This window comes from Gossypium hirsutum, chromosome D05 (genome assembly GCF_007990345.1).
Source record: "Gossypium hirsutum isolate 1008001.06 chromosome D05, Gossypium_hirsutum_v2.1, whole genome shotgun sequence".
NCBI lineage: Eukaryota > Viridiplantae > Streptophyta > Magnoliopsida > Malvales > Malvaceae > Gossypium > Gossypium hirsutum.
Window position 1 is genome coordinate 63,275,574 of NC_053441.1, and position 106,785 is coordinate 63,382,358.

General features: G+C 33.1%; 3 protein-coding genes and 1 long non-coding RNA gene across 6 annotated transcripts; 1 reads left to right on the top strand and 3 right to left on the bottom strand.

The window, feature by feature from the left end:
* Positions 1 to 9,037: 9,037 nt before the first annotated feature.
* LOC121216948 (probable LRR receptor-like serine/threonine-protein kinase At3g47570) lies at positions 9,038 to 12,798 on the top strand. The gene has a single exon (XM_041092446.1). The coding sequence runs from the start codon at positions 9,525 to 9,527 to the stop codon at positions 12,261 to 12,263; it is 2,739 nt and encodes a 912-aa protein (XP_040948380.1). The 5' UTR covers positions 9,038 to 9,524; the 3' UTR covers positions 12,264 to 12,798.
* A 16,335-nt stretch (positions 12,799 to 29,133) lies between these two features.
* LOC121216949 (uncharacterized) lies at positions 29,134 to 37,355 on the bottom strand. 3 transcript variants are annotated; one of them, XR_005913163.1, is made up of 8 exons: positions 36,518 to 37,353; positions 36,303 to 36,400; positions 32,024 to 36,220; positions 31,861 to 31,947; positions 30,788 to 31,373; positions 30,459 to 30,616; positions 30,272 to 30,374; positions 29,144 to 29,498 (listed from the first exon to the last, which is right to left on the bottom strand). It is a non-coding gene; the product is annotated as an uncharacterized lncRNA (long non-coding RNA). The 3 variants fall into 3 exon arrangements; XR_005913162.1 differs by having other exon boundaries at positions 29,148 to 29,498; positions 30,788 to 31,947; positions 36,518 to 36,691; positions 36,930 to 37,355; XR_005913161.1 differs by having other exon boundaries at positions 29,134 to 29,498; positions 30,788 to 31,947; positions 36,518 to 37,355.
* A 17,921-nt stretch (positions 37,356 to 55,276) lies between these two features.
* LOC121216950 (uncharacterized) lies at positions 55,277 to 95,215 on the bottom strand. Its single transcript, XM_041092447.1, has 5 exons — positions 95,145 to 95,215; positions 93,219 to 94,077; positions 91,784 to 91,996; positions 56,254 to 56,523; positions 55,277 to 55,924 (listed from the first exon to the last, which is right to left on the bottom strand). Exons 2-5 carry the CDS (start codon positions 93,750 to 93,752, stop codon positions 55,727 to 55,729), a joined length of 1,215 nt encoding a protein of 404 aa, XP_040948381.1. The 5' UTR covers positions 93,753 to 94,077; positions 95,145 to 95,215; the 3' UTR covers positions 55,277 to 55,726.
* A 693-nt stretch (positions 95,216 to 95,908) lies between these two features.
* On the bottom strand, positions 95,909 to 98,128 carry LOC107907396 (putative disease resistance protein At3g15700). Its single transcript, XM_016834762.2, has 2 exons — positions 98,041 to 98,128; positions 95,909 to 97,857 (listed from the first exon to the last, which is right to left on the bottom strand). Exon 2 carries the CDS (start codon positions 97,842 to 97,844, stop codon positions 95,991 to 95,993), a length of 1,854 nt encoding a protein of 617 aa, XP_016690251.2. The 5' UTR covers positions 97,845 to 97,857; positions 98,041 to 98,128; the 3' UTR covers positions 95,909 to 95,990.
* Positions 98,129 to 106,785: the final 8,657 nt, after the last annotated feature.

The window sequence follows — 106,785 nt, forward strand, 5'->3', positions numbered from 1 at the left end:
TGAACCTTAAACACTTTGAGTGATTTGAGTGAATCTTTAGTGAGGATGTCAACTCTTATCAGTTTTGAATTAAAGGTAGTTACTTAGATAAAGGGAAATACCTATGTTTTCATGCTTTAAAAATGTTCAACTTGTATTGTTTGAATCTTTTGTATTCTTTTAGTTGAATTATCAATGATAGTTATTTGTGAATTATGAAAAAAACATATTTGATGAGAATTATAAGTTGAGAAAAATTAATTTTTAATTGTGAGTTAAAGATTTTGCTTGAGGACAAGCAAACGTTTAAGTGTGGGGATGTTTGATAAGCTATAAAAGTAACATATTTTAATCTCATTCTTGCTATGTTTTTGGATGATTAATTGTATAAATTAGTGAATTTGATGCTCCTAATTCTTGAATTCATGTTTCTATACTTAGGTGAGCATAGGGGAGTGAAAGGAGCAAAAAACGGGCCAAAATTAGACAAAAAGAGCTATTTTTAGGATCCAAATGACCTCAGCATTTTTCACACGGGCTGGGCACAAGCCCATGTGAGACACACAGGCTGGCCACACGCCCATGTGCTAGCCCGTGTCAATATCGCTCCCTATTTTCTAAACACATGGAAAAACCCAATTTTTAGGCTTTTTGAACATTCCAAAGTCTATAAATACATACTAGAAGAGGACCTAAGGGAGCACGCAGAGTAGAATGAAGAAATTACTCGAAGAACACCGTCGGAATCAACTAAGAAGTAGATCTCCTTCAAGACTGAAGATCTCCATTCAAATTTCCTTCGAAGTTTTATTGGGTTTCTTATGTCTTGTTGTCATTCTAATTTTGAGATGTTTCGATTCCAGATATTGAACTAAATTCCCTAGATACATAGGGAAGATGAAACCTATGATAGATCTTATTATTTAATTTTCTGAATTACATGATAAATACTTGATTCTTGTTCTCAATTGTGTATGCTTATTTCTTCCTTTAATATTTTTAGGATATTAATTCAAGTGTGATGTGCTTATTTCAATGGAGCAAAAGTCCCTGTTTAAGAGTAGATATGGCATAAATGAGTGGAGTAGCATGCATTCCTAGAAATAGGATGACAAAAATCTACCGGATTAGAGTCAAATCTAATAGGGGAATCCATAAATCAATTTAATGCGGCAATAGGTGTTTTAATTAGAAAGAATTTCAATTAATCAACCTAGAGTCAGTTATTTTTATTCTCGAAAGAGATATTAACATAATTTAGGGATTTCTACGGATCAAGGTACAAGTGAATAAATTGTTTAATTCGGATTCAGAATAATAAGTGAAGTCTAGGTAGATTCTTTCCTGGGTATTGTCTTTCTCTTTGGTTGTCTTCAGTTATTTTTGCCAATTCATTCTTTGTTGCATTCTTAGCAATTAATATAATTAATTTTAGATTAAAATCAATCCCTTCAAGGCTAAATAATAGAAAACCAATCATTACTAGTACTTTTAGTCCTCATGGATATGATATTCCTGGCTCACCATGGCTATACAATTATTAGGTAGGTGTGCTTACCTTAGTCATAATTTTAGTTAGTTTATGAGCCATCAGGCGGTTTGGCTTATATTTTACTTCTAGTAAAACCATATTAGAATGAGCCTGTTGGTTCAAGTGGTAAGGTGTTAGCTTGCTATAAGGGTTCATGTTTGATTTCCTGTGTGAGCGTGAATGATAATTTTTGCTTCGATTGTCTGACAGAGGTTCAATGGAGTTGAAATTTTGAGGTAGTTTGATGTGGTTAGTGGGTAAGATTCTTTGGGATAAGGTTATCAGTGGATAATGGGGGAGTGGGGATTTTGTTTATTTTTAAAATTTTGAATTTAATTTATTTTTATTTCCCCAAAATTCCCTCTATTTTGACTTTTTTCTCTTCCTTTCTTTTCTCTCTCCAGAGCAAATTTTCCTTCTTTCCACTATACAATCTTTGATTTCAATAAAAATTAGGTGTTATTGTTTGATTGGTAGACATTGTGGTTTATCCGTCATCTTCTTCTATCTAAATTTTCGATTGTTATTTGATTCAGTAAGTTTGGGTAGGTGTAGTTTGTTGCTTTTGGTTGGTGATTCTTTATTGATAATGTTTTGGTTAGTGCCATTTACGGGAAGACCAAGAGGCTCGAGTTTTTTTACCGGTGAATTAGTTGTGTGGAACTACCATTTTTCAACTGAAGGTAAGGGTTTAGTTGAATAATAGGTTGAATGGATCGATTTTGTTTCGATTTTAGTTGTGAATTAAGTGACTTATTCAGTGATTTAATGGTCAATTTTAGGTTCTAGTTATCTCGTGGAAGCGTTCGCGTCAAATCTAAACTAGATGTGTAACAAAAATACGAAAAAATAAAGCTCGATGAAAGTTGAAAAAGTGGCCTGTGGACGCCACCCGGGTGTGTGGTAAGTGTGTGACCGTGTGGGCCACACGAGCAGGGCCAATTTGGGCGTGTGAACCTACACAGGCATATGGGCACAAAATTCAGAATTTCCCCTAAGATCGCACATGTCATTCCAATCGACTGTGGGCCTTTTGTAAGGTCGGTAAGGGCAAAACAAACCCTAATGCATGATATTTTCTATTCTGATTGACTGATATAAGTATTAAGGAAAATCGGCATGTATGATTTGATTGTTTTGTACAAATATGTATGATAACTGTATATGAGTATACGAGACATGTTAATTTTGTTATATTTGTTTATCTATTATTTGTATCTATATATGGGTGGGATTCGTATATGTGGAGGAAGTATTTTGTGAGGCGACATTTTGCATATATACTGGCAGCTTGGCTGCAAACTATTTAGATAAGTGTCGTTTAGACACTATATGGTGTATAGGGATGGGTGGGTGTTTTATACCCCACATGGTGTGTTGGGATGGGTGGGTGTTTTATACCCCACATGGTGAGTTGGGATGGTTGGAGTTGGTGTGTAGAGGATAGGGTGTTTTATACCCCACATCTGTATGTTTCTGATATAATTTGATTCTGTTAAGGACTTACGTCTGCATCTGTTTTGTTATATATGATGTAATGTCCCAAAGTTTTATTTATGTTTCTGAAATTATTTGACACAAATATCTGTTTTCTTCAGTGGTTATGTGTTCTGGGTGTGTGTGTGAGGTCCTAAGTTCAAGTTATGCCTTTGGTGAAATTTTGGAATTTTTCTGAATAAAGCCTCAATCTTGTTCAGTAGGCTTTTATTTGTTTGTGTGTAAAAATATAACAGAATGGGTCTACTGGTCTGGTGGTTAGATGAAGTGCTAATATGCTAGTGGTGTTGAGTTTGAATCCCTGTGTGTGCAATGGAGTTATTTTTTGTTATCCGTGCCGTGTGGGAGTTTGAAAGGAAGTAAAATACTGAAGTGTTTGAGTGAAGTTGAATTCGGTTGTTGAGGAAATATGGTGGAAAGTTTTTGGGGAGTTTGAGGGATAGTGGAAGTGTGGTGGACGATTTTTAGGATAAAAATAAGGAATATGCATAGGAGTAGTGTCCCCTTGAACTGTTTTTCCTCTTTCTCCAGTTTTGCTTATGCCAAAATTCTCAATTCTCCCTCTTCATTTGTGTTTTCTTTTTCTTTCTCTCTTGACAAAATTCTATCAAAATTTCATCTTGTTCTCATCAGTTCTTTTTCTCTACTTCAATTTCTTTTCCACTTCGGCTCTGTCCTGCTTCTTTCTGTACCAACGATATTCTTGCGTATTTGGTAAGTTTTCATGAAGATAAAATATTTGAGAATTGGTTTTGGGTGTGTAATTCGTTGAATTCTACCGTATAGTTGGTGACCAAGGAGATCAGAATTCGGCTCCCTTTGTGTAGTAAAGAGGAGGTTTTGATATTGGTTCGGCAATTGTTAGGCTTGAGTTTTAAACTGTCTTTGGTTTCAAGATTTTGATTAATCGTAAAGTAAGACTGGTTGTGGTGCGACTTTGTCGGTTACAGGTTTTAGAGTGATCGGTTATCATTTAGGCTTAAATTGAAACCAGGTGTGTACCCAAAATCGTAGAAAACAGGATTTGACAAAAGCTAAAAAAGTGAACTGTCGACGCCACACGGCTATGTGACGAAACATGGGCGTGTGATTAATGAGGCCAGGCCGTGTGTGACATATGAGCTAGACTGAATTGGGCCGTGTGGGCCACACGGGGATGTGAGACCACATGGGTAAACCACACAAGCGTGTGGGATTCTAGGCCAGGCTGTGTCGACTGTGGACCTACTGTAGGGTTGGTAAGTTTTACTTAGACCCCTAAATGAGTGATCTGTCTGATTTCTGTACCGAGCATGAATTATGATATATGAATGTATGTACTTTTAATTGCATAATAGCATGACATCTTTTGTATGTTATATTGCATCGGAGTGGGTTGATGATATTTGGAGGAAGTGTCTGAAAGGTTATTAAGCCTGTTATCTGGCAGCTTAGTTGCAAACTTCTAATTATGTGTCGCATTTCGGTATAGCATGGTGTGTAGGGATAGGTGGGTTGATTTAATCCCCATATGGTGTGTAGGGTTAGAGGGAGATGGTGTGTAGAGGCTAGTGGGTAGGATTATGATTTCTGCTATTGCATATTGTATCTGAGATGGGCCAAGGCCCTAATCTGTATCTGAAACTGTATCTGAATGGGATAAGGCCCTAACTGATTATGTGATGGGCTCAGGCCCTAGACTATAATTCATTATCTTCTGATGTGTATCTGTATGTATGTTTTCTATGGTTACACACTGAGTTTGCGAAAACTCACCCTTTTTTGTTAATCTGTACATGTAATCCCCAGACTTGACAAATCGGTGCAGCAGAGGACTTAACGGTGGCCACACATCAATAATTTTAGAGTATTTCTGTTAAATTTATGGTTTGATTATTTATTTGGGTTTTTTGTTGTAATTTTTGGACTTTAGACTATTTGGCTTTAAATTTGGCTTTTCTGTTTGATGATTTTATTACTGATAAGCATGTTAAAACTCGATTATTCACTAAAAACAAACAGTTTTCCTAAAATGGAATGTTCTCTGAAGCTTCCACGTAAAAGGGACACGATTTGAAAGGTAACAACGAACATGCGCTCTTCTGAGTTAAACAAAGACTATTAAACTGGAATGGTTTTCACTTGACGTATCTGGATTTCAAAATCCATTCTTTGTGACATCGCTAGATTCGGCCATAACGTCTAGGCCAAGTTTGGGGTGTTGCATGGGAAATTTGAGTTTATGTGTATGTATGTATATTTTATGTTACACGCTGAGTTTTTTGAAAACTCAAATATGTTTGTCTGTTCAGTTCAGGTAATCCTCAGGCATAGGCGGGTTGGTGCGATGAAGGCTCAGTGGCGACCACTAGTTCGCGAACTATTTTTAATTAACGATTTTATTTAAATTTTTGGTTTTTCTTGAGAGTTTTGTAATTTTGGAACTCTTCAGACTTTTGGATTTCTTTGGGTTTTAGTTTGGTTTTGATTATGATTTTGCGATGCACAACAAATAATTTTTTGGAAATAATAGTTTCGCGATAAATGTTTTGGTAAACATGAACTTGGTTTTCAAAATATAACGACTTTTAAGATTTCCGTTGCATGCTATTTTTTTTTTTGAAATAACAACTATAAATGGTTTTGTAACAAATATGATAATAAATACGCTTTCTAAAATATGGACTCTTATTAGCAATAAACCATACGAGGTTTTAATGTGATAAGATTATATGCGAAACCCTTCTTCATAACACTCCCAGATTCAGCCATAACGTCTAGGCCAGGTTTGGGGTGTTACAACCTAATTAAGGAATTAGTTGAGAAAATTACTGGACCAAACTCTAATATATTTTTATATGAGCTTTTTAAATTTAAATATTAATATTTAGATACTCGATTTATGAAAATAGGGTTTCAAATTTACTTTTTTCAACACCACTGAAAATCGAGCTGTTACATACTCAATTACTCTAAATGAACCAAATGATGGAGGATTTGGGTGTAGAATTGCATGTGGTCACTACCTATTATCTCCTATAATGCATTCAATGACCAAACATGTTAAAATTAAACACCATTTTGTTCGAGAGTTGGTTGAGAATGGTTTTATCGATTCGAAGTTTGTTCCTACTTGAAATCAATAAGCTAACTTATCCACCAATATTGCTTTGGATTTAGATAAGTTCGAGAACTTAAGGAATACATTTGGAATTTGTCATGCTTAAAGTCTCAATTGTCATTGGAGAGAATCCAAAGGACCATGCCAAACAATTTTGTAATTTTTTTGAATTATAATAATTTTGGTGATTTTCAATAGTTTTGTCATTGTGTGAATTTTTTTTCCTCAAAATATTTTATTTTTTGATGGGTAAATATTTTCAAGATTTTATCTCTCCATATCTTGGAGGGAAGACATTAAAGGAGGTGCCTACTTACTTTGTGTATAAGTACCCACGCCAAAAATCTCTTTGATCTCATTTGAATTCAAATACTTATTTTGTGTATAATTCTTCCTTGTGTCTTCCCAAAGTCATTTTCTTTTCAAAAACAAGCCTTCATCTTCTCATAGTCAATGTCAAGGTCACTTTCGTATAATGGTACGAAAATGATCAAGAGGAGCAACAACAAACCGGTGAGGGTTCATCAAATCCCTCAATGGATGTGCAAGAATAAACTTCCAATATGGTCATGGAAGTGCATGCCCACCTTTACCAGCATATCAGAGAAAGGTGGATTATCAAAGGCACCTAGTACTCTAGTTCCTTACGCATCTTTTGAAGACTCTCTTCCTATTACACCCACAGAGGCTAAAGGAGATGTTACATCCAAGTCGATGGAGACAACAATAGATCCCTAACCCACTCAACATATTCAACAAGTCATTTCTAAAATAGATACATTTCTAGATAAACTACTGATGCCCGAATAGACATGAAAAGATGTCTCTATGAATAGAAATGAAAATTCCTATAAATAGAAATGAGATTTCATTTGGAAATCACACGAACAAATTATAAAACTCTTTCTTTCCTTCCCCCCTTTTCTAATATTATTATATTATTCTATAAATTATTACTACATAAATCCTTTATAGAAGTTGAGTTTCTTGTTATATATTGCTCAGTGCTTAGTGGACTATTCTCATTAGTGTAAAAAACAAATATTCATCGGCTTCATTGTATCCTCGAGGTTAATTTGCTTGAAACTCTTTTGCACACCGAATATAGGTGAGGCGAATATAATCTTAAAGATAGCGGTTTGATAAATGCCTTGGAGCCTTGTCCTATTTCTTTATTTTTTATTCGAGTTTCATTTGTGTGTTTGAAATTTTCCTCACCGGAGATTTTTACTAACAATTTTAATGTTAAAATTCATAATGACTACCACAACACATGGAAGTGGAACACTAAGGGAGTTGGCATCCAACTTTGTCAAACTTGACCAGTTTGATGGTGGTAATTTCCGACGATGGTAGAAAAAGATGCACTTCTTATTAACAACTTTGAAGGTTGCCTATGTTTTGGATACTTCAAGACCAAAAGAGAATGAAAACGAATCTACTACTACAACCCGAGAAAGGCAAAAATGTGACAATGTTGATTACATGTGTATAGATTACATATTGAATAGTTTATTTGACACCTAGCAGAATGAGGTCACCACTAAGGAATTATGGGACAAATTGGAGACAAGATAAATGATCGAAGATTTTACAAGTAAGAAGTTTCTTGTCAATCATTTTAATAATTATCAAATGGTTGATGGTCGTTCTATTATGGAAAATTTTCGTGATATTGAAAAAATGTTGAATCAGTTTAGGCATATAATATGAAAATGAATGAAATGATTGTTGTATCCTCCATAATAGACAAACTTCCTCTATCTTGGAAAGACTTTAAAAGAAGTCTATAACATAAGAAAGAAGAATATCTCTTGAGGTTTTGGCAAATCATCTTTGTATTGAAGAAGAATATTGAAAGCAAGATCAGAACCTCACAATGGAAAGGATTATATTTTATTGTTAAAACAAAAAAAAATATTATATTTTTTATTGTTATTGATATGTAATTTTTATATTTACTTATATTTTCAAATTATATTTTAAACTTTACATTAATATTATATAATGGAAATGATTTTAATTTTAATTTTATCTATTATTAGATTAATTTATTAGAGGCTTAATGGTTTAAAATGCCAAAGTTTTTTTTTAGGAAAACTAATTAAAACCTAAAAATTTTTTGTACTTAATTGAGTCATAAACTAACAATACTGACGTGGTGCTTCATGTCTGGGACAGCAGCTGATGTGATTGTCATGTCAACAAAATAAATAACTCAAAATTTTAAAAAAGTATAAGGAATATTTAAAAAAATATTTTGTTAGAATGTGGTCATCCAAGTTCATTTGTTTCAAAGTTTTTTTTTTAAATTAAAAATATATTTTATTTTTTAATTTTATAAAATTGTAAAAAATTATTAAAATTTATAAACATATTAAATAAAATTCAAAATTTTTAAAAAATAAAAATTATTTAAATCTTATATCTGGAATGAATCTTGGACATATGGTTGTTTGAATTCAATATAAATCTAGACAACAATATATCCAATTTCATTGAAGACAATCTTTTAGAAACATATAATGTTTAAAAATAATTAAAAAAAAATTATATGCGTACCAATGTTTTAATTCTATTTGTAATTTTTAAGATGTGTAAAAATTTAAAAATATATTTTAGAAAATATTTGAAATAATCTTATTAGGTTCAAATCATATCTACTACTAAAACTATTCATGTCGCTTCACAACCCATAAATAAGAAGGTAATGCGCTTCAACGCACTTGAACTCACATCCTCTTGTATTGACAACAATACCCATGACTATCAAACTAGGACTCAATCAACTAAATATAAATAATTTTAATTTTATTAATCCTACAATTAAAGTTTATTAGTCCTACCCGAAACGGTAATTAAGGTCATGCAAGGAGTCATATTGATTTTTCTTACTGGCCAGAAAGCACTCAGCTTTGAAAAATCGAAAATAAATAAGGAGGAATTAAGTCCAACTTGCAGACTTCCACAACCACTGGTCAAGTATTTATTTTATTCAGCAAGAATGGCTCAGCTATGGAGAAAGCTTACCCCAACTACACCCATCTAACTAAATCAGGGGTCCCATGCAAATCGTAGCCGCAGAAACGTTGGAAACCTTGAACCAATTGACAGGAGAAAGAACAGGATAGCATCAAGAGTTTGGAAATAACCTCCAATTTCAAGACTTCCACAATCACTGACCGATGAAATATATACTGATAAAAGAGAACCCCAAGTAGACGCATCTAACTAATGTAAGGGCCCATACAAATCATTGCCACAAGACTTTGGAAAACTCGAACCAACGAACAACAGGTAAGGCAGGATCATATCAGAGTTTGAAAACTTCTTACATTGCAGTCTTGTTAAATGTTTATGAACAAAGCACTCTCAAACACGAATCAATCTCATCAATTAAGAAATTGATTCAGGTTGATGGAGCTATCAAGAAAGCATTTCGAAGCATCCAGCTCTTTTTTCCTTGTTTACATCCAAATTGTAATTCTTTTCTCATGCTTCAACTTTCAATGTTTTAATTTGCTTGGTTTAGCAAGCCCTGTAGTTAGAGGAAATGACACTGATCAACAAGCTCTACTTCATTTCAAAGCCAAGATAACTGGTGATCAGCTAAGGGTAATTGAGTCATGGAATAGTTCCATTCACTTCTGTCATTGGCATGGTGTTACATGTGGTCGCAAGCATCAAAGAGTCACCAAGTTGGAAGTACAGTACCTCAAACTTTCAGGATCGTTATCACCATACATTGGAAATTTGAGCTTTCTCAAGGAGTTGAATCTTGCAGGCAATAGCTTCTACAACAAGATTCCTCAAGACATAGGTCGTATAAGAAGATTGGAAACATTAAATCTGACAAATAACTCTTTCAGTGGTGAAATTCCTTCCAATTTATCAGCTTGTTCTAAGCTTACATTTGTTTATGCGAGAGGCAATCAACTAAGTGGAGAAATACCTAGTGTGCTTGGCTTCTTATCAAACCTGGAAGTCTTAAACTTTGGCAACAACAGTTTAACAGGGAGAATCCCAGCTATGGTGGGTAACTTGTCATCCCTGGAGGTACTTGCTTTGAGTACTAATGCATTAACCGGGAGTATACCTGAAGCTCTTGGACAACTGACAGATCTTTCATATTTCTCGGTAGGAGAAAATGCAATTTCTGGTATTGTTCCTATCTCAGTATTCAATCTCTCCAAAATTAGACATTTTGATATTGGCCAAAACAAGATTCAAGGTTCTCTTCTTGCTGAGTTAGAAATCAATATGCCATATGTTGAATTCTTTTCCGTAGGGGGAAACCAAATCTCTGGACAAATCCCAACTTCAATATCCAATGCCTCAAGTCTAAATGTACTTCAATTTCAGGATAACAGACTCAGTGGAAACGTGCCTTCATTAGAAAAGCTAGATAAACTGTTTCAATTTCTCTTAGACGCAAATCATTTGGGATATGGGGGGGAGGGTGACTTAAATTTTCTGTGTAGTTTAGTCAATGATACAAAACTAGAAAATCTAGGGATAAGCGAAAATAATTTTGGAGGGGTATTTCCCGAATGCGTTAGCAATTTTTCTAGTGCCTTTTTGTATTTAGCAATAGAGCAGAACAAAATAGGAGGAGGAATTCCGGAAGGGATTGGAAATCTAATCAATTTGGAGGTGTTCGTGGCATATCAAAATCAACTATCAGGTCCCATTCCTTTCGTTATTGGGAGGCTTCAAAAGCTAAAGGTATTTTACTCTCAGAGCAATTTTTTATCTGGGACTATTCCCCATTCGATTGGAAATTTGACAATGTTGATTGGACTTGCTTTAGATGCTAACAATCTTCAAGGTATCATTCCCTCAAGTCTTGTAAATTGCAAAAATCTTCTTGGATTGAGCATTTCTTACAACTATCTTAGTGGATCAATACCCCCTGAAGTACTTGGACTCCCATCCTTGTCCATTATATTAGACTTATCATCGAACCATTTGACTGGTGAGCTTCCCCGTGAAGTAGAAAATTTGAAAAATCTTGCTGAATTGCATGTTTCTCAAAACAGGTTATCTGGTTTGCTTCCAAAAACCCTTGGTAGCTGTGTAAGTCTAGGAGAGTTGTACTTGGATTGTAATCAATTTGAAGGGTCGATTCCTCCATCTTTGAGTTCATTGAAAGGTCTTGTGGCGTTGGATGTATCTGATAATAATCTTTCAGGCGGAGTTCCAGAATTTCTTGTGAGCTTTAGGTCATTAAAGTATCTAAATCTCTCTTTCAATGATTTTGAAGGAGAGATACCTAGTGAAGGAGTTTTTATTAATGCAAGTGCCACATTCGTTGAAGGAAACGGAAAGCTTTGTGGAGGCATCCCAGAGTTACACCTATCTAGATGTAACCCAAAAACATCCAACAAAAGATTAAAAATTGCAATTGTTGTGGTGATTTCAGGAGTGACTTTGGTACTCTCTGTGCTGTTTATCTTGTGGTTGAGAAAAAAGAAAGAGCAACAGCCAACAACTTGTGAAGAAAATTCACTTTTACAGTTATCGTACCAAAGCATTGTAAGGGCTACAGATAGATTCTCCACACGGAATTTGGTTGGGTCGGGAAGTTTTGGTTCTGTATACAAAGGAGTTATTGAAGAGAACGGATTGGTTATTGCAGTAAAGGTACTTAATCTTCTAAACCGCGGAGCTTCCAGGAGTTTCTTGGCTGAATGTGAGGCCTTGAAAAACATCCGACATCAGAATCTTGTTAAGATATTAACGGCAATTTCAGGTTTTGATTACCAAGGTAATGATTTTAAAGCCTTGATTTATGAGTTCATGGCAAATGGAAGCTTAGAGAACTGGTTGCACCCATCAGTTGGCATGAATGAACTGGAGACGACAAGAAACTTGAGCTTCTATCAGAGAGTTAATGTGGCAATAGATGTTGCTCATGCACTTGAATATCTGCACCACCATTGCGAAACATCAATAATTCATTGTGACCTCAAGCCAAGAAATATTCTACTCGACGAGGAAATGGTTGGCCATATAAGTGACTTTGGCTTAGCAAAAATCATTTCTCCAAACGGGCTTACTTATTCTGCTAATCAATCAAGCTCCCTTGGTTTAAGAGGAACTTTTGGTTATGCTCCACCAGCTAAGTTCACTTTATTCATTTTGTCCATTATTTAGAAAATTTTGCAATCGGAAACCAGGTTTTCATATATAACGTGGATGAGAGAGTGTTGAAGTTGGTCAGCATGAAGCCAACACTCGATTCCATGCAGGCCATGAAGACCAAGCAAAGCTGGAACAGATGCAAGGGCTGCTGATGCAAGCTCATTTTGTTCATTTTGTTATATTTAGTTGATGAAATGAGTGTTAGTTCATTTCTAACTAAGTTAGCTTTCTGATTGATGTAATTAGCTTATGTATGAGCTGTAAACACAGTTTTGTATAAGTTTACAAGCTAAAATTTCAAGTTTCTATGTAATTAGTGGAGGTAGGTAATTACTTGTTGATTTTGACAAGCTTTATGCTTGAGTTATGTACTGGCTTCAAGCCATTGTTTTATGTATGAATGAAATCAGTTTTGTTCATCAATATTCTCTAAAATTTCCTCAGCTTATTCTCTTCTTTCTTTAACTCGAAATTGTTTGTTTGCTCAGCAAGTTTCGAGGCTTGCTCGACAAGATACTTGCTGAGTCTGCTTGATTCTGTTGTTGCACCAACAGAGAGGGTACCTTTATATTTTTCAAAGGTTTTCGCCTGCAGTTAATTTTGTATGTGATTTGTGATGATTAATGTAGAATATGGCATGGGAAGCGAGTTGTCAACAAAAGGTGATGTGTATAGCTATGGTGTACTCTTGCTAGAGATTTTTACGGGGAAAAGGCCAACCGACGAAATGTTCAAAGAAGGTTTAAATCTTCACAACTTTGTTAAGGCAGCTTTACCTGAACAAGTTTTTGAGATCATAGATCCTATTCTTCTTCAAGATCAAGTCACTCGAGAAACAATTGCAGAGAGTAGTCTCAATGGAATAAATCAGGGAAATAACAAACATCTTCGGTGCTTGAATTCGATACTCAAAATAGGACTGACTTGTTCAGCTGAATCACCGAGTGAGCGTTTTGACATGAGTGATGTTGTTACCAAACTTTGTTCCATTAGAGACATGCTTTATTCAACTCGATTACATCGTTAGGTTGGAACTTAAAAATCTACTCAATCAACGGGTAATAACTTCATGACTTAAGGCACATTTCCTCTACTTTTGAGATAAGTTGTGTTTAGATGTAGGAAGTAAAGAGATTTCCTTGTTTTCATGTTGCAGGTATTTAAGGTGCTGCATTCATGAACTTGAGAGGCTTAGGTTCACATTCTATCTGGTACTAGCTGGTTCCTCGTTTCTCTTTGAAGCACTCTGCTTCAAGGAAAGAGAAGAAATATGGAATACTTACAGTTTTCTACCAATAATTTGTATTAATGTTTGGTTTTTCGATTTGGCACTGCTTTCCTACGCCTTTATGAGGCTTGTTATTATTTATGTTAGTTGAAATGTTTGACATGATTATATTTAATTTTAACAGAAGTTTTCCATAAAAATAAATACAACAGTTTACAAATCTAGATAATAAAGCTTACAAAATATGTTGCACACCATTTTTTTTTTTTATAGATTTTGAAATTTGGTTCTTCATGCATCCATTCTTATTGGATACATATATTTTTTATTTTACCAAATATTTAGTTATTGATGTAATTCTCTTAATCTGAAGTCTCATGTACTTCACTATTTAGAACCTCCATACTGATATTTCAATAATACCTTAAATTGCTCATTAAATATTTTTTATTTGAGCCATATTAACAATGTTTTAGATTTTAGGGTAAATTACACACTCTCAATTATTGATAATTTTTTTATTGCATTATTATCATTCAATTATTCCATTTTGTATTGTCATTAGCCCATATATGGCTAATCAAAAGATGATGTGAATTTTAAAATCGGCTTAATAGCAATTTTAACCCTCAACATTTTAATATTATGTTAATTTAGTCTTACTTTTTAGAAATTTAACCTTCAATATTTACACATGGTGAAATCTCGGTTTTTTTTTTGGTAACCCTTTCACCTCAAGGAAAAAAAAATATCACTTATATTTGATCATAAATATACAAAAATGGAAATTCAAAAAATTCTAAAATAATAATTTCTTTTTTTCTCAATATTTTAAAATTAACCTTTGATGTCATAAAAAATAAAATTGTAAAAAAAAAAGAACAGATTACACGATGTGTAAATATTGAGGGTTGTTTTTCTTAAATCAAGACTAAATTAGCACTATGTATAAATTTTCAAAGTTAAAATTGCTTAGTATACCACATTTGAAAGTTACAAATCATCTTCCTATCTATTATTTCCACATTTTGTGTTATTATTTCCACATTTTATGTTATTTTCAGAACCCAAAGGGAAAAAAATTTCGGTTCTTAACAGTATTACGATAAAATAAAACAATAATGATAAATATTATGTTTTTGGTAATAATCAATCTACTATTTAGTTATCCGATTAGAATTGATCTACAATTTATATAGTTCTCGTCTTGGGTTTATACATGATGAGTTTGCATCCTCTCATGATTCCGTACAGAGTGGGTTTGCACCATTATGCAGGCGATGCACTTAGAAGTCATATGTTAATATTAAAATAGGATACGTTTTAAAATACATGAGAATCTACCTACGATGTCACATCTATAAACAATAACTATATCATATAAATAGACAACTTAACACTTTCTAGGGATAGATACAAAAATCTCAACAAAAATCAATATTTTTTGCAATGCAAATATTAAATTTCCAATCAAATGGACAATTGCAATGAAAGCTAATCAATTTAAGAAGCAAATCATTTTGAAGAACTAATTCAAAAATTATACAATAGAAAAGAACACGATAATATATGTAACTCAAAAATGATCTTCGTGGCATATATGGAAAATAACATGAGCCAATTAATGAGTTTAAACATTTCTTGTAATCAATTGGAGGGTGAAGTTCCAAACGAAAGGGTCTTCAAAATGTTAGTGCAACCAAAAACGTCCTGTTAATCTATGTCATCATTGTGATATTCCTCATCCTTCTGGTTGCCTCTTTCTTGGCTGTGCTTCTTATTAGACGTGGCAAACCGACAGGTTGGGATGGGCTCCCATAGAGTTACTTTTGGATTTGGATCGGTTTAAGTTCGGGAACTTTCAGGCTGCTTCTTCTTTTGGGCTCAAATTTTTGTGGATTTGAATCCTTTTAAATTTAGATTTTTTGGGTTTGGGTTTTGATTGATCTGGTCAAGTTGGACAAACTTAAACAGATTAAAATAATTTTGATGTTTTATAAATTACATTACGAATGTAATAATTAATTTTACCTTAAAGATATGTAACAATACAAATTTATTATAAAAAATAAATTTTATATTAATGTTTTGTTCTAATAGAAATGTTGTATATAACATAAGTAAAAGTTACTTTTTATATGTAATGTTTACGAGTATATAATATATAAGAATTTTATAAACATAATTAATATTATTATACGATATTATATGAATTTATATGTGATATTTTTGGTTATATGATATGTATATACTTTTAGATTAAAAAGTACTCTACGTCTTTGTAGCTTTTGTACAATTGAAATTTAGTCTTTAATTTTTAATTTTTAAGAATTTAGTCCTTCAATTTTTCAAATTTAAAAATTCAAATATATGACATTTTAAAATATTTAAAAAAAAATACTCATGTAGTAGCCATATAACTAAAAAAGTATTGTTATTATAGTTAAATAAAATATTTAAACTAACCAATGACATTATATATAGAAGTTGAGGTACCAACTTATTTATAAAAGTTGGAGTACAAAGATTAGATCTTAAATTCAAGTGCAGCACATAGAGCAAAATTAGAATTTGACTATTGTTATATAATATTAAATTTGAGGATAACATAGGGATCAAAATTGAAAAATTATCTTTCTTCTAAATAATGAAAAAAAGAAAAGAAAAAAGAGAAGGTGACCCATTATATATAAGAGAGGATAACATAGGAACTAAAATTGAAACTTTACCATTATTGAAATTTTACTAAAATTGAAGTTTGCCTTATTGGTGTTTGCAAACAGTGGCCACTGTATCTCATGCTTCCTTTGGAGTCTCAACATCTCTTATGTGATGCGGGTATTTGTCCTCCGCAACATGGCCTTCATAACCTTAAACCACTTTTCCATGTCATTGGCTTCAATTGGGTGTTTAGATTTCCACCAACTACGCTCTGTTTTGCCCGAAAATAATGTTACAAGTTTTATACAAATTTAATAACAAAATAAAAAATATTTTCAAGTTATTATCTTTTAAATTTTAAATATAGATTTAAATTAATAAATTGTTTTTCAATTTAATTGATTAAATTAATAAGGGTCTAAATTCAGTAACAAAATAAATAAATTGATTAAAGACATGGAGCTAATGAAACATACTAAACGCTTTAAACAGGGACCCGGAACTGAATCTGAAATTAACCCATTATCCATTTTCCGTATTCCCACAGCTGGATAGGTGACATCATGCCATGACGCTTACTATACACCAACATAAAACGCTTTTGAGTTGCTGATTGCATGGCCCAAAAAGCTTTATCTTCTAAACTTGATTTGTAGTTTTTTAAACTCCTCCCTAATATGATATGGAATTTCTTAGATTTGGACTTTTTGCATGTAATTAATTAGTTATTCCGGTTTATTTTCACAAAAAAAAAATTTATGCTCTAATCACATGTGTTAACCACGATTATCGATCCTAGACAATATTAATTTAAAATTACATTTTTAAGGAAAATTACAAACCTTTAAATTAAATTAAAGTTTGATGTTAGGAGTCATGAATGAGTTATCCGTTTAGGTCGAAATTTCGACAAATTGTGTTTTGCTTTCGAATTCTCAAATCTGTGTTATTCTTTTCCATTTTCCACTTATACTTTCTCTTATTAACAACAACAACAACAACAAAATTGTATTTGTGTCCTACCTTTTCGTACTCAAGTGGTGATAACACAGATAAAAAGAGAAAGGTAAGTAAGTTGATGACTGATTTCCACCGTCTTTGGTATTTCTTTTTGTAAACAAATATCATAATCTCTTTGGTTGAGGAAAATTACAGTTTCTTAGTAGGTTTATTCCATTTTTTACTATTTGGAGTCCACTAGAAAAGCAAAGTAAATCATTGAAAATTCCTACTCTTACTCCAGCAAACATTAACAACTGCTTCTCTTTTTCTGTTAATTACCCAAGTAATTTTCCAACCTCGTCAGATCATCAAGAAAAATGGCCGACCTTGGTGCTGCTGCCGCTACCAATACTGTGGGAAACCTAGCAACTGAATACGCGTCACCCTATCTTAGCTACTTTTTCCATTATGGAAAATTTGTTGAGGATTTCAAGGAACATCCAAAGCACTTGAATTTAAGAAAGATAGGGTGAAAATAGATGTTGATGAGGCTATAGGGCAAGCTAGAGTCATCCTTAAGGTCGTTGAGGACTGGCTTAGAAGGGCAGACGAAGAAGTAGAAAATTCCCGGAGTTTGGAAAGCGAAATAGATCGCATCATGTGTTTCAAAAGCTGTCCTAATTGGGCCTGGCGATGCTGCTTGAGTAAGAAACTAGCGAATAAGACTCATTATCTCTCAACTTTTAGTGACTTGCGAGCTATCGTGTTCCTCTTCAAGTAATGGAGTTCGTCCCATCTAAGGATTTTAAGAACTCTAAATATATATTTCAAAAAAAAATTATTTTTGCATCCAATATTTAACCTTTTTCAAATTATTAAACAAACTCACCTTCTCTATCTTCTCGTTTCTCTTAACTTAATTTTTTCACATAAAATAAATTTTATTCAAATAAAAATATTGTGTTCCTTTAAACATGCAAAGAATAGTTTGATTTGAGTTAATTATTTAGTTAATTGATTATAATTGAGATTAACGTAAAAATTTATTTAGAGTAGTGATTAAAATTATTATCAAACTTTTAAATAACACAAATTAAAAAATTATCATACGTTACCTTTCTCCTATAATAATAATAATAATATAATTGAGATTATAAAAGACTACCGGGGCAGGTTGAAGGGCTTAATTAAAACGCGCTCAAGAGCGTAGGGACTAGATGGGAAATTATTCCCAATCCTTATGCGCAGCGTTTCAACACGGACAAAAATGTAACAAAACAAAATTATGCGGTAAGATTAAAAAGAAAGAAAAAATAAAAAAAAAACTAAATTAAAACAACTCAAAAAAGCGGAAGGACTGAAAGGGTAAATAACACAATTACTAAAAACACGTGGATCCTCCTTGCTGGTCAGGTCGCGCGCTCGGGTCAAGCTCAAAACGACACCGTTTTGGCGTTTTGGCGTTGTTCCAAAACGGCGCAGTTTCACATAGGCTATAAATGTTATTTTTTTGACAAAAATTTCATTTCTCTTCTTTTTTGAAAAAAAAAACAAAAGGTTTCTCTCAACTTCTCTTCGCCCTCTCCCCACTCCGATCGAACTCCAGTCGCTGGACCAATGTGGCGGCCGACAATCGCTGGCGACGTCGCCGCAATCCACGGTGGTCGAAAATAATTTTTTTTTGCCATTTTAGGCTTTTTGACTCCCGACCCCGTTTTCGCACCATCTTTCCTTGAAAATGGTCACCTCAGCCACCCACAGCGGCTCAAACGCAAGAAAGGTAAGATCTCTCCCTTTTTTTTACTTTATATCTCGTTTATTATTCTTTTTGTAAAAAAAATGAAACAGAAACGAATAAAAAAAGAACAGAAAATATAAAAGGATAAAAAAGTACCTTTCAAAATTTCTTTGATTCTCTGACGTGTTCGTGTGTATGTAACAAAAAATACATTGTTACATTTACAGGAAATAAGAAATAAACCCGGAAAATTAGTATTGGATTGAAGAACATCAACATTTCTACTAAAAATTCTTGTAAACAGCAGTGTTGGTGTTATAAACAGCAAGCAAGCTGCTTTAACCTTAGCTTGAGTGACAAGGCTCGTGGCTTGGAGAAGAAACAAAGTAGAAATTTGCTTTGAAAAAGAACAGAATTGAAAGCAAAGGAAAAATGGAGAGTGTATGAATAAAAACTAACTAGATTTTTCATTAACCTCAAAGCATATCAATAATACATTACATCAGTCATGCTGATAAAAAACAAACAAATTTTCACCTAAACAGCTACCTAACACCACTAAGTTACATCGAAACTTGTTAATTTAACTTGCATATGTTGCTTTGCTGAATTTTCAGTCAATCAACACCTAATTACATCAAAATGCAGTCACCAACTAAGTTTAAATCTAACTAGATTACAAAATGATCATTGGAGTAACAAAATGAAACAAACAGAACAGTAGCATTGTGCATCAGTTGCTGCATAGCTTGGCTCGATTGCATGTTCTGCTTCTTGCTGCATGTGACCTGCATGGCCACCTTTGCTGCTGCATGGAGGCTAACTTCAACACTCATCCTTAGCTTCCATGCTGCTAACTCCCATTTGGTCTCTTAAATTGGTGAACCTTGACACACCGAGGGCCTTTGTGAAGACATCAACAATCTGTTTTTCTGAATTGCAATGAATCAGCTCTACATCTCAGAGCTTGTTCCATTTCCCTTATCACATGTAGCTTGATGCTGAAATGCTTCGCTCTACCATAAAAAACAGGATTCTTTGCAATTGCAACAGCAGACTTGTTATCACAGTAGATCTCTGTTGCTCCTCTTTGATGTAGGTTCAAATCAGCTAGAATTTTTCTTAGCCAAATGCCTTGATTAACTGCACTAGCAGCTGCAACATACTCAGCTTCTACTGTTGATTGAGCCACCATTGATTGCTTCCTTGAACTCTAACAAAACATAACTGAGCCGAGTGTAAATGCATAACCAGAAGTGCTTTTCATATTATCTTTTGAACCAGCCCAGTCGCTATTAGTATAGCCTATCAGCTTCAAATTTTCTGCTTTGCTAAACTGAATTCCATGGCTCAAGGTACCTTTGATGTACCTAAGCACTCTTTTGCCTGCTTGAAAATACTGCTTGTTATAGCAATGCATGAACCTTGATAACATACTCACAGCAAACATGATATCAGGCCTAGTTGTTGTTAAATACAGCAAGCAACCAACTAGGCTCTTGTAGATAGATTCACAAATAGGCTCATGATTTCCTTGACTTGATAGCTTCATACCAACAGCCATAGGTGTGCTTGTTGGCTTACAGTTTTGCATAGAGAACTTGTTTAAAATTTTCATACCAAAGGCTTTTTGACTAAGAAAGATTCCATTTTTTGTTTACATCACCTCCATTCCAATGAAGTAGTTCATTCTGCCTAAGTCAGACATATCAAACATGTTAAACAAGAAGACAGGATATTACGTCAATAATACAACCTTAAGGAACAACGAGGAATGACAACCTAAACATTAAAAAGGGATCATTCTCATGACATTCTGCATTGATACAAATATCATTCATAACACATCTAATTAGGAGCATTTGGTTCATTATGATCATTGCATCTTAATCATTAGGCATAAGCATATGCCCATGTTCATTTGTATATTGAACTTATGATACTTCGAATCTTCATTTTCCATTTTGCATTCATGTTCATTTGTATATGGATATATATGATCCTCTAAATATATAAAAAAAATCTTAAAAAAACTCAAAAAACTCATGTTAGACACAAATTGTATTAGAAACTTAACCAAAAAAATACGAACAACATAAACCTCCACCTATTGATTTATGTAACATGGCCTTGAAACCTGCCCTAAAATCATCCATTCTTTCATGTAATGTGTGGTAGTTGAATTTCACTGAACCCCCGACGGCTCCAACATATATTCTCGTTGAAAATTTCATTTGAAACAGTGGCAGACTCTTCAATCGCATCTTCCTCAACCAATTTGGGTGTCTTAAAAAACAATTGAAGAAAAATTATAATTGAAATTTTAATCTCAAATCATCGAGGAAAAAATAAGACACACATATATATTTTATAAAGTGATATTTTCCAACAATTTACAAAATCAATTAAGTAATTTAAGTAAAAATTTTGCATGTTATGCATTTGTTGTAATTGTTATAACTACACAAAATAAAGTAGGATTAAAGGGTTGCAGGATCTATACTTTTGTTTTGCAATGCACAAATTCTTGTAAATCAATGAAGAAACCACTACTCAACTTAAGGCAGTCTCTTACTTTCAACTCTGTCAATGCTAGCAATACAAAATGACATCCTTTGGGACACAAATGAATGAGACAGCTTGGTAGTTTTTCAAGTGTTAAACCATTCTAATTTATCAAATTTCATCTCCTCTTCAGTTGCCACTTCCACTTCATCTTCTAATGTGAATATTTGTTCCAATTTAGAGTTCCTTTTAACTATGAGACTTTCAAGTTCTGGAAGAACGGGAACAAATCCCAAAGGACAGAGACTTTTCAAATTTTCATATTTTGTAACAGTGATCTTTGTCAAATTTGGAAAGCTTATAGGTTGGAGGTCAGTATCACCATTTAATGATGAAGAAGAAACTTGATCCTCGGCTAAAATGAGTTGTTCTATTTCCTCACACCCCTCGATGAAAAGATCCACCAAATATGATAAACTGCGAGCCGTTGTAGGTGAAAATATATATCTTAGCTTCTTGCAACCACTCAACTTTAGAATTCTAAGGTTCTTAAGGGTTCCAACTTGAGCAAAATCCTTCCATATAATCCGCACTTCAAATAAATTTCTTATTCTTGAGAACGAGCACTCACCTTGAACTTGAAATACTTCTCCATGATTCCCAACTACTATACAATCTTCATTCAATAAAGGGAGATCTACGTTCAATAATTGGCGACTATTTCCCATGTTACTAAGCTCCAATACCTGCATACACAGAAATCCCAACAAATATCATAAAAATACACTAGAGTAAGTGTTACTCGTGAGTGTTCATAATTTTACATATTCCAAAGTAATGGAGAATACTACTTCTCTAATTTCAATGCTATATTTGATTTCTTAAAGTATATAATTTAAAATTTAAACCATTAAAATTTCAACCAAATTATTTAAGCATGAGAGACTACTGCTTGATTTTGTTAGAGAGGTAATAATGGAGTTCACTTGCAAACTAAGTATAAAAGGTGAACGAATAATCACATGAATTAAGCAACATATCAATTTATTGGTTTGCTACAGTGCCCTATTTTTATGAAGAGACTGCATTTCTTCATTCATAGCTTGCTTCCACTTTACACCATCAGGGTTACTTATTGCTTCTGTGTAAGTAGAAGGAACATCATCATCTGCAATTGGAAGTGCATAGGCCACTATTTCATCAAAGCGAGCAGGCTTACGAATCTCTCTTCTTGGCCTCCTATATGCAATTGAATCTTGTTGCTGTTGAAGTTCTTGGGTCGAAACTTCTTCATCATTTGTTTCTTCAATATTAGCTGGATCATCATTAACCTTTTCAAGCTCCACCTGCTACAAAGTGCCACTGGTTTTGTCATCCTTTTGTGAATCCTTGTTCTTCATCATGGTTGATTCATCAAAAGTCACATCTCTACTGAAAATAATCTTCCTTGTATCAGGACACCAGAGACGGTATCCTTTTACTCCACCAGTTATACCCATGAATAATGCCTTCTTTGCTCTTGGGTCTAACTTAGATTCTTTTACATGATAATATGCAGTGGAACCAAAAACATGTAAAGAATCATAATCAGTAGCAGGTTTACTAGTCCACATCTCCATAGGAGTTTTTCCATTTATTGCAGCTGATGGCAACCGGTTAATCAGATGGCACGCATATGTAACTGCCTCAGCCCAAAATTCCTTGCCCAATCCAGCATTGGACAACATACATCGAACTTTCTCCAGTATAGTCTGATTCATACGTTCTGCCACCCCATTCTGCTGTGGTGTATCCCAGACAGTGAAGTGTCACACAATTCCCTCATCTCGACATACTTGAAGAAATGGGTCATTTTTGTACTCAGTACCATTATCTGATCGAAGTCGTTTGACCTTTCGACCAGTCTGAATCTCCACCATCTTCTTCCACTTCAGAAATGTATCCAAAACTTCACTTTTTATTTTCATTAGATACACCCATACTTTTCTTGAATAATCATCAACAAAAGTAACCAAATAGTACATACCTCCCAAAGAAGCCACTTTGGTAGGTCCCCACACGTCACTGTGAACGTAGTCTAGAATTCCTTTCGTACTGTGAATTGCTGAACCAAATTTTACCCTCGTCTGCTTGCCCAGAACACAATGCTCACAGAATTCCAATTTGCAAGAATTTACACCTTTCAATGAGCCTTGCTTCGCCAAAGTCTGCAAAGCTTTTTCACCAGCATGTCCCAATCGCCTATGCCATAACCTGGTAGCCTCTGAATATGCATCTTTCACAGAAGCTGTTGATGTTGATCCAATAACTATACTTCCATTTAAATAGTACAAGTTATTTCTTCTAGTGCCTTTTATCACCGTCAATACCCCAGCTACAACCTTTAGTAATCCATCTCTCAAAGTGATTGTGAGCCCTTTAAATTCTAGGGCCCCTAATGAGATGAGATTTTTCTTCAAGCTAGGTACATAGTGAAAATCTGTCAAGACTTGGATTGAGCCATCGTGATTCTTCAATTTGATTGTACCTACTCCCATTGTCTTACAAGCACTGTCATTGCCCATGAAAACAACTCCACATTCTAGTTCTTCAATACTAGAAAGCCAGTCCTTATTAGGACACATATGGTAAGTACATCCCGAATCCAAAATCCACTCATCCGTATGACATGTAATTGCCATGCCAACCAAGCTAAAGTCTGACTCCTCATCATGCTCCGCTACACATGCATCAGAAATAGCCTTGCCCTTTTGTAACTTAGGACAATTCTTTTTCCAATACCCTTTCTCACGACAAAAAGCACATTCATCTTTGGCGGGTCTCCCTTTGGACTTGCCCTTTCTACCAGGTTTGTTGCTCTGTGAACGACCTCTTACTGTTAAGACTTCTGCAGTTGTATCTCTGTGATCTCTTTTATCTTTCTTTCGAGTCTCAGATCTGTACAACGCACTGCAGACTGCATCAAATGTGATCGTATCCTTCCCATGAAGCAATGTGGTGGTAAGATGATCATATTCATCGGGAAGAGAATTCAACAACAATAATGCCTTGTCTTCATCTTCAAACTTCTCATCCAAATTTAGCAAGTCTGCTAAAATTTTATTGAATGAGTTCACATAGTCATTCATCGACATACCGGGTGCATACGTGAACCGAAAAAGTTTCTTTTTCATATAAAGCCTATTTTCAAGACTTTTCATTAGAAACTTTTCTTCCAACGTATCCCACAACTTCTTCACTGATGTCTCCCTCATGACAGAGTACTTCTGCTCTTTGGCCAAACATAGGCGGATTGTACCACACGTCTGTCTATTGATCTTGGCCCACTCCTTGTCATCCATCTTGTCAGGTTTTTCTTCAAGAGCTATATCCAACTCTTGCTGACATAAGACATCCAGGATCTCACATTGCCACATACCAAAATTATTGGTACCATCAAATCTCTACTTCAAATTTTGCATTGGTCACGGTAGTCTTTGTTGATGACGACGCCTCTGCCATTCTTCTCCTCGATCCCAACTACTGTATACGTGAACAGTACCGTCGATGTGAATAGTGCTGTGGATGAACAATACCGTATACGTAAATAATATCGTAAACAGTCGTATTCCCCAAGTACGAATCTAGCTCGGATACCAATTGTTGCGCGGAAGCGTGTAAAAGAGTAAAATTATTGTACTAAAAAATAACACTAAGTTCAATTCTCAGGAAAGAGAGGTGGATCACGAGGATCGCTTAAGTACCAAATATTTCCTAGCCAGAATATCCCTCTATAGTAATTTAATAGCACAATAAATCACTACAATCACACTCGCAAAATATGCAAAATAAACAATAAAGAACACAAGAATTTTAACGAGGTTCAGCAAATTTTGCCTACGTCCTCGGGCACTACCAAATATATTTCACTCCAAAATACAAGTGAAAATTTACAAATAAGGAGAGAGAAGAATGCTTTAAGTAGAGAATGGCATTTTTGTGGGATGTAGAAAATGAGAAATAGCAAGGCCTATTTATAGTTGAAGCTCAAGGATCAACTTGCAAAGTCCCTATTCAATTAAGGACCAAAATTGCAATTATCCCAAGCTAAATTTCAACCCAAAAATCTATGCCTTAAATGCTTAGATTTTCGATGCCAAATTTCTGACACCATTCATCTTTGAAAAGTCAAAGATTGCATGCTTGCCAATAGTTATTCAATGCTTTGCCTTCACTATGTATTAATAATTGAGATATTTCAACTTTACCCTGCATTTTCTCAAACCATTCAACTACTATTCTAATCTTCAAAAACAAAAGCATTGCAACTCCTCCATAAAAACTAGCAAACAATAGGAAACAAGGAGCACCAATTGGTTCCCTCAATTATGAAATCTCCACTGTTGTTTAAGTTCCACGTTAGCCATTCGTTTAATTGTATTGTGAAGAACGTGGAACTCTCCACATTTTGAACAATTGTCTTCCATATGTTTTGAACAATTGTCTTCCATATTCTAACTTTTTCTTGTTTTGGCTTCTCATTTTTATTTGTTGTCTGTTTTTACTTCTTTTGAATCGATTATTTTTTGTTTAAATTGATTCTTCTCTATTTTGAACCGATTGTTTTTTTATTTGAATTGATTCATCTTGGTTTAAATCGATTCTTTGTGGATTAACTCAATTCAAATCTCAACTAATGGTATCGAAAGCCTGTCATATTTGAGGGCCTTTGTTCTTTGTTGTTTGTAAAGAAAGAAGGAAAGAAAGAGAAGTTGTTTTGTTGTTGTAAAACATGAGTTTTTCACCACCACTTGTATTTGGTGGTGAAAACTATCATATATGAGTAGTGAAAATGAAGATATATCTGCAAACTCATGATTTGTGGGATGTGACTGAGACAGATAGAGAGTCACCTCTATTGAGAGCTAATTGCTCAAATTAGACAATATAGTAATGATTGGCGTAATATTTCAAAATAGTCACCATCATTAAAATTCTTGTACGAAATTCACTGATATGAAATTTTGAAATAAAAAGAAATTACACTTGGTAGTCATGTAATAATAAAAATAATGATGAATCAAATTATGAAAGTAGATGAATCAAATTAAATAACAAAACTAAAGTATATAGATTAAATCTTAAGTTTTAACATAGTAGAAGGTCAAAATTGAAATTTGAACATTAAAAAAAAGGCAACTCCTACCCTCAAAAAATATGTCACGTTGGGTAGTTAATAACATTAAAAATTAGAGGGGCTAAATTATATTAAAAATTAAAGTATATAGATTAAATTTTAAATTTAAACGTATCAAAAGGACCTAAATTAAAACTTAACCTTTTTTATGAATTGCAAAAACAAAAAAGCGGGTGGGGGAGAAAGGGAACATGCGGGTGGGTTGTTAGAACAATTGTTTAGAAACAAGGAAAGCACTTAGTGTGTGTTTGATGAGGTGGAAAATAAAACAAATTTTAAGGATGTTTGGTTGAGAAAAAAAATAAGAGAATTAATTATTTTTTATTTTAATGCATAAAAATTAATTCTTTAAAATTGAAATGATGAATAGAGAGAAAATGAGAGCAATGATGGATCATGGTATCGAGTTTGGAGGATAGTACATTTAAAAAAAATAGGAATTTAATGAGAATAAAAAAATTGGGTGACTAATTAAAATTTTAAAATTTTTTGTGAGATTAATGAAAATTTTCAAAAAAAAAATTAAGAGAGTTTAATTAAAATTTTTAAAATATATAATTAAAAGGTATAATGTGAATTTTAAAAATTTGAGGGGTTTAATTAAAATTTTCTAAAAATTTTGATGAGTGCTTAATTTCTCTAATATTTCTCCTATTGAATTATGCTATTTATGTTCTTAAATCTTATTTATACTTAAACTTTATTTATTATGTATTTAGGGAATAATCGGAGAAAAGTGATGTTAAAGTTTATTTTTAAAAAGTTTCTGCGATTTAGATTTTTAATAGAATGTAGCTTTAGTATTTTTGACATAACTTGAGCTGTAGACTTCTATTTTGGACCCATAATATGCTGATTCGAAGGAAATTGAAAGATCTAGGTAAAGTTATTTATGGAAGAAGCCGAAAAACATCAAGAAGGAACCTAAAAATGGCCTGAAAGTTTGACATGAAAATTACCAAACAATCTAGAAGAATTCTGTTTTATTTAATAAGGGCATTTTTGTATTTTCTCCATTATATTATTTTTTTCCCTATAACTATTCAATCTTAAGTTAAGATTTGGGGGACTTAGACTTAGTCATTCTTAATTTTTTTATTTTATTTTATGAGTTTCTAAACCCACTTTTCTAGTCAAAGGTTATATCAAAGTTTGGAGATATAAGTTCAAACCTTGGAGACAACATTATTGGGAGGGGCAACCATGAACCCCAAATATGGACCATAAAATGGACATGAAGAATAACAAAAAAAAAAGGTTTGACTTAATAAATTCGTGAGACTTATTTGTGTTTTAATTCTTCTTTGTTCTTTAGTATTCATGCATCTTTAGTTTTAATTTCAATTGCTCAAGTTTATTGAATGTCCAACCAGTATTTGATAGCTTACAATGATTGTCGAGTCAATTTGGATAATTAAATTCTAATTTTATCTAATACCAGTGACAAATTGTATAACTCGTTTATATCGTAGTTTACGTTTATGTAGTGTGGATGTGTGATATAGCTTAAATAAACTCTATTGAGGTGAGTTTGTTGGTTAGAATTATGTCTCTCTCATTCTTAATGCTATCGGTAAGTTAAGCTTTAGGCGTTGAGTTACAAGATTATTTATTAGTTAGAGAAGTAATTTCAAATTAGCTGCCTCTTAGATATCGAATAGGGTAAGGAGAAATTAGTTGTTCGACACTGAGTCAACATCTGACACTTAGTTAACCTTTGACTAGACCTTTTTCCCATTGGTTTTTCTAAAACTTTTAATTAATTGTTACTTTCAATTGAAGCCTTAAATTTAAATTTAGTTTTTGATTTAATAAAATCCCCTTCCATTTTACTTTTATTGTTTTGTTTGAAGAAATAAATTTATTATCAACCTCTATGGATGTTGCTTTCTACTAATCTCATACTTTTAGGTAGGTTTTTATTTTTGTAGGTCTTGACAGCCTAACAAATTTTAAGGGAGAAATTAAAATTTCCCAAATTTATTTTGGCTATCACAACGGTCTGCCTCAGAACAAATGAAAGATTTATATGTTAGTTCAAAATTATATATTTTTCAAATATTTTATTTTCTTTACTTTCAATTTTTTACTTACCAACCACACCTATAAAAAAAATTATGTTATCCTTTTAAATTTTTACTCCAAATTTTCAATTTTCTTTCCACTCTACCAAACAAAATCTTAAAGCTACCCTAGGTTCTGCACAATATGGAGGATGGAAAAGAATGACATAATTTGCGATTGTTCAAATACATGAGCAACGTATAACTAAGAGAAATAGAAGCTTAATTTAGTAAAAGCAGAACCAAACATAAGATCACACACAAATATGCTTTGTTACTTAAAATCAGAAGCAGCACAAGAATCATGGCGTGCGGTCATTCTATGCATTCTCGCTTGAACTGTAGAAGGGATATTATGTTTTTACGTTAAACCAAGCATTAAACAATAATATGAATAAAGTCTATACCATCCAGCAGCAGTTTGCAACACAGTCCATCAGTCATAGAACAAGCACTTCAGAGCAAGGCTCAAAAACCTCTCATTGATTAGAAACAACAATAGTTAAATCACAGTTAACATTTAAGTATGGCTAAGAAATCAAGAACAGAGCCATGTTATTTGCTTGATTTACATAGCCCACTTATTCATTACCTGTCAGCAAGCACATAACCTTGCAAATAATAATATAATCATGAGAGCAGCCAATAAAGAATAATATTTTCTCAAGTTTCATTAACTTGCTTTAGTTTTTTCAGATCTTCAACATTTCCAACAAAAGTTCAGACAACTGCCCGAGAACAATCCCAATTCCATAGCCATTAGTCCTAACTCTTGTGAGATCGCAGAAGCTTTAATCTAAGCAAAACAAGAAATTCCAACTCACAAAAAAATTGTACAATATCCTTTGCCCTGTGTGCGGAAACTGCTTACTTCAAAGCATCAACAATTAATACATAACCTTGGCCTTCTAACCCAGGTTGTCTAGTCTTGAATCTGTCAAGCCAACAAATAAAAAATAAAAAAACAAGTTAAAAGAAATCCTCACAAGTCACAACCTGTCTACAAAACAAAGTCACAATAAGCCTATCATATTGTCCACTGTGCAAAGCTAACAACTATTCTATTATAAGGATTTGATGAATTACTAAAAAAATAAAATAAAGTCAAATTAGAATAAAATTAACATTTATTATTTCAATTTAAAAAAATCATTTATTATTTCAAAAATAAATCAATTTAATTTTTGTATTATTAAAAAGAATAGAACAAAGTCAAATTAGAATAAAATTAACATTTATTATTTCAATATAAAAAAAAAACATTTGTTGAATAGGTAATTTTGGACGCATACTATATACATTCCATTCTCATCATGGGGAAATAATTTTGGAAGTTTTTCCAATGTTAGGGTTGTCGATAAACATTTATCAGTAATATGATTCCACAACACTTAGTCATAGTTTCCAAGGTCCGAATTAATGAGTTAAAAGCATCTTGGAGGCTCCTATACTAAGAGTTAGACTGCATTTTGCCTCCTTTAATCAAAAAATGAGCAAACTAGTCCTTGAACATTATATTAAAGAGAAAATTGGTCCTTTTTGTTAAAAAATTCATCCATTTGTACTGTTAAAAACTAGTGTGATTGAAGAAATAACTAGACAATAACATGTGACGTGCTATGTGTACCTCATGTTAACATTCAGGGACCAATTTTTAATGGTAGAAATGGAAGAAATTTTTAATAGAATCGACAACCATGTTTTTACCTGCATTTAGTTGATATATTGAAAATCTTCATTTTCCATTTTGCATTCATGTCCCGTTTGGGTATGGATATAAAAATATGGTACTCCAAATATATGAAAAAACCTTTAAAAAATTAAATAAACTCGTGTTAGACACAAATTATATCAGACATTTGATCAAAAAAATCTTAGAAACATAGGCCTCCACCTATTGATTTATGTAATATGGCTTTGAAAGATGCCCTAAAATCATCCGTTCTTTCATGTAACGTGTGGTAGTTGACTCCCAACCCACCTCCAGTTCCAATTTATTTTCTTGCTGAAAATTGGATTTCGGATCGCATCTTGCTCAACCGATTGGGGTGTCTTTAAAAAACAATTGAAGAAAAATTAAAACTGAAATTTTAATCTCATGTCATCAAGGAAAAATAAGAAACACATATATTCTTTATAAAATTTTTGCATGTTATGCCTTTTTGTTGTAATTGTTGTAACTACTTAGAATAAAGTAGGATTAAAGGGTTGTAGGATCGATACCTTTGTTTTGCAATGCACAAATTCCTGTGAATCAATGAAGAAACCAGTTGTCAACTTAGGGCAATCTCTTTCTGTCAAAACTCTCAATGCTGACAATACAAAATGATATCTTTTGGGACAGAAGTGAATGAGGCCTGGTAGTTCTTCAAGTGATAACCATTCTAATTTATCAAAATTCATCTCCTTTTCAGCTGTCACTTCCACTTCATCTTCTAATTCGAATACTTCTTCCAATTTAGAGTTCATTTTCAATTTCAGACATTCAAGTTTTGGAAGAACATGAACATATCCAAAAGGAAAGGCATTTCAAATTTCCACAATTTCTAACTGTGATATTAGTCAAATTTGGAAAGCTTATAGGTTGGAGGCCAGTATCACCATTTGATGATGATGATGAAGAAACTTGGTCCTTGGCTAAAATGAGTCGTTCTATTTCCTCACACCCCTCGATGAAAAGATTCACCAAATGCGATAAACTGTGAGCCGTTGTAGGTGAAAATATATATCCTAACTTCTTGCAAGCCCTCAACTTTAGAGTTGTAAGGTTCTCAAGGGTTACAACTTGAGCAAAATCATTCCATATAATCTGCACTTCAAATAAATTATTCAAGTCCAATTCTTTTATCCTTGAGAACGAGTACCCACCTTGAACTTGAAATACTTCTTCATGATTCCCAACTACTATACAATCTTCATTCAATACATACAGAAATCCCAACAAATGTCTTAAAAACACACTAGAGTAAATGTTACCCATAAGTGTTCATATTTTACATGTTCCAAGTAATAATGTATACTACTTCTCTAATTTCATTACCACATGTATCTTTTGTTTTTTTAAAGGATATATTTTAAAATTTAAACCCCTAAAATTTCAACCAAATTATTTACACATGAGAGGCCAATGCTTGATTTTACATTTTTATTTAAAGAGTGAACAATGGGACTTGCGTGCAAATTAAGTATAAAAGGGGAATGAATTATCGCATGAATTAAGCAAAGCAATATATTGATTTACTAGTTTGCTACAGTATCAAAATCCATATATAAAATGCAAACAATCTAAATAATACCTCCAGGAGCCGAGCTTGTACAATGAAGCATGAGAATATTGGGCAATCCATTATTTGAAGAGTTTTCAATTTTGCCCAGTAATAATTCTGCATGAATGAACCACACATTTAGATATTATACAAAATATATTTATCATTTATATAACAATTAATACAGAAGTACCTGTGATCTAAATTCCGGAAGCACAATATCTTGCCCATTCTCATTTTGCTCCATGTTGAATATTTGCATAAATTGAGGACAATGACTTATGTGAAGAAATTCCAAGGATTGAAGCCCTTGAGTCGAAGTGCTTACACAAACATATTTCAAACTTTTGCAGGACTGTATGTGAAGAATTCTCAATTTCGGCCAGTAACAAAGACCACAATCATTTTGCGTATTTCAAACACACATATTAGGAAGTCATTTATTTTTAATAATTTTTTAATATTATAAAAAAATTGAGCATATCAATATAAAAATTTTAAAAATATTGATCATTATATTGTATTTTCAAGGTATTTTCACTAATGTAAAATATTTGTTATTATATTATAAAAAATGCTATAAAAAAGCAAAAAAATAGTTAAGTAGATTAACAAAATGACTTCTATAGGTAGTTTCACAAACCTTCTCAAAATCACTTTGGCTCGATAATTTCTCTCCAACAGCAAAAGGAGTTTTAGTTGCCTTATTGTTTTGCATGGAGAACTTGGTCAGAATCTTTGTGGCAAAGCTTTTCTGACTTAGGAATATCCCATTCTGTGTTTGTGATACCTCCATTCCAAGAAAATAGGACATCTCACCTAGATCAGACATTTCAAACACTTCCTGCATGTTGGTCTTGAAATTGACCAGCACTGTTCGATCTCCTCCTGTTACCAGTAGGTCATCAACATACAGGGACACAATGAGCTGTGTTTGTGCCCCTTCCTTCTTAACATACAGTGTTGGCTCACTCTTGCTTCAATCAAATCCCAAACTAATCAAATAGCCATCGATTCTGCTATACCAGGCCCTTGGGGCCTGTTTCAAGCCATATAGGGCCTTCTTCAGTTTATAGACCATGTGCTCTCTGCCAGCTATCTCAAACCCTTGTGGTTGTTCAACATAGATGTCTTCATCTAAGAAGCCATTCAGAAAAGCTGACTTCACATCGAGTTGATGGATCTTCCATTCGAGCTGTGCTACTAAGGCAATCAATAGTCTGATGGTGTCGAGCCTGGCCACTGGTGCAAAGGTCTCCAAGAAGTCCAGGCCATATTTCTGACTGAACCCCTTGACAACTAACCTTGCTTTCAGTTTGTTTAAGGTTCCATCAGCATTCTGCTTGGCTTTGTACACCCATTTCACTCCAATAACCTTCCTTTTGACTGGCTTTTCAACTAACTCCCAAGTCTGGTTCTTCTCAATCATGCTGATCTCCTCAGCCATTGCCTGCTTCCACCCTTGCTGAGCTTCAGTCTCTTCAAAGTTGCATGGTTCAACTATGGTTACATGAGCCCTTTCATAAATCTCAGTCAATGGTCTTGTTCCCCTGACTGGTTCATCATCAATGTCCATTTAAGGAACATTTTGGTCTGGCTCAGCTTGATCTGCTGCAAGTTCTTTTGAAACTTCCCCAGGTTCATGTCTTTCCTAGTTCCAACATGACCTTTCATCGAATACCATATCCCTGCTGACTGACACTTTGTTTGTTAAAGGATCCAAGATCCTATAGCCCTTCTTGACAGTGTTGTAGCCCACCAGAACACTAAGATGGATCCCAAGATCCTATAGCCATTCTTCTGTAGTTTTACCAGCCCATCCTATAGCCCTCCTTTTTTGATCCCAATTTGTAGTTGAATCCCAAGATGGACCATGGAAGAGTCTCTCGAAGGAGAAATTAAAGCATCTTGGGATTCAACTACAAATACCGTACCGGAGAAACTGGTAAAACTACAGAAGGACGAGAAGGACTGAAGAAAAGGCTTACAAAGAAACTGGAAATGCTGATGGAAAAGGAAAGTACCGATGACATAATGGCAGAGATCACTGATACAAAGGTGCACCTAAACCTCGAAATTGATAAAGACGAAAGATATTGGGAACAACGAGCAAGGGTAAATTGGATAAAAGCAGGGACAAAAATACAGCTTTCTTTCACAGGCACGCCACATCTCGACAGAAGAAAAACACGATATCAAGGCTGGAACTTGTCGGAGGAGGAGAAGCGACGGAAGAATGCAAGATCAGTGAAGAAGCTACTCTTTTCTTCCAGAAGTTATTTACATCAAAAGGAACAGGTGAGCTATCCTACCTCCTAACAGGCATTGAAGGAAAAATGACACCAGAAATAAATGCAGACTTAATGGGGAAATTTACGGAGGAAGTGTATCTTTCCTTGAAAGGAATGGGGCCAACTAAAGCACCAGGACCTGACGGATTCCCAGCACTTTTCTTTCAACAATATTGGCATATTGTAGGTAAAGAAGTCACCACCTTTTGTTTGGAAATTTTAAACAGTGACAAAATTTTAGGGCATTCAAATTTTACTAGTATTGTTTTGATCCCAAAAGCACAGAATCCCAAAAACATAACAAGTTTCAGGCCTATCAGTCCATGTACTGTTATTTACAAAATTGTGGCAAAAGCAATAGCCTATAGACTTCAAGGGGTTATTGGGCAGTGTATTGATCTGTCGCAGAGTGCTTTCATCCCAGGAAGGTTAATTTCTGATAACATGTTGCTAGCCTATGAGATCTTACACACTCTTAGACGAAAACGAACAGGCAAGAAAGGCTTTATGGCAGTTAAACTTGATATGAGCAAAGCCTTTGATAGGGTTGGGTGGAGTTTTTTTAAGGAAGTCATGTTGAGAATGGGTTTTACAAAAGAATGGGTTGGTTTAATTATGAAATGCATTACTACAGCTTCTTTCGCAATCAATATTAATGGAAAAGAGGGAAGTCTTTCAATCTTCTAGAGGACTACGACAAGGTGACCCACTTAGTCCTTTCCTTTTTCTACTATGCAATGAGGGGCTTTCGGCACTAATGAGATTAGCATTGTAAGGACGGATAAGAGGAGTCAAGGCAAGCAGGACAGGACCAGCGATTTCACATCTACTTTTGCTGATGATTGCATTCTGTTCGGAGAAGCAACTAACAAGGGTGTAAGGGCGCTAAAAGAAATCCTTAAGGAATATGAAGAATGTTCGGGCCAATGTGTCAATTTTGAAAAATCTTCAATTTATTTTAGCTCAAACACGTCAGCCAGAGATAGAGAGGAAGTTTCAGTAAGCCTAGGTATAAGAGGGTCAACAGATATGGAGAAGTATTTGGGCCTTCCTAATGTAGTTGGAAGGCGGAAAAAGGAGGCTTTCCAATATCTCAAAGATAAAGTTAATGCTAGAATTAAAGGGTGGAGTACCAGACTATTATCACAAGGTGGCAAGGAAGTTTTCATCAAATCCATCCTTCAGGCAATTCCGACTTATGCCATGTCATGCTTTCTTCTCCCTAATTCTATGTGACAAATTGGAAAAGTTATTCGGTACCTTTTGGTGGCAAAAGAAGCAAGGAAAAAGAGGAATCCACTAGTGTAAATGGCAAAATATGTGCAGAGCAAAAGAACAAGGAGGTATTGGATTTAGGAGTATGGCTAAATTTAATATCTCCTTATTAGCTAAACAAGGCTGGCGAATCCTAAATAATCCAAACTCGTTAGTTGCAAGGGTGCTAAAGACTAAATATTTTCCAGATACGGATTTCCTTAATTCGCGTCTTGGGAATAATAGTTCTTTTACGTGGAAAAGCATATGGGCAACTAGAGGTGTTCTACTCGATGGAAGCTGTTGGAAAGTAGGGAGGGGTACCGCAATTTCGGTCATTAATGATAGTTGGTTACCGGATTATCCAAAATTATCATCTTATTTTACCAATTATCCCAGGCTATCGCATTTGCAGGAATATAAAGTTGCAGATCTAATTGAAGACAGAAACAAAGAATGGAAAAAAGAACTAATCGAAGCTACCTTTCCTGCGGAGATATCTGAGAAAATCTTCTGTATCCCACTTGCAAAAGAGCTTCATGATGATTTCCTGGTCTGGCGGGGAGAGTCTTCAGGAGAATTCACAGTAAGAAGTGCCTATAAACTATTACAGAGCTTCGAAAATGACCCTAGTGCTTACGCTTTACAAAATAATTCTAGAAATTTCTACAGAAACCTATGGCTCCTTAATCTACCTCTTAAGGTAAAAATTTTAGTCTAGAAAATAACTTGGAATTATATCCCGACTCGAGTCAACTTGAACTGCAGAAGGCTATTAAACAATGTGACATGCGTTGGGTGTGGTAATGCAGCAGAGTCTGCAAATCATATATTCCGAGAATGTCCTGTGACAAGAACAGTTTGGGAAGAATTATTATTCCCAGAATTATTAGAAGTTCATCATATGGATTTCGTACAATGGCTTACCTGGGTTTTTGAACAGAATTCCACCAATCGGCGACGGATCTTTTGTTGTGCTCTTTGGGCAATATGGGGAGAAAGGAATAGGAAAGTGCATGAAAAGACTAATAGATTTGGGAAGGAGACAGCATATTTTGTTAAGAGATATATTAGTGAACTGAATGAGATTGGAGCAAAAACACCTCAGGTTAGACTAAGAGGCAGGAAATGGAAGTACCCACCTGTCCAGTTTGTGAAGGTTAACTTCGATGCAGCATTTGATGTAAACTCACAACAATCAGCAGCGGGTATAGTGGCCAGGGATAGCGACGGAAACACACTTTTATCATGTACTGAGATTCATCATCATGTGGTATCAGCCTTTGCCGCGGAAGCAATAGCGTGTCGAACAGCAACTCAAATAGGCAGGGACATGCAATGGTCAAACATTATTATTGAAGGGGATGCATTATCTATTATAAAGAAGTGCAAACTGAAAAGCCATGATAAATCCAGAATCGGAGCATACATCCAAGATATTCATCAGCTATTAAAAAATTTTGGAAACTACTATTTTGAGTATATTCCCAGAGAAGCTAACAACCTGGCACACAAACTAGCGACGGTGGCATTAAAGGAAAAAAAGAGCTTTACCTTCTTGGAAGAGTCCCGGACTACGCTGCGAATCTGGAAGAAGCCGAAAGAAAGACAGGGGAAATGTGTTGAGAAGAAATGAACGGTTACAAGGAAAAAGAAGCTGTATTGCAAAATTCAAAGGAGTGGCAGACAAGGCTTCATTGGAAATCCGAAAACGTCTCTCTGAAGTAATGAATAGAAGATTTTGAAAAGACGGAAATGGATTTTTTCTGATTGGGCAAGATATGTTAGCATTTATTAGGTTCTGGAAGTTTTACAGACTGTTTTTTATTCTTTTTCTTTAATTTCCTTTTAAGAGTTGGCCCACAGTTTTGACTTGTCTTCGGGCCAGAACTTGCTTTAGTTTACCCTGGACTTTTTATATTTTTTCTTCATTTTAAGTTATAAAGCCCAATCTGAATTTGTTTCAAAAAAAAATTATACTTGGTCAAAATTTGTGTCAAAATTTAAATGTAAACTTGATCTATCAATATTTCACAGCATGTCTCGAGTAATGGGTGTAACATGCCGCCCGGTGAAATCTTAGTATCTGAATATTGTTTGAATAAATAAGATAGGTAATACGATCTAGAAGGGTATAGTGATTAAAGCTAGATTATGAATAAGAACTATTTGAGTGCGCCTATGGCACCTTGAGATTGGCGAGCACTAGGTTAGCCCATAACGAGTAAGAAATATATCTGATAGAAACGATTCACCCAAAAGCCTTTGATTGGCGTAAAAAAGACGGGTGGAATATGTTATAAGTAACGAGAAAATAAACCGTGTGTCGAGAAGTCTATGTCAACAATAAGTGCACTTAGTAACGATGGCCTTGAGCCAGTTAAGTTATAAAGAAACAATGGTTAAGTTTAACTGAATATGAGCTAAAATAGTTAAGAACTAAAGGAAAGCAGTTGATTAATATTCCTGGAACTGGTAAGATTTGGATAAAACCACCAATTGATTTATGTGACGTGCGCCTAGTTCCAATATAGACTTGGGGTTAAGTTAGGGGCATGAGATAGGTTAAGAAGAGATATCTTCTCTCTCATTGGTGGAGTAAGGCTAAGAGAAGATGTATGAACTCTGAAAAAGATCTAAAGTCGACAATTAGGCAAGTGAGAGGCAAGGTAATGACGGGTGTATGGGCAAGCCTTCGTAGATGTATGTTTGATGAGCTTTCAAGTGATGCTCGAATGATGATATGCTTGAATGAGAAAGCAATTTATGCACCTGTGTATTGAATACCGTTAGTTGAACAAGGTTATGACCTAATAATAAATATCATTTACTAAGGATTGAGGGCTTATTTGATCAGTTAAGTGGGATTTTCCAAAATTGATGTAAGGTTAGGTTATTATCAGAAAAGGATTAAAGGTGATAGACAGCTTTTCAGTCAAGATATAGTCACTATGAGTTTTTGGTGATGTCATTTGGGTTGACAAATACACCAATAATATTCATGGACTTAATTAAATTCCAACCTTACTTGGATCAATTTGTTGTAGTCTCTATTGATGATATATTGATATATTCTAAGAGTAAGAGTGATAATGAAGAGCATTTGAGAATTGTGTTGAGAACCTTGCATAACAGTTAGTTGTATATTAAGTTCAACAAATGTGAGTTTTGGCTAGAAAAAGTGCATTTGTTAAATTTTAAAAAATAAAAATTCTAAAGAATATATAAAACATTTTAAAAATTCTAAAATAATAATTCTGGGGACATAAATAGGTAAATTAATGGTTCATGTTTATCATACTAAAGTATTTTATTTTTTCAATTATTTTGATTTGAAAGAGTTTCAAATATATATGCTCTAAAATAGAATTAGTTGTATGATTACAAGATTTGAATTTGATATGTTTAATTTTTTAATATAACTCAAATAATTTTACTCGATACGACTCAAATTTCATTTTACTTGATTCGATTTAAAAAAATTCAAATTAAGTTAAAATAATAAAATAAGACTTATCAACTTGAACTTTTTCCATTCGATTCTACTCTATTCGATCCAAGACTAAGAAATCAAAATTTTTGTTCTCGAAAAACCAGTAATGGTGATTAGAGCAGAACAAATATTTCCATATTTAAAGAACACCATTAATTTGAGTTTACTTTTCTTTGCGCTCCTCAAGTAATTAATTACGAAGAGTCTTCACCACTTTTGCTAGTTGGATGGGTATTGTTAATGAATTATTTTTTATTATTTTTATGATGAATAATTAATTATCAAGTTTGCTCACCACTTTCGCTAGTGGGACTGGCATTGTTGATGAATTACTTTTTACTATTTTTAACTTACCTGCTTCTTTTGACGAATTACTATTTTTTAAATTTATTTTAAGAAAACAAAAATTAAGAGACATGACATACTAAGAGCACGCTACATCAATTTTTTTAACGCTGTTAACAGTTGGGACAAAGTGATACATAGTTAGAAACTTTAGGTGTCAAATTAATGCAAAAAAAATTTTAAATACTAAAGTGATAATTGAGTGAAACTTTAGGGGGCAAATAATTCGTTAACCCTTTTACAAATAGGATAAGTTGACCTAAAAAATTTAACAAAATTGAAATTTAAAAATTTTAAAAATGAAGGGCAAAATTTAATTAAATTAAAGTATAAAAATTAAATATACAAGTTGCACATAATACAAAAATGGATAATAAAATTTAATTGTTTAAATTATAGATAGAATTTCATCAAGTCTTAAGTTTTAAATCTTGTGAGAGTTATTTTATTCAATAATATCATTAATTAGTGGAAGACGAAGACATTTTATTTGGAGTTATTGGTTTCACTTTTTTATGTTTATTTATTTTATTTTTATTTTTAGAATAAAACAATTGTCGAAAGAAAAATGGGTTTTGGTTGATTATTTTATTTAATAAGAAATTATGGTATTTATTTATAGTGCTAAACATAATTTATCCCTTCAAATCTTCAATAGCTTTGCTATCTAAAATACTATTATGTTGAATAGGCTTAACTCATCCTTTGATATTTAAGTATCACAAATGATATATAGATTACTTTTTTTATCTAAGTCTATTCAAAAGATGTCATCAGGAATGAAATTTCAAATGTCTTTGACATCAACTAAATAGTCAACATTACTATAATAACTAGAGTTTACACTCTAATCATGAATGTTTTTATCCGTATCATTTTCAATCGGGTCTTTTCTTACACTAGTATTTTCAACCTTTGTTAGCCAAACAGTCAATCAAACCGTTAATCTATTTAAAAAAAGACTTAACCCATAAACTGGTACCTAGACTCTATCATTTTTTCCATTTTGGTACCTAAACAATTTGTAACATCTCAAACCTGACCTAGACATTAAGATTGAATTTGGAAGATTACATCGGCCACCGAAATGACCTAGTACGATTGGAGTTTATAAAACGGTTGTTTATTATTGAGGAAAACTTAGCATGTTATCTTTGTTTTACTGAAAGTTATAATTTTCCCAAAAGGATGGAATTTAAAGTTTACTTAGTAAAAGTCGATTCTCGATTTTTATATGTTTTTCAAATCTCATTTACATAATAATGTAGCGAAAAAAGTGATTTCAACTTGAGTTTAATGAAAACTAGATTTGTATGCATGATTAATTAATAAACCATATTTTAATAACCTAAATCAAAATAAAATATCATCCATGCTGAGCAATCCCAAAGCCTAAGTCCCATGCCGCAGTTTAAATAAAATATTACAATCTTTGTATAGAAAAAATTGCGAAAATGATCTAAAATAATAAAATAATAAAATATGAAATAAACAATCTGTGGCAATAATCCTAGTGGCATTCATACCTAATCTAAATGAATTTCAAGAATGATCATACAATAGCCCTAGTGGCACTCATACCTAATCTAAATGACATGCTTCCAATATATGCATGGGATGCTATGACAATTTTATAATATTCACATTCTTTCACAAGAATCAATCAATCATAAAAAAAAATTTTGATTCTCTAGAGTTTTTCTTTTAAGGGAAAAACTGAAGAAGTGAATGTGAACCGTGCACTAGAAACAGTCCTAGGAAAGGGAGGTGAGTCAAATTTGACCACTTAAAAACAAGCCTTTCCTAGCCAAAGCCAGTCCTAAACATGCACATTCTCATTACCATACTTCTCACAGTAATCAAATAACCTAAAGAAGTTAATAGAATAATACAACACATGTATTTTCTCATTACTACACTTCTTATTTTTTAATCGATCAATTGTGGATCATCTCATATATATATCACAATTATAACATTAAATAGATATATAAGATGATAGGTAATTAAAATAAAATTGCCAACCAAGGTTTCCATGGTTCTATTTATAGAAAATAAACGAAAAAAATAAAATTACACAGTTTTTAGTTTTTCGCCACAAGGTATTCCTCGGGTCTTCAACTGCCATCAGTCCATATTCTCCTCGTCATGGACACCTTTTTGGAAAAAAATACATTTAAGTCTTATGTCCGTTTTCGGATCACAAGAATTCTATGAATTTTAAAAAATAACCCTACACGGAAATGATAGTCCACGGTCTATTTTCTAAGAACCACAACCTCGATAAAAAAATTTATAACAAATATATAATATCGCATTCATTCTCATATATAACTCAATATATGCATAAGATCTAAAGAATGCTACTCTCTATGTAATCAAGTCATTTAAGAAGAAGTGAAATTTATTTTTATTATCTGTTTATACTTATAGATAGAGTACAACCTGGCTCTGTTTATATAATAGACATATATATCATTCACAATCTAGGCAATTATATATAACATTAATTCAGCCAATCATGTCATGGATTCTAGCATTTTCAATATTATTAGGGACTTAATTGTATAAAAATAAAACACTAAAAAGTAGTTTGAAAACTATTCAGTGACAAACCTGAACAAATCAAAAAATTCTAGGTAAACTTGTAAAATAGGGGCTCAAGGCCGTGTGCAATGCCTTAAGCCATGCGAAGGGTTTACACGACCGTGTGACAGACTATGAAAATGTGGATAATGCAAAATCAAGGTACAAGGGAGACACAGCTGTGTGGAGGGTCCTTGATAAGCTAGAAAAGTAACATATTTTTAATCTCATTCTTGATACGTTTTTAGATGATTAATTATGTAAATTAGTGAAAATCAGACAAATAGAGTTGTTTCTAGAATCCACACAGCCTGGACATTTCCACACGAGCTGGCCACACACTCGTGTGAGCCACATGAGCTGGCCACATGCCCATGTGCCAGCTGTTAGAGTATGCCCAAAGATCAATCATGAAATGGTTGTAATAACATACTTGATTTATCATGTTTATTAATATGAGGCGTTACCATTATTATTTCAGTTTCTTTTCTGTGCATATAAATAAATTGTCTTATAATAATGTCTTGAGAATAATATGACTATTCTTAAAAGGTCCTTAATCAAGTATTATTGTTGTCTAGGACAACAATAATGCATTAAGACTAACATGTAGTTGATTGATGATAAAGAGTTGTCATTGATATGGAGTGTCAAAATCAATGCATAAATATGTGTGTTAGAGAACAACATATTGGACTGACCCGTTATGAGTATGTTTCTTGGATTATTATGTAATTGTCACAACATTAGTCATAGTGATTAATATGTATATGATCATCAGACTTGAGATCATCATAATCCCAACATCGTGAGTTGTATATTTTGATACAGTCAAACGTACACCACAATTGGTTGTTCTATAAAGGCTGATGTTGGATATACCACGATCTGTGTAGAGGGATATGGTTGATCAATATAGGATAAGTCCCTCCTACATAATGGGAGTAATATCTTAGGCCACTTGATTGAGTGAGACTAGAAATGCATGACCATGCTCAAATAAGCTGATATGAGATGTCATACATATTTGTATATCATATTCTACTTAAGATATCAATGAACATGGAATGGACTATGCAAGTGTGACTATTCCATGACTTGTGTCCAATCTAGAGATAAAGGACTTAAGGATTATTGCATGAAAGGTTAATCATAAAAAGGTTATGTTGAATCATGATTTCTTATGACTTAGGTAGCAATGATCCATTACTAGGTGCCACTCATTGTTTGTAACATTGGAATCGTTCTAGTATTACTACTAACGTTACAATAACCTACAGGGTCACACCCTATAGTTGAAATGAACGAAATAAAACATAGTTGGTATTGTGTTTGGTTGTCGCTTGAATTAAATTAATTATAGAATTAATTTAATTGGGTAATCAAATATTGAATACATTATATGTACAAGGTTGTTGTACACATAATGAGAATATGAATTTGGTTCGTATATAAATTTAGATAAATATATAGTTTACCGAAATCACTATTATAATGTAATTATAATTTTCGGTTTAAAAAACATTGTTATATTTATTTAATTTCGAGAAACCTTAAAAATAGATATAAAAATCCTCTTTTTCTTTGCTTGGTGGTTCTAGCAGCCGTCAAAGCAAAGTCTTCTCCAAAACAGTTTTGAGGATTCCTTCTGTTCATTGTCAACTGGGTGGATTACGTAGAGGCCGGAGTCATGATAGATTGCGGCTTGGTTCGATAGTAGATCAAATTACTCGTTGCTGAGGCGTCGCTGTCTACTCAAAATAAAGATTCGGTAATTTCGAAACCTTTATTTCATCCCAATTTGTTCCTCACACATGGATCCATGGTTAGGATCGCCGGTTGTTTTATTTTTTCGCTGCACCATAGAGATGCCGGCGTTCCAACACCAACCCGTGTCGATATCGCAACCTGATTCTCAAATACAAGGAAAAACCCAATTTTTAGGCTTTCTAAGCATTCTAAAGTCTACAAATACCAATTAGAAGAAAACCTAAGGGGGGACTCAAAGAAGATCAAAGAAAGCACTCGAAGAACGCTGTTAGAATCAACTCGGAAGTGAATCTCCCTCAAGATCGAAGATCACCATTTAATTTCTTTCAAAGTTTTATTGAGTTTCTTTATGTCTTGTTGTTATCTTAACTTTGAGATGTTTCTATTCAGGATTATGAACTAAATTCCCTAGATATCTAAGGAGGATGAAACCTATGATGAATCTTATTATTTAATTTCTAGTTTTATGCGATAAATACTTGATTCTTATTCTCAATTATGTATGCTTTTTTCATGTTTTAATATTTTTATGATATCAATTCATGTTTAATGTGCTTATTTCACTGGAGCAAAAGTCCCTGTTTAAGAGTAAATCTAACATAATTGAGTGGATTTGCATGCAATCCTAGAAATAGGACAGCATAAATCTACCGGATTAGAGTCAAATCTAATAGGGGAAACCATAGATCGAGTTAATGCGACGATAGGGATTTTAAATAGAAAGAGATTTTAATTAATCAACCTAGAGTAAGTCATTCTTACTCTTAAAAGAGATATTAACATAATTTAGGGATTTCTATGGATTAAGACACAAGTGAATAAATAGTTTAATTCAGATTCATAATAATAGGTGAAGTCTAGGTGGATTCTTTCCTGGGTATTATCTATCTCATTGGTTATCTTCAATTACTTTGTTTATTCCATTCTTTGTTGCGTTCTTAGCTAGATTAGTTTAGTAATTTTAGATTAAAAACAATCACTCCAATTTGTCAGCTAAATAATAGAAAAACGGTAATTACTAATACTTTTAGTCCTCGTGGATATGATATTCCCTATTGATCACCATAACTATACTATTGTTTGATAGGTGCGTTTGCCTTAGTCGTATTTATAGTTAGTTTAGTGATTATCAATCTTAGGTCGTGTAAGGATTGAATATCCTTGGTTTTCAAGGGGACATGATCGTGTGAGGGGCCATGTGACCCACACACTTGTGTGGCCCTATCATAAGTGCAAAATTTCCCCGATTTGTCGGGATCTTGAGCGATGTTCCTCACATTCAAATCTGATCCAAGGTCCTTAAATTGGGTCCTTCAAACGAAAATTACACAAGAGTTAATATTTTTTTTCAAAAGTTGCGGTCAATAAGGTAGGGATCATCAAAACACCAAGCCATCCGATGTAAAGATGGTTTTTAGTGCTGGTTATCCAGTTATAGAAGCAACCTATAGGCTTTTGCTTTTGCGTCTCTCTAAAATTGCAGTCATGGTAAAATCTTGGTTTATTATTTAATCATCAAGGACTCCTGAGCGGACAAATTCTCTAGAACTAGATAATTGAAAGCTTTCAAGCATAAAAGTTTTTTCTTACTTATTTATTACAATTAACCCCCTATAAATTTGGGTGTAACATTTTCGACCTATTAGGTCGACCAAATAGATAGTGAAGTTCGAAAACAAAAGTAATTGTCAACGTTTCAACCTCATGTGGGCCAATTTTGAACATTACCGGCGTTGCCAAACATTATAAAGGAATTAGAAAAAATATAAAAAAATTAAATAAAAGAGAGTTTTATCTCTAGGAATATGGCATTGTCATATTTATCTCCCAAAAAATTATGATAGTTTTTTTTGTATTTTATAAAAAGAAAGAAAAGTATATTTTTAAAATTTTGGAAAGTTTTTTAAACTTTCCTTTTTTTCTGATTTTTTATTTTTTTAAAGATTTTTCTGAATTTTTTGAAATTCTTTTGTATTTTCTTTTTCTTTTTGTATTTTTATCTATTTATGAAGAAGAGAAGTATTTTTTTTTATTTTTGAGAATTTTATATAGCTTTCCATATTTTTCTGATTTTTAAATTTTTAATTTCACCTTTTGTGGTATTTTATGTATTTTTAAAAAGTAAAAAGTAAAAAGTTTTATTTTTCGGAAATTTGATATAAATTTCTATAACTTTTATTTTAAAATATTTTAATTTTTTTTTGTTGTTTTAATGTGACACACCCTGAGCATGTCAGGTCGTCCAATTCCTATTTTCTTAAAATAAATTTAAAAAATAGGCAAAGTGATATATAATTGGAATGATTATCATTTTAAAAACAACGTAAGTTAACCTAATAAATTTGATGATATATTGAAATTTTAAAATTTAAAATTTAAAAATGAAAATAAATTAAATTAAAGTATAAAAATAAAAAAATAAAACTTACATATAATACAAAAATTGATAATAAAATTTAATTATTTAAATTATAGAAGAAATTCATCAAGTCTTACATTTTAAAACTGTTGGGAGTTATTTTATTTAAAAATATCATTAATTAGTGGAAGACGAAGACATCCACTTTGTTGGAGTTGTTGGTTTTACCTTCTTCTTTTTTTTTTTTTAAGAATAAAGTAATTGCTGAAAGAAGACACGATGATGTAGAGGAAGTTTTTTAAATTCAAAAGATAAGCATTAAGAATGTCTTTAATTAAAAAGTTGTGATTAGAAATTAAATTTTGAATATCTTTAATGCTAATTAAATGATCAACTTTATTATAATAACTAGAGTTGTCACTTAAACATGAATGTTTTTATCTGTATCATTTTCAACCTTTGTTAGTCAAACAATAAGTCAAACTATTAGGTATATTTTTTTAAAAGAAGGCTTAACCCATTAATTAGTACCTAGACTCTGTCATTTTTCTCATTTTCGTATCATTTTTTGGTCATAAGTGCTATCTAAATCTAAACTATTTTTCCCCAAATCAATACCTCTGTTGAGTCTATTTTTTTTAAAAAAAGATAACCAATTAAAAATTATCATTTAACAAAAAAGGATAAAAGATATTATTTTATTTATATAATTTAAAAATATTAAATTTTCATAAAAATTTAAAAAATTAAAAGTAGAGAGATTTGATTCAACTAGGTTTTTACCTTCATTCAACTGATTTGTATTGATTCGCGAATCAATCAGTTTAACTCTTATCTCTGAACTAATTTAAGTTCGGAAACAAAACTAATTGTCAACGTTTCAACCTCATGTGGGATAATTTTGAACATAACTAACATTGCCAAACAGGAATAAAAAAATTGTAGGAACCAATTGAGAAAAAAGAATATTGCTTAGGCACTATTTTAAGGGGTTAATTTTTTTTTAAAAGTAGACTTAATGATTTGACAAACTAAAGTAGCAATTTGAAAAAGAAAAATAAAATTTATGAACTACTTAATACTTATGTGTAACTCTAATTTTTCTTAGTAATTCAGTGTGGAATAAATGTAGTGAAGTGTTTATAATATAACTCTAGAAACATATATAAGCCCCCAATTGAAAAAGAGAATTGAGGTCTGCTTAAGAAAATTAGGGTTTTGTTGGGAGGGTGTTATGGTGTATTAGAGTTTTAGGGGTTTTGATTGTAAGATCAGCTGCTTGTGAATGTGATATTTGGTGTTTCAGTATGACCTCCACTTTTGAATCACTAATCCTTTAGTTGGTTTTCCTTTTTGGGGATTAGTAATCTTTTACATCGGCTTTTAATAATATATATATATACTAGTTCAAATATCGGGCAAATTACATATAAAAGCCCTTTTTTTTAAATTTACCGAAATGGGCGGAATGGCCCTATTTCACAGAAAGTGCGTCGACGTCAGCGCGATGTCAGGGGACGTGGTAGGAAAACGCATCCCTGAGGAAGCGTTTTGCCTACATGGACAGAAATCGCTCCCTTAAGGGCGCGCTTTATGTTCGAGTAGGAAAACGCTTCCTCAAGGATGCGTTTTACTTGATTTTTGGTTTAGGGTTAGAGTTTTGGTGTTTTAAAGTTTAGGGTTTTAGAGAAAAAATTAAATAAATAAGGGATTAAGGTTTAGGGCTTATCAATTAAATTAATTATAAATTTTTCAAAATTGGATTAGTTTTTGTGTTTATTATGTTTTAAGAAAAAATCAATTAAATTAGGGTTTATGGTTACTAATATAATTAAAAAAATTTAAAAATCAGATTAGGGCTAGAGTGGCTCTTGATAAAATAATTTTGAGTAGGCATTTCTGAGCAAACAATGTCAAAAACGCTTTAAGCAGGATGCTTTGTCAGCAGAAGTACTGAAAAAAGCTCCGACGTGGACGGGCTTTTAAAGTAAATTACAAGTACTTTATTCAAAATAACATTTTATTTTTTTAAATGAAATAATATACCAATATTCAACATATTGCCTTATTTAAAAGAATTTCTATTATATTAAAAATGTAAAAGTAAATTTCTATTTTAGTACATGAAATAATATAGAAGAATTTCTATTTTATTACAACAAATAATATCAAAATATTCAAAATGTTGGTACAAATATATTAAAATAAAAATCAATCTCCGTGCCCTCCGACTTCAGTGCCACATGGCGGCCGTCGACGGTTATGCGCTGGATTCCTCCTTTGTCCAGCTTCTGGGGGGTTGTGGTTGCTCCAGCAGGGATTTTAGTTCCTCTGGTAGGGTATCTGGTTGTTGGTGTTGGGACAATGAGCCACCTTGATAGAATAGTGACTGTGGAGGTGCTTGCATCACCAACGGTGAAGCTGTTTGAAATCCATACGGTGATGGGGATTGGTAAAAAAAGAGCTCCCCGACGGCCCCTCTTGCGATCCCTTGTACGACGTTGGCCTATACATCGGCGGTCCACTCGGTGTAACAGAAAATGGATATGAACCGGGCCATGGACTCCAACCTGTCGCAGGACTCGAAAAAGGAAACATATAAGGGTTAGGATACATAAAAGGGCTAGGATACACACTTGGCATTATTTGAAAAGGTTGTGCCGTGGGTATCGTCGGTTGAACTGCTGGGTCGGGTGACTGTGATGGTGCTCTCACTGGACCTGGTGATTGAATGGCCGCTGATGATGGGCCGGGTGAATGTCTGGGCCTCATTGATGGGCCTGCGTCGTCGTCCCTTCATCTTGGATTTAAAGGGCCACTCCGTTCCTTTTGGACACGTAATTGTCATTGCCTCTCTTCTGCCGAAAATAAGTACGGCTTGCCATGGATCATAAACCATGGCATGTATTCTGGCACGCACGCTAACTCTGGAATGATGATTGGTTCCTGAGTAGGTATATAATCATACCGATTTTCACACATTTGGATGTAGTATGACTAGAATCTCGGCCAATCCGTATTCAATTGCCGTAGGTCAATTTTGTGATGATCATCAAACACCTCAGGTGCTACGAGAATCAGTTGTCGAAATCCAAATTGTCGTAATGCTCTGTCTGACTGGTGCATCTCTACGGTCGCATAGTTGACCAATACGACTTTCGCATGCCAAGCGTATGGATTTTGAAGGTACTCATCCAGAATTACTGCCCGAATTGCCGGATCCTCGTATGGTGTCCATTGAAACTATATGAACATGATGGAAATATTAGTTATATACATAATACTAAATACTAAATACTAAATACCAATCGACTAGCTCATGATGGAAATATCAATTTTATTTAATACTTACTTGGGCTTCTGACTGTTGGTCTAATAGAAGCCGTATATCTTCAAGAGAGCTAGGTAATCCAGCATAACTTGCCGGATGGTTCCACCTAATTAAATAAATTTTTAGCATACTATTATATTTTAAATCTACGTAATAATTGTAAAATATAATATAAAATTTACCTCGTTATGAGTGGGAATGTATATGGGTGGTCCACTCGAGGACGTAAAAATGGATAGCGAAACCGTGCCCATGACTGTAGTAGTGAAAGGCAACCTCAGATTTTCGCTTTATTCGGTCATGTCGCCCCGCACATCTCCCTATAAATGTTGCCAACATGGCAGACCCCCAATTAAATCCACCAGCTGCTCTAAAATCAACGAGTTTCAGCAGCCATATTAGATGTACGAGGTTCCGTGACAAGTCTGGCATCAGATAACCTCCAATTATCTGAAGAATGTATGCCCGAGCATATCAGATTCTTTATAGTTCGGTTGAATCATCATCTGGATCTGGGAATGTGTCTCGTAACCAGCCCATCTCGATTCGACCTCCGTTAATATTCTCCGGAATAGCGCCAAAAAGCTCGTAGCATATCGTTTCTCAATCGCCAGATTGAACAGACCCAGTGACTGGGTACCCGTCCACCAGCAATCCCAATTGTAGATTGACATCTTCCAAGGTGATAGTGCACTCTCCAAATGGAAGATGGAATGTGTGCGTCCCGGGTCTCCACCTCTCAATCAACGCACTGATAAGTTTCGAGTCCAACTTGCATCCCCGACCTACTGTCGCCACGTGCCAAAAACCCGCTTCCCGCAGGTAATTCTTTACCAACGGTGATGGAGGACCATGCATATTACGGATATAACATTGCAATATCTGATCTACAGAATTTTATAACAAATAATAAATTAATAATTATTTAAAATTACATAAATAAAAAAATCTTAAATAATATTTAAAATTTAAATGTAACACTTACCATTTTCATTTGTTCGACAGATATGTGCTTGTTATCAAGACAAATCAATTCTCCGACCATTGCTAAATTCATACAAATTTTTACGATTTAAAAACATTTTCAAAAAAAATAAAATTTAAAATTTTTTAAAACTAATTAAAAATTAAAGCTCTTTTAAATAGGGATTTGAGAGAAAATTGAGAGGAAATTGATAGCAAATTGAGAGAAAATTAGGGAAATGATTTATTTGTGAAAAAAATGAAAGGGTGGGGGGTTTTATAGTTTTTTCTGACCGTTATGGGGGGTCACCAATTGTCAAAACAGTAGTTGTTGCTACTATTCACGCGCGGGCAAAACGCGTTCCCAGGGGAGCGCTTACGTGGCAGGAAAATGCGTCCTTGAGGGCGCACTTTGTTGCCACGTAGGCAAAACTCTTCCTTGAGGAAGCGTTTTCTTGCCACGTCCCTTGACATCGCGCTGACGTGGACTTGCTTTCGTGGGGAATTGGGTCAATTCGGTAATTAATTTATTACCGAGCCCATTTTGGTAAATTTTTTAAAAATTGGGCTTTTTTTAGCATTTTGCCCTTAAATATCACATGTTGCATTTGTGATTATTATGAGATTTCAATATAATAAATTAATTTAATAGTTTGCATACAAATATTAATAAAAAGAATTTAAGAAAATTTTTGAAGTTGAACTCAATAAATATACAAATATACAAATAATTAATTTAATAAAATTTTAAAATTAGATTCTAAATATAAACACCTAAAATAATAATAAAATTTATATCAAATTCTTGAAAATTAAAAACTATTTACTTTTATTTTTTTAAAATACATAAAATATCAAAAAAGTGAAAATAAAAAATAAAAAAATATGGAAAGCTATATAAAATTCTCAAAAATTTAAAGAAAAATACTTCTCTTCTACATTTATAGATAAAAATACAAAAAAAGAAGAAGAATAGAAAATACAAAAGAATTTCAAAAATTCAGAAAAATCTTAAAAAATTAAAAAATCAGAAAAAACTTGCCAAATACTTAAAAAATATACTTTTCTCTCTTTTTATAAAATACATAAAATACAAAAAAAATATCAGAATTTTTTGGGAGATAAATATGGCAATGCTATATTTTTTTTGAGATAAAACTCTCTTTTATTTATTTATTTTATATTCCTTTCTAATTCTTTTATAATGTTTGGCAATGTTAGTAATGTTCAAAATTAGCCCACACGAGGTTGAAACGCTGGCAATTATTTTTGTTTTCGAATTTCACTATCTATTTGCTCGACTTAATAGGATCGAAAATGTTACACCCCAAAATATAGGGAGTTAATTGTAATAAATAAGCAAGAAATAACTTTTAGGCTTGAAAGCCTTCAATTATCTAGTTCTAGAGAATTTGTGCACTTGGGAGTCCCTGATAATTAAATAAACCAAGATTATACCATGACTGCAATTTTAGAGAGGAGCGAAAGCGAAAGCCTATGGGGTTGCTTCTATAACTGGATAACCAGCACTAAAAATCGTCTTTACATCAGATGATTTGGTGTTTTGATTATCCCTACCTTATTGACTGCTACTTCTATATTTATTATCGCCTTCATTGTTGCTCCTCCAGTGTTTCTAGATCTCTATGGAAACAATATTATTTTTGGTGCCATTATTCCTACTTCTGCAGCTATAAGTTTGCACTTTTACCTGATTTGGGAAGCGTCATCCTTATGAGTTAATTGTTTTACAATTCTTTCTTGGTGTAGCTTGTTACATGGGCCGTGAGTGGGAACCTAGTTTTAATATGGGCATGCGGCCTTGGATCGCTGTTGCATATTCAACTCCTGCTGCAGCTACTACCACCATTTGCTTGATCTAACATGTGAAACAGATACATACATTGCTTAGAGGTTCAAGGTTTAAACCACAACTCTCTCATTTTTTCTTTTTAAATTTTCAGCAACCCAGGATAAAAGAACACTAAAATAAATATTATTTAGAGTAAAATTTATTAAGAAATTGGTAGCAATTCAATGGTTAAACACTTACTCCTCTCCCATGCAACCCCTTCATATTTGAAAACTCTAGCTATTTACTCCATTTTTCCCTAATTACACTAGGATTATGTTTCTTTTTTCGTTCCAATTAGAATTTCTCTTCTCTCTCCCTATTTCTTCTCATATTTCTTTTCCATCATCTTCTTTGCACCAAATTTTCTCTCCATTGCTGAAACTATTTTTGCTCTTGATATCAAATCAATCCCCGATAATTCGATTCTTTACTGATTGTTTAATTCATCATTGATAGCTTCCGTAATTCCGTCAAGTACGGTAAGTGCCTCTCGATCTAAAGTTTAGGACCCTAAATTTCATAAATTTTTTATCCAATATTGATCTTTCAAATCCATTAGTCAATCTTTCACGGTTCTTGAAAAATCTTTCATTAACATACAAATGTTAACTCTTGTATAATTGTCGTTTGAAGGACCCAATTTAGGGATCCTGGATCAGATTTGAACGTGAGGGACATCGCTCAAGATCTCGACGAATCAGGGAAAAATCGTGCCTATGATAGCACCACATAGTTTTCCACACAAGTGTGTGGGGCACACAGCCCCTCACACGACCATGTCCCCTTGAAGCCTAAGGATCTTAGATTCTTACACGGCCAAGGACCATTCATATGACTGTGTCTCCCTTGCACCCTGATTTTGAATGATCCACATGACCACAATCTGTCACACGATAGTGTAACCCCTTCACATGACTGAAGCCATTGTACATGATCATGTGCCCCTATTTTAAATTTTTACCTAGAATTTTATGATTTGTTTAGTTTAGTCCCTAAATGGTTTTTCAACTATTTTTTTAGTGTTTTATTTTTATTCAATTAAGTCCCTGATAATATGGAAAATGCTAGAATCCATGACATAATTGCTTGGATTGTGAATGATATATATGTTTATTATATAAACAGAGCCATGTTGTGCTCTATCTATAAGTATGAATAGATAATCAAATAAATTTCACTTCTTCTTGAATGGTTTGATTACATAAAGATTGACATTCTTTAGATCTTATGCATGTTTTGAGTTATATATAAGAATGGATGCGGTATTATATATTTGTTATAAATTGTTTTTTATTGTCAGGGTTGTGGTTCTTAGGAAATAGACCGTGGACTATCATCTCCATGTACGGCTATTTTTTTAAAATTCATAGAATTCTTGTGAATCGAAAATGGACATAAGACTTAAATCACTACAAGAAATTAAGCTTTTAGCGGCGTTTTTAGTGGTGGTTGGACCAAAAACGCCGCAAAAGTTATACATTAGTGGCGCTAATAAAAAAATGCCGCAAAAGGTTAGAGCTATAGCGGCATTTATGAGAAAAATGATGCAAAAGATCAAGCAGTAGTGGCGTTTATGAGAAAAACGCTGCAAAAAGTCAAGCATTAGCAGCGTTTTTGCAAAAAAACATTTTATTTTAAACAAAATAGCGTCATTTTGCTCCCTGTATTCTCAGCCATCATCCAAGTGGTCATCATGTATTCTTTTCGACAACTCATGCATTCTTTCATCCTCTTCTATTTATTATTTAACTAGTTTCTTTATATTAATTAAAATACAATTTATTTTTAATTTAATATTAAAAATCTTCAGAAAAATTAATGGCACGTAGAAAACATTTGAAAGTAAAAACATAAAAAAATATATGTTAAAAATGAAAAAAAGTAAAATACTATTATTTAAAATAATATTATCTGCTGTAACAAACTGATTTCTAACCAGAAGATTTTGATTGGGGATTCTAGTTTACAGAGAGGCTTGACTCCTCCTTTTGTAGATGATGGCCTAATTGAGATAGTTGGATTTAGAAATGTCCTGCATGGTCTTGTTTTGCTTGCTCCAAATGGACATGGGACTCATTTAGCACAGGTAGAATGAGAAGGTTCATAACTGGTTTCCACTCTTTAACCTCAGGGATTTCGAAATTTTGGAGATTAGACTGTATTTGGGAATTTGAAGATATAGCGAAAATTGTAGCTCCTAACCAGATTAGGTTCATTGATTATGAGGTTGGATCCTTCATTGTTGGTATATAAATATTATGAGTCGGGCATAACAATGATTGTAACTTGTGAGCAGGGTTATTGTACCGTATCGATATTGAAAAAATTATTGAAGATATTACCATTGTACTGTTTTGATTTTTGTTGCTTGAGATGCAATCTTTCTCCCTGTTTAGTTTAGAGCCCATGTTTGTAAGGTGTGCTAAAAACATAATATTTAAATTCTAAATTTAAATTCGTTAATTTTTGTATTTAGTTTTAAAGTTAAAATTTTAATAGAAAATTTAATTTAATTATTATTTTTATTTAGTATATAGTTTAAAGTTCAAATTCCAAAAATAAAATAAAATATTTTATCATAGAAATAAATATTATTTAATTAAAACAACTTTTTTAAAGGTTATGTTTTTTAGTGGCGTTTGTGGAAAAAGCGCCGCTAAAGGTCATGTTCTGTCACACACAACTTATATCAGACACTTGACTAAAAACAACCGAGCAACATTGCTCCACCCACTGATGTAACATGGCGTTGAAAGCTACCGTAAAATCATTCATTCTTTCATGCAATGTGTGGTAGTTGACTCCCGCAGCGCAATCCTCGTGTCCAATCTATATTCTCGTTGAAAATTGCATTTCGAACAGTGGTAGACTTTTCAACCGCATCTTGCGCAACCAACTGAGGTACCTTAGAAAACAATTGAAGAAAAATTTATAACTGAAACTTTAATCTCATGTCATCAAGGAAAAAAAAAAGAATAAACACATATATACTTAAGGAATTTATTTAAAAATTTGCATGTTATGCCTCCTGTTGTAATTGTTATAATTACATAGAATAAAGTAGGATTGAAGGGTTGTAGGATTATACCTTTGTTTTGCAATGTACAAATTCCTGTGAATCAATGAAGAAACCAGTAGTCAACTTAGGGCAATCTTTTACTTTCAACTCTATCATTGATGGGAATACTGAATGATATCCTTTGGGACAAAAGTGAATGAGGCCAAGTAGTTCTTCAAGTGATAACCTTTTTAATTTATCAAATTTCATCTCCTCTTCAGCTACCACTTCCACTTCATCTTCTAATTTGAATACTTGTTCCAATTTATAATTCCTTTTAACTATGAGACTTTCAAGCTTTGGAAGAACATGAACAAATCCAAAAGGAAAGAGACTGTTCAATTTTTTACAATTTATAACATAGATCTGAGTCAAATTTGGAAAGCTCATAGGTTGGAGGCTAGTATCACCATTTGATGATGATGAAGAAACTTGATCCTTGGCTAAAATGAGTCGTTCTATTTCCTCACACCCCTCGATGAAAAGATACTCCAAATGTGATAAACTGCGAGCCATCATAGGTGAAAATATATATCTTAGCTTCTTGCAATCAATCAGTGTTAGAGTTGTAAGGTTCTCAAGGGTTACAACTTAAGCAAAATCGTTCCATATAACCCGTACTTCAAATAAATTCTCCAATAGCAAACGTTTTATACTTGAGAACGAGTACCCGCATTGAACTTGAAATACTTCTTCATGATTCCCAACTACTATACAACCTTCATTCAATACAGGAACATCAGTGTTGCGTAATTGGCGGCTATTTCCCATGTTACGAAGAACCAATTCCTACATACACAGAAATCCTAATAAATGTTATAAAAACACACTAGAGTAAATGTTACCCATAAGTCTTCATAATTTTACATATTCCAAGTAATAGAAAATACTACTTCTCTAATCTCAATGCTACATATATCCTTGATTTTTTTAAAGGATATATTTTTTAAATCTAAACCCCTAAAATATCTACCAAATTAATTAAACACAAAAGGCCATTGCTTGATACATTATTATTTAAAGAGTGAACAATGGAATACATGAACTAAGCAACATATCGATTTACTGATTTGCTATAGTGCTAAAATCCATATATAAAATGTGAACAATCTAAATACCTCTATGAGCTGAGCTTGTACAATGAAGCATGAGGTTTGGGGACAATTTGACACTTCTAAATTTTTCAGAAAGGGCACATTAAGTAGAATGTGATCACCAGTCACATCCCTTCCTTCTATCGAACTGAAGACTTGTAGTAGTTGAGGGCAGTACTTTAGGTAAAGAGATTCCAACAATGGAAATCCCTGAGATAAAGTGTTTGCAAACACATATTTCAATAGTCGGCAATCCTCTATTCGGAGAGTTTTCAGTTTTGTCCAGCAATGATTCTACATGAATGAACCGCATATTTAGATATTATACAAAATATATTTGTTTAAATAAAAGTGAGGAATATGATTTATTAAACATAATTTAAGTTTTAAAGAATTTCTTTACCAAAACATATGAAAAAGAAATAAACTGATTTTTGAATGTACCAATTATAAAGAGATGTATCTATTATAAAAAGAAATCTATTATGTAAACGGATTCCAAGGATTGAACAACAAAGAGGAGAGCCATTCTACATGTTTCGAACACACATCTTAGCAAGTTATTTATTTTATTATAAAAAAATTGAGCATATCAATATAAAAATAGATTATAAATTAAAAGATAAAATACAAAAACATGAATATGCTGCTTAGTTTCTTTTAGCATACCAATGGTTAGATGCACAGGGTGTCTACCCAAAAAAGCAACAAGCTAACTCAAAAAAACTAGGGGGTTTACCGTTGTTTATAAAACACACAATCGGAATAAAGAAAATTGAATTTATTTTTTATAATTAGGAATGGAGAATGAAATTGTTTGAAACTGAATTCAAGTAATCATGTCTACAATATAATATTTTTGTTATTAGACTAAAGCATCATTAGCAACTTAAATGCAAATATTTATTTTAAATTATAAAAATATTAAAGCATTAATATGAAATAAATAAAAGATAGAATTTCCTTCTATATAAATAATTACATTCTACTATCATGTAAATTGTGTTGAAGTGAAACAAACCTTATAAGTGGGCAATCCATGGGCAAAAGTCAAGGTGGCATGGACTTAATTGAAGGCTTATCCATAAAAATATAAAATAAACATAAAATGAGAGAGGTGGCAATTGATGAGGTGGTTTTTGAGCCTATAATAAGGTTTCATATATTTGTGATATGAAGAAAAAGAAAGAGTAAGAAATGAAATAAATGTGTGTGAGTTTGTGTGCATAAGAGTGGAAATATGCAAAGAGTGAATTGTGAGTGTATAACTAGTGGTAACTAGAAATTGAGAGAGGGGAAAATATATTTGTATTTTGTGTAAGTGTATTTGTTTTGAGTAATAAAAGTTAATTTCCTTAGTCACTACTACACCTCCAATAAGTGGTATCCAAGTTACATTGGTGTCCTCATCAAATGAAGAGGACAAACATGATTCAACCATAGATAGAATCACAAACCAAATCAAAGTCCATGATTCAAGGGATTGTCTTGGGCAATTTCAAATCAATTCAATCTCCAAAAGATAATCTCCTAAGTGATATGATTTTCTATAATGATCTTGATATCAATCATAGACTCAATCATACCCCATAAAAATCATTCAATAAGTTTCCAATATAATAAATATGGAAAAGGTCTCCATATCAATTTAGTACTCTAGGGAATGAATACTTCCTTTGACACTAAAATGTGAGTTTTTTCAACAATATCAAACTGACCTCGTAAGTTAGCAATCTAAAGGTAGAATAAAGTGGCATGGAATTAATTAAAGGCTTTTCTATAAATAGATAAAATCTAAATAAAAATGAGAGACAACAATTCATAATGCATTTTATAAGCCTATAAATAGGTTTCATATATATGTGATATGTAAAAGCAAGCGTGTGAAAGAGAAGAAAAAGAAAGAGTATGAAACAAAACAAAGGTGTGTGACTTTGTCTGCATGAGAATGGAAATAAGCAAAGTTTTAAAGAATTTCTTTATCAAAACATATGAATAAATTGATCTTCCAACGTATTAGTTATTTATTTTAAATTTTATATAAAATCACAAATCAAATCAAAGTCCATGATTCACGAGATTATCTTAGGCAATTTTGAATCAATCAAATCTTCAAAAGATAATATTTCAAGCGACATGATCTTTTATAATGGGCTAAAAATCAACCATAGACTTAGTCATAGCTATAAAAGTCATTCAATGAGTTGTCAATATAATAAATATGGAGATTATCTCTATATTGATTTGGTGCTCTAGGGAGTAGGCACTCCCTCTAACACCAAAATGCTAGTTTCATATTTTTCAATAATATCAAACCAACCTTGTTAGCTAGCAATCCGAGGATAGAAGAAAGGTGGCATGGAATTAATTGAAGGCTTTCCTATAAAGAAATAAAATCTAAATAAAAAGGAGAGACACAACAATTCATGATGCAGTTTATAAGCCTACAAATAGGTTTAATATATTTGTGATATCTATAAGCTAGCGTGTGGATGAGAAGAAAAAGAAAGAGTGTGAAACAAAACAACGGTGTGTGACTTTGTGTGCATGAAAGTGGAAATAAGCAAAGAGTGAATGGTTTGTATAACTAGTTGTAGGTAGTAATTGAAAGGAAGAGGAAAATATATTTGTAGTTTGCATTGGTGTATTTGTTTTGAGTAATAAAAGTTACTTTCTTTAGTGGCCACTACGCTTCCAACAAACCCGATACCCATAAAAAATATAAAAATAAATACCAACCCAAACACTTCACTTCAAATTGGTTTTTGGTTTTCTTGCAATTTGTTTCATCCTTCAAAGAATGCTATCATAAAGCTAAAACAATTAAGAAGATTAAAAAATTGGAGAGAATAGGTATCCCTACCTCAATAATCTAGTCTTCTTGGCCAAAACCAATGACTTGCTCTAGTCCATTGCAGTCGCTTATCTGAAGTGCTTGTAGATGCAACATACTTAAAGCTAGGCAAGGTGAGAAGATTGTTTTCAGATTATTACAAGATATAATTGTCACAACCTTTAGACTTTGGAGGCTTGCAATTGCACGATGGGATGGCTTTACTTCCCATATCCTCTTTAATTTTGGCAATGAATGTAGGTTCAATATTGTTAAATTTGAGAGCAATGGTGTCTGATATTTCATTCTTTCAGAAAGTTTATCTATTTGAAATATCACTTGTAACTCCTCACAATCTTTAATGATCACTTGCTTAAGGTTTTGCAAGAACCTAGTCGGAGAAACACCATTGCACAACCCTTTCAAAGAAGCCATCCTTTCTATATTTAATTCCACCAAATTAGAGAATGCAACAGTTGACCCTTGATCATTTTTTGTATCAATCAAGAATTCCATATCATTGCAAGATTCTAGCTGCAGAAAAGTCAACTCATTTACTCCCATTTCATCCATTCTAGCACATTGCACAAACTCAACGCTTCCACATTGCAAAATAAATTGTTAAATGCACTTAATGAAGATGAGAAATCTTGAATATCCAATGTTCTAATTATTGGGATATTTTCAAATATTTATAGTATCCCAATAACTATAAATGAATGGGTGTAATTAATCAAAAGATAAAACTTTTGGTCATTGGTCAAAAGTTATATCATTTGATTTTTTTAAAAAGAATTATAAATATTCAAAAAATATTATTTGAATAGTTACAAAATTAAATGAATAATTATTATTATTTATTTATTCATAAAGACACCTATTGAAAGATGTCTCTATGAAGAGACATGAAAATTCCTATAAATAGGAATGGGATTTCATTTGGAAATCATATCAACAAATTCTAATATTATTTCTTCTCTTCCTTCATTTTCTAATATTATTAGATTATTCTATAAAGTATTGCTGCAGAAATCCTTTGTAGAAATTGAGTTTTTGTTATACATTACTCAGTGCATAGTGGACTATTCTCGTCAGTGCAAAACGCAAATAGTCATTGGCTTCATTGTATCCTCGAGGTTAATTTGCTTGGAACTCATTTGCACACTGAAGATAAGTGGGGGCGAATATAACCTTAAAGATAGTGGCTTGATACACGCCTTGGAGCCTGTCCTATTTCTTCTTTTTCTTTTCGAGTTCCGATCGTTGTGTTCGAGTTTTTTCCTTACCGGAGTTTTGTACTAACAATTTAAGGTTATATTTCATGATGACTACCACAACACATGAAAGTGGAACACTAAGGGAGTTGGCTTCCAACTTTGTTAAACTTGATCGTTTTGATGGTGGCAATTTTCGACGATGGCAGAAAAAGATGCACTTTTTGTTATCAACTTTGAAGATTGCTTATGTTTTGGATACTCCAAGACCTGAAGAGAATGAAAATGAATCTGTTGCTGCAACCCGAGAAAGACAAAAATGGGACAATACTGATTACATGTGCATGGGCCACATATTGAATGGTTTATTTGATGGTTTGTTCGACACCTACCAAAACGACGTCACCGCTAAAGAATTATGGGACAAATTGGAGGCAAGATACATGACCGAAGATGTTACAAGTAAGAAATTTCTTGTCAGTTGTTTCAATAATTATCAAAGATGGTCGTTCTGTTATGGAACAATTTCGTGATATTGAAAAGATACTGAATCAATTTAAGCAATATGATATGAAAATGGATGAAATGATTGTGGTATCCTCCATAATAGACAAACTTCCTCCATCTTGGAAAGACTTTAAAAGAAGTCTAAAACATAAAAAAGAGGAAATATCTCTTGAGGCTTTGGCAAATCATCTTCTTATTGAAGAAGAGTATCGAAAACAAGATCAGAACCTAAATTCTGAAAATGCCAAAATACATGTTACGGAGGAAGTACAGACTACTAAACCATTCAAGAGAAAGTTCAATCAGACTGATAGAGCACCTAAGTTCAAAAAGAAACAAAAGGGCTCATGCTATCATTGTGGAAAGCCGGGACATTTCAAGAATGAATGTCGATTTTTAAAGAAGAAATCATCTTCTAAGGCTGATAATAACGAAAAGTTCGTTGCAATGATATCTGAAATTAATATGGCACAAGATGATAATACATGGTGGATTGATACCGGAGCAACCAAACATGTGTGCAAAGACAAAAGCATGTTCACAAAGTTCACACAATGTGAAAATAACAATGTCTTGTACATGGGAAATTCTTCCACCGCAACAATTAAAGGCAAAGGGTCTGTTGAACTACAATTCACTTCTGGAAAGGTTTTAACCTTAAATGATGTATATTATGTACCAGAAGTTAGGAAAAATTTAGTGTCTGGAAATCTGTTGAATAAGTTTGGTTTCAAACTTGTTTTTGAGGCAGATAAGTTTATTTTGTCTAAGGGAGGAATTTTTGTGGGAAAAGGGTATATGTATTAAAGCATGTTCAAACTTAATATTATTAATAAGAATAAAAATACTATTTCTGCTTATATGGTTGAATCATTTTGTTTGTGACATTATAGATTAGGTCATTTAAATTATAGAAAATTGAATGACATGTATAAATTAGATTTAATTCCTGTTTTTAATAATAATATTGAAAATGCAATACCTGTATGTTGACTAAAATTACAAGAAATCCTTTCCCTAAGGTTAAAAGGAAAACAAAATTGCTTGATTTGATACATAGTGATTTATGTGACTTGCATAATACTCCTACATTAGGTGGAAAGAAATATTTTGTTACTTTTATTGATGATTGTTCTAGATATTGTTATGTATATTTATTGCATTCAAAAGATGAAGCGCTTGATAAATTTAAAGTTTATAAATCTGAAGTTGAACTTCAGTGTGAATCATTTATCAAGTGCTTAAGATCGGATAGAGGTGGAGAATACTATAATCCAAGTTATTTTGAACTCACTGGAATTGTCCATCAAGTTTCAGCCCCTTACACACCACAACAAAATGGTGTAGCTGAAAGGAAAAATAGAGTCTTGAGTGAAATGATAAATTCAATGTTATCATATTCAGGTCTTGGACAAGGTTTTTGGGGAGAAGATGTTCTAACAGCTTGTCATATATTGAATAGAGTTCCTAATAAGGAAACTAAAATAACCCCCTATGAGCAATGGAAGAAAAGGAAACCAAACCTTAATTATTTGAAGGTTTGGGGTTGTAGAGCTATTGTAAAAGTTCCAACACCTAAACGTAAAAAGTTAGGTGAAAGAGGAATTGAATGCATATTTATAGGTTATGCACATAATAGCAAGGCATATAGGTTCATAGTAATTGAACCAAATGATTCAATTTCAATTAATACGGTTATTGAATCAAGAGATGCTATTTTTGATGAAAATAGATTTAATTCTATATCAAGACAATTACAACCACAACAATTGATTCATTCTTCAAATGAGAATGAGATTCCATTGAAACAAATTGATAATAATGATGAATCTTGTCAAGAATTAAGAAGAAGTAAGAGGATTAAAAAGGTCAAAGATTTTAAACCAGATTTCATTATGTTTCTTGTAGAAGGAAAAGGTGAAAGTATATGCAATAAGATACCTTATTGTTATAATACCGAATCTGATCCTATTACATTTGAAGAAGTAGTGAAATCTCAAGACTCTGCTTTTTGGAAAGAAGCAATAAATGATGAAATGGATTCAATAATGGGAAATCAAACTTGGATCTTAGTTGATCTTCCACCAGGTTCCAAACCAATAGGTTGTAAATGGATCTTCAAAAAGAAAATGAAGGTCGATGGAACCATTGATAAATTTAAAGCAAGGTTGGTAGCAAAAGGTTTTACACAAAGACAAGGTATTGATTACTTTGATACCTATGCTCCAGTAGCAAGAATTGCTACAATTAGACTATTAATATCACTGACCTCTATATATAATTTGGTTATTCACCAAATGGATGTTAAAACTGCATTTTTAAATGGTGAATTGGAAGAGGAAGTGTACATGGAGCAACCGGAAGGATTTGTTGTTCCAGGACAAGAGCATAAGGTATGTAAGCTTGTTAAATCTTTATATGGGCTTAAACAAGCACCAAAACAATGGCACCAAAAGTTTGACAAGGTTGTTTTAGCTAATGGCTATAAAATAAATGAATCAGATAAGTGCATATATAGTAAATTTGATAATGGAAAGGGTGTTATAATTTGCTTATATGTAGATGACATGCTCATTTTTGGCACGGATTTGGAACAAATAGAAAACACAAAGAAATTCTTGTCAAACAACTTTGCTATGAAGGATATGGGTGTAGCAGATGTTATTCTTGGGATTAAAATAACCCGAGATGAAAGCACTATAGCTTTATCACAATCACATTACATTGAAAATGTGCTTAAAAAGTTTGATCTTTTCAACTGTATACCAACATCTACACCCATGGATCCTCAATTAAAATTAGTATCTAATGCTGGTAGGAAAATTGATCAATTGAAATATGCAAGTCTAATTGGTTGTCTTATGTACATAATGACTTTTACAAGACCAGATATTGCATATGCTGTTGGAAAATTGAGTAGATACACAAGTAATCCAAGTAGTTTGCATTGGCAAGCTTTAAATAGAGTACTTGGGTACTTAAAGAAAACTATTAACTATGGATTGTGTTATAATGGATATCCTCCAGTTTTAGAAGGGTATTCGGATGCTAGTTGGATTACAAGTTTGGAAGATCATGCATCTACTAGTGGGTGGATCTTCATTCTTGGTGGAGGAGTCATTTCTTGGGGTTCCAAGAAACAAACATGTATTACTGATTCCACCATGGCAGCAGAATTTATTGCATTAGCCACTGCATCTAAAGAAGTAGAATGGTTAAGAAATTTGCTTTATGATGTACCTTTATGGCTTAAGCCAATTTCACCTATTTCTATCCATTGTGATAGTGAGGCTACTCTAGCAAAGGCATATAGCCAAGTATATAATGGAAAGTCTAGACACATTGGATTAAGACATAGTTATGTCCGATAATTAATCTCTGATGAAGTGATCACTATTAATTATGTGAGGTCAAGTGAAAATTTGGCAGATCCTTTGACAAAAAGTCTTGCTAGAGATGCAGTAAAAAGGACCTCAAAAGGGATGTGACTCAAGCCTATTAATTAGAGTCACCCATGATGGAAACTCGACTCAACGCTTGGTATAACGTCAAGTCTTGAGTTCAATGAGACAAAGTACATCATTAGTATGTGACTGTTAGCACTATAAATAAATCCATCCTAAGATTAAAGTGCTAGGTACCCGTAATGATAAGGGAAGGATGAGTAATGTACTCTTAATGGACCCATAACATAAATATGTTAGAGTGTTATAATTACGGGAACACTTTTGATGGGATCTACCTATGTGAGTGGAAGTGTGGCCGCTTCTAGGAGCTTAAGGGCTTGACTCTGACAGCACTCATGAAAAGAGGACATAGACACATGGCTATAATAGTGTCCCTAGATACTATGCATTGATTGATGTTGAAATCATTGTGTGAGATGTGTTCAGTTAATCAAATGGAATAGTTGGTTCAAAGCTTAGTCTACCATACAATTTCGATTAACTTTAACATGTTTTCACTAAGTGAAGGTTCAATCGTAAGACACCTTTATTTATGCAAATTGATTTCCAAGAATATCAAAATCTAAATATTTTGAAAATGGGGGGAGATTGTTGGAATATTTTCAAATATTTATAGTATCCCAATAACCATAAATGAATGGGTGTAATTAATCAAAAGATAAAACTTTTGGTCATTGGTCAAAATGAATTAATGACCAAAATAGAAACACCAATAAACTTAAGTAACTATCTAAATAATTTACCCTTAACATAAATCCTTCTGCATTTTCACCTATATGTTCAGAATGTATATTTTTTTTAATTGCTTTCATGATGTCCCGCATTTCTTGTTATATCAGCAATAGACCTCATGATTTAAAATATTTCAATAATTTATCATTATTTTTGCATCATTAGTCCCTATTGATTTAGAACCATTTTCAAAAGGTCTTTTTAATATTTAACTTTATTTAAAATTAAAATAATTCAATAATTTAACTTTGTAAAGAAAAGTCTTTCCTGAAATAATTGTGAAAGTTATCGTCTACCTTAGTCATTGGGCAATATGTCTTCCTTTGTGGGATTCATCCATAAACTTCGTAGTTTACTCAATGGGGCAATATGACTTTTCTTTACATCGTTTCCTTTATGTTCACACTCCTAATATGTATTATTGATGTCAAGCATTTGAATTTTTTTTTAAAAAAAAATCTAGTATAGTAAGTATGACTCAATTAATGGAAAAGAAATTATCAACCATAAAAATTAAAAACCAACCCACAAATTTTACACATTATTGTTTACTTAATCACTTGTAATTTATAAATAAATTTTATAAACCTTAAATTATTATATTTGCATGTATCATTCTTATGTACTAAATATTTTATGATGATTACCAACAGATGCAGGTTCAAACTTTAGAGCTGACATAATATGGAGGAGTAACTACGAATCCCGAGTATATATTGTAAAACAGATATGAATACCAAAAATATTATGATGATTTAATTATTTAAATATATATATAATATCTTGAATTAATAACATTCCCTCTTAGGAAATAAAGATAGAAATATTTCTATAAAGATAGGAAATAAATATATGAATACCATAATTTTTTTTAATTTTAAAGCATCTCTGTTTTTGCATGATTTTTGGATTTTTTTTAAAATTATAATTTTTAATGATTTTTATTTAAAATACGAAAAACTATATTATTTATAATTTTTATGTAGTTTGAGAGAATAAGTACTAAATTAAAAAAAATATAAACATTAAGGACTAAAAAATTTATTTTTTTATAATTGCCGCATCAATAACTCTAATAGTAAATTTGGGCTAAAGAACTAAAATTATTAAATAAGAAAATACTAAGACTCAAAATCTAAAAATTAAAATATAAAAACCAAATTAAATTTGACCTGAAAAAAAAAAGCTACCTCTAGTTGCCTTGTAAGATAAATTGATAAATTGGGATTTTATTTAATATTGAACTTTGGGTATATACGTGGGCTATTTTTCTTCCATGTACATTTTTAACGTAAAAACCACTCTTTGATTTATTATGCTTCTGCATTATTCATTCGTGGAAAAATGGAATTCAGATCATGTGACCTTGGAAATCAAAACGTAATTTTCCATTCTTTTTCCACAATGAAATCGCAGTCTACTTTGTGTAGATAATGATCCAAGTAGGGGGCTCTAGCGTTTACTTGAGAAGTCTCCCACAATCATTTTCTTATACAATAAATTAATGTTTTTCTGAATATATATATATATTGGTAGAAGTGAAATGCAGAAAGTGGTGGTAAAATGCATCTATTTTTGCTTAATAAAAAATCAGCTTCGAATTACCATCCACCATCCATGCTTTTCTTCAAGCAACCATTTACTGGGAGAGGAGGACAAAGATGATCAATGTATAACGTTTCATCTTATGTCTACCGTTTCATGTATGTCGTCTAGCTTACTCAAGAGAAATAGGATAGATATAAAACTTCATAGCTTACTCATTGGGGTAATATGTACAGAATCTTAATATTGATTGACTGTGAAGCATTTGAAAAAGCAAAGTTAGTATAGCAATTATGGAAAAAAAATATCAACCATAAAATCCAACCCGAAGTAGACACATATCAGTATAGCTGGCCCATGGAAATCATAGCCACATGACTTTCAAAGTCTGAAAAGTTGAACCAGTTAACTGGAGATGGAATAGGAAAATATTTGAAAGCTACTTATATTTCTCTCTAATTCTTGATGACGAACCAAATACCCTCAAATACAAATCAATCTCATCAATTTCTTGATGGTGTTATCAAGAAAGCATATGGAAGCGTCCAACACTTTCTTCCTTGTTTACATTGAAGTTGTAATTCTTCTCTCATTGTTCAACTTTCAAGGTCTTAACTGGTGTGGTTTAACAAGCCCTGTAGTTAGAGGAAATGACACTGATCAAGAAGCACTACTTCAGTTTAAAGCCAAGATAACTGGTGATCAACTCAAGGTTATGACCTCTTGGAATAATACTATTCACTTTTGTCAGTGGCGGGGTGTTTCATGCGGCCGCAAGCATCGGAGAGTCACCAAGTTGGAATTGCAATTCTTGAAACTCTCGGGATCTTTATCACCATACATTGGAAATTTGAGCTTTCTCAAGGAGTTGAATCTTGAGGAAAACAGCTTCTACAACGAGATTCCTCAAGAACTTGGTCATTTAAAAAGAGTGGAAACACTAGACCTGGCCAATAACTCCATCAGTGGGGAAATTCCTTCCAATTTATCTGCTTGTTCTAAGCTTGCAGTTCTTGATTTGAGAGGCAACCAACTAACAGGAGAAATACCTGCTTCGCTAGGTCTCTTATCAAACCTGAAATACTTGAGTCTTTACAACAACAGTTTGAGAGGGAGTATCCCACCTTCTTTGGGGAACTTGTCATCCCTAGAGGTACTTGCTTTGACAATCAATGGATTAACTGGAATTATACCTGAAAATCTTGGACAATTGGCAAATCTTTCATATTTCTTAGTAGCAGGAAATTCAATTTCTGGCATTGTTCCTGCTGCACTGTGCAACCTCTCCAATATTAGAGTCTTTGATATTGGTGGAAACAAGATTCAAGGTACTCTTCATTCTAACTTTGCAACCACTATGCCATATGTTGAGGTCTTTTCCATATCGGGAAACCAAATCTCTGGACAAATCCCTGTTTCATTATCCAATGCCTCAAATCTGAATGAACTTCAGCTATATGATAATAGACTCCGTGGAAACGTGCCTTCCTTAGAAAAGTTGGATAAACTGTCTAGTTTTCTCCTAGCCACAAACCATTTGGGACATGGGAGAGAAGGTGACTTGAACTTCCTCTGCACATTAGTTAATAGTACCAAACTGGAACTTGTATATATAGACGGAAATAATTTTGGGGGGGAATTTCCTGAATGCATTAGAAATTTTTCTAGCACACTTTTGCATTTAGTAATAGATGAGAACAAGATACTGGGAAGAATCCCAGATGGGATTGAAAATCTCATCAACTTGGAGGTGCTAGCAACATCAAATAATCAATTATCAGGTTCGATTCCCTTTTATATTGGAAGGCTTCAGAACCTAAGGAAATTGTCTGCTTATGGGAACTTCTCTTTGGTACTATTCCCCATTCTATTGGAAATTTAACAGTGTTAACCAGTCTTGCTTTACATGTTAACAATCTTCAGGGCAGCATCCCTTCTAGTCTAGGTAATTGCCAAAATTTGCTTGAAATATATCTTTCTAATAATAATCTTAGTGGAGCAATACCCCTTGAGGTACTTGGCATCCCATCCATGTCCATTGCACTAGACTTATCATCAAACTATTTGACCGGTGAGCTTCCTGTTGCAGTAGAAAATCTAAAACATCTAGGTGAGTTCTATGTCTCTCAAAATAGGTTATCTGGTAGGCTTCCAAATAGCCTTGGTAAATGTGCAAGTCTAGAGTACCTATACCTGGATGGAAATTTGTTTGGAGGGCCCATTCCTTCATCTTTAAGTTCATTGAGAGGTCTTGTGGAATTGGATGTATCTGGAAATAATCTCTCAGGTGGGATTCCAGAATTTCTTGTGACTTTTGGGGAATTAAAGTATTTAAATCTCTCTTTTAATGATTTTGAGGGAGTGATACCAAGTGAAGGAGTCTTTAAGAACGCAAGTGCTACATTCGTTGAGGGAAACAATAAACTTTGTGGAGGCAACCCCGAGTTACACTTGTCGAAATGTAACTCAAAAACATCATCAAATACTCCTCTTAGAGTAAAAATTGCAATTGTTGTTGTGATTTTAGGAGTGGCTTTGGTATTTTCTTTCTTCCTTATCGTGTGGTTTAGAAAGAAGAAAAAGCAGCAACCAACAACAACGTGTGTAGAAAATTCACTTTTACAGTTATCATATCAAAGCATCCGAAGGGCTACTAATGGATTCTCTACGCAAAATTTGGTTGGTTTTGGAAGTTTTGGTGTTGTATACAAAGGAATTCATGAAGAGAGTGGAGCAGTAATTGCAATAAAGGTGCTTAATCTTCTAAATCGTGGAGCATCCAGGAGTTTCTTGGCTGAATGTGAGGCCTTAAAGAACACTCGACATCGAAATCTTGTTAAGGTATTAACTGCTGTTTCGGGTTTTGATTATCAAGGTAATGATTTCAAAGCCTTGGTTTATGAGTTCATGGAAAAAGGAAGCTTGGAGGACTGGTTGCATCCATCCGTTGACATGAATGAACAAGAGACCGTGAGAAACCTGAACTTCCTGCAAAGGGTTAGTGTGGCCATAGATGTTGCCCACGCACTGGAGTATCTACACCATCGTTGCGAGACACCGATCATTCATTGTGACCTTAAGCCAAGCAATATTCTACTCAATGAGGAAATGGTTGCCCATATAAGTGATTTTGGCTTAGCAAAACTCCTTTCTACAGATGGGGTTAGCTATTCTGCTAACCAGTCAAGCTCCCTTGGATTTAGAGGAACTATTGGATATGCTCCACCGGGTAAGTTCATTTATTTCTTCCATTATTTAAAAGAAAAACATACATCCTAAAAGTAATATTTAGAGGGTTTTCCTCTGCAATTTTTTAGAATGTAATTTTTGTGATGAATGAATTGTAGAATATGGCATGGGAAGTGAGTTGTCAACTAAAGGTGACGTGTATAGTTATGGGATCCTCTTGCTAGAGATGTTTACAGGGAAGAGGCCAACTGATGAAAGGTTTAAAGAAACTTTAAGTCTTCACAACTTTGTTAAGTCAACTTTGCCTGAACGAATTACTGAGATTATAGATCCCATTCTTCTTCAACAAAGAGTCACTCGAGGAACAACTGCAAACATTACACGCAATAGAAACATTTTGGGAAATGGTAGGCATCTTCAGTGCTTAATTTCAATACTCAAAATAGGACTTATTTGTTCCAGTGAATCACCAAGTGAGCGGATGGACATGAATGATGTTGTCACCAAGCTTTGTTCCATTAGAGACAAACTTCATCCAACTCGATTACATAGTTAGGATTGAACTTAAATTTGCTGCATAATCAACAAGTAATGATATCTTTTTTATCTCTACAAATTACTTCAATCTTTTCATCACTTAGATATTTCTACTTTTTCTTATAAGAGATTTTTATTTCCCCCCTTCTTAAGTTGCAGGTATTTTAGATGCCATAAGGATGGAACTGATCAGAAGCTTAGTTCAAGCCAAGTGTTTTAATATTTATGTTTTGTTTAGACGAATAAGATATAATATGCAATTAATGAAACCTTAATATCTTTTCTCTTCAAGTGAGAGTTGCAAAAAGAAGAGTCGTTTGTTATATTAGTAATAATGTTGGATTTTGAGTTTAACAAATTGTATTAGTAATGCCATTAACATGTCAATGGCTATTGATGGAAACTTCGTTATGTTGAAATTAATATTATTTTAATTTGAAAGTGTCTTAAATGATTCAACATAGCTATATATTCAATTTGTTATACTATACGTGGATAATGATAGTAGGATTATCTCAAAGCAATAAGAAAGAAAAATAGAAACACGCAGATTTTAGGTGGAAAACTCTTACCGTGAAAACTACAGGTAGAGGAGAGAAATTTACTAATGTTGAAAAATAATAATATAAGAAGTTTTGCGGTTATGCGCGGGGTTAAACAACCCATCTAATAGAAGAAGTTTAGTCCCATACGGATTTAACTTCACCCCCACAGATTTTCAATTTTGCCTCTATTTTATTTCTTTAATAAGTGAGTTGTACCTCAAACTTTTCAGGCCGGATCAAACGAGATTCAGATCACACAACTCTAACTTTTTTTTATATAATTCTATGAAAGTTTTCAAACAAGCATTAACAATTTAATAAAGTTTACTAAAAAGTTTTTGAAAATTAATCCAATAGATTAAGATGTTAATTATAGCTTCTTTTTTAGTCTAAATATGGTTCTCTTCCGTTAAAAAATTACAATGTTAAAGTTATGGGTAAACTATAGTAGATGATACTTAACTATGCATAAATTTACTTTATCATTTAATTACGAAAAATAATAAATTAATCACTAAATTAATAATAATTGAAAACTCAAGTCTAATTTAGAAAAATTTATGAGAAAAAGCTCTAGTCAAAGGTAAATCTTTGTTTAATTTATAAATTCGATCATCCACGCTGTTGGGAATTGACTCGTATAAACGAACAAGTAAAATAGAGAAGATCAAATAGACAAATATTTTACGTGTAAAACTCCTCTAAAGAGGATAAAAACCACAAACAAAGTAACTTTAACTTTTCACTAAATAAATAAACAAACGAGAGTATAATATTGAGAAAATAAATCTAAATGTACCAAACATACAATGCTCGAACCCTGAAAACAATATCCTAACTCGAGAACAAAATTCTCCCTATAATTACCATGAAATTCTTACCAAAACTCATATGTAATTACATTTTATTGGCCTCAATTAGAAAACCCTGACATCTTTAAATCAGGGTTACCACGAAATTCTTACATATGTTGTCCTGCCATGGATGAATGAGAGTGGTTGATAGGTGCTTTACATTTTCAATGAGGGAGATTGGATGGTAATGCAATGGGTGCGGTGTTGCTACAGGAAATGTTAGTATACCATATGCTTCTGTTCCTCACCTATAAAAAGCTTTTTATATTTATGCTCCCAAAAATGCATGAATATTGTTAGTACTGTGTCAATCTCCGTTTTAACCTTAAATGGGTATCTAAATAAAAGCTTTATATGTCAAAAAAGTATATAAAAATTGAAAAAATAATTAAATTATTAAATTAAATTCACATTCAATTAAATATTTGTCTTGAATTAGAATAATCAATAAAGTCTCTTCGCTAAAAATTTCTGCCATTAATCACATTGATTGTTAAAATAAATTGATAGTCCAATTAAATGGTGACATGTAACAGCTTCTGGTTTAATCTGATTTTTTCTCTAAATATTATAAAAAATATTGAAAAATAATATATATAAAATAAGAAAAAAATTATAAAAGTAAAATAAAATTATAAAAAATATTCAAAATGTTAAATATTAAAAATATATGAAAACTGATATCAACTTAAAGAAATCACTAAAATATTTAAAATTTTATAAAAACATATTAGAAATCTATAAAAATCATAAAAATATTAAAATTGATATAAACTTATAAAAATTTGAACTGAACCAAATCAATCAGTTGGACCGACTAGACTGAAATCGACAAAAGTATTGATTTGGAGAAAGCCTTTAAATTGGTTAACTTGAAACAGTTGAACAGATTTTTTTAATATTTTAATATTTTTTATTTTTAATATTTTATTTAATTAAATTGGACAGATCGATCAAACTTTCAAACTTGTGGCCTTAAAGGTTCAAATCACCAATTCAGTTCTAAAAATATTAGTTAGAATATTTCATTTTGAAATATGTTAATAGTTGGATAATACAATTTTAGATTGATAAAAATATTATAAAATAAAAATTCAGTTCAACCGCCTAATTTCTAAGTTAATTGGTCTAATGGCTTTCCTCGGATTGGTGCCCTTGCTAATTTCGAGCTAACCAGTTCAAGTTTTTATGCTAATACTATTTTTCAATTTTATATATTTTTATAATATTTATAAATTTTTTAATTTTTCTGATATTTTATATTTTTATTATTTTTAATCATTTTTATGAAAAAAATATTAAATTAAACCAAAAGCTGTCACATATCATCATTTAATTAGTCTATCAATTTATTTTAACAGTTAATAACATAAATTATTAATAGAGAAATTTAATTGATTATTTAATTAACGATAAAAACTTAATAAAATGCGAATTTAATACAAAATGAATTAATATATTAACATGCATCAATCATATTTTCATATATAATAATACAGAATCAAGGTAAGGACGTAAATTAATTGTCACTGTTTCAACAATTAATATATTCTAAGAGAAGAAATTCTTCATTTATACAGCATACATACATATATATATATAGATGAGATTTTCCCATTGGAATTAAATTTCAGACTATTTTCCCAACAGTAAAATGTTATTATGTACAATTTCATTCTTCACAAGCAAATAAATGAACAAAGTATAATAAAATAAGGAAAAAGACAAAACGTGACTGTCCATTGTTCTCCACTAGTGCTGTTGGTATTTTTAAGAGACAAAAATACCATTACTTTTATTTATTATTTTACCATTTTATCTTTGAAAGTTAAACTAATTTCTTTCCCAAATTTGATCCAAATATAATGTTACTATTTGTGAAAATAATAGTTATCATTGTTATAAAAAAATATTTAACTATAAAAAATAAAAATAATTATCATTTTATCTAATAAATAATTTAAATTAATTATATAATTCATTAAAATACTAGAAGATACATTTTAATATTTTATTAAATGAATTTATAAATTCACATATTTTAATAATTTTAAAAAAGTAAAATAATTTAAAAAACTTCTATTATATATAAATTCTAATCTGATGTCCTTAATAGTCATTTTTTATTCTCACCTCACCGCTACATCTGCATTTGAATCCAAACACGCACTCCACCATTGCTTCTAATCTCACCGTTACAGTATCCAATCTCACCGCTACAGTAACTAATCTCACCGCCACCGCTGTTTTTAACCTCACCGGAGGTAAACACACCGCCCATCCAAACTAGCGCTAAGAAGACAACAATAAATAAGAAAGACATTGCAAGAATCGCAATAGTCTTTCTTTTTCCTTTTAGTTGGTTGAAATTTGAAAAAAAAAACACTAAAGTTATTAATTTAATTTAAAATTTTAAAAAAATTTCATTGAATTAATCAAATTTTTATTTAAGTCATTAGTTTATCAAAATTTTTTTTTTAAAGTTTGATTAGTGAGCTCCAAGCAACTATTCGACGAATAATGCAGTGGATCAATACTCATCAATGACTAAAAGAATATACTTTAGATCTAAGTCAATTTGATGGTTAATGTATCAAAGAAAAAATTTGTTTGGACTTCGGTTCATAGATTCGTGGCGAACAAAACTATTTCATGAATAAAAACTGAATTGTGAAATAGAAGGGAAATGAGAGCTTTCGATTGAGGTAGACAATACAATAAAAACTTTCGTCTAGTTTATTAACTATTTTAAAATTTTAAGTACCAAAATGTAAATTAAATGATAATTTATCGAGCAAGTGTAGTTTCCAATAAAAGAAAAGGTAAGCTAATCGGTCAAGTACAGATGGCCAAGTAGGCAATACTTTAATCACTACCATAGGTTGTTAGGTTTTATCTTTTCCAATTTTGGAACATTGACTCAAGTAGACTGAGCTTCGAAAAGAGCAAACCAGCAACTAATTGAGTTTAGGGATTGAGTTCTTCCATCAAAACTAAGCATATTGAAAAATTAGACTTTGTTCTTAATTTGCAGTTCACAAAAGATCAGTGAAAAAGAGGTTTTAATGAAGGTAAGCTTTAAGGAACTGCTCCTCATAAATTTTACCCAGTTATATCTACTGATTTGTTGTTTTGGTTTTTGCCTTTCTGCAGTAGTATTGGCCTTTTGATGTTTTACAGCTATAATCTACAATCTGAAGGTAGTAGAGAGCTAAAAAAGCTGTATTTGGCTCTTACCTTTTCGTATTCAAGTGGTGATAACAGGAGAGAAATATAGAGGTAAGTTTATGAATAAGTTCCACTTTCTCCTATATTTCCTTTTGTAAGCAAACATGATAATCTCTTTGTTTCAGAAGAAAACTACAGTTTCTTAATTAGTAGTTTTTATTCAATTTTTTACTATTTGGAATCAAGATTTTCAAATCCATTGATAATTCATACTATCATTAGCTAGGCAAACATCCACAATTACTTTCATTTGTTTTTCTGTTGATATTATTACCAATTATAAAATTCTTTCTTTAACCTCATCAGTTCATCAAGAAAAATGGTTGAACTTGTTGTCTCTGTTTCTTCCAACACCGTGGGAAACTTGGCAACGGAATACGCCTCACTTTATCTTAGCTAATTTTTCCGTTTTGGAAAAATTGTTGAAGAATTCAAAAATCAACATAATGAATTGTGAGATGATCGAGAATGCCATAAAGAGTGGAAAGATCGATGCTGGAGAGAGTAATAGGAGGTCAGCCTCGAAGAAGAAGGAGAACGAGGTGAACAAGGCAAATATATACAACAAGGGTTACTCTAAGTCAATAATGGTGAATCAACCAAGAAAGGTGACTGCTAACCACCAAAGCCCGTCAAGACAGGAAGCTGGTGCAAGACAAAGGACTGAGAGGCCCAAATTTACACCAATTCTGATGTCGTACAAGGAGCTATATCAAAGTTTGTTCAATGCACACGTAGTTTCTCCTTTCTATTTGGAACCCTTATGACCCCCGTACCCCAAATGGTACGACGCGAACGCAAAATGCGACTATCATGTGAGAATTACAAAGCATTCTATAAAAAAAATTGCACTACCTTTAAGAAGTTGGTTGAAAGACTCATCAATATGAGTGTTGTCAAATTGGATGATTCAACCAGTGTAGAAAATCCATTACCCAATCATATTGATAGTGGGGTAAATATGACGAGTGAAAACAGAAGAGTTAAGGCAGACATTGTAGATATAAAGGCTCCTTTGAGTTGGGTCTGGAAGAAAATGGTGAAAAGGGGATTGATCATTTCAGAAGGAATTTACGGGAAGAAGGGGAACTACTGTGAGTTCCACCATGAAATGGGGCATGAAATCCAAGAGTGTGTGGATTTCAGAACCATGGTACAATGTATGATGGATAATAAAGAGATGAAATTTTGTGAAGGAATTAAAGATGAGGGACATGTATGAGCATCAGAGTCAGCATTGGGATTTCCACAGGCTAACTATCCTGTGGTCATCATTTAGAAACCTTCCGTTTTTTCTTATAAGGATAACAGGAAGGTGCCCTGGAATTATGATTGTAATGTGACAATTCCAGGGAAGGAGATATAATCAGTAAAGAGGATCAGGATATGGGCTCCTATGCTCGTAGTGAAAAGCGCTCCGATCAGATAAAAGCTTAGATAGAGCCGACAAAAGGATAAGCTTTGGCCGAAAGGAAGGAAAACGCGGCAGAACCTGAACTATTGGTTAATGAGCCAATAAAAGAGGAGGAAGCTAGAGAGTTTTTGAAATTTTTGAAGCACAGCGAGTACAGTGTTGTGAAATAGTTGCACAGACAACCAGCTCGTATATCCGTACTAGCTTTACTTCTAACCTCGGAGGGGCACCGAAATGTGCTATTGAAAGTACTAAACGAAACTTATGTGGTCGATGACATCTCTGTCAATAAATTGGATTAACTGGTCGGTAACATAAGCGCTGATAACTTCATCTTTTTCAACGAAGATGAAATACCACCTGGAGGTATGGGGTCTACTAGAGCTTTGCACATCACTACCAGGTGCAAAGGGTACACATTACCGAGAGTTCTAGTAGATAATGGATCGGCATTGAATGTATTACCCCTGTCCACACTCAATAGGCTACCTGTGGATAGTTCACATATGAAGTCGTGCCAGAATGTAGTGAGGGCATTTGACGACACTAAAAAGAGAGTCATGGAAAGAATTGAGATACCCTTGTTAATTGGCCCAACTACCTATGAAGTAGATTTCTTAGTGATGGACATCAAGCCTTCCTATAATTGTCTATTAGGGAGGCCATGGATACATTCAGCAGGAGCGGTACCATCACCATTACATCAAAAGCTGAAGTCAGTGTCAAAAGGTCGGCTAGTGACGATAAATGCCGAAGAAGATATCAATGCAGCTGTAGCTAATGATACGCCATATTTGGAGACAAGTGATGATGCGATTGAATGTTTTTTTCAGTCTTTAGAGTTCTTGAATGCTACATTCACTACCGAAGGTAACAAGATCCCGAATCTGAGGATATCAAATACCACAAAGATGAGTCTACAGTTGACAGTTGGAAAAGGAGCCTTGCCAAGAAAGGGATTGGGGATATATCTTCAGGGTCGAGTTGAAGCCCCGGTGTTGAAGGAAAAGAATGATCGTTTTGGCTTAGGTTACAAGCCAGATGCTAGGCAGAGGAAGATAGAGCAAGAAAAGAAGCGAGAAAGAAGAAGGGCTCATTTAACAGGAGATGAAGTTAAATGGGAACCTATGACCTTTCTTCACCTATCCGAAACTTTTGTATCTGGAGGATTTATTCATCAGAGGCAAGAAGTGCTAGGGAGTGGAAGTATTAATGCCATTTGTAGGAAGTATCGGGGGAAAGAACTTTGTTGGATATCTGCCCTTACGAACCAGGAAGTGTGCTAAACAATTGGACTGTAGAAGAAATACCTGTAGTTTTTAAGACTTTCTCAGAGTAATGTCCAGAACGCCCTTGTTGCTTTTAGCCTAGAAGCAATAAGGATTCCTTTGTGAAATAGGCTCATGTCCAGACAATCGTTATTTTAATAAAAATTCATCTTTGCAATCATTTTTGGAACAAATTTTCTTTCTTTCCAAAGGAGCAGCTATTTTGAATTTTCTTTCAAATTGTACTTGCATCTCATTCATAACCATATTGCACAAATAATTCCTAAATCCATGTTACTTTTCGTACCTATAATAGGTCCCTCGATATCAATGATACAAGTGTCACGCTTACAAATTTAGAATCTCCTTTTGAACGAGACATGTGTTTAGAGGGGTCGCATGATTTTGAAGATGTCGAAGACTGTGGTTTATCTCCTGACCTGTTGAAGATAGTAGAACGGGCGGAGAAGCAAATCCTACCTCACAAGGAATCAATAGAAATTGTGAGCTTGGAGGAAGGAAAAGAGGTGAAGATCGGATCTGATATCTCTGCAAAGACAAGATAAGACCTCGTCAGACTACTCCAAGAATTCAAAGATGTCTTTGCATGGTCATACCAAGATATGCCTGGGTTAAGTACTGACATTGTAGTCCATCGCCTCCCTATAAGAGAAGATTGTAAGCCAGTACAGCAAAGGCTCAGAAGGATGAGGCCTGATATCGTTTTAAAGATAAAATAAGAGGTCTAGAAGCAGTTTGATACCGGTTTTCTGCAAGAAGTTAAGTATTCTGAGTGGGTGGCCAACATCGTACCAGTTCCTAAGAAAGATGGGAAAGTTCAAATGTGTGTGGATTACAGGGATTTGAACAAGGCTAGTCCAAAAGACAATTTCTCATTGCCTCACATCGACACATTGGTAGATAATAAGGCAGGCTTTTCATTGTTTTCCTTCATGGATGGTTTTTCTGGGTACAATCAGATAAAGATGCATCCAGAAGACATGAAAAAAACTACGTTCATTACACTATGAGGAACATTTTGTTATAAAGTGATGTCGTTTGGATTAAAGAATGCATGAGTGACATACCAAAGAGCCATGGTAGCCTTGTTCCATGACATGATGCATAAGGAAATCGAGGTTTATGTTGACGATATGATCGCAAAATCTAGAACGGAGGAGGAACATGTACAGGTCTTGAGAAGATTATTCTTAAAATTGAGAAAGTTCCAGCTCAAGCTTAATCCAGCGAAATGCACTTTTGGGGCTAGGTCAGGAAAATTACTAGGCTTTATAGTCAGTGAGAAAGGAATCGAGGTTGACTCAGACAAAGTCAAGGCAATACGAGATTTACCTCCACCTCGCACTCAGAATAAAGTTCGGGGCTTCCTAGGAAGACTGAATTACATCGCTAGGTTCATTTCACAATTGACAGAGAAATGTGACCCCATATTTCGTCTTCTGAAGAAACATAATCCTGGTACATGAGATGAAGAATGCGAGGAAGCTTTCAACAAGATGAAATAGTATTTGTCTAATACTCTATAGCTGTCACCACCTAGTTCGAATAGGACGTTGATATTGTATCTAACGGTGTTTGATAATTCCATAGGGTGTGTGCTAGGTCAACATGATGAAACGGGAAAGAAAGAAAGGGCGATATATTATCTCAGCAAGAAATTCACTGACTGTGAAATGAGATACTCGTCTGTCGAAAAGTTGTGTTGTGCATTGATTTGGACAACCCGGAGATTAAGGCAGTATATGCTTCACCACCTAGTTCGAATAAGATGCTGATACCATATCTAATGGTTTTTGATAATTCCATGGGGTGTGTGCTAGGTCAACATGATGAAACGGGAAAGAAAGAAAGGGCGATATATTATCTCAGCAAGAAATTCACTGACTGTGAAATGAGATACTCGTCTGTCGAAAAGTTGTGTTGTGCCTTGATTTGGACAACCCGGAGATTAAGGCAGTATATGTTTCACCACCTAGTTCGAATAGGATGCTGATACTGTATCTAACGGTGTTTGATAATTCCATGGGGTGTGTGCTAGGTCAACATGATGAAACGAGAAAAGAAGAAAGGGCGATATATTATCTCAGCAAGAAATTCACTGACTGTGAAATGAGATACTCGTCTGTCGAAAAGTTGTGTTGTGCCTTGATTTGGACAACCCGGAGATTAAGGCAGTATATGCTATACCATACGACTTGGCTAGTTTCGAAATTAGACCCTTTAAAGTATATGATGGAGTTGATTGCTTTGAATGGGAGGATGGCCCAGTGGCAGATTTTACTGTCTGAATTTGATATAGTCTATGTGAGTCAAAAGGCTGTAAAAGGGAGTGCAATTGCGGACTTTCTAGCTAGTAGAGCTTTGGAGGATTACAAGTCGTTGAGTTTTGATTTCCCAAATGAAAACTTGATGTATGTAGCCTCTACTGAAGAAAATCCCCAAGAAGGTCACAGTTGGAAGCTAAACTTTGATGGGGCCTCGAACGCTGTGGGCAGTAGAATTGGGGCAGCCTTAGTATCCCCGAACGGTGATCATTATCCTTTCACTTGCAAATTGGATTTTGATTGTACAAACAACATGGCAGAATATGATGCGTGCATCATGGGCATTCGTGCAGCTATAGAACGTGAAATTAAAGTACTGGAAGTCTATGGAGATTCATATTGGTGATATACCAGCTCAAAGGTGAATGGGAAATGAGAGATCCCAAATTAGTCAGTTATCGAAAGCTGGTCCTCGAATTGATTAAAGAGTTTGAGGGCATTACTTTTTGCTATCTCCTGCCAGATGAGAACCAGATGGCTGATGCACTAGCTACGCTAGCCTCCATGATCAAAGTGAACCGACAAGAGGACGTGAGGCCTATCCAGATGAGCATCTATGAAGGCCCGGCTCATTGTTATAATGTCGAAGAAGGGGAAATGGATGATAGTCCTTGGTATCAAGATATACTACAATTATGTCTTAGATGGGGAGATATTATACAAGAGAGGAAAGAATCGGGTACTGTTAAGATGTGTGGACGCTGTGGAAGCTAAGAAAATCTTGGAGGAGGTCCATGAGGGCATCTGTGGAACGCATGCTAGTGGGTTCACGTTGGCTAGAAAGATTATGAGATTCGGGTATTACTGGTCCATCATAGAGGGGGATTGCATCAATTATGCCAAAAAGTGCCATAAATGTCAAATTTATGGTGATAAAATGCATGCATCTCCTTCGCCTCTTCATGTCATGACTTCTCCATGGTCTTTCTCCATGTGGGGTATGGATGTCATCGGGCCAATATCACTGAAGGCTTCAAATGGGAATCGTTTCATATTTGTGGTTATTGACTACTTCACCAAATGGGTAGAAGCTGCTTCGTACGCTAATGTCACAAAGTCAGCAAGTTCCTGAAAAGAGAGATCATATGTTGGTATGGAATGCCCGAAAGAATCATATCCGATTATGCGTAAAACTTGAACAACAGCTCAATAGTAGAAGTCTGTAGTCAATTCAAGATCAGACACCACAATTCGTCGTCGTATCGCTTAAAAATGAATGGTACAGTAGAAGCGGCTAATAAAAATATAAAGAAGATTGTAGGGAAAATAACCGAGACTTACAGGGACTGGCATGAGAAATTACCATTTGCCCTCCTTGCTTATCGAACGTCAATCAGGACCTCCACCGGGGCAATGCCTTTTTCCTTGGTTTACGACATGGAAGCAGTTTTGCCTATCGAAGTTGAAATCCCTTCTCTCCGAGTGTTGACTGAGTTAAATTTGGATGAAGTAGAATGGGTCCAATCCCGATACGATCAGTTGAACTTAATAGAGGAAAAAAGGCTAAAGGCTATTCAGCATGGTCAAATGTACCAGAAAAGAATGATGCGAGCCTACAACAAAAATGTTCGTCCCAGATAATTTCATGAGGGGGACCTGGTGTTGAGAAAAATTCTTCCTCTACAAAAAGATTTTAGAGGGAAGTGGATACGGAATTAGGAAGGGCCTTATGTTGTAAAAAAGGTCTTTTCTGGGAGAACCCTGATCCTGGCTGAGATGGATGGAAGAAACTTGCCTAATCCAATAAATTCAGATTTGGTCAAGAGATACTTCACTTAAGAAGGAGAAGGAACCAAGGTGAAAACCCGCAAAGGGTGCTTTCAGTTCAAAAAAAATAGAGAGGCTAAGGTGAAAACCCGCAAAGGGCACCTTAAGACCAAAGGGGATTTGAGCTAAAAACCCGAAAAGGGTGGATCAAACTTTGATTGAGGCATGTGGTGATCTTGTTGTACCTAAATCAGTAGAAGGGAATAGGCAACATCTTGGGGCATCAGTAAAGAACTGTGAATCTCCTAAACACGTGTTGAATTTAGAAGGGTCTTCAAAAGTTGTATAAAGAAATTCAATCAAAGATATCTAGGGCACCTATTCATAGTATTTGTATTGAATTTGTTGTTTTAGAATATTTCATTCTTTTTCAATATAAATGTCCCTAGACAATTCATTTATCACTGACAATTCATTGCGAGCTATGCTCCCAAATCAACTTTGTTTTATCCATCGTTATGATCTTTTCACAAGCATGTTGCATTAGAATAACAATTAATGGACTAATAAAACTTTCACAAGGGAAGTTTTTCATATTACTCTAGAAGTTTCTAAATAATACAGGAACTTGAAACAGGACTATTGTTTAGACTTCACCGGGTTAAAAGGTTGGAGATATCTAGAGAGCAAAAGCCAGATTAAGAATTTTTGAGTTTTTTCGAAGCATTGTTGTCACAAAGGAAGCCTTAATGAGCAATAACTTCAAATATTTAACATTAATGAATCATTTTCATGACATTATATTCAAATGTCATTCATTCACACCTAGTTAGGAGCATTTGATTCATTTAGATCATGACATCCTAATCTCTAGGCATAATTAGGTTCATCATACAGGTCATGTTCCACAGAAAACAGATTGGTGAAATCATAAAGCCTTATCTCCCTGAGCAATAGTGGAGCAGGTTGAGAGAAAGCAGATCTTGTCTTCATGTACTGGCATGAAGTAGATCAGAGATAACAAATCTTGTCTTCCCATACTGGTGGCGAAGTAGATCGAAGAAAGTAGATATTGTCTTCATGTACTGGCATGAAGTAGATCAGAGATAGCAGATCTTGTCTTCCCATACTGGTGGTGAAGTAGATCGAAGAAAGTAGATCTTGTCTTCATGTACTGGCATGAAATAGATCAGAGATAGCAGATCTTGTCTTCCCATACCGGTGGCGAAGTAGATCGAAGAAAGCAGATCTTATCTTCATGTACTGGCATGAAGTAGATCAAAGATAATAGATCTTATCTTCCTATATTGGTGGCGAAGTAGATCGAAGAAAACAGATCTTGTCTTCATGTACTGGCATGAAGTAGATCAGAGATAGTAGATCTTGTCTTCCCATACTGGTGGCGAAGTAGATTGAAGAAAGTAGATCTTGTCTTTATGTATTGGCATGAAGTAGATCAGAGATAGCAAATCTTGTTTTCCCATACTGGTGGCGAAGTAGATCGAAGAAAGCAGATCTTGTCTTCATGTATCAGCATGAAGTAGATCAAGGACAGCAGATCTTGTTTTCCTATATTGGTGGTGAAATAGATCAAAGATACAAGTCTTATCTCCCTGAAGTTGTAGTGGAGCAGATAGAAGTAACCAATCCTATCTCCTTGAAGTTGCAATGGAGTAGATTTAAACCGTAGATCTCATCTCTCAGAAGCTGCAGTAAAGCAAGTCGCATCAGATTTATCTTTAAGTTGTAGCAGAACAAATTGAAGCTATAAGTCTTATCTCCCTGAAGTTGCAGTGGGGTAGGTTAAAGATAGCAATTTTTGTTCTTTTAAGAAGCTACAATGTATGAATCCTATCTCCCCGACATTACAGTGGAGTAGATTGAAGCACCAATTCCTATACCTCTGAGGATGCAGTAGGAAGGAACGAGGCTACTTGAAGAAGAAAAAGCACTGAAGAAGTTGAGGCTCAGTCAAACCGGGCACAATTGGGCCTTGTAGTCTTTGCTCTATTCCCGTTACACAACAACGAGCAAAGAGGGGCAGCTGTAATAGGCCCAACTGGCCCAAGCCTACACAAAACAAAATACACAGCCCAAATTGGTTAAAATACAAGCCCAATAACAGGCCCAACACCCAATTACAAACCCTAGCCCAGCAAAAATCAATTAACCAAAAAACCTAGCCGCATATCCCTTAGCAGCCGCCAGCAAAGACTCCGATCGCCTCAGGACTCGGAGGGCCTCCTCCACTTGCGCTCTATGAATGCCTGTAAACACGGACTCAGAGAGTCCATCAGCAAAAATATAGTGGAAAAAGAAGTTAGTTGTGGGCTATATAAAGCCATATTTTTACTTTGTAAAAAAAAAAGAAGGGAAATAGATACGAAAAAGCACAAAGAAAATACAGATATAGAACTTGGTTTTTTTCAAAGGTGATCTTTTTATTTATTTCGCATTGTCCTTTTTTATTTGCAAACGTTTCTTTTTTTTCTCTTTCTTTCATTATTTCGTAAAATAACAAAGAGAAAGAAAGGGAAACTTACCTGAGGTCGCCGTGCCACCGCCATCTCCGTCGCGATTGGAGCTTTGATGAGGAGGCCAACGAAGGGCGGCGCAAGGACGCTAGGGACTAAACCCTAGCAAAGCAAAAGAGGGCATTTTTTTCCTTCCTTCTGTTGTAAATGATTTTGAAAGAAAAAATCTGTTTTAAATAACAGAGCAAAATGGCGCCGTTTTACCCATGCTTGACCTGCGCAGTGACCCGACCCGGAGGGGAGGATCCGCGCATTCTGGGCAAATGGTTAATTTGCACATTTAGTCCCTTAATTTTTAGGAGCATGTTTAAATCAATTTTTTATTTCTTTTAATTTTGGCCACATGTTTTATTTTTGTTTCAAGTCAGTCCCCATTACTGCGCAGCATTTTAGGGAGGCAGATTATTTCCATTTTGACCCCCTCATATAATGCGCATCATAATTTAGTCCTTCATTTCGTTTTAATTACATTTATTGTTTTTTTTACAATTCGTTTTTAATTTTGTTTTTATTTATTATTTCCATTACTATTATTATTACATTATTTACTATCATTATTATTATATTTTCTATACATATACATTCGCATATTTTATATATCATATCTATGCATATTTAATATATATATTTTAAGCTTTTATATATGCGTGCTTCTGTTTTTATATATATTATTTTATTTCCATAATTTTTACATTCATATATATATGCCTATATACATACGTTTTTATATATGTTCTTTTTTATTATTTTATCTTTTTTTAACTTTTATATACTTTATATTATATATATATACTTATACATTTCATTTATTTTGCAAATATATACCCATGTGCATATACTTTTATACTTTTATTTTATTTTCACGATTTTCATATACATATATACACGTATTTTTTTATTATTAGTTTTTTTTGTTTGATATATTCCATTACTTTTTATATGTATACTTGTATATGTGTGTTAAATATATGCGTACATATTTGTAAATTTACTTGTATATTGTACTTGTATATATATATTTGTAAATATTTGTTCATATATGTTTTAAATTAAAGTTTTTGTTTCATATTATACATTAACTTTTAACATACCTTTTGGGAAATATATTTTGGTTTTGTCAGTATATCAAAATCATTTGTTTCTTGATTCAGAGTTTTTTTTTTTGAATAAAAGCAATATTCAAAGTTTGGGATTTTCGAGGAAATTGAGCCCTAACGTATTGGGTTCCGATTTTCTTTGTTAATCTTAAATAACCGAGAATATTCTTTATTTAAAATGCATGAGTATAAAAAATCATTTTCGGGAACTTAATTTGTTGTGTCCTAATGTATTGGGCATGACATATTGCTTTCTCAAAATGAAGATTTCCGCATAAAATTAAAAGTGATATTCAAAGTTCGGGGATTTTGAGAAATCATACCCTAACGTATTGGGACTCGATTTCTTTACATGACTTGAACAATTGATTATCCTTTTCAGATTTCATCATTTAAGTTGTTTTAAAAATCTTTTTTTATCCCTCGACACTAAGACATTAAATAATCAATTTGGTACCGATTTTGGGCGTTACGAGGGTGCTAGCCCTTCCTCGTGCGTAACTGACTCCCGAACTCATTTTTTCAAAATTCGTGGACCAAAATAATTTTCAAGGTGAGCCGATCTCACCTTAATAAAGGATCGGTGGCGACTTCAGTTTTTTTTGTTTTTAAAGTCGACAACTAGATTTTTGTTTTCAAAAAGTGGTTTCGACAAGGATAAAAATGTTACACCCCAAAATATAGGGATTTAATTGTAATAAATAAGCAAGAAAAAACTTTTAGGTTTGAAAGCCTTCAATTATCTAGTTCTAGAGAATTTGTGCACTTGGGAGTCCCTGATAATTAAATAAACCAAGATTTACCATGACTGCAATTTTAGAGAGACGCAAAAGTGAAAGCCTATGGGGTTACTTTTGAAACTAGATAACTAACACTAAAACCCGTCTTTACATCGAATGGTTTGGTGATTTGATGATCACTACCTTATTGACTGCTATTTCTGTATTTATTATCGCCTTCATTGCTACTCCTCCAGTGTTTCTAGATCTCTACTTTATGGAAACAATATTATTTTTGGTGTCATTATTCCTACTTCTGCAGCTATTAGTTTGCACTTTTACCTGATTTAGGAAGCGTCATCCTTATGAGTTAATTGTTTTACACTTCTTACTTGGTGTAGCTTGTTACATGGCCCATGAGTGGGAACCTAGTTTTGGTCTGGGTTTGCGGCCTTGGATCGTTGTTGCATATTTAGCTCCTGTTGCAACTGCTACCACTGTTTTCGTGATCTAACATGTGAAACAAGTAGCAATACAATGGTTAAACACTTACTCCTCTCCCATGCAGCCCCTTCATATTTGAAAACTCTAGCTATTTAGTCCACTTTTTTTCCCTAATTACACTAGGATTATGTTTCTTTTTTTGTTCCAATTAAAATTTCTCTTCTCTCTCCCTATTTCTTCTCATATTTCTTTTCTATAATCTTCTTTACATCGAATTTTCTCTCCATTGCTGAAACTATTTTTGCTCTAGATATCAAATAAATCCCCGATAATCTGATTCTCTACATTTTGTTGAATTCATCGTTGATAGCTTCTGTAATTCCATCAAGTACGGTAAGTGCCTCTCGATCTAAAGTTTAGGACCCAAATTTCATAAATTTTTTATCCGATATTGATCTTACAAATCAATTAGTCAATCTTTCACGGTTCTTGAAAAATCTTTCGTTAATATACAAATGTTAACTCTAGTATAATTGTCGTTTGAAGGACTCAATTTAGGAATCCTGGATCAAATTTGAACGTGAGGGACATCGCTTAATATCTCAACGAATCGAGGAAAAATCGTGCCAATGATAGCATCACACAGTCTTCCACACAAGTGTCTGGGTCACACAGCCCCTCACACGACCATCTCCCCCTAAAACCCAAGGATTTTCGATTCTCACACGGCCTAGGACTCTTCATATGACTGTGTCTCCCTTGCATCCTGATTTTGCATGATCCACACGGCCATAGCCTGTCACACAATAGTGTAACCCCTTCGCATGGCTGAAGGCATTGCACAAGGCCATGTGCCCTTATTTTAAATTTTTACCTAGAATTTTATGATTTGTTCAGTTTAGTCCCTGGATGGTTTTTGAATTATTTTTTAGTGTTTTATTTTTATTCAATTAAGTCCCTGATAATATGGAAAATGCTAGAATCCATGACATGATTGACTAAATTAATTTTATATATAATTTCTTGGATTGTGAATGATATATATGTTTATTATATAAACAGAGCCATGTTGTACTCTATCTATAAGTATAAACAGATAATCAAAATAAATTTCACTTCTTCTTGAATAATTTGATTACGTAGAGATGACATTCTTTAGATCTTATGCATGTTTTAAGTTATATATAAGAATGGATGCGATATTATATATTTGTTATAAATTATTTTTTATTGTCAAGGTTGTGGTTCTTAGGAAATAGATCGTGGACTATCATCTCCATGTAGGGCTATTTTTTAAAAATTCATAAAATTCTTGTGAATAAAAAACAGACATAAGACTTAAATCATTACAAGAAATTAAGCTTTTAGTGCATTTTGTAGTGGCGTTTGGACCAAAAACACCGCAAAAGTTATACATTAGTGGCGCTAATCGAAAAATACCGTAAAAGGTTAGAGCTATAGCGGCGTTTATGAGAAAAACGCCGTAAAAAGTCAAACACAAAAAATCATTTTTATTTTAAACAAAACAGCACTATTTTACTCCCTGGATTCTCACCCATCATCCAAGTGGCCATCATGTATTCTTTTTTGACAACTCATGCACTCTTTCATCCACTTCTATTTATTATTTAACTTGTTTCTTTATATTAATTAAAATACAATTTATTTTTAATTTAATATTAAAAATATTAAGAAAAATTAATGACACGTAGACAACATTTGAAAGTAAAAACATAGAAAAATATATGTTAAAAATAAAAAAATTAAAATACTATTATTTAAAATAATTTTATCTGCTGTAACAAACTGATTTCTAACCAGAAGATTTTGATTGGGGATTCTAGTTTACAGAGAGGCTTGACTCCTTCTTTTGTAGATGATGGCCTAATTGAGATAATTGGATTTAGAAATGTCCTGCATGGTCTTGTTTTGCTTGCTCCAAATGGACATGGGACTCTTTTAGCACATGTAGAATATGAAGGTTCATGACTGGTTTGCACTCTTTAACCTCAGGGATTTCGAAATTTTAGAGATTAGACTGTATTCGAGAATTTGAAGATATAGCGGAAATTGTTGCTCCTAACCAGATTAGGTTCATTGATTATGAGGTTGAATCCTTCATTGTTGGTCTCTAAATATTATGAGTCGGGCATAACAATGATTGTAACTTGTGAGCAGGGTTATTATACCATATCGATATTGATAAAATTATTGAAGATATTACCTTTGTACTGTTTTGATTTTTGTTGCCCGAGATGCAATCTTTCTCCATATTTAGAGTCCATGTTTGTAAGGTGTGCCAAAAGTTGAACTTGAATTAAAAACATAATATTTAAATTCTAAATTTAAATTCATTAATTTTTTATTTAGTTTTAAAGTTAAAATTTTAATAGAAAATTTAATTTAATTAATATTTTTTTATTTAGTATATAGTTTAAAGTTTAAATTTCAAAAATAAATTAAATTAAATTATTTTATCATAGAAATAAATATTATTTAATTAAAATATATATTTTTTAAAGGTCATGTTCTTTAGCGGCGTTTGTGGGAAAAACACCGCTAAATGTCATGTTCTATTAGACAAGTTATATCAGACACTTAACTAAAAACAACCAAGCAACATTGCTCCACCTACTTATGATGGCTTTGAAAGCTACCCTAAAATCATCCATTCTTTCATGTAATGTATGGTAGTTGGCTCTCACCCTCACCTCGGCTCCAATCTATATTCTCGTTGAAAATTGCATTTCGATCAGTGGTAGAGTCTTCAACCGCATCTTGCTCAACCAATTGAAGTGCCTTGGAAAACAATTGAAGAAAATTTATAACTGAAACTTTAATCTCATGTCACCAAGGAAAAAAATAAAAAACACATATATACTCAAGGAATTTAATTAAAAATTTTGCATGTTATGCCTTCAATTGTAATTATTATAATTACATAGAATAAAGTAGGATTAAAGGGTTGTAGGATATATACCTTTGTTTTGCAATGTACAAATTCCTGTGAATCAATGAAGAAATCAGTAGTCAACTTAGGGCAATCTCTTACTTTCAACTCTATCATTGCTGGGAATACAGAATGATATCCTTTGGGACAAAAGTGAATGAGGCCAGGCAGTTCTTCAAGTGATAACAAATTTAATTTATCAAATTTCATCTCCTCTTCAACTACCACTTCCACTTCATCTTCTAATTGAAATACTTGTTCCAATTTAGAATTCCTTGTAACTATGAGAGTTTCAAGCTTTGGAAGAACAGGAACAAATCCAAAAGGAAAGAGACTGTTCAAATTTTTACAATTTGTAACAACGATCTGAGTCAAATTTGGAAAGCTCATGGGTTGGAGGCTAGTATCACCATTGGATGATGATGAAGAAACTTGATCCTTGGCTAAAATGAGTCGTTCTATTTCCTCACACCACTCGATGAAAAGATCCACCAAATGTGATAAACTGCGAGCCATCATAGGCGAAAATATATATCTTAGCTTATTGCAGCCACTCAGTGTTAGAGTTGTAAGGTTCTCAAGGGTTACAATTTGAGCAAAATCGTTCCATATAACCCGCACTTCAAATAAATTCCTCAATTCCAATATTTTTATTCTTGAGAATGAGTACCCATCTTGAACTTGAAATACTTCTTCGTGATTCCCAACTACTATACAACCTTCATTCAATATAGGAACATCAGTGTTGCATAATTGGTGACTATTTCCCACGTTACTAAGAACCAATTCCTGCATACACAGGAATCCTAATAAATGTCATAAAAACACACTAGAGTAAATTTTACCCATAAGTCTTCATAATTTTACATATTCCAAGTGATAGAAAATACTACTTCTCTAATCTCAATGCTACATGTATCTTTGATTTTTTTAAAGGATATATTTTTTAAATCTAAACCCCTAAAATATCTACTAAATTTATTAAACACAAAAGGCCATTGCTTAATACATTTTTATTTAACTATGTATAAAAGAGGAATGAATTATCACATGAACTAAGCAACATATCGATTTACTGATTTGCTATAGTGCCAAAATCCATATATAAAATGCGAATAATCTAAATACCTCTATGAGCTAAGCTTGTACAATGAAGCATGAGATTTGGGGACAATCTGACACTTTTAAATTTTTCAGAAAGGGCAAATTAAGTAGAATGTGATCACCAATCACATCCCTTTCTTCTGTCGAACCGAAGACTTGTAGTAGTTGAGGGCAGTTCTTTAGGTAAAGAGATTCCAACAATGGAAATCCCTGAGATAAAGTGTTTGCAAACACATATTTCAATAGTTGGCAATCCTCTATCTGGAGAGTTTTCAGTTTTGTCCAGCAATGATTCTACATGAATGAACCACATATTTAGATATTATACAAAATATTTTTTTTTAATAAAAGCGAGGAATATGATTTATTAAACATAATTTTGGTTTTAAAGAATTTCTTTACCAAAACATATGAAAAAGAAATCAATTGATCTTTGAATGTACCAATTATAAAGAGATGTATTTATTATATTTTGGAACTGTGATACCCCAACCACTTCAAAATCATTAATCATGACAATAAAAAATAAAAATACAATATTCATTGTAATAGTCGATGAGAGAGATTGAACTCTGATGCTCGTTCAACTTTAAAATCAAAGAATTATGAATACAATTTTTTTTAGTCCAACCTGAAGTTTTGAATAAAAATATTAATATTTAAAAATAGACTTTGATAAGTTATTCTAATAGTTTTCAGACTATAGAGGTTAACGCAATGATTCTGACAATGATATCAATATTTATTAGTTAAATTTACCAAAATTCTTGTCATCAAATAATATTTATTAGGTAGAACTAACCACTACTCAAATAAATTCATTCTACAATTATATTAATATATATTTATACAAACACTATTTTAATATCTACATAAATTATCAAATTAAAATATGGTAGCCTTGCAAAAACAAATCATATTATGGTAAATTAATTTAATAATTTTCTAAAATATAATTTAAATAATTATTATTATATTAAATAAATATATTAAAGCTTAACGTCAATAGAAAATAAATATATAATATTTCTCTATTTTAATTTTTACTATTTATAATTATACATGAATTATTTAAAATATGAATATTATAGTATATTAGTATTTGATAATAAAAATTTATAAATTAATTTGATATACTAATTTTAAAAACATATAGTAGTAATTTAATTTTTAAATTATAACTTTTTATATTTTTAAATGGTTGTCATATGGTTGGATTTGATTTAAACTCAATAAAAAATGAATTGAACACTACAATTCAAATTAATTTTCAATTTTTTCAACTCTTTGCTCAGCCTCAAAAATGTAAATACAGAAGTACCTGTGATCCAAGTTCAGGAAGCACAATATCTTGTCCATGATTATTTTGTTCCATGTTGAAGACTTGTATAAGTTGAGAACAACCTCTTATGTAAACAGATTCCAAGGATTGAAGCCCTTGAGTCCAAGTGTTTGCACAAACATATTTCAAATTTGGGCAAACTTCTATGCGAAGAATCCTCAATTTCGGCCAACAACAAAGAGGAGAGTCATTCTACATGTTTCAAACACACATCTTAGTAAGTTATTTATTTTATTACAAAAAAATTGAGCATAATAATATAAAAATAGATTATTAATTAAAAGATAAAATATAAAAACATGTATATGCTGCTTAGTTTCCTTTAGCATACCCATGGTTAGATGCACAGGGTGTCTACCCAAAAAAGCAACAAGCTAACTCAAAAAACCTAGGGTGGTTACACAGTCGAAATAAGTAAAATTGAATTTATTTTTTATAATTAGGAATGGAGAATGAAATTGTTTGAAATTGAATTCAAGTATTCATGTCTACAATATAATATTTTTGTTATTAGACTGAAACATCATTAGCAACTTAAATGCAAATATTTATTTTAAATTATAAAAATATTAAAGCATTATTATAAATAAAAATAAAAGATAGAATTTCCTTTTATATAAATAATTACATTCTTCTATCATGTAAATTGTGTTGAAGTCAAACAAACCTTATAAGTGGGCAATCCAAGGGCAAAAGTCAAGGTGGCATGGAATTAATTGAAGGCTTATCCATAAATAAATAAAATAAACATAAAATGAGAGAGGTGGCAATTGATGAGGTGGTTTTTGAGCCTATAATAAGGTTTCATATATTTGTGATATGAAGAAAAAGAAAGAGTAAGAAATGAAAGAAATGTGTGTGAGTTTGTGTGCACAAGAGTGGAAATATGCAAAGAGTGTATAACTAGTGGTAACTAGAAATTGAGAGAGGGGAAAATATATTTGTATTTTGTGCAAGTGTATTTGTTTTGATTTGAGTAATAAAAGTTAATTTCCTTGAATAAAATCTAAATAAAAAAGAGAGACACAACAATTCATGATGCAGTTTATAAGCGAGCGTGTGGATGAGAAGAAAAAGAAAGAGTGTGAAACAAAACAAAGGTGTGTGACTTTGTGTGCATGAAAGTGGAAATAAGCAAAGAGTGAATGCTGTGTATAACTAGTTGTAGGTAGTAATTGAAAGGAAGAGGAAAATATATTTGTTTTGAGTAATAAAATTTACTTTCTTTAGTGGCCACTACGCTTCCAACAAACCCGATACACATAAATAATATAAAAATAAATACCAAACCAAGCACTTCACTTCAAATTGGTTTTTGGTTTTCTTGCAATTTGTTTCATCCTTAAAAGAATGCTATCATAAAGCTAAAACAATTAAGAAGATTAAAAAAATTGGAGAGAATAGGTATCCCTACCTCAATAATCTCGTCTTCTTCGCCAAAACCAATGACTTGCTCTAGTCGATCGATGTACCTTATATCAAGTTCTTGTAGATGCAACATACTTAAAGCTAGGCAAGGTGAGAAGATTGTTTTCAGATTATCACAAGATTCAATGCTCACAACCTTTAGACTTTGGAGGCTTGCAATTGCACGATGGGATGGCTTTACTTCCCATATCCTCTTCAATTTCGGCAATGAATGTAGGCTCAATATTGTTAAATTTGAGAGCAATGGTGTCTGACGTTTCATTTTTTCAGAAAGTTTATCTATTTGAAATATCACTTCTAACTCCTCACAATCTTTAATGATCAATTGCTTAAGGTTTTGCAAGAACCTAGTCGGAGAAACACCATTGCACAACCCTTTCAAAGAAACCATGCTTTCTATATTTAATTCCACCAAATTAGAGAATGCAACAGTTGACCCTTGATCATTTTTTGTATCAATCAAGAATTCCATATCATTGCAAGATTTTAGCTGAAGAGAAGTCAACTCATTTACTCCCATTTCATCTATGCTTGGCACAATATTCTTTTGTCCACCAACATTCCTCAAATTCAACTCTTCCACATTGCAAAATAAATTGTTAAATGCACTTAATGAAGATGAGAAATCTTGAATATCCAATCTTCTAAACGCCTCCCGATTGAATCTATAATTTTCTCCAACTACTATAGAGTACCTTTGTAGTTTAGGGAGCACAAAATCTTCTAGAGGAATTTGATTAGTAGAAAGTCTCAATGATAGTGCAGTTAAACGAGACAATGACTTCAACTCCAATAAGTTGAGATTAATTTTGGGTACGACATGTAACTCTTCTAGTGAAGTCAACCTATTACATTCGATGAGGTAAAAAATATTGTAATTCGTTAAAGTAATTCATAAAAAAGGTCAAAAACTTATAATAAATCAAGATTAGTAATAAAAGGAAGCTATTAAAATTAATTAAAAAAATCTCTAAATTTTTTTTATCACTTTTAAAGAAATTTTCAAGAGGTTAACTTTTTTTCTTCTTTTTAACAATTTATCTCAAAATTTCAGGGTCTAAAACATAAGTAAATTTTCTGTTTTTTTATAATTTTTTTTCACTCTCAAATTTTATAAGAAAGTCATTTACCCTTCTATTTAAATTTTCACATTTTATAACCCTTAAATTTGTGGTTTTTTTTGTCAAATCATCTCAAAATGAATAGAAAAGTTAATGCTTTAAAATTTTGCTGATGTTGATATACATGGATTGACACATGAATAACACATTATCCATAATATATATATTAAAACATATCTAATAGTAAAAAAATCAAGTATGTATCTTGATGTTTTATTAAAATTTAAAGTCTTTATTGTATTAAACTTCCTTAATTAATTTTTATTGAATATTTTATATATATTTTATATATTTACTTTGATATATATATAACTTAATTATAGTTAATAAATTTTTTTATTGTCCTTGGCAACCCACATAACTATCACATATACTTTAGACATTACATTATTTGTCTTATATGCCAAGTCAATAAATAATTTTAAATTTATAAAAATATTCAAAAAAATAAAAAATTGAAATTCAAAAAATATAAAAAAAACATAAAATTAATAAAATATAGCATGAAGTAAGTATGGATTGGAATGCGGGTGTTCATGTTTAAAAACTTAACATTTTAGTTAGTATTTCCGTTAAAAAATAATTCAACATTTTTTAAAAGTTTGATGCGCTTTTTTAAATGTCCATAACCAAATTTAATTAAAAACCGAATAAGGACTAAATTGATAAATGATGTCAAAAATAGTATTCTAAAATTAAAAATACCAATTAAAGTAATTAAGAGGAAAATAAATGAAGTCAAACAAAATACGAATATGATAAAAAGAAAATTAAATCTAACGCACTCTTACCTTGATACCAAGCCAGGGGGGAAATTGATTCCTTCGTCCGTTGGAGAATAATAAAAATATTTAGGTATGATGTGCCTAAAAATGATAAAATTTTGATTTAATCATTTAAAAATTATAAAGATGTAGACTATTCAAATGGTAAAATTACATTTTTACTATCGTAAAAATTAAAATTTAATTTCGGCTCCCTCTAACAAAATTTTTTGTCTTCACCCCTGCGCACATGTCAATCCATTTGTACTTCATGTAGATATTACACTATTTGTCTTATATGTCAAGTCAAATAATTTAAAATTTATAAAAGTATTCAAAAAAATATAAAAATTGAAATTCAAAAAATATAAAAAATTATAAAACTAAAAAATATATATAGCATGAAGTAAATATGTATTGTCATGCTGAATTTCATGTTTAAAAACTTATCATTTTAGTTAGTATTTCCGTTAAAAAAACAATTCAACATTTTTTTTAAAATGTTGATGCTCAAATTCGATTTTTTTTTAAAAGGTTCAGAACCAAATTTAACTAAAAAACCAAATAAGGACTAAATTGATAAATAATACAAATGTTAAGAACTAAATTTTAAAATATTTTAATACTTACTATTTGAAATATATACTGTGATATCTTCACGTGCAAGGAACATGAATTCTAAAATAAATAAATAAAATACCTATTAAAATAATTAATAGGAAAACAAATGATGTCAAACAAAATACGAATATGATAAAAAGAAAATTAAATCTGATGCACTCTTACCTTGATACCATGTTTGGTAATTCTTCAGCGATTTCAACTACACTAGAAAGACGTAAATATTTCAGTGCAGACAACTTCACTATTTCTTCACTTATCAATTTCAGTGCCAGTCAATGAAAGAATCTCAAGGCTTCTCATATTTGTCAGTGAGGATGAGAAGTTTTTCAGCATGCAATTATAACACCACAAAGTTTTAAGATTTGGTAAGGAAGGGAGTCTTTTCAGTGAGAAGCTGACACGTTGGAGAAGTAAAACTTGGAGGGCTTTCATTTCTTCAAAAAATGTACCGAAAACCACTAGGAAATCATCTCGCTTCCTCTTCCTCTCACCCACTAAAAACAAAGTTTTGAGCTTTGAAAATTCCACTTTATCAGGAAAAATTTTTATGATACTACTACAATTCCATAAAGCGATTGCAGTATAACTTTCATCCATATGAGGCCATTCTTTCAACGTATCTTTTACCATGAACCTATTTTCTCCCGTTGATGTTAGCCAATGAGCAAAATCTCGAATCACATCATGGATTCTAATCGTATCTGCACCATCAGTTTCCAATAACAAGCCAGATTTTTTGAGTTTTTTTAGTGCTTCAACAATTTTCTTCCTTTTATCTTCAATCGAGTAAACATTAGGGAACAATCCTACTCCAATTCCGCACATAATCAGTATCTCAATAAAGATTTCTTCATCTTCAGGAAAAAGGGAACACAGTAAGAAACACATTTGGATGTGATTTCCCGTCATTTGGTTAATGCCTTTCTTCAAGTAATCGTAGCTAAGCTTAAGAGGCTCGAGGACACCCCCGAGGACTTCTTCATCATACAAATGCGTTGAGTCCTTGAATATCTGAATTGCGTCTCTCCACCCATTTAAACTCTCACCTTTTAAAGCTTTGGCCACGACAACAATTGCAAGAGGCAATCCCTTACATTGAGCAGCAACCTCTTTGGCTACATCATTCAAGGTGGAACAATCATCTTCTAAACCAGCTTTATGTCGAAATAAAACCCATGCTTCGTCTTCGGATAAGATGCCAAGTTGAATTTCCTTACAGTTCATTTTAGTGCAGACTTGTTGACGACGTGTAGTCAGAAGAATTTTACAACCCTCGTGTTCATCACCGAATGGAATTCCGATACTCTCCATTTTGAATTCTTCCCAGAGGTCATCGACAATTACGAGGATTTTGTTTACGCCTTGCATACTCCTGAATAGCTCTTCTGCTCTTCCTTCTTCGGTATTTGTATGAAAATTTAAACCAAACATCTCTGCAATTTTATCTTGAATTGTTCTGATGTTTGGATTTTGGGACATAGTAAACATCACAACTTTATCAAACAACTTTTGTTCTCGAGCATGCTTCCCAACTTCTTTGGCTAAAGTTGTTTTACCAACTCCTGGCATTCCGTGCAGCCCGATCATGTTGACACCCTTAGCATTTATAGCCTCCATGATCTGGTTGAAAGCTGATTTTGAAGATTCAGAGTCCATGAAATCAGTGGATGTGATGAACTCTATTCCTTGAAGAGGACGATGATAGCCCACCTGTGCAAAGTTAGAAGTCTCTAAAAGTTTAGAGATAATAGGAATCTTCTCTGCCAGTTTCTTACTTAAGGAATATCGCCAGCCCCATTTAGGACACCATTTGAAACACTTGACGCGATCTATTTCATCTTTCAAGTTCTGGGTTTCTTTCAGTTCTTTCTTAGCGCTTGTCAGCCAGTTGTCAACGTCCTTATGGATGAGCTCATTTTGGCTTTTAGCCTCATCGACACGAGTGTCCACCCTCTCTTTCTTCAATTCAAGTGCTTCTCGTTGATTCTTGAAATCTTCAACAATCTCTCCATAACGGAAAAAGTAACGGAGATAGGGTGATGCGTATTCCTTTGCCTGGTCTGCCACAATTTCGACAGCAGGAGGGGCAACATATTCGGCCATTTTTGTTGATAGTCTGATGAGGTTGAACAAAAACATTGGTTATTAGTAAGAATTAACATAAAGAGAAATAAAAGCAATTGTGATAAATAAAATCAGTATTTGTAGTAAAAAAATCGAGTGGAAGCTACCAAATAAGATTAAGCTGTAAATATTGATGTAAACCAGAGATGTTATTATTGAAGAAGGTAGAAAATACCTCTGTTTCTGTCTGTGAATACCAGAAAGTAAAAAGTGCTTGAGAGAAATAAGTAGCTGTAAAAGATGAAAAGAATTGATTTAGTGCAGGTAATAAAATTGAGAGCATGTTTTAACCTTGATATCACAAATAAATAAATAATTAATGTAATGCAAATAATATAACCATACATCTAATTACTCTTCCCATTATATTCATTCGCTACAATTTGTATGTGAAATACCATCATATTCTTTCAAAAACAATTTCTCATAAAGAAATCCTAAAACATATTTTATATTTATTTCTACATTTTCGATTATAGATTGGATGCTTTTAAGTTCCTATAGAATTAGAGTTTTGTGCTCTCTAAAATGTTTAATGAAAAAAACGAGAAGACTAACGAATGGAGAAAGGACACTCTTCATTTGCCCCTTTCCTGTTTGATCCGCATGTTATACACTTTGAGTAAAATCTGATTTGATTCGAAAATTTTGATAAAAAAATTTAAATTTTGATTTAACTAGTTCGAGTTATTTAAGCTAATTAAGTTATTCGGATAAACTCGAATTGACTCGAATATGAATTACACAATTCGAGTTATCCAAAAATGTGTACATTTCTAAAGTTAAAAATCAAAACCATTAAGTTAAAAGGTAAAATTACGTCATTTTGATAAATATTTACTTATTAAGTTAACAACTTACTTGTTAAATGCATCACGAATACCTAAATTGATCTGTATCATTACATTTTCTCATATTGTCATATTTTTCCTATTTAACTATTGTAATATATCAATTACTTAATATCTCGTAAGCTAAGTGTGACATATACATTATACATTCATCTCCCATTCAGCTATCAAAATTAGCCACAAAGATAGTACAAATTTTCTTTATTCGATGTTAAACCAAAACCTGTTATTTGTTGGTAACCTTACTAAATGTACATCTTGTACTAGCCCAAGTGTTTAACCATTCACCCATGACATATATATACTTTATCTATTATTGCCGAATATAGATATGCTTCACAAACCATAATCCACCTCCCATAGTAACCGAATTAATTTTTATCATTTGTTAGATAGATTACAAAACAAGTTATATAATAAAATATAGATACATTTTAAATCACACCAATAAACAAATTCTCATGGCATTACATAATCATCACATATCAAAGACATTCGCACTTGACATTTTCATCTCGTAAACCGAATTAATCAATGCAACTTAACTTTTTTATAAATAAATATATTATAACAATTTTATAACACGTTAAATTTTTTATAGTATACTTTTTTTGTCATACTGTTAAAATTTGTTTAGGATTTAAATAACATATATCATTTTATAACATACATGATCATGCTTATAATATATATTTTTAACTAAAACTTACAATTTATCTAACGTGAGTAACTGAAGATACAAGTTTTAAAATGAATGACCAAAATAGGAACACGAATAAACTCAAGTAGCTATCTAGAAAATTTACCCTTAACATAAATCCTTCTGTATTTTCACCTATAAGTTCAGAATGTAATTTTTTAAAATTGCTTTCATGATGTCCCGCATTTCTTGTTATATCGGCAATAGACCTCATGATTTAAAATAATTCAATAATTTATCATTATTTTTGCATCATTAGTCCCTATTAATTTAGAACCATTTTAAAAAGGTCTTTCTAATATTTAACCTTTATATAAAATTAAAATAATTCAATAATTTAACTTTGTAAAGAAAAGTCTTTCCTGCAATAATTGTGAAAGTTATCGTCTACCTTAGTCTCTGGGCAATATGTCTTCCTTTGTGGGATTCATCCATAAACTTCGTAGCTTACTCATTGGGGCAATATGACTTTCCTTTACATCGTTTCCTTTATGTTCACACTCCTAATATGTATTATTGATGTCAAGCATTTGAATTTTTTTTTTTAAAATCTAGTATAGTAAGTATGACTCAATTAATGGAAAAGAAATTATCAACCCTAAAAATTAAAAACCAACCCACAAATTTTACACATTATTATTTACTTAATCACTTTTAACCTTAAATTATTATATTTGCATGTATCATTCTTATGTACTAAATATTTTATGATCATTAAACGCAGGTTCAAACTTTAGAGTTGACATAATATGGAGGAGTAGCTACGAATCCCGAATATAGATTGTAAAACAGATATGAATACCAAAAATATTATGATGATTTAATTATTTAAATATATATATAATATCTTAAATTAGTAAAATTCTCTCTTAGGAAATAAAGATAGAAATATTTCTATAAAGATAGGAAATAAATATATGAATACCATAAAAAGTTTTTTTTCTAATTTTAAAGCATCTCTGTTTTTGCATGATTTTTGGATTTTTTAAAATTATAATTTTTAATGATTTTTATTTAAAATACGAAAAACTATATTATTTATAATTTTTATGTACTTTGAGAGAATAAGTACTAAATTTAAAAATATATAAACATTAAAGACTAAAAAAATTATTTTTTTATAATTGTCACGTCAATAACTCTAATAGTAAATTTGGGCTAAAGAACTAAAATTATTAAATAAAAAAATACTAAGACTCAAAATCTAAAAATTAAAATATAAAAGCCAAATTAAATTTGACCTGAAAAAAAAAACAAATCAATGGATTAACTGGAATTATACCTGAAAATCTTGGACAATTGGCAAATCTTTCATATTTCTTAGTAGCAGGAAATTCAATTTCTGGCATTTTTCCTGCTGCACTGTTCAACCTCTCCAATATTAGAGTCTTTGCTATTGGTGGAAACAAGATTCAAGGTACAATTCATTCTAATTTTGCAACCACTATGCCATATGTTGTGGTCTTTTCCATATCGGGAAACCAAATCTCTGGACAAATCCCTGTTTCACTATCCAACGCCTCAAATCTGAATGAACTTCAGCTATATGATAATAGACTCCGTGGAAACGTGCCTTCCTTAGAAACGTTGGATAAACTGTCTAGTTTTCTCCTAGCCACAAACCATTTGGGACATGGGAGAGAAGGTGACTTGAACTTCCTCTGCACATTAGTTAATAGTACCAAACTAGAACTTGTATATATAGACGGAATAATTTGGGGGGGGGGATTTCCTGAATGCATTAGAAATTTTTCTAGCACACTTTTGCGTTTAGTAATAGATGAGAACAAGATATTGGGAAGAATCCCAGATGGGATTGGAAATCTCATCAACTTGGAGGTGCTAGCAACATCAAATAATCAATTATCAGGTTCGATTCCCTTTGATATTGGAAGGCTTCAGAACTGTTGGTGCTATAACAGAAATAATAGACTCGGCTAGTATCTTGATCTACAAGCCTCGATGCTTGCTGAGCAAACTATCAGATTCGAGCAAGAAGAAAAAAGAAAAACTAAGGAAAAATGGAGAGGAATTTGATGAATAAATCTGATTCATTCATTGAGTAAAACAATGGCACAATGGCAATACATAAAACAAGCAATTAGCTTGTCAAAACAGCAAAATGTTTACCTAATGATTACATAACACCGCTAAGCATTGAAACTCTAAGTAATTAACTTGTACATACAAGCAAAGCTGATAAACAGCTCATCAATTAGCAAAATACATCAATCGTCAACCTAACTTAGTTCAAAATGAACTAAGATACATTTCATTAACTAAAAAATTACAAAATAAACAAAACTTGTTCAATCTTGATTGCTGCAGTAACTTCTGCTGTGGTCAAGCTTCATGGCTTGCTGATTTGCTTCATTGCAGCATGCTAACCAACCTTCTGTTGGGAAGAAACCGAACAACCGAAACAAAGCGAAAGCACAACCGGTGTTCTTTCTCTCCTTATAACTCCTGTAAAAATTATGGCAAGCACAATAGCACAAGATATGTTCTCTAGCAACCTTAATCAACCACAAATCAACTAATGCAACCACAACAAAAATAAATAGAGACACCGATATTTTTACGTGGAAAACCCTTCTAAATTAAGGGTAAAAACCACGGGACTTTAGAGTCCGATAAAGAGCTCCACTATCATCAAATGTTCAACTACAAGATCACAATATCAAGCCTACAACAAGCATTCAACACCGACAAGGCTAACAACATGTAATCTTTAGCAAAAGAGAGAAAAATGAGAGAACATCACCAAAAACGTAGCTGCTGAAAAATGGGTATTTCCGACGCTACAAGACTCGGATGAAAAATCCGACCGTACAAAGTCAAGAACACCTTATCACCTAGCTGCTGTCCAAAAATCAGCTCAATCGAACCACGGATGGACCTTCAATCGAAGAGTTGATCACTGCTGCACCAAGCTTGAAAAACTGATTTTTCTATTCTCTTTCTCTCTATTTTTTTTTCTTTTTTTTAGCTCTCTGCTAAAATTTTTGCCCAACACCCGTTAAAAGAACCCCAAAGTGGCTTTTGACAAAACCAAAGAAGGGACAAAACATTATAGCATAAAATATGGGTTTCCCACATAGTGGGACCCATACCCAACAAATCTCCCCCTCCAACTATGTGGGGAATGCCTCCATACCGGAGGTCAAACAACATGCTTCAAACTTTCCTCTTGGTAAGGCCTTCGTCAACATATCAGCACCATTATCATTAGTGTGTATCTTCTCAAGCTCTAACAGCTTAGCTTCAAGAACATCTCGTATCCAATGGTACCTCACGTCAATATGCTTAGATCTAGCATGAAAAGTTGAGTTCTTACCAAGATGAATAGCACTCTGGCTATCACAGTACAGGACATACTTCTCCTGAGTAAAACCAAGCTCATGCACAAACTTCTTCATCCAAAGCATCTCCTTACACGCTTCGGTTGCTGCAATGAACTCTGATTCGGTGGTGGACAATGCAACACACTTTTGCAGTCTCGATTGCCATGCCACAGCTCCCCCTGCATAAGTGATTAAGTAACCTGAAGTAGATCTCCTCGAGTCAATGTCTCCGGCCATGTCTGAATCTGTATACCCAACAAGAACAGGTTTCTCATTGCCGAAACAAAGTTTCATGTTGGAAGTGCCACGAAGATATCTCATAATCCACTTCACTGCATTCCAATGCTCTCTGCCTGGATTAGAAAGAAACCGACTAACTGTACCAACGGCATAAGCCAAGTCTGGTCTCGTGCAAACCATTGCGTACATCAAACTACCCACGGCTGAAGAGTAAGGAATTTTCTGCATCTCTTCCTTCTCCTTTTCTGTGGAAGGACTATGCTTAACACTCAATCTAAAGTGCATAGCAAATGGAGTATTCACCGCTTTAGCTTTGTCCATACTAAACCTTTGAAGTACTTTCTCAATGTACCTCTCTTGTGATAACCATAATTTCTTGGCCTTTCTATCACGTGTCAGTCTTATGCCAAGAATTTGCTTTGCTGGCCCCAAATCCTTCATTGCAAAGGATTTACTCAACTCTTGTTTCAACTTCTCAATTCTAGAAGCATTCTGACCAACAATAAGCATATCATCAACATAGAGCAAAAGAATAATAAAATCATCACCAGAGAATCTCTTAACAAACACACAATGATCAGAAGTAGTCTTCTTGTAGCCTTGCTCCCCCATAACAGACTCAAACTTCTTGTACCATTGCCTTGGAGCTTGCTTCAAACCATACAAGCTCTTCTTCAATCTGCACACATAGTCCTCTTTCCCTTGTGCAACAAAACCCTCTGGCTGCTCCATGTAAAGCTCTTCTTCCAAGTCACCATGAAGAAAAGCAGTTTTCACATCCATTTGTTCAACCTCTAGGTCATAACAAGCTGCCAAACTCAGTATAGTTCTGATAGAGGACATCTTCACAACCGGAGAAAATATTTCTTCAAAATCAACCCCCTTTTTCTGAGTATAACCCTTGACGACCAATCTAGCTTTGTATCGTGGAGATGAAGACTTCTCTTCTTGCTTCAACCTGTAAACCCACCGATTCTTCAAAGCTCTTTTGCCCTTAGGCAGTTTCACCAATTCAAAAGTATGGTTCTCATGCAATGATTGAAGTTCGCCTTTCATCGCTTCAACCCACTGATCTTTGCATTCACTCTCCATAGCCTCTTCATAACATTCAGGTTCTCCCCCGTCAGTCAAAAGAACATATTCATCAGGAGAATACCTGACAGAAGATCGTCGATCTCTAGAAGACCTTCGAAGTGGAACTGCTGGTGGAGCTATAGGTGCTTGTTGTTGATCATTCACAACATCATCCATGGGAGTATCAAAGTCACCTATAGTCTGATGGTCACCACTAACATCACCATGCACATCATCCTGGATAGGATCTGGTGAAGAGTCTAGGGGAACCGGATTCACATCGATCAAGTCACCACTACCTTGTGAATCCACTTTCTCCGTCTTATCAATGTCATCAATGGTCTGATCCTCAATGAAGACAACATCTCTGCTTCTCACGAGTTTCTTCTGAACTGGATCATAGAGTCTATAACCAAACTCACCATCTAGACCATAACCAATAAAAATGCATTGTCGAGCCTTGGCATCCAACTTGGATCTTTCATCCTTTGGAACATGAACAAATGCTTTACAACCGAACACACGTAGGTGATCATATGACACGTCTTTACCAAACCAAACTCTATCTGGCACATCACCTTTCAAAGGAACACTAGGAGACAGATTTATCACATGTGTCACTGTATTCAAAGCTTCAGCCCAAAACGGTCTTGGTAACTTTGCATCTGACAACAAACATCTGACTCTCTCAATCAATGTTCGGTTCATTCTTTCAGCTAACCCATTTAACTGTGGAGTCTTTGGTGGTGTTCTCTGATGTCTGATTCCCTGTCGCAGACAATACTCATGAAACGACCCTGTGTACTCGCCACCATTATCAGTACGAATGCACTTCAACTTCTTCCCAGTTTCCCTTTCAACTGATGCTTGAAACTGTTTAAACACCTCAAAGACTTGATTTTTAGACTTCAAAGTGTAAACCCATAGCTTTCTTGAACAATCATCAATGAAAGTCACAAAGTAAAGTGCACCACCATGTGATGTTACTTTTATCGGACCACAAACATCTGAATGGACCAACTCTAGCAACTCTGATTTCCTATGAGGAGGATGGCTTCTAAATGAAACTCTTTTCTGCTTTCCTGCTAGACAATGAGCACAATTCTTCAGTGTAGCATTCTTTAAACCTGAAAGTTGATTCTTCTTCGCTAAACAGTTAAGCCCCTTCTCACTCATGTGACTGAGTCGTTTATGCCACAACTCACTTGAGTTGTCATTCAGTGTCACATTCACCGTCTCTCGAGAAGTCAAAGCTTGCATCAAGTACAAATTTGAGCTCTTCTTTCCTCGAGCCACAACCAATGAGCCTTTAGTCAGCTTCCACTGCCCTTCACTGAAGGTGTTACAGAATCCCTCATCATCAAGCTTTCCTGCAGAAATCAAATTCAAACGGACATCCGGTGCATGTCTGACATCCTTGAGAGTTAACTTTGTTCCGTTGTTACTTACCAAGCTAACATCTCCCATACCAATAACCGAAACCAAACCATCATTACCCATCTTCAATACCCCAAAATCACCAGGAGTATAAGATGTGAAGAATTCCTTCCTCGACGTGACATGAAGTGATGCACCAGTATCAATCACCCAACTAGTCTCGTCGCATGCTAGGTTGACCAAATTCTGATCACAAATAACTAACAAATCTTCACGAGTAACAGTAGCAACACGCTCGGATTTTTCATCGTCATTCCGGTCGTGTTTATCACCACCACTTTTGTTCTCTTTCTTCCACTTGAAGCAATATTTCTTGATATGGCCTTTCTTACCACAATGATGACACTCAAGATTCTTGTATCTCGATCTTGACTTGCTTCGGCTTTTATCTCTACCCTTTCCATCTTTGTCTCTGTTTCTCCCCCTGTTCTCGATAACCAACACCTCGGACTGTGATGTAGAACCCTGAGATCTTCTTCTAACCTCTTCATTCAACACACCACTCTTAGCCAAATCCAAAGTAATAATACCCTGTGGGGCAGAATTAATGAGTGAGACTCGAAAGGTCTCCCAAGAGTCTGGTAGAGTAGCAAGCAACCAAAGTCCTAAAATCTCGTCATCAAATTTGACACCCATACCAAGCAACTGATTCATCATACTCTGAAATTCACTAACATGGTCAGCTATAGACATTCCTTCTTTATATTTCAGCGCCATCATTTTCTTCAGCAAAAATAACTTGTTATTGCCCGACCTCGAAGCATACAAGCTTTCAAGCTTCTCCCACAATGTTCGAGCATGTGTCTCCTGATCAATGTGATTGTAAACATTTTCTTCAACAAATTGCCGAATAAAGCCACACACTTGTTGATGCTCAAATTCCCATTCTTCATCACTTTTCGAATCGGGTTTTGAGTAGTAAAGACCGGAAGATGCAAAGCCTTCACAAACAACAAGTCCTTCATTTTATTCCGCCAAAGTTGATAATTTGTGCCATTCAACATAATCATCTTGCTCGTATTAATTTCCATAATTATCTGACACAATAACCAAGCTCTGGTACCAGTTTGTTGGGAAGAAACCGAACAACCGAAACAAAGCGAAAGCACAACCGGTGTTCTTTCTCTCCTTATAACTCCTGTAAAAATTATGGCAAGCACAATAGCACAAGATATGTTCTCTAGCAACCTTAATCAACCACAAATCAACTAATGCAACCACAACAAAAATAAATAGAGACACCGATATTTTTACGTGGAAAACCCTTCTAAATT

Coding starts and splice junctions, on each gene's coding strand:
- LOC121216948 (XM_041092446.1), top strand. CDS start 9,525: ATGGAGCTATCAAGAAAGCATTTCGAAGCATCCAGCTCTTTTTTCCTT.
- LOC107907396 (XM_016834762.2), bottom strand. CDS start 97,844: ATGGCCGAATATGTTGCCCCTCCTGCTGTCGAAATTGTGGCAGACCAG.
- LOC121216950 (XM_041092447.1), bottom strand. CDS start 93,752: ATGGGAGTAAATGAGTTGACTTCTCTTCAGCTAAAATCTTGCAATGAT. Junction 56,524..91,783: donor TTCCTGAACTTGGATCACAG/GTACTTCTGTAT, acceptor TCATTCATGTAG/AATCATTGCTGGACAAAACT. Junction 55,925..56,253: donor TACAAGCTCAGCTCATAGAG/GTATTTAGATTG, acceptor CTGTGTATGTAG/GAATTGGTTCTTCGTAACAT.